This window comes from Hevea brasiliensis, chromosome 15 (assembly GCF_030052815.1).
Source record: "Hevea brasiliensis isolate MT/VB/25A 57/8 chromosome 15, ASM3005281v1, whole genome shotgun sequence".
Lineage (NCBI taxonomy): Eukaryota > Viridiplantae > Streptophyta > Magnoliopsida > Malpighiales > Euphorbiaceae > Hevea > Hevea brasiliensis.
This window is the reverse complement of record NC_079507.1, coordinates 21323332-21467510: the sequence shown is the minus strand read 5'-3', so window position 1 is coordinate 21467510 and position 144179 is coordinate 21323332. Positions and strand designations below refer to the sequence as shown.

The 144179-nt window shown below is 34.1% G+C and overlaps 3 protein-coding genes and 1 non-coding gene across 5 annotated transcripts; 1 reads left to right on the top strand and 3 right to left on the bottom strand.

The window, feature by feature from the left end:
• Positions 1 to 43512: 43512 nt before the first annotated feature.
• On the bottom strand, positions 43513 to 75261 carry LOC110653308 (trihelix transcription factor GT-3b). The gene is made up of 2 exons (XM_021808867.2): positions 74805 to 75261; positions 43513 to 44567 (listed from the first exon to the last, which is right to left on the bottom strand). Exons 1-2 carry the CDS (start codon positions 75114 to 75116, stop codon positions 43965 to 43967), a joined length of 915 nt encoding a protein of 304 aa, XP_021664559.2. The 5' UTR covers positions 75117 to 75261; the 3' UTR covers positions 43513 to 43964.
• LOC131173954 (uncharacterized) lies at positions 61367 to 74974 on the bottom strand. 2 transcript variants are annotated; one of them, XM_058136872.1, is made up of 4 exons: positions 74837 to 74974; positions 62714 to 63234; positions 61912 to 62444; positions 61367 to 61677 (listed from the first exon to the last, which is right to left on the bottom strand). In XM_058136872.1, exons 2-3 carry the CDS (start codon positions 62948 to 62950, stop codon positions 62190 to 62192), a joined length of 492 nt encoding a protein of 163 aa, XP_057992855.1. In that variant the 5' UTR covers positions 62951 to 63234; positions 74837 to 74974; the 3' UTR covers positions 61367 to 61677; positions 61912 to 62189. The 2 variants fall into 2 exon arrangements, with proteins under 2 accessions (XP_057992855.1, XP_057992856.1); XM_058136873.1 differs by having other exon boundaries at positions 62714 to 63229; positions 74837 to 74961.
• An 11336-nt stretch (positions 75262 to 86597) lies between the features above and the next one.
• LOC131174309 (small nucleolar RNA R71) lies at positions 86598 to 86704 on the bottom strand. The gene has a single exon (XR_009144557.1). It is a non-coding gene; the product is annotated as a small nucleolar RNA R71 (small nucleolar RNA).
• A 6075-nt stretch (positions 86705 to 92779) lies between these two features.
• On the top strand, positions 92780 to 93709 carry LOC131174024 (classical arabinogalactan protein 9-like). Its single transcript, XM_058137052.1, has 2 exons — positions 92780 to 93268; positions 93614 to 93709. Exons 1-2 carry the CDS (start codon positions 92780 to 92782, stop codon positions 93707 to 93709), a joined length of 585 nt encoding a protein of 194 aa, XP_057993035.1.
• Positions 93710 to 144179: the final 50470 nt, after the last annotated feature.

Sequence of the window (144179 nt, the reverse complement as noted above, 5' to 3'; positions counted from 1 at the left end):
TACCTTTTATAAAAATTAAAATTTTAAAATATCGTCATTTTCTATTAATATAATAAATATTAAAATATATATTATTTTTAAAAGATAGATTTTATAATTTTAATATTGTAACTTTAATTTTTTTTTTTAAGTATCTTTATTTGTAGCTAAATTTTCGATGTAATCATATTTATAATTTATCTTTGAAGATCTACTTCTGTATAAAATATAGTAGAGAGATAATTTATACATAAAAATATAGATATTTAATTAAAATTTAAAAATAATTCTATTGAAAATTAATGATAATAGAATATAAATAATTAAAATATTAGTTATAATTACATTTGATATATAATTATAATGAAATAAAATATTCAAAAGTTTAAGAAATATTAATAAGAAATTTATAAATATTCAAAAGTTTAAGAAATATTAATAAGAAATTTATAAAGAAATAATAATTAAATAAATATTAATTAAATATATTTAAATAAATAAATTTTGAGAATGATAACTAATACTTTGGAAAAAATAATAAAAAAATAGTGTAAATAAAAAAAAGGTTTGAGAACATTTTGGTGAGATGAAAACACTTGGAAGGAAGAGAGCATTTGATGTGTATCAAATGTCTCATATGACATACTATATATAGACAAACAAATAAAAACTATTTAAATAAAAAATTAATTAATAATTAAATATTATTTAATTGAAAAATAGTAATAAACGCATTCAAATTCAATTTTTATAACAGTAAAATATTTCTTATTTACTTGGCTATTCAATTAAATGACTATAAGTTGATCATAATGATAATAATAATAAGCATTAATTAATCTTAGAAAAGTAAAATAAAAAGAATATTAAATTATTAATATAAAAAATAATACATATTAATTATAAACAAATCAAATATCTATATTTTAATTTTTATAACTTTTTATATAAACTATATTTTTTGTTTATTAATTTAATAAAAAATTATAATTATTTGATTAACTGAAATTAATTATTATTTTTTAGTAAATTTCATATTTACGACAATATGTTGAAGGTGTTAATTTAAAATTTTAATTTTAATTTTTAAAAAATTGTTTACCGCCTAATGTTTTAATTAGATCATTTAATGATCTTAAATTTTTAATTATTTTATTTAATTATTAAAATTTAAGAATTATATATTTTAAAATTAATAAAATAATTAAAAATTATACTATAAAAATAATTGCATGAAATTAAATAATTTGTCCTCCCTCCCCTTTTTATATATTTAATGAATTTTAATCAACCTTAATGTTATTTTATTTTAATATTAATAAAGATATATTTTCAACTATATATTAAATGCTAATTATATATCTTAAAATTAATAAAATAATTTAAAATTATACTATAAAAATAGTTATATAGAGTTAAATACTTTGTTCTCTCTCCTTTTTATATTTTTGATAAATTTTAATTTACCTTGATGTTAATTTATTTCTATTTATTTTATTTTAACATGCATTTAATAAAAATATATTTTCAATTATATATTAAATGCTATATATATAATATAAAATTTTATTTTCATAATTATAGAAAATAAGAAATTTATGTTAATATTCAATTTGCATTATTTTTTTATATTTTCATAGTATAATTAATAAATAATTAGTATTATTATTTTGGTTAATATTAATCATGTTATATTGTTTTATTATTATTTAGAAAAAAATTTAAATTATACATCCATGTATAAATATATATATATATATATATATATATATATATATATATATATATATATATATATATATATATATATATATATATATATATATATATATATATATATAAACCTGCTCCACTTCGAGTTTTATTTTTTATTAATTAATTATATAATTTTTTTAAATTACGATTAAATTATTAATTTTTTAATTATGTATATATAAGTTATAAATTATTTAATTATTACACCTTATTATTATTATTATTATTATTATTATTATTATTATTATTATTATATGAAAAGCTCAATTTAATTAGAGATAGGAAAAATAAAGAGTTAATTAGACTAATTTATTAATTTGATCCAACAAATACATGAGCTAATTTTATATATGTTATATTTTTGCTTCCTAATACAGTGGTGGTCTAAATTTTTATAAAATAAATTCAAGAGAATATAAGATTTTAAATCTATCATATTTACACTAATTGATAATTTTTTTATTGAATTTATTAATGGCAATTTTTTTTATTTCCTAAAAGTTGTAATATACAACTATTATATAATTTAAATTTTTAAATATAATCCTTAATTAATTTGATCTTTCAAATTTAAATAATAAAAAAGTATTAATGACTAAATATAATTGTGATTGAGGTTTTTCAATTTTTAATTTAAAAACACCAATGCTAGTAAAATCAAGACCTACATTTACTTTAAAAAAATGAAATATTTTTAAACATATTTACTGCAATTAAATTTAGTATTTAATTGCTGATAATTTATCAATTTAAGATATTTAATTTTAAAATTCAACGAATATTATCATAACTATCCAATTATTGGTACAACTAAAAGTTTAATTTCCTTTAAAATATTTGTTCCAAATTAAAACTAAACTTATTTAAACTTTTAAGAAAAATTAATGATTGAATTTTTTTTAAACATGTCTAATTATTAAAAGACCTCTCCTTTAATTTTTATTTTTTTTTAAAAAAAGAAAAGTCTACATTAAGTTTTTTTATATATTTTTTAAATAATTTTAATATATAATTACTGAATATAATTATTACACATTACTATGTTCTCTAATTTTTAATTAAAAAAATGTCAATGGCAGTAAAATCAATATTTATGTTTATTTTAAAGAAAAATCAATGCTTAAAAGTTTTCTCTCTCCTTTTTATACATTTAATAAATTTTAATTTAATTTAATATTATTTCATTTTTATTATTTTAAAATGATTTAATAATAATAATGTCACGACCCAACCCATGGGCCGGACCGGCACTAGGACATGGGCCAACCTAAAGCCCCCGAGGCCCGTAGTAAGCCTATCTATTTATTAATCCAACTCTAAGGCCTATTTGGGCCCAATTTCAAGAAATCAACCAGACAGAGTCCGGCCATAAAATGGACCTTTCAACGGGGAGTTTTTGACTCACCCGACCTGTAAACACAATAAATAATCAACTGGGGAGCTCAGCTCACCCTCCACACACTCATATCATCATAAAATAAATGGGAGCTCAGCTCCCTCATCCAGCCCATCAAACATGCATAAAGTTATGCGTCTACAGGTCCAACATGATAATAATATTATAGACCCAATCAAATAAATATATCTAACACATGCAGAAATTCTAGATGTTTATAGAATTACACAAACATAAATAGATGACCTGCGAGGGAGAAAAGCAGGTTAAACTCAAAAATATCCTCATGTGGCCTGGAAAAATATTGAACAGGAGTGAGCGTTCGACTCAGAGAGTAAAATATCAATTTTAACCATAATCTCTATAACTATCTAATACTAATGCACCCTGTAGAGTGAAATGTAACATCAGCAATAAATTCACATCATAACAGCAAAAAGGTAATTTGCAGCACTCACATACCCAATAATATCAATCATAATATATGGGAGCTAATCCCCTATACAGCTCTCTTAAATCCAACCTGTGCCAGCGAAGAACTCAAGCCGGACTTTCGCTTAATAAACCAAATCGGGGTCCCAGCGAAGAACTCAAGTCGTGTCTACCCCGAAGGACTGGGTCCCAGCGAAGATCTCAAGCAGTGTCTACCCGTCCTGTCCATAGCCAACACCACATCACACGCACGCCAACGCACGCACACTGCTCTAAATTACCACAACAACATGCATGGCACTTTAACGGTTGTGAATGCAACATAAAATGTACCTAGAGTTTAACTACGTAGATATATACATATAAGTAATGCATGGGCATGCTTGAACATATAATAATAGTGAAATTACAATTAAAATTAATATTTTATTCACAGACTTGACAGCGATCACTGTGGCGGCTGGGCAGAGGAAGAAGGCTGTCCCGGCTCACCTGACAATTTTATTACAATCATTTAATAAATTGACTCAATACAAACTTAAGAAAAGACCAAATACGTCCTAAGTCGTGCCGAAAATTCGGCAAAGTCTCCCCTATACCTAGGACCTACCCAACCTGCAAAAGGGCTCAAAACACACTTCTATATTCACAACCCATATATCCACAACTCAATCACATCACACAGCCCCTCCTGGGCCCATCAAATCAGTCATCCATCAGTGTATGTAAAATTTCAATTTAGTCCTTATAATTGATCATTTTTGCAAAAATTGCCCAAATAAGCTCTAAAAATTCTAAGACTTTGCCCCGCGGTCCTTAGCAATATTTCTTAGCTAATGCAAAAGGAATCATAATTTTCTGAGCTACCACGAATATTTTACAAATTTTTAATCTTATTTAAGCACTAGAAAATTATGAAAAAGTAAGGTTCGGGTTTACCTATGCCGATTCTGACTTCGGAGACGCGCTCGGGACGTCTGACAATGGTGGGGTAGCCAAAATCTCGATTCAATCCGGAGACTTTTTTGATAACCAGTCTGTCTGGCCGGAAATTCACAGACCCGGACAACTGTCGAATTTCCGCGAATTGAAGATACCTACACGAAGCCCACAATACGGGGGTTAGTACATAAATTTTATGAAATATTCTAAGCTCATTAAATGCTCGGAAAAACACTGCGAAGTTTCGTGGGACCCACCGAAAAATGGTGTCGGAAAAATTTGAAATTTATATCCCCGCGAAGCTCTCGACGAGTGGAGCGCTCTAGTACTCTCGGTTTTCTCGTGGGGTTCACGATTTGCGAGAAATCTAGTCCAAAAGTCAAATTTGGCTAAAACTTCCCAGGCAAAAATTGGACAAACTGCTTGATGGATTTCGGTGTTCTTGGTGTCTATGGAAAGCTCTCGACGAGTAGATGGATTTAGACACAAGACCCGGTCCGATTGGTCGCCGGATTGACTGGATTTCTGCTAGGAAGACGAAGCGGCGCACTTGAGTGTCGCATCACTTCGGGCGCCTTTTTCCGGCGTTCTGGGCGACGGCCGGCGAGCTGGGGCGGTTGGGGACGGGCGCCGGTGGGCTGGGGTGGCAGGGGAGGCGGCGGCGCAGCAAGGGGAGGAGAGAGGAGAGAGAAAACGGGAGAGAAAGAGAGGAAGGAGGAAACACGCGCGGGAGAAAAAGAGAAGAAGAAGAAGAAGGAGTCGGTCCGATTCGATCTTTCCGATCCGGTCTAGTTCAATTCGGAATACAAAATTTTAAATTTTTACTCTGCCTTGGGACAGAAAACGAGGCCCAAAAATTCCAAAAAAAATTCTAGAAAACTCAAAAAAATACGTAGACTACAAATATATTTTTAATTTTGCCACGTGGTCTTTAAATTAATTTTCAAAAATCATCAAAGTTTATGTTTTCGAAAAATCAAACCCGATTTCTAAAATCCGAAAAGTTTCAAATAATTTCCTAAAATTCAAATAAAATAAAATATCAATATTTACCCAAAAATAATAAAATTTTAAAAATTAGGGGTGTTACATTCTTCCCCCCTTATAGAAAATTCATCCTCGAATTTTACACAAGACAGAATAAAGTACAGAATTACACATTGAACAGATAAGGGTATTTGCTACGCATGTCCCGTTCTGACTCCCAGGTGCACTCTTCCACTGACTGGCTCCTCCACAAAACCTTAACCATAGGGATCTGTTTTAATCTTAACTGCCTCACTTGGTAGTCCACTATGGCTATAGGTTGCTCCTCAAATGTCAAGTTTTCTTTTAGCTCTATTACATCCGACTGTAGTACATGAGAAGGATCATGAATGTATTTCCTGAGCATGGAGATGTAACACACAGGATGAACATGAGAAAGGTTAGGTGGTAGCTCCAACCGGTAGGCAACTGCTCCAACTCTGTCAGTAACCTCAAAAGGTCCAATATACCGAGGTGCCAACTTGTCCTTCTTTCCAAATCTCATGACTCCCTTCATTGGAGAAACCTTCAGAAATATATAGTCGCCTACTGCAAACTCCGCATCCCTCCGTCTAGGGTTTGCATAACTCTTCTGCCTACTGGAAGCTGTTCTCAATCGTTCCCTGATTAAAGAAACTATCTCTGAAGTGTACTGCACTAGGTCTACATCATACACTTTCGCTTCTTCCATTTCTGTCCAACACAGAGGAGACCTACACTTTCTTCCATATAGTGCCTCATAGGGTGCCATCTTTATGCTGGAATGGTAACTATTGTTGTAGGCAAACTCCACCAAAGCTAGCTGATCATCCCATTGACCTCCAAAATCCAAAACACTTATGCGAAGCATGTCTTCCAGTGTTTGGATGGTCCTTTCGGACTGTCTGTCTGTCTGAGGGTGGAAAGCAATACTAAAGTTCAACTGTGTGCCAAGTGCCTCCTGCAACTTCCTCCAAAACTGAGAAGTGAACTGGGGCCTTCGGTCAGATATTATGGAAGCAGGAACTCCATGCAATCTGACTATTTCTTAAATGTAAAGCCGGGCGTACTGTGCCACAGAATATGTAGTTTTCACAGGCAAGAAGTGAGCTGATTTGGTTAGGCGGTCTACAATTACCCATATCGAATCATATCCTCGCGTGGTACGAGGCAACCCAGTCACAAAATCTATAGTAATCATTTCCCACTTCCATTTTGGGATAGGGAGCTCTTGCAACTTCCCTGATGGTCTCTGGTGTTCAAACTTCACCTTCTGACAAGTCAAGCATTTGGACACAAAGTCTGCTATGTCTCTCTTCATTCCATTCCACCAATAGCTATCCTTCACATCATGGTACATCTTGGTGGAACCTGGGTGGACACTGTACAGTGTATAGTGTGCCTCTCGCATGATTTCATTTCTGAGATTGTCCACATCGGGCACACATATCCTAGAACCTTGCACTAGGGCGCCATCATTGGCAAATCCAAACTCACCACCTTCACCTTGCTGTACTCTTTCTATGATCTTCATCAATTGTTGGTCTCTGTATTGGGAAACTCTGACCCTATCTCGCAAGTCTGGCCTCACTGAAAAATAAGCTAAAAATGCCCCCTCATCTGAAAGATCTAGGATTAAACCTTGATCCATCAACTCATGTACTTCCTGAATCAACGATCTTTTCTCTATTGAAATGTGCGCCAAACTGCCAGAAGATTTTCTGCTCAAAGCATCTGCTACTACATTGGCCTTCCCAGGGTGGTACTGGATGGTGCAATCATAGTCCTTTAGAAGCTCCATCCATCTCCTCTGTCTCAAGTTTAAATCCCTCTGTTGGAAGATGTACTTCAAACTCTTATGGTCGGTGTATATCTCGCACACTTTATCATACAAGTAGTGTCTCCAGATTTTTAGTGCAAAGATTACCGCCGCCATTTCCAAATCATGAGTGGGGTAGTTCTACTCATGCCTCTTCAGCTGCCTTGAAGCATAAGCCACTAACTTTCCATTCTGTATCAAAACACACCCTAAGCCAACTCTGGAGGGGTCACAGTACACAGTATATCCTTCGCCACTCATTGGTAGTGTCAACACCAAGGTAGTGGTTAGACACTCCTTAATCTTCTGGAAACTCCTCTCACAGTCATCTGTCCAAATGAATGGGACATTTTTCCGAGTCAACTTAGTTAGGGGAGCCGCTATCCTGGAAAAATCTTGCACAAAACGCCTATAGTAGCCAGCTAGGCCCGGAAAACTTCGCACCTCAGTGACTGTTGTAGGCCTAAGCCAATCAGTTACAGCTTCAATTTTCTTGGGATCTACTTGAATACCTTCACTAGAAACCACGTGTCCCAAGAATGAGATGCTTTCTAGCCAAAATTCACATTTTGAAAATTTGACATATAGCTGGTGCTCCCTCAAGGTCTGCAACACCATCCTCAAGTGCCACACGTGTTCCTCCTTGGTCCGAGAGTATACCAAAATGTCATCTATGAATACGATGACAAAACGGTCCAAAAATGGCTTGAACACCCAGTTCATCAAGTCCATGAAGGCTGCTAGTGCATTAATGAGTCCAAAAGACATCACTAAGAACTCATAATGACCATATCTTGTCCTGAATGTCATTTTGGACACGTCCTTGTTCCTGATTCTCAACTGATGGTAGCCTGATCGCAGGTCTATCTTGGAAAAGAATCTAGCCCCTTGGAGCTGATCAAACAGATCATCGATTCGAGGAAGTGGATACTTGTTCTTCACAGTCACCTTATTCAGCTGTCTATAGTCAATACACAACCTCAATGACCCATCCTTCTTTCTCACAAATATAACAGGAGCACCCTAGGGTGAAGTGCTCGGACGTATGAAACCCTTGTCCAAAAGCTCCTGTAGTTGCTCATTTAACTCTTTCAATTTTGCTGGCGCCATCCTGTAAGGCGGCATTGATATGGGGTTTGTACCTGGCACAACATCAATGCAAAACTCTATTTCCCTTCCTGGTGGCAACCCTGGAAGCTCCTCAGGGAAGACATCCATGAATTCTCTGACAACAAGAACATTTTCCGTGCTAACACCTTCTACAGAGGTATCTCTCACCAATGCCAAATACCCTTGACATCCACGCCTCAACATTTTTCTAGCACTAATTGCTGACACCAAGTTATATGGAGCCACGCTCCTGTCACTGTCAAAGCTAAACTCTTCCACACCAGGTATGTGGAAATACACATTTTTGTTCCTGCAGTCTAAAGTGGCATAATGAGTTGCCAACCAATCCATCCCTAAGATTATATCGAAATCCATTACTGGTAGAGGAACCAAGTCTGCTGGGAGGATCTTTCCATCCACTACTACTGAGCTACCTGGAAAAACCATATCTATATCTATGTTATCACTAAGCGGGGTAGCTACAAACAAAGGGTATTCTAATGTGGTAGGGTTTCTACCCAATCTCATGGCAAACACAGGGGAGACAAATGAGTGCGTAGCACCCGGATCTATTAAAACACGAGCCTCATAGGAACAGACTAGAAAAATACCTGCCACAACTGCATTGGAAACCTGAGCATCTTGGTGGGTCAGGGTGAAAACCCGAGCTTGACCCCTACCCTGAGTGGCAGAATCCTGATACTGACTTCTATCTCCTGATCTGCCTCCAAATCCACGTCCCCCTTGTCCTCGGCCCTGTTGGCCACTGAACTGACTGCCTGCCATGCTGGAAGCACCAGGATACAACTGACGAGGAACATTTGCAATAGAACCTTGCGACCCATCTGTGGCTCTCTGAACACGGGGCATTCCCTAACAAAGTGACCTGGTTGGCCACACCTAAAACATACTCCTGAACCCATCATACAAGGTCCTGAATGTCCTCTTCCGCACTGTGCACAAGGTGCCGAGGATCCTAAACCAGACCCATAACTGCTGTACCCTGAACTGTGACCACTGCTGGATCCGTATCCTGGTCTGAACCCTCAAGGTTTGTGTCTAAAACCACTCTTCTTGTTCCTACTTCTTCCTCTGTAATTACTCTGGCCACCACTATCCGGAGTACCCATGTGGGGAACACCTGAAGAACCATCTGCTCTGTTTTTCTTTGCCCTTCCGCTGTCATCCATAGCATAGCTAATCTCAATATGTCTGGCTCAATCAACCACCACATCAAAAGACTGATCCGACATCATGGCTAGGTTTTCATACCTCCTGTCAAGCCCCTTTAGGAATCTCTTCACCTTCATAGTTTCTGTAGCTACTGCTGTAGGGGCATACCTGCTCAATTCCAAAAATTCTATAGCATATTCATCTACAGACCTGCCATTCTGTCGTAAGGCCTCAAAGGCCCACTGCTTTTGATCTCTGAAACTTTCTGGTACAAACCGATTGATGAACAGTTCCACAAACTGAGTCCACGACAATTCCTCCATCCGAGGTAATATGTAGTCAGTCATCCATTGTCTTGGCATAGGCCCCATGACATGCTGCATACACTCTATAAGTCTTCTATCCGTCAACTGCAACTCTGTTCCTACTTGTCTGCAGGAATCCAAAAACCGATATGCATCGTCTGACACATCATAAGTACCAGGCACCAACTTCTTGAAATTGATTATCTGTTTGTAAGGTTCCCCTCTTGATGCAGTGGACTGCTGCTGCTGTGGAGGGTGGACCATATACTGTGCCATCATATCGATGGTTCTCTGCAACCCAGCTAGAGTAGCTGCCATTGGGTCCATGGGACCCTGTGCCATAAAAGACTGATCCTGAACTGTTGGCAGCCGCTCTTCTACTTGAGTAGCTCTAGGCCTCCTACCTGCCTCCTCGGGGCAAGCGCCTTATCCTGTGCTGACACCTCGTCAGGCACATCTAGTTCTGGTGCAGTGGCAGCTCTCCTGCTTCTACGCATTTTCCTGAAATTCAGCAGCATTAGCCCACAACATTCAAAATAGCATGTTACACAGCTCTATAGACTCATATTTACACACAATATATGAAGCAGAGACTAGAAGCAAAGATGACAATGCAAGACGAATGTGGACCCTATTTTCTGCATGTGACTCCAAGTAGACTCTTTCCAACACTTTAGACAATTTTTCCCTATGAATCTGAAGCCTAAGCTCTGATACCACATTTCTCACGACCCAACCCATGGGCCGGACCGGCACTAGGACCTGGGCTAGCCTAAAGCCCCCGAGGCCCGTAGTAAGCCTATCTATTCATTAATCCAACTCTAAGGCCCATTTGGGCCCAATTTCAAGAAATCAACCGGACAAAGTCCAGCCATAAAATGGACCTTTCAACGGGGAGTTTTTGACTCACCCGACCTGTAAACACAATAAATAATCAACTGGGGAGCTCAGCTCACCCTCCACATACTCATATTATCATAAAATAAATGGGAGCTCAGCTCCCTCATCCAGCCCATCAAACATGCATAAAGCTATGCGTCTAGGTCCAACATGATAATAATATTACAGACCCAATCAAATAAATATTTCTAACATATGCGAAAATTCTAGAAGTTTATAGAATTACACAAATATAAATAGATGGCTTACGAGGGAGAAAAGTAGGTTAACCTCAAAAATATCCTCCTGTGGCCTGGAAAAATATTGAACAGGAGTGAGCGTTCGACTCAGAGAGTAAAATATTAATTTTAACCATAATCTCTATAACTACTAATACTAATACACCCTGTAGAGTGAAATGCAACATCAGCAATAAATTCACATCATAACAGCAAAGAGGTAATTTGGAGCACTCACAAACCCAGTAATATCAATCATAATATATGGGAGCTGATCCCCTATACAGCTCTCTTAAATCCAACCTGTGCCAGCGAAGAACTCAAGCCGGACTTTCGCTTAATAAACCAAATCGGGGTCCCAGTGAAGAACTCAAGCCGTGTCTACCCCGAAGGACCGGGTCCTAGCGAAGATCTCAAGCCGTGTCTAGCCGTCTTGTCCATAGACTATGTGATTGTTCCAATGGTTGCAAGGGGGTCACATTAGGCCCCAAAAGCCAATAATTCTGTGCACGCTTGATATTGAACTTGCAATTGAAACCTTGAAAGGGGTGAAAATGAAATTGATAGACTTTTCCTCTAGTTAAAGGTACCCCTCATAGCATCAAGGTATTAGTTTAAACTATATTTCACAATTCTCACTTTTCACATTTATTGAATTTCAAATAAAGGTATGAAAAGAAAGGAAGTGATGTCTAAAAATAGGCTTCAACCTTTGATAAGCCTGCTATTGCATATTGCAAAGCCTTTCCTAGAATAACATATGATGATAATTATTATTTTATATATTTAATCTAATTTTGTTATATATTTTTTAGCAATATTAGTGAATTAAAGAGAAGGTTCATCCCCTTCCTGTTCAATGCTTAGAAATATTAATTTTTATGTATTTCTTAACAATATTTATTTTAATATTAAATAATGGATTAGATAAATACAATTAATTAAGATAAAATTTGTAAATATCTTCCGATTTAAGATACATTTTACCAAATAGTAATGATATCTTTTTTTTTATTATGATGGTACCAAATAAATCATTTTAAATTTTTTTGAAATTATTGTTTATGTATAATTAATTATAATTTTAAGAATCTAGCTAATAATATCATTAAATTTTGACAAAATTCATTATACATTACCATTTTATATATATTAAAAACTTAATGCAGGAAAAATTGAGTTGAGATTATATTCATTGTTTTGCATTAATAAGTTTGAATTTGACGACAATACAAATACATTGCAAAAGAAATAACTATGCTATAATCATCCAAACATAAATATTCTAAATATATCTCAAAAATTCAGTTCAATAAATGAATTTCAATATAACAATATAAAGAAAAGAGGTCAATTTTTATTTGTTTCAAAGTAGGTGTATATAAAAAATAAATAAATAAATAAAATGAAAAACAAAACCTAAAATAGACTAAAAAAGCAAAATCAAGTAAATATTCTTGAATATTTCAATTTCAAAGCAAAGGAAGGGTAGTAAACAATAAGAAAAGAAAAATATAATTTGCAAGATTTGATTTAACTGAGACAAACCAAAAAAAAAAAAAAAGGGATAGCAAAAGAGAGGATAGTAGCATTGAATTCTTGAGCGAAAAGAGAGTTGAAAACACAATAGAAAGGGGAAGGATCATCTTCTTGGCACAATCTCAATTCCACTTATCTAATTTGTTGTGTATTGCGAAAACATGTAAACTACAAAGAAACAAAGCAAACTCATAAAACACTAATATTTACGTAGTTCATCCTCTCAAATAGGGCTACATTCACGGGCATTCTATCTTTCACTATCAACAATAATAAATCATCATTACAAGCTTATAGCTATAGTACCCATCAACCCAATTACACCCAAGAGAACCCATACAACATCAAACTACTCATAGTAAATATATTAGTTAGTCCCTCTCAGATTCCTCTAAACATAACCCAATATATTTACTATTACAACACTACACCACAAAGGGTGTCTTCAATTATATGGGCAATAGCCCTCTCACCAATGAATAAGAATATCTTCCTCTTGAATTCTATGTCCTTTATCCACCTTAGGCCGAAGCCTCTCTCCACTGCAATGGACGAAAGTCCCTCATCAATGGGTAGAGCCAAATCCGTAGTAATTAGCAAGGCTCTACAATGGGCGATAACTTCACTCCATGAGCTGAAAGCCACTATCTTCAATGGGCAATAGCCAAATAACCTTTTCCATCATTCTCCTATTTATAGTGTCAATTCTCTCAATTCTTATCTGATTAGGAGTCCCACTCAATTTAGGAATAATACTAAAATAAGAGTTCTACTCATTATAAGAAATATTCTTCCATCCTATTGAGGAATATTTCTCCCACTCAAATTAGGAAAAGATCTCTTTTCAAATCCCATTAGGATTTTGAGTCAAAATTCTAACAATCTCTACCTTGACTCAAAATCCATCAACCATTGCATATCTTAAATTCTTGGGTGTCAGCAAATCATCAAATCTCCATGCTTGAGCTTAAACCCTTCAAATCATCAATTCTTTAATCTTCATCTTAGGTGTAATTTGCTTCATTCTTCAAAAAATCTTCACGCCATCAACCATCTTGATTTTGCATCAAGCGCTCCACCTCAATTTCAACTCTCTATCACCACCATTATTGCATGTGCGATTTTCTAAATGTCACAATAGCTCCACCTTTATTAAATTCACCAAGATCATCCCCATGCTCTGATACCAATTTATTGTGCACTGCGAAAGCGTGTAGACTACAAAGAAACAAAACAAACACACAAAATACCAATATTTACATTGTTCACCCTCTCAACATAGGGCTACATCCACGGGCATACCATCTTCCACTATCAACAATAATAAATCATCATTACAAACTTATAACTATACTACCCATCAACCCAATTACACTCAAGAGAACCCAGACAATATCAAACTGCTTATAATAAATATATTAGTTAGTCCCTCTCAGTCTTCTCTAGACATAACCCAATATATTTACTATTACAATACTATACCACAAAGGGTGTCTTCAACTATATGGGCAATAGCCCTCTCACCAATGGACAAGAATCCCTTCCTCTTAAATTCTATGTTTTTTCTCCACCTTAGGCAGAAGCATCTCTCCACTGCAATGGGAAAAAGCCCCTCATCAATGGGCAGAGCCAAATCTGCAGCAATTGGCGAGGTCCCTCTCTATAATGGGCGACAGCTTCACTCCATGAACTGAAAGCGCTCTCTTCAATAGGTAAAAGCTAAATAACCTTTTCCATCATTCTCCTATTTATAGTGTTAATTCTCTCAATTCTTATCTGATTAGGAGTCCCACTCAATTTAGGAATAACACTAAAATAAGAGTTTTACTCTTTATAGGAAATATTCCTCCATCCTATTGAGGAATATTTCTCCCACTCAAATTAGGAAAAGATCTCTTTCAAAATCCCATTAGGATTTTGAGTCATAATTCTAACACAATCTGATATATAATATTTAATATTAAATTAAAATTAATAACAAATACATAAGGAAATCATTACAAAAAAAAAGTAAGAGAAAAAAACTTTAAAATTCCACAAAGAGGAGAAGAATCTTCTCTATATCACTATTTTATTGCACTTTATCAAATTTAAAATTATCATTTGAAATAACTAAAGAAAAAGTAACCACGATTTTAAGGAATTTAAGATACATAAGAATAGGGCCGCGTGGTTCTAGTTTTAATTACAATTCAATTCCTGGTAATAAATGGAAATACAATCGAAATTGGAACCAAACTTAGGTTTTTCTATTTTTTTTTTGGAATTGGAATAAAATTGAATTTCAGTTCAGTTCCGATTTAATTCCAAGTAATTTCAATTTCAATTTGAGTTTGGTTCTAAGTACTTTCGGTTTCAGTTCGATTCTAGTTTTGGTTTCGATTATGAATTCGAATCTCGATTCCTACACTCAAAATTGTAGTATTATTACATTCTTTTTTAAAAAATAAAAATAATTATATATTTCTAACATCAAAATATCAATAAAAATAATAATATCAATATTAAAATAACAATATTCATATCAAAATAAAATATCAATAAAGTAACATAAAATAAAACTAACAATTCTCACATAAAAATATAAGATAACAACAAATATCCATAATAAGTCATATTATATTTTCATATTCTAAATTATAAAATAACAGCAAATCACTTCATAAAAATTTTTATAAATTGTAATTAAAACTTTTTAAAATTAAAAGTAATTTAGTTAATGTTATAATAAGTTAGTTAATGTTACTTTAAGTCACTTTATAACAAGTCTCTTAATAACTATATTTTACTATATTATATATATTTTTCAATTACAATGTTTTTAACTAGAAAATATACCACATGACTAAAATGTGAATTTGTCATGTAATTAATGACTATAAAGTGATTTAATATATTTATGATTAAAAATAATAAAATTAATATTATTTTCTTATAATTAAGGACAATATTTTAATTGCATATAAAAATATATAACCTTTTTGAAATTGTATAATATATCTAAAAAATCATAAGAAAAAAACATATGTACAATTTCGTTCTTTGTTTTTAATTCCTATATGATTTTGATTAAAAATCAGAACCGAACCAAAATAGTAAATAAGTTCGGTTTAGTATGATTTGATTCCTACAATAATGCTTCTTTTTTAGTTTCATTTCGATTTGTTATAGTTCTTTGGTTTGGTTTGGAGCTCCAAAAACTATGGACAGCCCTACTTAAGAATAATCATATACTAACATATAAATAGTGGAAATAATTTACAATTTTAAATTATCTCTAACTACAATGGACTTTAAAAAAAAATACTCATCAATGATTTTTTTTACTTCTCTTCCATATGATTTATTATTACCCATTATATACAAGATTCTAGAAAATGATAAAAATGATTTTGTAAATATTACTTTATGGTAAACTATTCTACACTCTCACTTTTTCCTTCCATTGATTTTATTGAATTATTAAACTAATTTAAATCACAATTTCTTTTATTATATCACTTTCCGTTCTTTTTTGATATCTCCTAAATCTATTTTTTTTATTATTATTTATTGTAATACATATATCATCACTTAAATTTGTATAGTTTCTATTTAATAAAAGTACCAATATTTTTTATTTAATAAAAGTGTCTACATTTTATATGCCTAATTCCACTTACAATTTAACTTAAATAATATACATTTATTTTTTAAAAAATATAAAACTTTCTCACATTAACTAATCTATCAATATAATTTCAATGGCCAAATACATATCTAAACATCTGAATTATTGCGTTTTTGTCTAATAAACACCTGAAATTTTTTTTTTCTATCTCATACCTCAACTCAAAAAAAAAAAATGTATCAATTAAACACAAATTTACACATGGTTACGAAAGTGAGGTATATGCGATTTGTGGGAAAAGGCTTTGGGTCTAAAAAAAAGGGCTTTGGTTTCTATTTTGACCTGAAAATACTTTTTTATTTCCTCTATTTTATTTTCAACAGATCTCTAAGCTCTGGTCACTCGATCTTGCACTTTCTCTATTTCTCTCTCTCTCTCTCTTTGTGTAAGCTGGGATTTTATGAAGGTATGCATTCTCTCTCTCTCTCTCTCTCTCTCTCTCTCTCTCTCTCATATGTTGAAGCTGATGTAGGCACGGTGCAACTAAATTTATAAAAATGCTACTAACAAAATTTCCTATGACCTATTCTCAGATTACTGAAGTAGATAAGCCCGAAAAAGGATACACACATTCTTCAAGAATCTCCTTAATGTCTTTCCAATTTTAATCTCTTGTTATCCCTCCAGAATATCCACTATTTTCTTTGCAGTCTGAAGAACTTTCATCCTTCTTGAGTATTGCATCCGAGAAGACCCTGCTCTGTCTCTAGCATTTACTGCTGTCCTATTCGAATGTTATGCATGGATGGAAGTGCCCAACCTCCCTTGCTTGCCTGTGCATTCTATTAACTACTACTAGCCCTATAATATCATGGCCACTGAAACTCCTTGTAATGCCCCGAATTTATAGACCGTATTCAATATATTTCAGTGAGAAACCAAATATTGAATATGGTATGTAAATTGGATTAAATGAGGGGTTAAATTAAAATTTTGAAAAAGATACCTATGGACTTTGTTGTAAAGTTAATAAATTTTTTTTTGGGGGGGGGGGGGATCAAAAATTTCCAATTTAGCATCTAATTGAGTTTAATTAAGGTCATTAAGTGCGATTAATTAAGTTAATTAATCACCAATTAAAAAGTGAAAATGTGGACCAATGGAAAAGAGACAAATGTTAAGAAGCAAAAAATATCTAAGGCATATAAAAACAAAACTTGTGTCTTCTTCTTCATTCACTTCAGCCGGCCATCTCTCTATCCTTTTCTCCATTTTTCTCTCATCCATGCTCACACACAAACCCTAATTCAATAATCTAAGATGATGTTTTGTGTTACAATTGAAGGAATTAATGATCAACACTTGAAATCAAAGTGAAAGGGAAGGAAGAATCAAGAATTGATGAGCTGATTTCAGGAGACAGAATTTGTTGGTGTGAAAAACCAAGATCAAACATTGATTTGTCTTGGGATTTTTGATGAAAAGTGCTTGCAATTAGGAGTAAATTGCTGGAACTAAATTGAGGTGCTTGTCTAAGCTTATTAGCAAAATTGTTACTTTATGCATCCTTGAATGGTGATTGCTAGGATGGTACATCCAGTGAGCAGTCTGTACTAATTTGGCTATAAGTTGAGTTATAGAGCTCCAATTGAGGTGTAACAAGATGCTTCGAAAACTTAAAACATAAGCCTAAAATTTTACTTTAGAGACCCTGTATAAATTTTGGGTGTAAAGTACTTAAATGTTGAGTATAAATCTGAGTTAGAAATCTGGAAACCTTGAATTCTCAGGACACTGCATCTGTGAACAGTAGTTGGTAATTTAGCTATAACTCATAATATAGGCCTCTAAATTATTCTTGAACCATTAAAACTTAAAACATGCAGGAACATTTCTTATGAAGACTACTTTGATGGAATCTGTTTTTAAAATGGTCAAATTGGCCTATGAACAGGAACCATGAACTTGGATTGATGCCGGACCCCGTTAGGTAGAAACTGGATACTATGTAGAAAAATAAGCATAACTTGAGATCTAGACCTTGAAATGGGATAATTCTTAATTTAAATGAAAGGTAAGACACTAGACTACAAATTGTATGAAGACAATAGGAGCAAATTCTATCTTTAGGGTGCCCAAAGAATTGATAGAAAATAGGGCACCAAATAGGTGTCCCTCTTGAAATGATAACTCACCTTTTTAAACACTTTGTGAGTAAAGGGTTATAAATGAATTTCTACATGTCTAAATGCTAATCAAATTGATTCCTAATGAAAGTTAAGACATAAATTGACATGTTTTATGAAAGAAATTGATCTTGAAAATGCCTTTTTCTATGTTTAATTATGATTGCAAAATGAGTTGGGAAATTTGCCTTATTAGAGAGTGATGTGATTGATTCTAAATGCTATGGAATAAGATGCTACTACTTTGTGAAATGAAATGATAAGTTATATAATTATGTTCTTGTTAGGAATATGCAAATGATTATATCATGATAAGAATTGATGTTATGAGAGTCACTACTTTATAACGCTTATTCTGAATATGTAAACAATTATATGATGATGACAATCCTTTGTGGATGTAAGAATAGTTGAATTGTCTAAGACCATGTTATATGACTATTAAGGACCAAAATTCCACCTAGCTTGAAAGTTGAAATCGGATAGTTTGGCATGCCAAATAGGGAAGTAAGTTAGCAGATCTGCGAAATGAATTGAACTTATATCTTTGATGATTTAAAGACGTCATTTGAAAGATGGTGTCGCAATATACATACTAATTCTAAAAAGGGCACGTAAGACAACACTTAAGAGAAGGTGTTACAGTAGTGAAAAGGACGCATAAGACAACATCCAAAAGAAGATGTTGCAGTAGTAAAGAGAAAATATAAGACAACATCTAAAAGAAGGTGTCGCATTATAATCCCAGTATTCGGTATAAGAAAAGTCATACTAGAAAGGAATTGGGCTATTAAATGGAAATAATAAAATGACCAATATTTATGTCAAAGGTGTTGCTCATTGGTTTGTAAATTTGGACCTTACTTTGGTTAATGAATAACTTATTTCTGTATGCATACTTCATAAGCAAAATCAGTTGATTTCAGTTAAATAGTTACAATGGAATGCTTTATACATTTTTGCAAAGTTATTATAAATTATTACTTGATTGAAATTATTCTAATTAGTTGTTAAATGCCTATAGCATATATAGTTACTGACAACTATTAATTAGCTGTCTTAAGCTAGACTTGCACCACTAAGTTATATGCTTAGCATTATGGGTTTTTACCTTGTGCAGGTACTGAAGCCGAGGGTTTACAAAGAGTAGATCATTAAAGTTTACATCAGAGGTGCTGTATTTTGTCAAGAGATTAATTAGGGTTAAGTTGTATAAGTAACTAATGATGAAAATTGTATCTAATAAAATGACATGTTATGTAAAGTTTGCATTTTGCTTAAATCACTTTTGGAACAATAATTATGTGATGAGTATGGAATAATCATATATCAATCAAGATATAGATCTTATTACAGATTATGAAAATTACAAGTAACGTTTCCGGCTCAATTGTTATGCTATCGAATTGGGGGTTGTTACACTTCCACTCCAACCAGGAAAATATTATTTAGCATTTCCTTTCCAAGCTTCTTCAAAACCAGCAAGCTCTCTCTTAACCTTCATGTTATATTCATAAATGGGTTTTTCTTAGAAGAATTATTCGTTGGTAATTTTTTTATTATTTTAATTCTATGTTCTTCCATAAGACAATTCACAACCAAAGTTTTTTTTTTATTATTTTTATTTTTAACTGAAGCCAATCAAAGAGCATTCAAAACTCATATATATGAACATAAGATGCAAGCCTTGACTCAAATGAATTATGCAATTGGCCTCATAACCTGTAAACAATACACAAGCCAGTCTAAGCATGCCCTAAGATGTAGAAACATTCCAAAAAGCACTTATTAAAGGGGGCAGATAAGTGCATGTAATCATACATGGTACACAGTGTAATACTAAAGTGCTCTTATTTTTAAATGGCACATTAAGTAATAAAAAAAGACATGATACATGTGTATTTTATTTAGTTTCTTACTGGCAAAGTCCTCTTTTTCCTTTTATTGTTGTTCTAACTTTTGACTCTCAATTTTGCTGTAAAATTCATCCAATGCTGCTGTCATACCTTACCCCTCTATAAGGAATAACATGATCCCGTAGTATACCTAATGAATTACTGACTCTGTCCACTGATAACCCATTAAATATACTATAAGGGATTTTAAAACAATTTTCTTACTTTTTGAAAGTGGTGAGCTTTTCTAGCAAGCATTAAAAACATTTAATTGAAGTTTAAAAACTAGAACATTTAATTGAAGTTTAAAAACTAGTTAAAATTTTTTTCCATTTTTATTTTTCCAAAAATTTTGGAAAAATTTCAACAGAGTGCCGGCTGTATTTGAGAAAATCGAAAAATTTAACCTGTAAAAAACACTTCCAATATAACACTTCATCAAATTACAACCACCATTATAACTCAAATCAACACAATTTTTCTCAAACTCCACAATTTAAGTCAATTTTCAACTCAAATATCTTCAAAAATAATGCTAAATAATTTCATTCACATTCCATTAAAGAAAAAATTAATTTACATTCATCAGTCTAAATTAACATCAGAAAATTCAAAATAATATTGTTACAAAATCTGTACAACTGCTCATGACCAATTTACAAATGTACATACAATCAATTACATCAAAATAAATATGTACAATCATGGTATAAAATTATACCCAACAAAGGGTCCAGAAGTAGCTCCGAAATCCTCAGCAGCTCACTCGACTGCTTTTCTAGTCTCTCTACCTGCGACAGCAATAAAAAGTCATCGCTGAGTACAATAAAATTTTACTCAAAATGAAAATAAATACAAAACACAATAATTTTAGTCAAAACAGTCTCATTCCGGAAGTCCCAAAATAGATTTCATAAAAACACAGTTATATCATGCCATTAGTACAATGTTCATCTCAATAGCCGGAAGCTTATGAGGAATCTCAAGGCTAGCTAGCTCAAACTATGGGTACCCATTCAATTTCTTCCTCTACTGGCACACACCTCAACACTTCAACCAGAGAGGGAATTCAAAATTCAAAACTAATTCCTCCTCCTAGGCATGCTAGTGAGGTATTCAGATATATGGTCATGACACTGTGGTTTCAAAACTATCTTAATATTTTATCAAACATTTATTGACAATTCAAACACATACAATTAAATTTCCAATAATTTAAGTCAAAAGCATAATATTCATTTTATTCACAAATTTGCAATAAAAATAAATCACAATTTATTCATCAAACAAATTGTCAAGAGAATTTACAGAAAAATTTTATGTTGTACACAAATCTCGTGCGAGTCACCTCTAGACCTTGACTGATGTCTCGGGTTCTTTTCCGGTATTCTTTTCAACTGAAACACATAATTTTACAGTGTTTAAGTATCATAACGTATAATAAATTCAATCATAAATTCACAATTACTTATGTCTAGCTCTAATATACTTAATTTAATGTTTTTTGAATTTTGTATTTTGGGGTTACTATTCACGATACTATTCAAGTCAAATTGTTGACTTTCTTATGCTTAATAGGTATAGAAATTTCAATTTCACTCACATACCACATTTTGGTTGCTTAATTTTCTGATTTTGGTTGCTTAATTTTCTGATTTTGGTTGCCCCTTCAATTTTTAGGTCTCCTAAGCACAATTTCAAATTTTCAATTTTGATGTCCTACTTTGCACTGTTCTATTGGTCATATTGCTGTGGTAATTTGGCTAAATGTTCTTCATAGAAGTTGTTCCTTATTATCTTAGCTTTAATTCCCCTTTTAAATCACTCAATTCAGAGTTTTGTAGCCCAAGATATGGCTATTTGAATATGGCTGGCCGGATTGGTCTAACCCAAATTTCTGGGCACCTAATTTGGTTCTGGCAGTTTTGGACCGCTAATTTTAAGTGGGAAAATGACAGGGTTATGGGTAGAATTTGTGGTTGTGTTCTTCATGGAAGTTGTAGTTCTATGTCATACCTTTCCAATGCCACAAAAATCAAGTCATTTGAACCTGTATAGCCCAAGTTATGGCCAAATGAACAAACATTGTTCATTTGGTCATTTTGGTACAGTGGCAGTGCACTATACCCGGGTTTGACCTAATTGTTCACTATCCTAATGTCATTTTCTGGGCATAGTTCCTAGATGAAAAATGTGCCATTATGTGTCTATTTTCATTCCCAATTGGGCTCACACCATTTGAGTTGGTAAATTTTCAATTTTAGTCCCTGAAAGAGACCTAGGTCAAACTGCCAGAATAGTGACCCTAACCAATCTGAATTGCACTTGGTTTCTACCAATTCAAACATATCACAAATGGTCTCAATTGACCATTTCTCACTTTAATTAGGGTCATTTGCACCAATTGACCATTTCTCCAATTTTTTCCCCAATCTTCAAGATGCTTAAGAACCCTAATTATACAATTATGTAATCTAATGCAATTAAAGTTTATAATCATTGTCTACATGCTTAATTCAAACTAATTAACCATTCAAGTTCATCAAAATCTTGCAAATCAAGTCCCCCCCTATAGCTGGCCAAAATTTCTATTTGGTCCTTCCATGATAGTTTTTGTTTGAATTTAAGTTCAATTCTAGGTTAACTTAACTAAGAACATGAAAATTTAACAAAAGATGTCAAGTTTAAGTACTAACCTTTGTTTGATTTCCACTTCTTCAATTTCTTCCTTTTTCTTCCTTTTTTTCCTTCCTTAATCTTCTCTCAAGTGAAGATAACAAGCTTTTATGAGGTAATTGTGGGAGAAATTAGGATTAAGTGAGGGAAATCAAGCTTGGAGCATGCTTTAATGGAGGTTTGTTAATGGAGGTGGGAGTGGAGTATGGGGCGGCCGAAAATAAGGAAGGAGAAGAGAGTGATTTGCTTTTTAATTTTTATGTATTTTATGTGTCATTTTATTTATTTGACTTGGTCATTTATTGGGGGCAAATTAACTTTAATTTTTGACATCATTATTGATGTCATCACATGATGTAATAAATCAACTTTTTTTACTTTTTCTTTTTCTTAAATTTTTCAATAGTTCTTTAATTTAATTCTAGATTCTAAAATTTTTCTTTCTCCAATTTTATTGGACAATTAGGTCAAGAATCACCTCTAAGGGTGAATTGACCAAATTGTCTCTCGCTGGTCTGATCCGGTTTGCAAGTAATTCAATATTTCTTCCGGATCCCTGACCTAATTATTTGACATGCTTAACAATTCTTTTCTATAATTTTCTGTTTTCCACTATGTTCGCAATAGTCCTTAGGACCGCAGCGTTACATTTTTCAGTTCAAAATTCGGGTTAAGACTGACCTTGCAGTCACTTCCCGAGAAGGTCACTCATCGCTGTGACTCTCGGCTCATTTAACCTTTTATGTTCTGTTTTTCTTATTTATACTTAACTATCTGGCAATCATTAATTATTTGCATTCATGGCTTATCTAGGTGTCTTAGATGTGGTTCTAATTTCCTTAATTGTGCGGACCGACACCGGTCATCGGAATAATAAAATATACCAGGCTATGCATATAGGGGTGTTACAGCTGCATCAAATGTATCATCATCCCTGTCATCGACAAGATGTTGTCACTTAGTTCATAATTTAGAAAATAAATCACAAACCAGAAAGCTATGAAATATTAAACAATTTATTCTATTATTGTGCTTGGTCAAGTGGAAAGAACCACCAACTTGTGAGAGTAAAGAACTGTAAGAATTGTAAAATAAGAATCATTACATAGAATATTTTTGAGATACAGTTTTGAGATACACAAGCCAAATTCTCATGGAAGAAGATGGAGGATATAGACTTGTATGCTTCAAGATTCCTTAGATCTTCAAGCTGTTGAGAAATCATTTTATGAGGTTCTAGGCAAGAAGTGCCCTCCTTTACCATAGCCAAACCACACTTCTACCTATCAAAATAGTGAGAACCCATATGACAGTTTTACCAGTAACTTTAGTGATGATAATAATGGTGGTAATTATTTACATGATAACACGTGTATTCGGAATCTGAGATATTATAATTAATTTCAACCACAAAGTCTCTGTGTTTCTTGAATACTATCATATTGAAGAGCTTGTTGGCCTATTATTAGTAAAAGAAAAAAGAGAATTTGTAAAGAAAGAAGAAATTGGAAAGTGGATAAAAAAATGATAGTTAAATGGTTACCTTCATGATTCATTTTTCGTCGGAAAATTTTGAAGAAATAGTAGAGATTGAAGAGCCATAGTTGTAGTGTTATTATCAAACAGAAGAAAAGAAGTAGCTGAGAAGAAGCAGCAGCAGCTACATGCAAAAAGTTAGAGAGAGAAGTGAAAGGAAAATGTATTTATTTGAAGGAGGAAGAAGAGTAGCTGTTATAAAGGCCATATAAGCAGAAACATAATATTCACTTGCTTTTTATCACGTGTTCTCACACTCCAATTGATTGTGCAAATTTATTTTTAAGTGATAATTTTTTTGAGTTGAGGTGTGAAACAGGTAAAACAAATAGTTTAGGTGTCTATTTGATAAAAAGCAATAATTTAAGTGTATGAGGATGTATTTGACCTAATTTCAATGATTAACCGTGCATATTCCAGGATTTCGACTAAGTTAGCAAATATAGCGAACAGAAACGTGGTAGAAAAAGGTTGTTACAAAACACCAATTAAAGAATGATATAAATTGTCTTTAAAAGTGAGAAAATTAATGTGGACAGTATCTGTCGTAAATGGTAATACTCTAGGAATACGCGGGTTACATTTTTTCCCTCCCTTCTCCCTTAAGTGATAAAAACTTGGTCAACCTCCTATTTGCTATGGGGCAAAGTTCCCACTTACTCGCCAGCCCTTGCAAAGCATAAAGTTTCTTTTTAGTCCTTATTTTCACATCTCTCATTTTATGTAGCCCTTTAAACCGCTCTCATGCTCCTTATAATAATTTACATTATCAGATAGCAGAGTACTTGAGGTTTATTCATTGATCTAATGATAGCATGTAACGTCCATCTTCCTATTTTCATGCTTCTTTTCTTTAAGTTCATAATTAAACCCTTTTCATATTTAATACTATTATCACTAGCCTTTCTTAATTCCCTTAAAATCCATACCATGATGACGTGAAATTTTTTATGAAAATTCCAGAGTTTCCTTGTAAAGTATGCTCAAACCAACTGATGAATGCATACACCATAGGGGGACGACCTCAATTCTTTAAGATATATTATGTAATAGTAAATTCTGTCAATAAAATGAATCCAAAATCCTTATTTACTATACCCAAATGATTACACTACAAGCCCTTATAATACATGCAAACTGTCCAGAATTTTACACATAGAAAGTTAATTAAATCAGAGGTTACAGTACATGTTTTTGCTTTCTTGTATGACCCAATTGATTATTCAGTGAAACCATTCATCATGCCTAGTAGGCATACAAGTGTTCTCTTGATAACTGACCAAAACTTTCTGTAAGAGATCCATTGATATTCCCCTATGTCATGAATATCTGTGAACAGTCAGTATCACCTTTAAAACAAGGAAATAAAATCTAATAACAATTAAAATTAATTAACTACTTAAATCTTCGCAGTTCCATATTGTAGTTATTTACATATCAAATTTAATTTCTAACATGTTTATTCAGAAGAGTTATTTACTTGTATTTACAATACCTTACCAAAGATTTACTACCTCCGACACTTTTCATAAAGGGTGTGCGGTTCCAGTTAAGCTCGAAGTCTATTTAGGAATCAAAACTGAATTGAAATTTCAGTATAATTCTAGTTCGGTTCTCGTTGTTTCGATTCTAGTTTAATACGATTATCGATTCTTCATTCCAATTTGGTTCGATATGGTTCTGATTCAGTTATCAGTTCTTGAAATAATTTTATGTAATTATTCCTTAAAAAGTTCATATTTGAATTAAAATTTAAGTTTTGGATTGAGTTATTAATATATAATATATCTTTTAACTATTTCTAAATATATAATGCTCAATTATAAAAAGTATATATAATTTACAATTAAATATATTATATGATATAATAGTATAAGTGTATTATATATAATATAATTTTAATTATAAAATTTTAATATATATATATATATATATATATATATATATAATATTACTTCTATGATTTTGAAGTATAAGATAATTTAATATATTTATAACTAAAATTATTAAGAAAATATAGAGAAATAAAAAATAATATTAGGTTGTTTTTAATTCATAATTAAATATATATAAATAAATATATATAATTATATTAAAAATATATAATACATTAAAAAATAAAAAATATGTATAAATTTGGTTATTAGTTCAGATTCAATTCGGTACGGTAATGGTATGGTTCTTAGTGAAAAATTAAAACTGAACTAAAGCATCAAAATAATTTTAATTCAGTATGATTCCTATCAATTTAATACAATTTTTCGATTTAGTTCAGGACCCAAGAGCCATGCAAGTCCTAGTTTCCATGATTAGTAATTTGGGATTTAGTTTAAGTATATACAAGCTGATTCACTCGCATGATGTTGCGAATATAATTTTTTTTTAGTAAATTTATTATATATATATATATAATTTATTGTAAACATCATTTAATTATTTTTATATCTCACATACGTGAAGTACATTCATAAATAGCTCAGTTGAAAAATTATAATGTTGTAATTTTATAAATTAATAGCCCAAAATAAATGATTAGAGACAAGTTTCTATAGAAATATATATATATATATATATATATATATATATATATATATATATATATATATATATATATATATATATATATATATATATATATATTGAAGTAAAATGACTTCTACTATAAATAAAGTAAGTTCAGTTTAAATTATTCTATAATAGATAATGTGCAGTGATTGAGATAAATCTAATTTAATAGTTAAAAACAATTTAAATGAGATAAAATTATAAAGTTAGGAGAGTTCAATCAATTGAGAAAAAGAAACAGAAAAAGAAAAAAAGCTTAATAAAAGTTTAATAATATCATTGTTGAAATAATAACTCAAAATTGAGTTTTGATATATATGTAGGATTTCTTGTGTAATGTTATATTTTCTTAATATATAATATTACTCCTGTAATATTTTAATTTGTATTATTTTTCTAACGAAAATAGTATAGATTATTTTTATTTTATTTTGAATTAAGAGATTGGATTTTTTAATTTCATATTGTTAAAGTATTTATTTATGAAAAATTATAAAATATATCTGTCATACCATATTTTGGCCGATCACTGAAGTCAGGGGACTTTAAAATCGACTTTATAAGCCACTCTCAACAGACGTCCTGCGATCACAAATGACTTTTCCGAACACATCGATTGCTCAACCAGGAAATAAACTGATCCCACACTTAGTTAATTGTTTTCCAATCTCTTATCAGAGGGGTTCGAATCAATGACGGGTCTCCGGACCATCCAGTCTTGCCTCCGATCTCTCTTTACAAATATTGTGAAAATTCATTTAGCTAATGTTAGGATCGGGCTTCTCACCTGAATGTCCCAGATATTCCTTAAAATAAAGTTAAGGTTTCTATCCAGTCTAATGATGATCCCGACCTCAAGAATTCAAATTAAGTCTTTCCAATTCTAATGTTCTAAAGTTTTACCCGGTGTTTGGTCATGGCTTAGTCCGATCTCATGCTTACGAGTGATCTCTTTCGATCTCTTATACTTAGGTTAATAGTTGCTTTAAAGTTTAATGTTCTAATACGTTCAAACAATCAAGTACTCATACAATTGCGACGCTTTTCGATCTCATCAAGAAATTGAACAAAAGAGAGCACTTCAATTCATTTTAAAATAAAAATTTACAAGTTATTTAGTAGGAGGGTCTCCCCTGGCTTGCTCCCCAGATACATTATCTATTCTCTCATCCCTTCCCTCTCTCTCGGGCTCCTCCTCGCTCTACTCTTCATCTCTAGGAGCAAGATCCACCATCCAGGAGAAGTCTTCTCAGGATAGCGCTTTTCGAGCTCGGCCAGCAGATCGCCATGTGCATTCACATAGGCGCTAGCTTCCCTCGTCACAGCCTCTTCTTCTTTCACTTTGATATCTTCGGTAAGGCAAGTGACATCGGCAGTTCGAAGGGCCCAAGCTTCTTCTAGTTCTCGCTCCAGTTTGGCTATATTGTCCTCATAGGATTTCATCCTACCCTCAATCTCAGTGATATAGTCCTGGGCGGATGAAAGTTGGGCTTGGGTGGAAGCAACGTTCTGGACTGCCTTCAGAATTTCCTGCCTCAGGAGATGAGCCTTTTCCCTGATTATATGTTGGTTCACCAGGCTCTTTACGCTCAAGCTCATCATCTGAGCCCAGAGATTATCAAGGCTATTCAAGGTTAGCCTATTTCAGTCATCCTAGATGCATATAGTGGCACCCAGAACTTTGGCCAAGCCCGAATTCCCCTGAACTGATCGATTCTTCTCTAGAGAGTGAATAAGGACCTCGGCACCACGGGAAAGGGTCCTTACAGCAGGTTGAGAAGATCCTCCCTCAGCACTTGAGGAAACAGATGGAGGTGGCGGTTCTTCCTATCGAGGAGGAGAAGGATCGATCTCCACCTCTGGGAGCGATTGTTCCGAAGAACGAGAAGAAGAGCCTGACACTTCTCCCGAATCTCACCTTAGCGTCTGGGATGCCACGACGATCTTCATTTCTAGTACCTTCCTGGAGACCTCTCTTTTTCTCTTGCGGCTCTCCTTCACTTCTTCGCCTCCAGCCATTCCTGCACGGAAAAATAATTAGTGAGATCACCTAAGTCAGGAGGCTAAAGATTTAAGTTATACCAATCCCGGGTGTGAGATCAGAGATATGCAGTTCATAATCCTCATTGGTGATCATCTGCATTAGCCACCACCTCAGTTCGGCCATTACGGCATATGGGCAAGAATACTTATGGGTGGCCGCCTGCTCCTTCAATTCCTTTACCATGGCCTCCTCGTCTCTATTCAAAGTGATTTTTTTTAGAGCCGAGGGGATCAGGTGCTGCCAACTGGGTGGAAAACCCTCGAAGTCGTTCGGAATCTTTCTCCTCAATATAAAGAACTGGTTCTTTCGGTTCTTCTAGTTCTTCAGCGAAGAGGGGAGGTCGGTAAAAAGCCCACAGTGCGGCTTGGCTTGGAAGAACCAATACTCGTTGTCCTTCCGGCGAGTAAGCCTATGCAACTCAGCAAAAACCTTCACTGTAGGCTCGAGCTTTTTGGCTCAGCATAACCCTCTGAAGGCCACCAGGATCCGCCATGAATTAGGGTGCACTTGGACTACGCTTACATAATAAAGCTTCAGAACGGCCTTAAAGAAATCATCTAAGAGAAATCGAAGTCCAGCCTTCAATTACTCCTCATATACCATGATCACGTCATTTTCTTCAAAGAAATGATCGGCTCGGAGATCGTTATGGCATCGTATAAGCTCAAAAGAGCCGGTTCAGAGATTGTACTCTTGACTAATGGACTACAGGTCGGTTTCTTTAAGGACCGATGGCAATTCATCCAGGGGGAGATTTTCTTTCCCTGAAGTAGAGGCCCGTTTGGATTGAGCCACCCAACCATGAGCCGGGATGGAAGTTGCTGAAGGTTCAGGTCGTCCACTTGGCCTAATTACCTCAACTTCATCCGATGTCCATGAGATGTGAACGGAAGGCGGGCTAGCAGCTCTCTGACCCTTGGCGCCACTCATTTTGAGGGAAAACAAAAGAAATTAACAAAGAAGAGAATCAAAACCCTTACTGGAATGTGATCAGTGCCGAAAAACTTGAGAAAATGAGAGAAAACTCTGGGATTGCTAAGAGAGGTTCTAAAAATGACATAAGGAAATGCCTAACTCACCTCACCCCTATTTATACCCTTCTGGGCATTAAATACTCGCGAAGTCCCAAGCGACGCATCGGTTAACGGAACCAGCCGCTTTCTTGACACATCGCAAGAAGATTCTAGAAACAAAATAAAAGAATCGAATAAATAAGATCAGTTAGCCGAGGTCTTCGGATCGGACAAACTTCATAAATCATGGATCGACTAATGGAGATTCGTTTAGGGATCAAATCGGATATGCCTATTAGAGATCGAAAAAGTAACTAATGCAACAATAAAATAAAAATCTTCAAATAAAATATCATTTCATTTCTAAAAGATAGGATTACATCATTGGGGAAATCTTTAAATATCGAATTACATCATTTGGGCGATCTCTAAAGATCAGCACTACATCTTACATAATAATGGCCTATGTCAAAGCCTAGTCTTGTAGCTGAATCAAAAGATGTGTTTGATCAGAAAGCCAGCCACAAGTATTGGATAGATGTGCAGCTCAGATAGGGTGATTATGACTCTCATGATAGTGAGCGGAGTCATTGTCGATGTCATCGACCAAAACCGAGTTGCAGTCGGAACGCCCGATGTGGTGAGGGGCCAAATGAACTTCAAGAGGCGGTCACCAATATTAAGTTTAAAATTAGCAGTTCTCTTGCCCGAAATTGGTCCACCCATTACATTGGTAGACCTATTTGAGATCGGCACGATCGTCACTTTCGATCTTGATCAGTAAATTAGTCTGGTTCCCTCACTGTCATTAGATATTGTCCTCATGGTTCTCTAATCACTGGGATAATAAATTTTCAGGTGAAGGGCGAAGAAAACAGTCAAAAAAAGATCAAAAGCAGTCACCATAATCAGAATTATTACCGGAGATGCTAGAATTGGAGAAATGGAGAAACTGAAGGAGGAGGAGTGAAATGTGAAGGGGATTTCTCGTTGGTGTATATATATAGGGCCTTAGCATTTATTGTATGCAAAAACCGAAGTAGATGCATCGGTAACTGAAGAATTAATTGCTTAGACTAAGGTAGGTAAGATAAAAAGGAAAAATTTAGAATGGGAGAGATCGGGAAGCGATGGGGGGCCCGATATGAAGAGATTAGAAAAGAAGAAGGTCATAATAGCGAAGTCGGAAGGAATTATGAACATAGTGAAAAAGAGAAAATCACGAAAAAGAATTGTTAAGCTGGTCAAATAATTAGGTCAAGGATCCGGAAGAAATATTGAATTATTTGCAAACTGGATCGAATCGACGAGGGGCAATTTGATCAATTCACCCCTAGAGCTGACTCCTAACCTAACTGTCCAATAAAATTTGAGAAATGAAAATTTTGAAATGTAGATTTAAATTAAAGAGGTAAATGAAAAAGAAATGAAAAAGAAGTGAAAAATAAAAAAATCAAAAAGTTTATGACATCATCCATGACATAATAAATATTAATTTTTAAAATTTGAAAATTAGGAGATAATGCAACATAAAAAGGAGCCAATAAGAATTAAAAGAAAAGAAAATTCATTTTTTTCCCTTTCTTCTTCTTCTTCTTGCCGTGAACCTATTCTCTCCTCTCTCTCATTTTTCTTTTCCTTTCTTCCATTAAAGCTCTCTTTGAGCTTTTGAAACCCCAAAATTAACCATACATTCCATAAATTCCTTGATTAAACCTTATTTTTGAAGCTTGGTAAAACTATTGACAACAAAAAGAAGAGGAAAGAAAGGAGATTTGAAAAGGAAAAATTCAACAAAAGAGGTTAGTGGTTAGTTTTCAATTTTATGTTTAAATTCATAATTAAGTAGTTGAATTACACTAGAAATTGTGAAAAAATGAAACAAAAATAGCATGTATAGAATTCCATGGAATTTCAGCCAACTTGAGATGTGGTAGGAATTGATTGAGTTTGATTGAATTAAAAGTGTACATGAACTTGAATAAGTTGATTGGTAATGTTTATATGTTTTGATTTAGTAAAATGTAACAAAACTAGTGAGTTAGGGTTTTGGCACCTAGGGTTTGGGAGACAAAATTTGGAGAAATGGTCAAATAGTGTGTTTGACTTTGTTTGAGCTGAAAAATAGTCATATGTGACCAATTGTGGTGTATAGGAAGTGTTGGAATTGAGTTTAAATTTGGATTGGTTATTGGCATTCTGCAGGCAGTAGAACCAAGGTCCCTTTCAGGGACCAAAACTGAAAATTTACTAAACCAATTGATGTGAGACCAATTGGGAATGAAACTAGACACAAAATGACACATTTTTCATTTAGGAATCATTCCCAAAAAGTGACCATAACATAGTGAACAAATTGACCAAATCCGGACTTAGGTATTCTGCCCTGTACAAAAATGACCAAATGAACAGTGTTTATTCATTTGGCCATAACTTGCGTTAGGAAGGTCTAAATGACCTGAAAGTTTACCAGTAGAAAGCTGAGATATAGACCTACAACTTTTATGAAGAACACAAACCCAAATTATGCCCTTAACCAAGTCATTTAGCCACCCAAATTTGATGACCTAAAACTGCTAGAACCAGTTTTGGTGCCCAGAAAATCTAGGTTAGACCAATCCGGCAGCCTTGTTCAAATGGCTATAACTTGAGCTACAAAACTCCAAATGGAGTGATTCAAAGAGAGAAATAAAGTTAAGACAATAAGGAACAATTTCTATGAAGAAAACTTAGCCAAATTCTAACAGCAACATGACCAATGGAACAGTGCAAAATAGGTCACCAAAACTGAAAATTTGCAATTTTGCCTAAAAGACCTAAGTTTTGAGAAAATAACCAAAACCAACAAAATTGGTGACCAAAATGTGGTATGTGAGTATAGTTAGAGTTCCCATACCTTTTAAACATAAGAAAGTCAATATTTTGACTTGAATAGTACCTTGAATAGTAACATCAACATGAAAATTTTCAAGAATGAAGTTTAAGCATATAAGAATTGATTATTGGAATTATTGTGAGGCAAAGATACTGAGACACTATAAATTTCGTGTTTCAGCTGAAAAACACCCGGAAGGTCTAAGAGACTGAGTCAAGGCCTAGAAGCGACTCACGTCAGATTTGTGCACAATAAACCTTAATTTATCATTTTCTCATAGAAAACTTGTTCAGTTATACATTGTGAAATTATTGTGTTAATTATGGGTTTTGAGAACTACTGTGTTGCCACTTTGAGAATGGAAAATTGACTTTGAAAATTGATTGTGTTTTGCATAAAATATTTGAATAACTTGATTTAAATTGTTTTTAATTCACACTTGGCATGGCAATATTAATATGTTCCTCCTCCACTTGTGGGGTGAGTTTGATGTTTGATCACTTTCCTCCCTCTTTGGCTCTCCAGTCTGAGGGGTGAGTTTGGATGAGTACTTATTAGCTAACTAGCCACCTCTCTCATTGATTTCGATTAGTAGGGTGAGTTTGCCTTGTCGTGGTATACAACACAACTTGTTTGGAAATTTTGTGTCATAGCCTAAGTTGTGTTATTGATTGGCAACACTATCATTATTAAATTGTTTGATCAAATTCGTGTTGTATTAAGTTTTGAAAATTGTGAAATATTTAAATTATGATTTGCTATAAATGTGATTTGAAAAATTTTGAAATGTGATCGTGAGATTTTTGAATTATGAATTGTTCATAAATGTTTTATATTACGCATTTTATACTTTATTTTGCACCACTGAGTATTTTTATGCTCAGCCATAGCTTATTTTGCTGTCGCAGATAAGAGTAAGGAAAAAGCAGCAGGGTGAGCTGCTGAATTGACAAGGCCTTCGCCGATCTTTTTGTTCAGGTATTTAATTATACCTTTTAGTTATTTGATGTAAATATTGTAATGTCTTATGTATCAATGTAAAGTTGAGCAGATGTATAATAAATTATAATAATAATATTTTTTTTTTTTTTTGTAAATTAAGATTTGTATTTATAAATTTAGTACTATTTGCAAAATTAAAATGAATTTGTGAAGTATTTTGAGATGACAAATTTTTAGTTGAGTTGTGGAATTAAATTGAATTGTGTTGACTTGAGTTGATTTGGATTGGGAGTTGTGAAAAAAAATTTATTGGAAGTGTTTTTTTTTCAGGCATTTGAAGAACTGTTTTCTCAAAATACAGACGACACTCTGCCGAAATTTTTATAAAATTTGCAGAAAAATAAAATGGAACAAAAATCGTAACTAGTTTTCAAACTTCAATTAAATGTTTTTTAATTCCTACCAAAACACTCACCACTTCCAAAATGTAAGAAAATGGTTTTAAAATCCCTTGTAGTGTATTTAATGGGTTACCGGTAGGCGAAGTACGACAATTCATTAGATGTACTACGGGATCATGTTACATCTTACGGAGGGGTAGGGTGTGACAATACTTGTAAGGACAGACCCGAAGCCCTTGGATCAAAAAGCAGACGATAAGTTCGGCGCTTTTTATTCTCAGCCTTCGGATCCAACTTGTAAGGTAAGACCCTGAGTTGTTGGATTAAGAGAAAAAATGACGGATATTCTGAATAAAATCCCAACCCTCCATTTTGATTCTCTTTAATTCTAAGGCATCGGATTGTGTCCTTTTGAATCTAAACCCTCCATCTACCCTGATGAGATCCTGACCCTTCATGATGAGCACCCGTTCCCTATAAATACCTACATGCGATTCTGTAGAAGGGATGGGCAAAAAAAAAGTGGTGGTGATTATAGTGGAAAGTCTCTTAAATTTGATTCAGTCTTGCTACTTTGCCTTCCTGAGCTTTTGAGAAACTTTAGAAATCAGTTTTCTTAAGTATCTTCATTGAAGGAGTTCTGGACCATGAAATTCTTTGTTTTCAGTGTCTGTTCATTACTCTGTGAGACCATTTTTCCTCTTTCATCCATTTTCGTCTTCGCCGCCCTAACATCAGTATATTACTCTCCAAGCTTAACTGCATTCTGACCCGGTTCCCGTCGTTTCGACCCAACTGCATTCCGACCTGGTTCCCATAACTCTGAAGTAAGCATTAGTCTTTCGGCCGACAGCTTTCAGCTCTGCAATACTTGAGGATTCTGGAGTCATTCCATCCGTCTCCTTAACTCCCCACAGGTAAGCATCTAAACTATCATTTTGTTGAATACCCTTATTTATTTTCTCCAGCTTTCTTTTGAAATTTCTTCTATATCTAATTGCATTAAATTCTCAAAATAGATTGTCCAGTCAAACAGTTATTTCCTGTGTCTTCGTTTATTTTTCATTTCCTTCAAGAGTAGACGTTCAATTCACAGGCAGCTTGTAAGTACTCAAAAGAACGTAAGCAGGAATGTTTCGATGTGAGAATTTCCAATCAAATAAAAAATGACAAAAAGGATAGGTGTAACAATAGGTCGAATAGTAGGTCAAACAAATAAGTAATGAGGTCAGGCTACGAAATGAGCCCAGGAGATAACATAATAGAGCGGAACCGAGATAGGATCGGGCCCCGGACTAGTAACTAAAAGAGATCGGATATTGCCAACCAAAGAGTTCTAATAAGGCGATCACATAGGAGATCAGTGAGAAGTTCGGTCTTGTATTCACCCTCTAGTTATAAGGCTCTATGGGTTAGGAGAAGCTTTACACCGGTTTCTTGCACCTCCGCTCAGCCAGAATCTTTAGTTCAAAGTCCTTACGATATGCGATCCTAACGAATATTTTAAGAGATCGGGGGAGAGTTCTTACCTAATTCTCATTCCAAATTTAAATGTGTGGAGATCGAAGGAAAGTTCTTATCCAAGATCCTTCAATTAAAACTTCAAACCAAATACTTTAAGAGATCGAGGGAGAGTTCTTACTCGATTCTCAGTAAAAAATTTTAATAGGCAAAGATCGGAGGAGAGTTCTTATCCGAAATCTCCCACTTAAAATTTAAATCAAATACTCTAAGAGATCGGGAGAAAGTTCTTACCCGATTCTCAACCAAAAGTTTTAACAAAATATGTGGAGATCGGAGGAGAGTTCTTATCCGAGATCCTTCGCTTAAGTTTTTAACGAACATACTTTAAGAGATCGGGGGAGAGTTCTTACCCGATTCTCAGCCAAATTTTAATAAAATATGTGGAGATCGGACCGAAATCCTTCACTTAAAAACTCTAAACGAAATACATTAAGAGATCGGAAGAAAGTCCTTACTCGAATTCTCTTAACTAAAGCCCGAATTAAGATATCATAATATACAAAGTAACCCCCAAACAAAGATCCACTACCTGACGCCTACTCACTAAGGGTCATCTCATGCACTCATGTTCTTGGGCAGCCCTGAATAGTGAAATATCAAACATTCCTTTTATCCATACAAAGGATTAACATTGTCATCCCAACCCCCTAATTATCAATATTAATTTATAAAGAGCATAATATTAAATCTGCTTACCCTCATTAAGGGACGAGGTGGGGTGCCTAACACATTCCCCACCCGTATACGGACCCCGAACTTAGAATCTCTGTTTTCGAAGTGGTTTTCTTTTTAAATTTTTATTACAAATGGTTTTCTTTAATTTCCCTCAAAATTAAAGTGACGACTCCTTACTTTTCCCACTTCGGTGAGTGTTCGTCCAGCCGACCGCAAAAACCCCTGCGACAATATCTTTTAAATTAAATAATTAGATGTTAATTATATGAAAAAATTTTAAATAATATTAACTTTTTATTAAAATAATAAATACTAATAATAAAAATTTTTCAATGATTTAAAATAAAGTATTAATGAGATTTATTTCAATTATATTGGTGATCAAAACTATGTGATTTCAAATTTGAATCATAACTGCAACTAAATGATAAAAAAAATTAAAATAAAAAAATTCAAAACTAAATATACAATCAAAATAGACTAATTTCATATATTAACTGTAAACTAAAATATAAAAGAATTAAATCAAAACATTGAATTAAATTGGAATCAACTTAAAAATTTAACTGTATTTATTTTAATTTTGATTTGGAATAAAAATCGATATCAAATCAGTCTCAAATACTTCTAATTAAGAATTTTAAATTTTATTTTCAATTAAATTTCAATATATTTTATTTAAGATATTTTAAAATTTATATTTTAATATAACAATTTCAAACAGAATTAAACAATCGAAAGATGCTAAAATTAAAATTATTCAAATTAATTTTGAGTTTTATTTTTTTTTTGTTAAAATTTTATGGATTTTAATAATAAATAAGGAAAAAAATATTAAAGCCCTATTTAGTTCATCAAAAAGTGACCCACATATAGAAATGAATGGAAATATTCCCTTTATACGTGTTCGAAAATTTTTTATTTTATTTTCATTCTAATCCGATTATTAAAACAAAGGAAATCACTATTTTCTTTTTCAATCTAAAAATTAAAATAAAAGATATAAATGATTATCTTTAATATTTCAAATAATTAATTAATAAAATAATTATTATTAAAATATTCTTAATAATTAAAATAATTAATTAAAATTCAAATTATAATAATTATAATAATTATTATAATATAAAACTATTAATTTTACATTTTCATATAAATAATTAAAATTAAAAACTATAATTATGATTAATTATATCTGTAAAAATATAATTTTCATATTTTTATATAACTAATTAAATTTTTTTTTTTGTTTTTGTTAAATTTTATGGATTTTAATAACAAATAAAGAAAAAAATATCAAACCAAAAGGGGTAAAGTGTTGGAACACGTGGCCCTCCATCACCTAATTTGTGCACAGCTTCGTGTCACGACCCGATCCCATGGGCCGGACCGGTACTAGGGCCAGCATAAAACCCTTGAGGCCCGTAGTAAGCCTTACTGTTCTCAAATCCATGACCAGGCCCACAATTTAAGCCCAATATGCATATAAAATAATTTAAATTAAACTATTATAATTTTATTTCGAGCTAACTTAACCCAATAATTATCAGAATCAAAATTAGAAGAGTCTAACTCAACCCTGTTATATCATTTACAAACTATTTAAAACTCATAAAAATTTTTCATTTATTAATACAAAAACTTAAATTTATACAGCCTTTGACAGAATTAATGCTATTACTAGTACATGCGGAGTTCTAAATTATAAATTTAGATAATAATAATACAGTTAAGTAATTTTTCATAACTTGCGAGGAAAGGAATAGGTTATTCTAAAAAAGGTCTCCTCCTGTGGCCTGGAAAAATAAGATGAACAGGAGTGAGCATTCGACTCAAAGAGTAAAATACTAATTTTAACCGCAATTTCTATAGCTATCTAAAGCTAATGTATCCTGAGGAATGGAATGCAACATCATCATAAATTTCATACAAATCACATTATAACAGTAAAAAGGTAATTTGGAGCACTCACACACCCAATACTGTTCAAATAGTACATATATGGGAGCTGATCCCCTATACAACTCTCTTAATCCAACCTCTGCTAGCGAGTGTCTCTCAAGCCAGACTTTCGCTTAATAAACCAAACGCGAGAGCCAGCGAGTGTCTCTCAAGCCGTGCCTACCCCGACTTATCCATAAAGGATCAGGTCCCAGCGAGTGTCTCTCAAGTCATGTCTACCGGTCCTATCCATATCCAATACCACACACCACACGCACACCAACGCACGCACACGGCTCCAAATTACCATAACAATAACTATGGCACTTCATCAATTAAGAATGCATTATAAAACGTGCCTAGTATTTAACTACATAGATACATATTTATAAGTGATGCATGTGCATTCCTGAACATATAATAATATTGAAATTATAATTAAAAGTAATATTTTACTCACAGTACACTAGAGATTACTGTAGAGGTTGGGTGTAGGAAGATGGTTGACCCTGATCATCTATATAATTTTATTATAAATTTATTAGTGCTAATTCAAATAAAAATAAATTTAAAGAGATAATACATCCTAATTTATGCCAAAAATTTAGCAGAGTTTCTCCTATACATAGGACCTACCCAATCTGCAAAAAGATTCAAATAACACTTCTAAATCTCAATTTTCACAATCACATCTCATCAACATCATATGGCCCCTCCTGAGCCCTCCAAATCAGACAATAGTCATAAACTTAAAAATTTACGTTTTAGTCCCTATAATTGATATTTTATAAAAATTCACTCAAATAAACTCTAAAAGTTCTAAAATTTTGCCCCACGGTCCTTAATAAAGTTATTAAGCTATCGCAAAAGGAATTGTAATGTTCTAATCACCCATGAATATTTTATTTAAGAATATTACTCAATTCCATAAGTTTCCAACAGCTAACATATTTTTAATTCAACCCAATTCAATATTCACATATTTAAACCTCCATCCTCAAGCTTCAACCAATCATATAAAACTTAAATACCATAAATCCAGATAATCTTATAGGCTCAGATGCTAAAAATCTAACTAAAACCCACATATATTTTTCAAAAATATTCCACAATCACCTAAAAATTCAACAAATACCATAACATATCTCCAAATAATTTTACTTTCATTATATATTTTTCTTAGAATTTTTCTCTAATTTTTCCTGTTTAAGAAACATTGCATTTAAGCACCACAGACTGAGAAATAATGAAAATAATCTTATTCAAAGCTTATTTGTGTCTCAAAAATTCTAAAAATTTATAAGGAAATCTCTGAAAGTTGAATCATCCTCAAAGCTCGCCGGAGCCACCGCACACGGTGGCTGGTTGCCGGTCGTCGACGATATTTGCAGGAACTGACTACACCAAAATGTTTCTCTCCTCCTCCTGAGTCCATAGGTGGTCTTTGATCATCGATCCAACGGTCAGATTGTCCAAAATCTTGTCGAAAAGTTTAAAAAAAAAAAAAAGTCAATTTTCTCTCTCTCCTCGTCGGCTCCGGAAATGGCCACCAAATCCGGCGAGGCTGGTCTCATCTAAAAGAGCTCTCTCTTAGGAGAGTCCATAGCCACTGGAATCACTCCAATTGGACCTCGGGATCGCCGGATACGAGCATTCAAAGTTTGTGATCCATTTTTTTTTTCTCTCTCTCTCCCTTGCAGCTGCTTCTGGCCGTTGCTGGAGGCCGCCTGGAGGGTTGCCAGAGCTGTGCCGTGATGGTGGGCATCGCTGGCGATGGTGGTTCGCCAGAAAAAGAAGGAAAGAGATAGGGAGAGGTGAGAGAAAGTGAGAGGAGGGAGGTGAAATGGCAGGGGGGGGGGGGGAGAAGGGGTGGTTGCTGCGAATTTCTAGGTTCTATTTTTTTTTTTTTTTAATTTGAATTGTGATACTTCGTGTGTGTCTATATATATATATATATATATAAAGCATAATCTCTATACTATGTATAGATAATTTATAATTTTTATTTTTTAATTATTTTCTAAATAAGATAAATTATTACTATTAAATTAATTTTTAAATAAAATTTTTTATTTAATTTAATTTAATAAATTTTTATATATTATAATAATAAATTTTTAATTAATTTATGGAATAATTAATTAAAATACCTATTTAATTCTTTATATATATGATAATAGTAGTTTCCATGATTCCTTTGTTTAAAATGTAATAAAATTACTTTATTTAAAAAATAATTTAAATTTCATAAAATTTTTTATATTTTATTTTATAATTTATGTAAATTAATATTTATTTTTTTAGATTACAGAAAATATATTAAATTAATAAAAAAAATAATGTTATTTTAAAAATATATCAATATAATATTTTGTTAATAATAAAATAAAAAATATATTAAATTAATAATAATAAATTAAATTATTTAGTTTTAATAATAATGAAAATATATAATATTATTATTATTTTAAAAAATATTTTATTATGTTATTTTTTAAAAATACAATATTTTTAAATTTTTTAAAATGTAATTTTTTTAATATGATATTTTATTTATAAAATAATTCTTTAAAGAAATGTTATCGTTTTACATAAATTTATAATATAAAATAAATATATTTTATAAAAATTAAAATTTTAAAATATTATAATTTTATATTAATATAATAAATATTAAAAATATATATTATTTTTCAAAAGAATGATCCCATAATTTTAATATTATAATTTTAATATTTTTAATAATTTTTACTTGTAGCTAAATTTTCGATGTAACCATGTTTGTAAATCTATTTTTAAAATTTTACTTCTATATAAAAATATAATTGATAGATAATTTGTACATAAAAATTTTAAATAGTTAATTAAAAATTGAAAATAATAAAAAAAGAGTAAATAAAAAAATATTTGAGAGCACTTAGGTAAAATGAAAATACTTGGTGAGAAGTGAATGATTGATGTGTATCAAATGTCTCATATGATATACTACATATAGACAAACAAATAGAAACCATTTAATAAAAATTTAATTTTACGACTAAATATTATTTAATTGAAAATTAGTAAAAAAATATTTAAATTTAATTTTTTTAATAGTAAAATATTTTTCATTTACTTGATTGTTTCAATTCAATGGTCATAAGTTGGCTATAATAATAATAATAATAATAATAATAATAAGGAAGTGAAATAAAAAAATATTAAATTATTAATATAAAAAATAATACATACTAATTATAAATAAGTTAAATATATATATCTCATCTTTATAAGTCTTATGTAGAGTAATAAAAATATTTATTAAAAATATGAAATAATTTAACGTTGATTAAATTATATGATATTTCATTGTGAGATCACAAATTAATAATTAATTTTTTTTAAATTAATAGTCATCAGTGACCTATTATTATTATTATTATTATTATTATGAAGAATGACATTGGTAAATAATATTTTTATATAAAAATATTTATAAAAAAATAATATAAATAATTTTTAAATATTATATTTAATCACAAAATATCTTAATTTTTTAAAATTAAAATTTAAAAAATAATAATAATTTAAATAATAAATCTTAAGGTAATATTGTAAATAACAATTATAATTAAAAAAGAAATAAAATGGAATTAAACAATAATTAGTATAAAAAATAGTTATTTATGAAATGTGACATGTAACAAATCTTTCAAGGATAGTCTTATGTGGCATTCTCCTGAAAATACCTTCATACTATATATATATATATATTTATTTAGTATAATTAATAAATTAATCTAATTAACACTTAATTTTTTTTCTCTTTAATTAAATTGAACTTTCTAGGCATTTGTAATAATAATAATAATAATAATAATATCTACTTATTTATAATATTAAAATGTAATAATTAAATAATTTATAACTTATATGTAATTAGAGAATTAATAACTTAATTATAATTTAAAGAAATTATAAAATTAATTAATAAAAAATAATAAAATTTAATAAAATTTCTTGACGTGTATATATATATAATTTAAAAAATTTTCTAAATAATAATAAAATAATAAAACATGATTAATATTAATCAAAGTAATAATATTAATTATTTATTAATTATATATAAAAATATAAAAAAAATAATAAAAATTAAACATTACTATAAATTGTTTGTTTATCATAACTATAACTATGAAAATAAAATTTTATTTATTTTTTTATAATTCATTTTATATATATATATATATATAGCACTCAATATAAAATTAAAAATATTTTTTTGTTAAATATGTACTAAAATAATATAAATAAAAATAAAATAATATTAAAATAAATTAAAATTTATTAAATATATAAAAATTAGAAAGCGCAAAATATTTAATTTCATGTGACTACTTTTATAATATAATTTTAAATTATTTTATTAATTTTAAAATATATAATTCTTAAATTTTTATAATTAAATAAAATAATTAAAAATTTAATAATCATTAAATGAGATATTTATAAAATTATTGAGATATATCTAATATTTTAATTAGTTAGCTAAACAATTATGGTTTAACGATAACAATAATAATAATTATTATTTACACTAATTATTATAATTATTAAATATAATAATTTTTATATGATAAATGCTATATAACAGTATTAACAGTAGTAATTTTCTTACTTTATAATGTCACGTGACAACATTATAATTCTTGAAGTATATCTAATATTTTAATTAGTTAGCTAAAAAATTATAATAACAGTGATAATAATAAAGATATTTAGTAGTAATAATAATAATAATTATTATTTATATTAATTATTATAATTTTTAAATATAATAATTTTTATATGACAAATACTACGTCACAACATTAAAATTCATACTGCTATATGACAATAGTAAAAAAAAAAATTTTTAATTTTATAATGTCACATGACAATATTAAAATTTAAAATATAATATGGCAACATTAAAAAAAAACCTTGATATAGATGTTGTCACTATGATTAATCTGATTAGAAAAAACCCCGTAACATCTTAATTTTCCTTTGATCCAATCACTTCATAACAGTATTACATCTAACAAAACAGCTACTTGATTCAATTGAAAAAAAAAAAATGTAAACATTTAACATATAAATTTCAGTTTGATTTTCTTCCAAGAGAAAAATTATGTACAAGTCCCAAGAGCTGTAAACATAAGAACATACAGTTTCTCCAGCTTAACAGCAACACATGAATTTCTCTGAACCAGGCCTGTAGATGTCAACTTCGACCAAAGAAAAAGTTCCACCTTGTATGCAAAAACTAATAGAAATTGAACAAGTTTTTCCTGTTCATATTCTCTTTCTAGATTTTCCCCTTTTTTTTACAACAAAAATTCAAATTAAAAAGGGTTTGTCAACATTGTCATTTTCACAAGCGATAGCCATCATCAAACTCTCTATTGATTACCCAAAATAAAACAAGCAAATAACCACAAAATTGCCAAGCAATGGAGCGATCGATGAGAGAATCCCACTGACCTATATACCATCGATATCATTTTCGTGAATTAGTTTGCTCAGCAGAGTAGTCAGCAGAGCATCTCTCCTTTCAGCCCTGCTCTCTTCCCTTATCCGCCTCTGTTCTTCCCTCTCCCTCCAATTCTGCTCAATCATTAATCTTTCTCTTTCAATTTTCTCCATGGACTCTCTCCATTCCTGCTCAAACAACTGTTGCTCATGAGCACGCCTTTCCATCATCTCCCTCCACTGCATCTCCATCCGTTGTTGCTGCCGGAAGAACTCCTTGAGCATTTCCTGAATACCACCAATATCAGGATGCGAAGTGCTTGTTACTCTTGAAGGCATCTCCACTAGATATCTTTCACGCTTCCTCTTGTGGGAATTGCTTCTAGCTAGCCCCTCCTCCCAACTGCCAACTTCATCCTCATCTACATCTTCTGAGAGTTCATCAAAGGATCTTTCCACGCTCATTTTCTTTACCCGTTTCTTTGCCTGTGTAGAACCTGCCTCAGAATCAATAAGCAATCGCTGCATGTTCTTTGCTCTTTCAGTAAATATTGCATGCAGTTCCTCAAAGAATGGGCAATGCAGACCATTCTCGGGATCAGATGTCTCCTTGCCCTGCTTCATCAAGAAAGAACAAATGATGTATGCAATAATGGAACTGCATAGAAATTTCAATACATATATTATAAAGAGAAAACAAATTACACCAAATAAGAAAATAAACAATATATAAAACCCCTTTTTTTTTAAGAATTTAAGGTTAGAAATTTAGCAGGTAGCCAGTACAACTGATGTAGCAACCATAGCATGGCTGGAAAAGTTATTTCTCCTCTGGAAACTGAAGTTGCACGTGTCATATCATATCAAATGTTTCATAAATTATAGTGAAAACGATCAACATAAGGAAATAAAAGACTGAAGCAGCTAATTGTACACAGCACATTTCTAAGTATTTTCAGCAGCATATCATCAAAGATTGTTACAGGAAAATCAAATAGTAGTAAGATATTTAAGGATTTGGGCTCTTAAATTAGTTACAAATTTAATGATGAGCTGTGGTTGTCAAAAGAAAAGTGCTGCGGTTGTTACATGGGCTACTAACTAAGGTAGCTGCATCTTTGCCGGCAGCTCCAACTCCAACCTCCAAGTATGCCATTAATAGCTGTTGAGAATTGTCCAATGAATTCCTTGATGCTATATTTTTTTGGAAGAAAAAAAATGAAGTTAGCTTATCAAATTATAGTAGTGCCTCCCCTTCCCTAATCCATCCCCAATCAAGTGATAATCCAACTTCTAGAATGAGATCATGAATGGAATTTCTGACAAAATATAAAAGATGCTAAGAGGTTGAGGGCAAGGTTAACAACTCCACCAACGAACTAAACATTATAGAAACATAACAACCTATAGAATAGATACATGCTACAACCCTTTCACAGAAGATTGCTTCAAATTGCAAGATGCAACCAAGATTGGCAACTCTGTACTTTAATAAGCAACCAAGATTAATAAATTAAAAAATCTTGCTATTTAAATGATTAAGCAAGCATATTAATAAACAACTGCAAATATATAATATTTGGGTAATCATTCAAATAGCATGATTATCTCCCATCAGGTGGCTGTTACATATTGTAGGAGAAAGAAGAAAAACAATGATAAACGAGTAGGGGACTCGGGTAGTTAGTAATTGGGGGGAAATGTTGTTAGCTTGGAGGGGAAGATTAGTTTTGGATAACTGAATTAGTAATTGGAGGGAAAATGTTGTTAGCTTGGAGGGGAAGATTAGTTTTGAATAACTGAATGGGTTAGCTGGCTCGAGGCAGTTATGCCAGCACTGTATAAAAGGGAGAATCCCTTCTGTATTCTGATATCCAGTAGTTGAATCAAATAACAGAATACTTCTCATCTTCAATCTCTACTCTCTTCTCATCTTTAATCTCTATTTTCTTTTCTCATCTAGACTAATTATTCTATTACTCATCTCATTTCTAAGTTTCCAGGAATAATCTCTCTAGGCTGTTACCTAACAATTTGGTATCAGAGCCTTGTTTCGAAGGGGATTAGCTCAAATCTGTGGGTATTGAGGTTGCAACAATGACCAGATCTGGAGCAGTTATTCAAGATGCAGCTAGGATAGCTGAGATGGAAGAGCAAATTAGGGTTTTGCAAGCAACTGCGAAGAAAGATAAGGAGGAATTAAGAGAGGAGATTAAGCAATCTGCAATTGAGAACAGAAACATTATTTTCGAAGAATTCCGATCCCTATTTGGTGCTGTTATGGTGGATAAGGGCAAAGGCCCTAGCTCAGGAGATAATGATGAGGCTGGAAACTCAGTTGCCTCTCTCGGAAGAAAGGGGATTCTGCCCAAACCTAAAGAGAATGGGAATCAGCCAAACAGAGATCTTAATGGCACCGGATCTACAGCTGAAACTGAATGTATGTCCAAGATTTTACCTAAAGTTAAGCTAGTCACTTGTGATGGTAAAGAACCTAGGGCTTGGCTTAGGAAGTGTATTAAGTATTTTGAGGTGTATGGGGTTCCAAAAGATCAGATGGTGGGAATAGCCAGCTTGTTTTTAGTTGACAGGGCAGATGCTTGGTATCATAATTGGGTGAAAGGGGAAGGATCTCATTCTTGGACTGATTTTGAGAGGGATCTTTGTGTAAGATTTGGGGAGGAAGGTTTAGGAGATATAATTGAGGAGTTTATGAAAATGAGGCAAGAAGGGTCACTTGAGGAGTATCAAGATAAGTTTGAAGACATAAGAGTTAGATTGGAGAGGGTTATGCCAAATTTAGGAAAAGCCTATTTTTTGTCTGGTTTAATGGGAGGGTTGAGAGATGATATTAGGCCTATGGTAAGGATGATGAGACCCACTACCCTATCCCATGCCATTGAGACTACCAAATTTCAAGAACAACTCTTGAATTGCAATAAAAAACCTAATTCCTACTATAGACCAATTCTTTCACCAGCATCTCTTTCTTCTGAACCTAACCCAAGCAACCAAAATTTTTCATATATACCCAGACCACCTAATTCAGAGAACATTAATAGCCTAAAACAGCCTTTCATTACTCAGAAAAACCTTCCCACTGCTAGCCAATCTTCTGTTAACCAACCTGCAGTTAAAACCAATACTAATATCACTACAAATTCCAATACTATCAGGCAGCCAAGGCCTTGTTTTAAGTGTGGAGACAAATACTTCCCTGGGCATCAATGCAAGCAATAGAAATCGGTAATGGCAATACAAGGTTGTGAGAGTGATGGAATAGTTTTTCAAGTGCAAGGACAGGACATGGAAGATGGTGATGAAGTATGGCATGATGTTGGAGAAGGAGAGGGAATAGGTTCTGCAGAGGAAATGACATTATCTGTGCATGCAATTGAGGGCAGACAGGGGATTGAAACAATAAGAGTTCTGGGCAAGCATAAAAGCAGAGAATTATTGATTTTAATTGACAGTGGTAGCACCAACAGTTTTCTAGATGCTAAGGTAGCAAGAGAATTGAAGGTGCCTTTGGTGGCTTTCGATGTTTTTGCTCTAGCAGTGGCTGATGGAAGGAAAATTTTAAGTACCACCATGTGCCCTGCTTTTAACTGGAAAATTCATAAACATTCTTTCAGTTTTGATTTTAGGCTGTTGGAAATGGGGAGTTTTGATATGATATTGGGTGTGGATTGCATGAAGACTTTTAATCCCATATTATTTGATTTTCAAAATTCTTCAGTTAGTTTTCACAAGGCAGGAGTGAGGATAGTGTTGCAAGGTATTACTGATTCAATTTCCCAGTGTCAGCAGTTGAATTGTGTGAATGGTGATCAATTGGGACATAAATATGGAGGGGATTTCCAAACTCCATTATTTTCTATTCAATTTTCTCAGCTGCCATCTTCTGTTACTCAGTGTGCTGCTATGGCAGGGTCTCCTACAGTTGTCAATTATCCACCTGAATTGCAGCTGTTACTGGATAGATATCATGGTATTTTTCAGGACTCTAAGGTCTTGCCACCATTCAGAAGTCATAATCACTGTATTCCCCTGGTACCTTCTGCCCAACCTGTTAATATCAGGCCATATAGGTATCCTCATTTCCAAAAAGATGAAATTGAAAAGTTGGTGAAAGAGATGTTGGATAATGGGGTTATACAGCCTAGTACTAGTCCTTATGCATCTCCAGTCCTTCTTGTTAAAAAAAAGGATGGTACTTGGAGATTTTGCATTGATTATAGAAGGCTTAATGACCTTACTATTAAGGACAAATTCCCAATTCCCATAATAGATGATCTTTTGGATAAACTTCATGGTGCTACAATCTTTTCTAAGATTGATTTAAAAGTTGGGTACCATCAGATAAGGATGAATCCTCCAGATGTTCACAAAACAGTTTTTAGAACACATCATGGGCATTATGAATTTACTGTCATGCCTTTTGGCTTGACCAATGCCCCTGCCACATTCCAAGCACTTATGAATCATATATTTCAGCCCTTCCTCAGAAAGTTTGTTTTAGTTTTCTTTGTTGACATTCTGACTTACAGTTCTTGTTGGTAAGATCACTTGAAACATTTGAAGCAATTTTTAAAGTGTTGCAGCAGAAAAAGTTATATGCTAAGCTTAGTAAGTGTTCTTTTCGGAAGATGGAAATTGATCATTTGGGGCATATTATTTCTGGAAAAGAAGTGTCCACAGATCCAGCAAAGATACAAGCTATGGCATCTTGGCCAGTTCCAAAATCTGAGAAGGAATTGAGGAGTTTTTTGGGATTGACTGGATAATATAGAAAATTTGTGCATCATTATGGATTAATTAGCAAATCACTTACTGACATGCTCAAGAAGGATGCTTTTCTTTGGGATGATAAGGCACAACAGGCCTTTGAGCACCTTAGAGCTGCTATGTAACAAGCTCCAGTATTGGCTTTGCCTAATTTCTCTAAACCATTCATAATAGAAACTGATGCAAGTGGGACTGGTATGGGACTGGTATGGGGGCTGTCCTACAACAGGAGGGGCATCCCATTGCTTTTATTTCTAAGGCATTTAGTCCAAAAACAAGGTCATTGTCAGTATATGAAAGGGAGCTACTGGCCATCACTTTTGCTGTTACAAAGTGGAGGCATTATTTGGAGCAGGGTCTTTTTTTCATTAAAACTGACCACGAAAGTATTAAACACTTACTTGAGCAGAGGTTACATACAAATTTACAACTTAGAGGGATCTCTAAATTGCTGGGGTTGCAATACAAAATTTTATATAGAAGAGGAGCTGAAAATAAAGCAGCTGATGCCTTATCTAGCAGCCCTGCAGATCTGGACAGCACTCTATTGGCCATTCATCACTCCTCTCTACAGCCCACTTGGATGTCACAGCTGCTGTATAGTTATACTGATGATACTACAGCTACTGAATTGATTTCCCATCTTTCCATTGATGACAAAGCCCATCCTGGTTATTCATTCAAAAATGGGTTGCTATTCTATAAAAATAGGCTGTATGTAGGTGGTAAAGGCCATTTAGAGGAGCATCTGTTAGCTCTTTATCACAATTCCCACTTGGGAGGCCACTCTGGTATTAATGCCACTATGTCAGGCTTAGTAGACATTTTTTCTGGCCTGCTATGTTAAAATCAGTGTTAGAATGGGTGAGAAGCTGTGACACTTGTGCAAGATGTAAGGCTGAAACCTGTGCTACACCCGGATTATTACAGCCTTTGGATGTCCCAACTCAAGCTTGGCAGCATGTCACTATGGACTTTGTGGAGCAGTTGCCAAAGTCCAAGGGCAAAGACACCATCCTAGTAGTAATTTGCAAGTTCACTAAGTATGCTCACTTCTTAGCACTCCAGCATCCTTTTTCAGCTTCAGATGTTGCTAAATTGTTTCTGGAATCAGTCTTCAAATTGCATGGTTGTCCTGTGACCATCATTTCTGACAGAGATAAGATCTTCACTAGCCTTTTTTGGAAAGAACTTTTTAAGATGTTGGGAATTAAGCTAGCCTATAGCACAGCATACCATCCCCAGACAGATGGGCAATCTGCGAGGTTGAATCAGAGCTTGGAAGGATATTTGAGGTGTCTTTGTTATCAACAAACCCAATCTTGGTTCAAATGGTTATCCTTAGCTGAATGGTGGTACAATACAAGCCATCATTCTGCTTTGAAAATGTAGAAAGAGATAATTCTCCTCAATTTCAATTAATCTGTATATGGGTATATATATATATATATATACAATTGATTCCTATAATTATGTTCTACTAATTAGGAAGAAATCCTAAATAAGAAATCCTAAATAGGAATGCAAAATACAGAATATATAAACAAAATAATATAGTGATTGACTTTCTATAACACTTTCCCTCAAGTTGGAGCATAGATGTTAATCATGCCCAACTTGTTACAAATGTAGTCAATCCTAGCTTCATTCAAAGCTTTTTGTGAAAATATCTCCTAACTGCTCTCCAGTTTTGATGTGTCCTGTTGAGATGATCTGTTATTGAATCTTTTCACGAACAAAGTGACAATCAATCTCAATATGTTTGGTCCGCTCATGAAACACCGGATTAGAAGCAATATGGAAAGCAGCTTGATTATCACATCACAATTTCGCACGCAGGGAGGTCTTAAAACCTATCTCATCTAGTAATTGAAGTATCCACATTACCTCACATACTGATTGTGCCATGGCTCTGTATTCCGATTCAGCACTAGATCGAAAAACTACACTCCGCTTCTTGCTTCTCCAAGACACCAACTTTCCCTCAACAAAAACACAATATCCAGTAGTTGACCTCCTGTCAACCTTAGATCCAGCCCAGTCGGCATCTGAAAAACATTCAACATTCAAATGCCCATGATTACCATATAACAAACCTCTTCCTGGAGCGCCCTTCAGATAACACAAAATTTGTCCAAAGGCTTCCCAATGAGCAACAGTTGGGGAAGGCATAAACTAACTTACCACACTAATGGCATAAGCAATGTCAGGATGAGTGACTGTAAGGTAGTTCAATTTTCCTACCAATCTCCTGTATTTCTCTGGATCTTCAAACAACTCACTATCCCCTACTAACAGTTGTAAATTTGGAGTCATTGGTGCACTGCAAGGCTTAGCACCTAATTTTCCTATCTCTGTCAATAAATCGAGGACATATTTTCTTTGAGACAAGAAAATATCCTTATTACTTCTCATAACTTCAATACCCAAGAAATACTTTAACAATCCCAAGTCTTTCCCAAGTCTTTGGTCTGAAACTGGGTTTGGAGCAAGGTTTTAAGAGATGAAATACCTGCAGAGTCACTCCCAGTGATGACAATGTCATCCACATAGACTACCAGGAGAATTAGACCAGCCTCAAATTGCCTATAAAATACTGAGTGATCACACTCTTTTGCACACCAAATTCTTGTATTGTTTCACTGAATCTCCCAAACCAGACCCTAGGACTTTGTTTCAAGCCATAAATAGACTTCCGAAGCCTACAAACTTTACCCAACTCCCCCTGAGCAACAAACCCAGGTGGTTGCTCCATATACACCTCCTCCTAAAGATCACCATAAAAGAAAGCATACTTGATATCCAATTGGTGCAGCAACCAATCATATGTAGCTGCTAAAGAGATAAACAAGCGAACAGAAGTACGTTTAGCTACAGGAGAAAAAGTGTCAGAGTAATCAACCCCATATATCAAAGCATATCCTTTTGCCTCAAGGCGTGTTTTTAACCTAGCCACAGAACCATCAGGATTTACCGTTACCGTAAATACCCATTTGCAACCAATAGCTTTCTTACCAGTAGGCAAAGGCAACAGTTCTCGTGTATCATTAGCATCTAAAGCCTTCATTTCCTCTTTCATAGCAGCACACCAATTAGGATGAGACAGTACTTCACCAACAGTATTAGGGATAGGAACAGAGTCTAAAGAAGTAACAAAAGACGATTGATTATAAGAAATAAAAGAAGAGATAGAGTAAGTGCATAAGCGCTTACATTTACGAAGAGAAATGGGTAAGTCTAGGTCAGAATCCTGATCAGTATGAGGTACAAGATCTCTCAATGAAATAGCTGGTGGAGGATCTGAGTCAAGAATCTTCAATCTCCTGGAATAAACATGAACAACGGGAGGTCGAGTAGGTCTAGAGATAAAAGGAACAGGCTATGGGAGAGGACTAGACATTGATTGGACAGTATATATTAAGAGATCATCCTCCTCCTCCTGACTCTCATACACAGATGATTGAGGAAAGAATGGAATGGACTCAAAATATGTGACATCTGCAGAAACAAGATAACGATTAAGAGTAGGAGAGAAACAATGGTACCCTTTTTGAAGCTCGAAGTACCCAAGGAAGACACATTTGAGAGACTTCGAATCCAATTTAGTAAACTGTGGACGAACATCACGCACAAAATAGGTACAACAAGAAATACGGGATTCAATAGAGAACAAAGATTTTGTAGAAAACAAAGCAGTATAAGGAATATCCCCATTAAGGACAGAAGACGACATACGATTGATAAAAAAATATGCCGTAAAAACTGCATCCGCCCAAAGTGTTTAGGAACTTTCATATGAAATAGAAGAGCACAAGTTACCTCAAGAAGATACCGATTTTTTCTTTCGGCCACGCCATTTTGGGATGGGGTATCAACACAAGAAGACTGATGAAGAATGTCATTTTATGTCATATAAGACTGAAATTGTGCTGAAAAATATTCTTTGGCATTGTCACTTCTTAATATGCGCACAGAAATATTAAATTGAGTTTTGATTTCATTACAAAAGGCACAAAAGATAGAAAACAACTCAGAATGATTCTTAATTAAATATAACCAGGTAACACGAGAGTAATCATCAATAAAAGCAACAAAATAACGAAATCCAGTTTTAGAAGTAACAGAACAAGGACCCCAAACATCAGAATGAACTAACTCAAAAGGGGATGAAGCCCGTTTATTGACTCTAGACATAGAAGACAAACAATAATGTTTTGCAAACTGACACGACTCATATTCTAGTACTGATAAAGACTGAAACTGAGGACACAGCTTCTTCATGGTAGACAAAGAAGGATGGATTGCTACAATGAGCTTCAAGAGGTGTTAAGGTACTAGAGCAAACAAGCGATCGCGGTACATGATTTTCAGAATGTAGAGACCACCTGACTCACGTCCTCTACCAATAATCCGCTTCGTCATAAGATCCTGAAACAAACACTAGTCAAGAAAAAATGAAATAGAACAATTTAAGGTACGAGCAAGTTTACTAACAAAAAGTAGATTAAAAGAGAATTTTGATAAACACAAAACAGATGACAAAGAAATTGATGAAGTCGGATTCGCAGTTCCAGAACCCATGACACAAGAAGTAGAACCATCAGCTAAAGTAACGGTAAAGGAAGTGAGATTAGACTGAAAAGCATATAGAAGACTAGAATTACCTGTCATGTGATCTGTCGCACCAGAATCAATAACCCATTTGGATGAGGAAGACACACGGCATGTAGTGGACTTACCTGACTCAGCGATCGCAATACCAGGGGAACTGGTAGACTTTAGAGATGCCTGATACTGGGAAAACTGTGCAAAATCCTCTGAAAATATCAAAACAGTTTTCTCAGAGGAAGATACTATAGAATCCTCAGCTGTCATATTTGCCATCTGTGATCGCTGATTTTTCCTCTGAAGTTGCAGACAATTATATTTTGTATGGCCAGGCTTATGGCAATAATAACAAATGACTCCTCTTGAGTCCTTATTAGAATTAGCCTCCCCATTACGCTGATTACTTCTATTGCCTGTAATTCCTCTTCTACTTCCTCTTCTATTACCCGGTTGTCCATTTGGATTACGGCTAATAAGAACACTACTGGCAGGCTGTGAAGATTGAATACTCTCTGTACGAAGGACCGGTGTGAACGTTTCATGCAAAGAGGAAATCTTATAACTGGAGAGAATATGAGATTTAGCAGTCTCATGCTCTGAAGGAAGGCCTGTAAGAAAACTCATAACAGCCAGTTGCTCACGTTGGGCCTGCTGAACTTTCACATCAGAACTAAAAGGCAACAATACATTAAGTTCCTCATATACCCGTTTAAAATCCATAAAATAAGCCGTGAGAGACTTATCCTCTTTCTCAGCACGGTAAAATGCCTTACAAACATCATAAATACGGGAGATATTTCCTTTACCAAAATACAAAAAATCTAAGTAATCCATCAATTCTTTAACAAATTCACAGTGATTAATTAAACTAATTACCTCACAGTGAATTGAGTTCCGAAGCTGCAAAAACAATCGAACATCCTCCCTTAGCCAAGTTTGCCGTGTATCATCAGTAAGTGGGTCTTTAGTAAGGTAATCATCCTTATCAATGCTACGCAAATAGACCCTAACAAGTCTTACTCCACTCCAGGTAATTCGAACCATTAAATTTGTGTTCCGTGATCTTAGTCATTACTGGAATCAAATCAGAAATAACATTCTTATTGTCTGCCATTTGTTGAGACACATAAAACTAACCGAAACGCTAATCCAAAGTGCTTACAGCCGCAAAATAACCCAAAATCACAAATCAATCAAATACCGAAATAGGATCTGAGAGCCAAACCTCAGAAGTCCTTTAATGGTGTACTGGATCAGGCAACAGCAAGGGGGTTGAGGCGATGCTGATCGAAATCGAAACAACCGACAGACGCTCCTCCACGAGCCAGCGAGTGAAGAAACGGCGAGAACCTGAGTTGGGCGCGTGAGCCTCACGCGCTTGGATTCCGACGACCGGATTAGAGGGGACGGCCGATCGGCCGCCAAGGTCTCTCCTGAGCTGGGTGGTGAGAACAAATAGTCACCCTAGATAGATGACCTGCTCTGATACCATGTAGAAACAGATGATTCTCCTTGATTTCAATTAATCTGTACATTGGTATATATATATATATATATATATAATTGATTCCTATAATTGTGTTCTACTAATTAGGAAGAAACCCTAAATAAGAAATCCTAAATAGGAATACAGAATACAGAATATACAGAGAAATAATATAGTGATTGACTTTCCATAACAGAAAATGTCACCTTTTGAAGCTTTGTATGGGTATAAGCTAGCTCCACTGACATTTCTACCTTTGGAAACTACTTTAGCAAGTGCTGTGTCTGATTTTGTTTAGGAGAGGCAGCGTATGTCTCAAATTATTAGGGACAATTTACTAATGGCCCAAAATAGAATGAAACAGTATGCTGACAAGAAAAGATCAGAAAGAAGTTTTGAAGTTGGGGACTGGGTCTATCTCAGATTACAGCCATATATATAGGCAGACCTCATTAGCTATGCGGAAAAATTTTAAATAGGCTGCTAGGTTTTATGGTCCATTTCAAGTAATAACCAAGGTGGGATCTGTTGCCTGTAGACTTCAGTTGCCTGATAAGGCCACTATTCACCCTGTCTTTCATGTCTCACTTTTGAAAAAGAAGGTTGGGGAAGGGACTATTATTGTCCAAGATTTGCCCTCTTTTCAAGATGACATTGTAGTGGTAGCCCCTGAGCAAGTCCTGCAAGTCAGAACTATAACCAGGCACAACCAGCAAGTGCTGCAAGGGTTAATTAAATGGCTTCACTTGCCTGCAGAAGAAGCTACTTGGGAGGAGAAAGAAGAAAAATAATGATGAACAAGTAGGGCGCTCGGGTAGTTAGTAATTGGAGGGAAATGTTGTTAGCTTGGAGGGAAAGATCAGTTTGGACAACTGAATTAGTAATTGGAGGGAAAATGTTGTTAGCTTGGAGGGGAAGATTAGTTTTGAATAACTGAATGGGTTAGCTGGCGCTAGCTGGCGTTAGGCAATTATGCTAGCTCTGTATAAAGGGAGAATCCCTTCTGTATTCTGATATCCAGTAGTTGAAACTTCTCATCTTCAATCTCTATTCTCTTCTCATCTTTAATCTCTATTTTCTTTTCTCCTCTAGTCTAATTCTTCTATTACTCATCTCATTTCTAAGTTTCCAGGAATAATCTCTCTAGGCTGTTACCTAATAGTGGCCTATATCTCTCTTAAGTCTCATGGAATCCCACAACGTTAGAAAGGCTTCCACCTAAGTAGCTGCCAACATAATATTCCTAGTTATTTTTTGGCCTCCATCTAGATCTTTAACTTCATAATGTGTTGCACATCAACTATTTGAATGAAATCAAATTATGAGCCTGGTGAGAAAAAGCAGGTTTTGTCAAAAGAGCAATTCTCCATTCTGTTTGACTAAGTCTGCAACCTTTTAGAAAAGCAGGAGGAACCATGCTTTTAGCAAAACCACATTTTCAACAATGACCGGGCAGCAGAAATTTAATTTCATGTGTACAAAACTACCCTTCCTAATTTTCCATAATTCCATTTGTACCCATATACAAGCAACAAATTTTTTTGTCTTCCTTCATTGAGAACTCTGAAGAAACCCAAGCCACCCAGCACCACTGAACAAGGTAGAGAACTGTTGAATTGTTTACTTATCGATAACTAATCTTGAGGTATGTTATAGCTTAATAGCAATTGTTTGTTATGAATTGAATTTGTTTTAGCTTGGCTCGTGTCTATTCATTAAATATGTGTTGTTTGCTGTTATTACACTTCAATCAGCTGTAGTACATGAAGATTCGATTTAGACTTACCTAGCTAGAAAAATGAAGCAATAACATATTATTTATGAATTATGGGGAAAATATATGAAGTAAGAAATTCTTACACCTGTTTCCTCCTTGACTTCTGTGTAAAACTCCTCTGAATAGTACAAAAAATAAAATGATTGAAAATCCAACAAAAAAATATATTAATGCTTTTCTTTCCTTCTTATTTTTAAATTGTATAATGGTCAGTGCTTTTTGTTCCCTCGTGAATGAAACTAGTTGTAATTTTCCCTTATGAATGATGAAAAGCCTTGTTTAGTTTAATCTGGGTTATGTAGTTATATGGATGTCCTAATTTCATAATTTGTATCAAATCACAGTACAGAGGACTGAACAAAACTATCCCCTTGGACTTGAGGTTCAATTACATATTATGGAAGTTGTATGTCCTGCATTAAGCGAATCAGGTATAAGTCCAATGTTCTCCAGAAACCAGATTCTCTATTAGATTACAATTTTCCTTAATTGACCATTTGCGCTAATATTGCTTGTACGCACAGAGTTCTAGCATGAGCTCTCAATGCTGTAACTTCAATTTTAGATGTTGTAGAAAGAGATGATTCTCCTTAATTTCAATTAATATGTACATGGGTATATATATACAATTGATTCCTATAATTGTGTTCTACTACTAAGTAGGAAGAAATCCTAAATAAAAAATCCTAAATAGGAATACAGAATACAGAATATACAGAGAAATAATATAATGATTGACTTTCCATAACACTCCCCCTCAAGTTGGAGCATATATGTTAATCATGCCCAACTTATTACAAATGTAATCAATCCTAGCTCCATTCAAAGCTTTTGTGAAAATATCTTCTAACTGCTCTCCAGTTTTGATGTGTCCTGTTGAGATGATCTGTTATTGAATCTTTTCACAAACAAAGTGACAATCAATCTCAATATGTTTGGCCCACTCATGAAACACCGGATTAGAAACAATATGGAGAGCAGCTTGATTATCACACCACAATTTCGCAGGCAATGAGGTCTTAAAACCTGTCTCATCTAGTAATTGAAGTATTCACACTATCTCACATACTGATTGTGCCATGGCTCTGTATTTCGATTCAGCACTAGATTAAGAAACTACAGTCTGCTTCTTGCTTTTCCAAAACACCAAATTTCCTCCAACAAAAACATAATATCCAATAGTTGACCTCCTGTCAACCTTAGATCCAGCCCAGTCGGCATCTGAAAAACATTCAACATTCAAATGCCCATGATTAGCATATAATAAACCTCTTCCAGGAGCGCCCTTTAGATAACACAAGATTCGTCCCAAGGCTTCCCAATGAGCAATAGTTGGGGAAGACATAAACTGACTTACCACACTAACGGCATAAGCAATATCAAGACGAGTGACTGTAAGGTAGTTCAATTTTCCTACCAATCTCCTATCTCTCTAAATCTTCAAACAACTCACTATCCCCTGCTAACAGTTGTAAATTTGGAGTCATTGGTGCACTACAAGGCTTATCACCTAATTTTTCTGTCTCTGTAAATAAATCGAGAACATATTTTCTTTGAGACAAGAAAATACCCTTCTTACTTCTCATAACTTCAATACCCAAGAAATACTTTAACAATCCCAAGTCTTTGGTCTGAAACTGAGTTTGGAGGAAGGTTTTAAGAGATGAAATACCTGCAGAGTCACTCCCAGTGATGACAATGGCATCCACATATATTACCAGAAGAATTAGACTAGCCTCAGATTGCCTATAAAATACTGAGTGATCACACTTACTCTTTTGCATACCAAATTCCTATACTGCTTCACTGAATCTCCCAAACCAGGCCTTAGGACTTTGTTTCAAGCCGTAAAGAGACTTCCGAAGCCTACAAACTTTACCCAACTCCCCTTGAGCAACAAACCCAGGTGGTTGCTCCATATACATCTCCTCCTGAAGATCACCATGAAGGAAAGCATTCTTGATATCCAATTGGTACAGGGGCCAATCATATGTAGCTGCTAAAGAGATAAACAGGCGAACCAAAGTAAGTTTAGCTACAGGAGAAAAAGTGTCAGAATAATCAACCCCATATGTCTGAGCATATCCTTTTGCTACAAGGCGTGCTTTTAACCTAGCTATAGAACCATCAGGATTTACCTTTACTGTAAATACCCATTTGCAACCAATAACTTTCTTACCAGTGGGCAAAGGCAACAGTTTTCATGTACCATTAGCATCTAAAGCCTCTATTTCCTCGTTCATAGCAACACACCAGCCAGAATGAGACAGTGCCTCACCAACAGTATTAGGGATAGGAACAGAGTCTAAAGAAGTAACAAAACACCGAGAACAATAAGACAATTGATTATAGGAAACAAAAGAAGGGATAGGGTAAGTACATGAACGTTTACCTTTACGAAGAGTAATGGGTAAATCTAGATCAGAATCATGATCAGTATGAGGTACAAAATCTCCCAACGAAGTAGCTGGTGGAGGATCTGAGTTAGGAATCTCCAATCTCCTGGAATAAACATAAACCAGGAGAGGTCGAGTAGGTCTAGAGACAGAAGGAACAGGCTGTAGGAGAGGACTAGATATTGGTTGGACAGTATATATTAAGAGATCATCCTCCTCCCCCTGACTCTCATACACAGATGATTGAGGAAAAAATGGAGTGGACTCAAAAAATGTGATATCTGCAGAAACAAGATAATAATTAAGAATAGGAGAGAAACAGCGGTACCCTTTTTGCAGCAGGGAGTACCCAAGGAAGACACATTTGAGAGACTTTGGATCCAATTTAGTAACCTGTGGACGAACATCACGCACAAAACAGGTACAACCAAAAATACGGGATTCAATAGTGAACAAAGATTTTGTAGAAAACAAAGCAGTATAAGGAATATCCCCATTAAGGACAGAAACGGCATACGATTGATCAAAAAACATGCCGTAGAAACTGTATTCACCCAAAAGTGTTTAGGAACTTTCATCTGAAAAAGAAGAGCATGAGTTACCTCAAGAAGATACCGATTTTTTCTTTCGGCCACGCCATTTTGGGACGAGGTATCCACATAGGAAGACTGATGAAGAATGCCATTTTGTGTCATATAAGACTAAAATTGTGCTAAAAAGTATTTTTTGACATTCACTTCTTAATATGCGCACAAAAATATTAAATTGAGTTTTGATTTCATTACAAAAGACACAAAAGATAGAAAACAACTCAGAACGATTCTTCATTAAATATAACCAGGTAACACAAGAGTAATCATCAACAAAAGTAATAAAATAACGAAATTCAATTTTAGAAGTAACAGAACAAGGACCCAAAACATCAGAATGAACTAACTCAAAAGGGGATGAAGCCCGTTTATTAACTCCAGTGTTATTAAAGGCGAGCCAGGCACCCAGGCGACGCGAGGCGCCAGGCGACGCGAGGCGCCCCTCTGTCGCCTCGACTGGAACGCCTGGCTGGGCTTTGGAGAGGCGACGCCTCAGGCCGGCGAGGCGAGAGGCGACGCCTCATCAAAGCACCTGTAAGTTTTTTTTTTTTTTTTGATGAAAAAACTAATAAACCTATCGCAAAAGAGACGCACCGTGAAGACAGCAGCCCCGCTCTCTTCCTCGACCTAACGCTCATGACAGAGACAAAACAGGACCAACAGGTACGCCCTCTCTCTCTCTCTCTCTCTCTCTCTCTTATCTTCTTCTTCTTCTTCTTCTTTCCTCTCCGATCTCTCTCTCTCACGTCGCCTTCTTCTTCTTTCCTCTCTCCAGTCTCTCTCTCTCACGTCGTCTTCTTCTTCTTTCCTCTCTCCGATCTCTCTCTCGCACGTCTTTTTCTTCTTGGCTTTCTCCCTCTCCACTTATTCTGCTTTCCCTGCTGCGTAGACCACCTGTTTTGTTTTGTTTTTGTTTTTTTTCCCCTCTTCTCCTTCTTCTTTCAGCAGTCCCTTTTTATTTTATTTTTTCCCCCTCCCCTCCTTATTATTAATTAGTTATTATTATTTATTTATTTATTTATTTATTTATTATTAATTTAATTATTTTATTTTTTATTCTTATTAATTAATTATTTAAATTTTATGGGTATTGCTAAATTAATTATTTTACTTTGTATTCTTGTTTAATTGGTTGATTAATTAACATGGGTATTGTTGATTTGTTGGTAATTAGTTTAATTTTTATTTGTTATTCTTGTTAATTTGATTAGTTTTACTTTTTACCTTATTAATTAGACATTAGTTGTTAATTAATTATTTATTTTATATAGGTATTATTAATTTATTAGTAATTTGATTTTTTTACTTTTTATTATTGTTAATTAATTATTTAATTTATATGGGTATTATTAATTTGTTATTAATTAGTTTACCTTTTACTTGTTATTCTTATTAATTAGTTTTAGTTTGATTAATTTTACTTTTTTCTTATTAATTAGATATTAGTTGTTTATTTTATATGAGTATTATTAATTTATTGTTAATTTGATTATTTTCTTTTTGTTCTTAGTAAGTAATTGTGCAATTTATATAGACACTATTAATTTGTTGTTAATTAATTTACTTTTTACTTCTTATTATTGTTATTTTTTTTTTCTTTTTAATATGATTTTTTACTTATCAAGATGAACATATATATATATATATATATATATATATATATATATATATATATATAATTTAAGCAATTAATGTTATGGCGCCTTACTTCAAAAAGGCCCTCGCCTCGCCTCTCGCCTCTCGCCTCTCGCCTCTCGCCTCTCGCCTCTCGCCTAAGGCCATAGAGTACTCTATCGCCTTAGTGTCGCCTTTCGCCTTAATAACACTGATTGACTCTAGACACAGAAGGCAAACGATGATATTTTGCAAACTAACACAACTCGCATTCTAGTACTGATAAAGACTGAAACTGAGGACACAGCTTCTTCATGGTAGACAAAGAAGGATGGCCCAATCTACAATGAGCTTCAAGAGATGTTAAGGTACTGGAGCAAACAAGCGACCGCGGTACATGATTTTTCAGAATGTAGAGACCACCTGACTCACGTCCTCTACCAATAATCCCCTTCGTCGTAAGATCCTGAAATAAACACTGGTCAGGAAAAAAGGAACAGAACAATTTAAGGTACGAGTAAGTTTACTAATAGAAAGTAGATTAAAAGAGAATTTTAGTAGACACAAAACAGATGACAAAGAAATTGGCGAAGTCGGGTTCGCAGTTCCAGAACCCATGATACAAAAGTAGAACTATCAGCTAAAGTAACAGTAGAGGAAGCGAGATTAGACTGAAAAGCAAATAGAAGACTAAAATTACCTGTCATGTAATCTGTCGCACCATAATCAATAATCCATTTGGATGAGGAAGACACAAGGCATGTAATGGATTTACCTGACTCAGCGATCGCAGTGATAGGGGAACTGGTAGGCTTTAGAGATGCCTGATACTGGAAAAACTGTGCAAAATCCTCTACAGATACCAAAATAGTTTTCTCAGAGGAAGATACTGTAGAATCCTCTGCTGCCATATTTGCCATTTGTGATCAGTGATTTTTGTATGGCCAGGCTCATGGCAATAATAACAAATGACTCCTCTTAAGTCCTGATTAGAACTAACCTCTCCATTACGCTGATTACTTCTGTTGCCTGTAATTCCTCCTCTACTTCCTCTTCTTCCTCTTCTATTATCCTGTTGTCCATTTGAATTATAGCTAATAAGAGCATTACTGACAGACTGTGAAGATTAGGTACTCTCTGTACGAAGGACCCGTGTGAACGTTTCATGCAAAGAGGAAATCTTAGAATTAGAGAGAATCTGAGATTTCGCAGTCTCATATTCTGAAGGAAGGCCTGCAAAAAAACTCATAACAGCCAGTTGCTCCCGTTAGGCCTGCTGAACTTTCACATCAAGACTAAAAGGCAGCAATACATTAAGTTCCTCATATACCCGTTTAAAATCCATAAAAATAAGCCGTGAGAGACTTATCCTCTTTCTCAGCACGGTAGAATGCCTTACAAACATCATAAATACGGGAGATATTCCCTTTACCAGAATAAAGAAAATCTAAGTAATCCATCAAATCCTTAACAAATTCACAGTGATTAATTAAACTAATTACCTCACTGTGAATCAAGTTCTGAAGCTGCAAAAACAACCGAGCATCCTCTCTTAGCCAAGTTTGTCGTGTATCATCCGTAGGTGGATCTTTAGTAAGATGATCATCCTTATCAATGCTACGCAAATAGACCATAACAGTCTTACTCCACTCCAGGTAATTCGAACCATTAAGTTTATGTTCCGTGATCTTAGTCATCACCTGAATCACATCAGAAATAACATTCTTATTGTCTGCCATTTGTTGAGACAAAGAAAACTGACCGAAACGCTAATCCAAAGTGCTTACAGCAGCAAAATAACCCAAAATCACAAATCAAGCAAATACCGAAATAGGATCTGAGAGCCAAACCTTAGAATTCCTTTAATAGTGTACTGGATCAGGCAACAGCACACAGTGGTGGAATGAGGGGGTTGAGGCAACGCCAGCGATGTTGATCAGAGTGAAAACGGCCCGTCGGCGGCCAAGGTCTCTCATGAGCTGGGTGGTGAGAACAAATAGTCACCCTAGATTGATGACCTGCTCTGATACCATGTAGAAAGAGATGATTCTCCTTAATTTCAATTATTTTGTACATGGGTATATATATACAATTGATTCCTATAATTGTGTTCTACTAATTAGAAAGAAATCCTAAATAAAAAATCCTAAATAGGAATACAGAATACAGAATATACAGAGAAATAATATAGTGATTGACTTTCCATAACAGATGTCAACAACATGGAGAAATTGCTAGGGTGTTTTCTTAATAGGCAACAGTTTTTTATGGAAAAATTGCCAACAACTTGACTAAGTTATCATTGGTGGACTGTTCTTAAGGTAAATTTTCATTGCTACTCTTTTTATAGATTGATGCTAAATATTCTATCATTAACTTGATCAATTATTCTTTTTAAGCAATATAACATTAAAATTGTTGTTTGGTGTTGTTGGAACATTTATGCACTTGGCATTCCTTTAGTGCAAGGGGTGTTTACCCAGTAACTTTATCAATTTGATGGCCTCTCCTTCTTCTCCTTTGGTTCTTCCTCAGTTCCTTCTCTTTTTCTTCCTCTTAGAGTTGAGGAGGGTGATGAGAGGTTGGATCTAATAGTTATGTTGTTGAATTTGTATGGAATAAAAAAAACTATTGAAATTATTGCACAATGACCTTGAATATTAGTAAGTTATTTTAATAAAAGAAAGTTTTATTAGAAAGTAGAGAAATAATGATTCTTAGAAGTTCTAGCATTTCATTTAGAATGGGATGCTATCGTATAGGCCACTATCCGTCATTTTTTTGGGTTTTCAATACAGGAGAGGCTCTTTTCCTATTTTGTGTGTGTATCTAGCCTGGATCAGCCAATACAGATACAGCAATTTTGGCTAGCTACACAAAATATTCATGTGTCATGGTGTGTTTATCCTCATAATTATGTTAGTAACCTTCAGTTTTGACTTATGCAGCTAGAAAAGGCAGCTTGATGGCATCAACCAGGTGGTTGTTCTCATGCACAATGACTGTCTATCTATTTGAAGAAATATTTGCTCTCTCTGCAATCTCACTTTGTAATTGGCATCATTAGAAGATGGAAGAGTATTTCTAAACCAAAATTGAGGACCTTGAAAGATTTTTTTTTTTTTGGTTATATTGCTTAACAGTAGCTTGTAACGCATTAGAAAAATTTTTGAAACTCTATCACAATATTTAATATATTAAAGAAATTTGTCGAACTCTATCAAAATTAATTGTACTAAATACTCATTTTTTTAATTAAGTATTAGTTTGATGAATACTTTGTGAATATATATTTGATTTATTTTATTGATTTTACTAATATTTTTTAATCAAGAGGTAATATAGTTTTTCATATATTTGAAAGGAATTTCAAAATGTTAAAGGTATTTCAATTGAAAGTTACAGAGATAATAAATCGCTCATATGAGTATTATTCGTGGTCAAATTGTTTGTAGTTTAATATCATGTAGAAATTAATTTTAATAAATATTCATATATTTTAATTAAGTGAAATGAAGTATTAGTTTAATAATTATTTTGTAATTATTGGTGAAAGATTTTATTGATGTTCATCAATATTTCATCAATAAAAAAAATTTAAAATTAAAAACATTTTATTATATAAATTGAATATAATTATAAAAAAATTAATAAGCATAAAATAAATGGTTACTTATTGATAAAAATAAATAAATAAATAAATAAATATATATATATATATATATATATATATATATATATATATATATATATATATATATATTGTCCTTTTTAGTCATTTTGTCCTTAACAGCATTTTAAACAGCCATTTTTACCAAACACATGATAAACATCTTTCTTTATTAACAACAACTTTGTATTTTATTACCAAATAGGTAAATTACTTTTTCAAAACAACAGTTTTATGATCATCAATTTTAAAGCAGCAATAGCAAAATAGAACAGAAATGCCGAACAAGCCCTACGTTGCCCAGGGCCTCACCCCATCCCTTAAGTTTATGTTACTACAGAACCTCATTTGCTCTTCTTCTCTAGCTCTCCTTTTCCTTGATGCATACATTTCCCCACTGTCTTAAGGTTTCCAACAATATTAGGTACCGTTTCTCGCATTGTTACATGAACATGTTCTTAGCAATTCCTAGTTTGTAGAGCCTATGACAACTGCAGCATCAAGTGTGCATTTCACAAAGGGTTAAAACAAAAATTGAAGGCGAGAAGTTATATGATGGGTAAAAAATTACGAGAGTAACAGTTATGTGTTTGGTTTGTATTTGTGTTTCGGGGTTAGAGATAGATGGACAGCGGTTGAAACTTGAAACTCATCTATACTAATTATTGTGGTAGTGGTGATTCGTATCAATCTACCAGAGGAAAAATAAACTTCAGTGCCCATTAATCCTTACAAAAAATATTTCTCCCATAAGAGTATAACATGGAAGAGATTAGTGAGGGATTTTTGGGAAAATGGGAGAAGCAATTGAAGAAGCAAATGAAGAAAGTCCCACACCAACCAGAGAAGAACACACCCCTAGCATGTTCCTTACTGGACTGAGAAGAGAAGTGGCAGGCCAAAACATGGCCCATGGTGCTCTTCCAACCCAAACCCATGTTCTTTCCTATTCTGGGCAAGACAACAGCTTTTAAATTTAATAGTTTTCTTATTCCATTTAGTTTTCCTATTCCAATTAGGATTTAGTTATTTTTCTATTTTATTTAGGATTTCTATTATATTTTGTGTTATCTAAACTTTCTAAAAAATATATTTATATTCCTATTAGGTTTAGGAGACCAAAAAACTCTATATAAACATCTAACTCCTATGTATTTCAGTTTAGGAGATCAAACTCTATAAAAAATTTCCAGCAGAGTTTTACTTCAAACGCTCGGGTGTGTTGTGTGAGTGTGTTTCTTTGAGAGCTTATGCTACATCAAAGTAACCCAGCAAAAGCGCAAGGAATTAAATTTGGCCCCTTTACTCTTTCCCTCTTTCACCTCTTACCATACACACCCTATGGTCACAATTTACTACTCAACTCAACTCAATTTAACTAAGCTTTTATCCCAAAAATTTGGAGTCGTCTATAAGGATTCGCTTTCTCCACTAAAAGATTTTGGGATAAATCCTCAGAAATTTGTAATACTTCTAGGTTATGTTGTACTACTCTCTTTCAAGTCAATTTAGGTCTACCCCTTTTTTTCTTTCTATCCTCTAACCTAATGTGTTCTACTTGTCTAACTGGAGCCTCCGTATGTCTACGCTTCACATGACCAAACCACCTCAATCTCTCTTCTCTCAACTTATCCTCAATTGGTACCACTCCTACCTTTTCTCTAATACTCTCATTATGGACTTTATCTAGTCTAGTATGGCCATTCATCCACCTTAACATTCTCATCTTTGCAACTCTTATCTTAGAAGCATACGACTCCTTCAATGCCTAACACTCACTACCATATAACATAACCGGTCGTATGGCTGTACGGTTCAACTTATTGGAATCTTACGATCACATAAAACTCCCGTAGCACGTCTCCACTTCAACCATCCGGCTTTAATCCTATGACTAACATCCTCCTCACATCCCCCATCTACTTGAAGGACTGAGCCAAGATATTTAAAGTGATTACTTTGGGACAGTACCACTCCATCCAAACTAACTCCTTCCCTATCACCAGTTTGGCCTTCACTGAACTTGCAATGCATGTATTCTGTCTTCGTTCTACTTAACTTAAAGCCCTTTGACTCTAGAGTACTTCTCCAAAGCTCTAGCTTTCTATTGACTCCTTCTCGCGTCTCATCTATCAGAAAAATATCATCCGCAAACATCATGCACCAAGGAATACTCTCTTGTATATGTTTCGTCAATTCATCCAAAACTAATGTAAAAAGGTAAGGGCTTATAGCTGATCCTTGGTGTAATCCAATTGAGATCGGAAAATCTTGTCCCCTCCCACTGTGCGTACAATAGTAGTTGCTCCTTCGTACATATCTTTCAACACTTGTATGTACCTAATAGATACCCTCTTTTGTTCTAACACACTCCATAGGACATCTCTTGGAACACTAACATAAGCCTTCTCCAAATCAATAAAAACCATGTGTAGATCTTTCTTCACATCTCTATATTTCTCCATCAAGCTTCTAATGAGAAAGATCGCTTCCATAGTTGAACGACCGAGCATGAAGCCAAATTGATGGAGAGAGATAGAAGTATCATGACGTAGTCGATGCTCCACAACTCTCTCCCACAACTTCATAGTATGGTCATGAGTTTAATTCCCCTATAGTTCGAGCAACTCTGTATGTCTCCCTTATTTTTAAAAATAGATACTAAAATACTCTCCTCCATTCATCAGGCATTTTCTTTGAGTTTAGAATCTTATTAAATAATTTAGTTAACCATGTCACTTCCATATCTCCCAAACACTTCCACACTTCAATTGGTATTCCAACTGGTCCACAGGCTTTACCCACTTTCATTCTCTTAAGTGCTTCCTTTACTTCTAAAGATCTAATCATTCTAGTATAATTCAGATTATTTTCTATCGTTTTATAGTCTATATTCACACTATTACCATTTTGACTATTATTAAAGAGATCATTAAAATAATTTCTCCATCTTTCTTTAATGCCCTCATCTTTCACCAACACTTTTCCTTCTTTATCCTTAATGCACCTAACTTGATTGAGATCTTGACATTTCCTTTCTCTCCTCCTTGCTAATCTATAAATATCTTTCTCCCCTTCTTTAGTTCCAAGTTTCTCATATAACTTTTCAAAGGCCTGTGCTCTTGCTTGACTAACCGCCTTTTTTGCCTCTTTCTTTGCTATCTTGTACTGTTCATATGCCTCATTATTATCACATTTAGGTAATTTCTTATACCATTCCCTTTTTCTCTTCACTGCCTTTTGTACTTCCTCATTCCACCACCATTTCTCTTTTGAGAGTGATCCATGTCCTTTAGACTCTCTAAGTACTTTTCTAACTACTTCTCTAATCTTTGATGCCATCTGTATCCACATATCATTGACCTCCATATTCAGCTTCCATGCTTCGGACTCGAGAAGCTCATTTTTGGACTTCACTTGCTTTACTCCTTTGAACTCCCACCACTTTGTTCGAGCTACACTATTTCTTCTGACCTTACTTGAATTGTTCATAAACTTGACATCCAAGACCACTAACCGATGTTGACTTGTTAATGCCTCTCCTGGAATGACCTTGCAATCCTTGCATAGAGTTCTATTTGTCTTCCTGGTTAAGAGGAAGTCGATTTGGCTTCTATGTTGCCCACTTTTGAAGGTCACTAAATGTGACTCTCTTTTTATAAAATAGGTATTTGCTAGTATAAAGTCGTATGCCATAGCAAAATCCAGGATGTTTTTCCCCTCCTCATTTCGACTGCCAAAACCAAAACCTCCATGAACATTCTCATAGCCTTGCCTATCACTTCCTACATGTCCATTCAAATCTCCACCAATGAAAATATTCTCTTCATTCGGTATGCTTTGCATTAAATCATCCATATCTTCCCAAAACCTTTGTTTACTCTCACTATCTAGTCCTATTTGTGGGACATAAGCACTAACTACATTTATTGTTTTTCCTTCTAGTACTAGCTTTACTAGTATAATTCTATCTCCTACTCTTTTCACAGCTATCACAGTGTCTTTCAATATCCTGTCTATGATTATGCCCACTCTGTTCTTATTTCTCTCCTTTCTGGTAAACCACACTTTATACCCTGAATTACCCACTTCCTTGCTTTTCTCTCCTACCAATTTAGTCTCTTGAATGCAAGCAATATTCACTCTTCTCCTTTCCAAGGTATTTACAAGCTCCATTAATTTTCCTGTAAGTGATCCAACATTCCAAGTACCAACCCTGATCCTCCTCCTATTCTGTTCCTTCCTAATTGGTCTCCTTTTATGATATCTTCTATTGTTTTTTATGTCTATCTTGTGTTCTGTTCCACTGCCTGTTCTACTATCTATCCTATGGACTACCTTCTTTACCCACACCCATCCATGATGTGGGAACCCTTGCTCACTTAACACCACACCCGGGCGCCGGTATGGCGCATCGCTTTCGGTGAATGCCCTACGCCCTAACATATTTCTCACTACACCCGGGCTCCGATGTAGAGCGTCGTTAGTAGAGGACGCCCCAACGTTTATATCATGGTCACAATTTACTAGCGCCAATAAAATGGACCGGCCTTAATTCTACTCTAAAGGCACCTTGTGGGGGGAGGACTGCCCAAGTCATATAAGAATCACTTTTGCCCAATACCCAGCCGATGTGGGACTTAACAGACCTCCTTCATGCCCAAGATTAGACATCGGGAGCATGAAGTTTGTAAGACTAGACATCAACGGATGGCCCAATATCGAGACTAAGGTTCACCCTGACAACAAATTAATAAAATGAACCAAGCTTAACTCTATCCCAAAAAGGCACTTTGTAAGGAGAGGATTGCCCAAGTCATTAAGAAGCACTTTTGCCAAATACCTAGCCGATGTGGGACTTAACATGGTATCATGTTGATAAAAAGGATTAAGCCTAACTCCACCCCAAATGGCACCTTATCTGAAGATTTACCCCTTTCAAACATTTTGGTTATAGCGACGAGAGATTCATTTGCTGAAAATTATACTGCAATTTCACAGGTAGAAGACACAATTTCAATTTCTGTAACAGCAACAAATCTACCGTCTGAGGAAGGACCAAGAATGAGACTCACAAGAAGATCTTTCAGTTGGATGAGGCTACCAGCAAGTGGAATTAACTAATAGCAAGTCAAGAAAACAAGCTGGTCCAGCAGATCAGAAATAGGACCCAAATAAAGCAAACTTCCAAAGTTGCAATGAAGATTGAAGAAATCAAGGAACCCAAGGACCAAAAGATGTTTTGCTAGAGTCTACAACCAGTCGAGGTGGCCAGCAATGACAAAAACAGAAAATGGCAGCCAAAAACTCACTCACGCGCCAGCATGTGGGTCTAGGTACGGCAAGTGGAGCACACAAAATTGTTTCCAACATTGTAGTTTTTGGAGGAGGGCTCATTGGTGTCTAGCGCAACCAACAAGAGGAGAGGTGAGGTTTGAAAGACCCTTGCGCACCTATTGATAAAGGAGGGCAATGGCCAGTGGCTTTCTTGGAAACCCAAATAAACAGAGAGAAAGGAAGTAAAAGGAAAAGCTAGAACTAAAACCTTAGGCTCTGATAAGAATTGGAATGAATTGCTTGATTATACCCTCAAAAGCTGCTGGGATTTTATAGAGGAATTATATGGAAATATTACAATCAATATCTATAATTACTCCTTGACCTATGCATGATCCTATCCTTAAAATTCTGTATAATACTAGCCTAAAATACATAATAAAATTCCTTAAACCTGGCTTATGGTTTAACTATCCAAATACATCAACACAGTCACAGATCCAGTATCATTTATACATCCATCAACCTTGCTATTTGTTTCATGAAGTATCGCTTTTAAAACAAAATCATAACCAAGCTACCATTTAGGCAGTATATTCTTTCAACAGAGAACACAAAATCACTTGAGCAAGAAATTCTGTGAACATGGGGTGGACTGGACACAAGGGTACACCCCATCACTCCAAAGAAAGAAACAAGTACAACAAAATATCAAACCATATGAGGTCCCACATCAAACACATTATGCAAAATATGAGGAATAATAAGGGGGTTGGGGCCAGGGAAGTTCATACAGTGCATAAACCAACTAAACCAAACAAATTCTATTAGTTTACTTTATATATCACGTTGTTTAGTTCTATTATTTAACCCTAACTCAAGAATAGATAATCACCACAGTAACACTTATGAACAGTACTCAATTTTCTACTCAATATTTCACATTTGTCTCAAGTATACTGAAATTAATGGAACTAAATTTGTCAGATTCCAAATACAATATTTTTTTGCAACTAACATACTAAGAATGCAATGGAACTGTAAATGAATTCTATAAAAATTTCGATGCATCCTACATTGGTTCTGTAGGGAGGTCTTGAGTGTTATATATATGAGTTTGCAAACCTCTCCTTGTGAGCTAGCTTTTGAGGTGAAGTTAGACAGATTCATATCATTTGGTATCAAAGCCTCACTCTGTATGGGTTGGTGGGTCATGTACAAAGGTTCCCTGACGTTCTTCAAGAGAGATCAGGGTGAACGAGTCATGACTCTGGTTACTTCACGAGGACATTCAGTCTAAAGGGATCGGGAATAATGCGTCCCACATCGGTTCTGCAGGGAGGTCTTGGGTGTTATATATATGAGTTTGCAAATCTCTCCTTGTGAGCTAGTTTTTGAGGTAGAGTTGAGCAGATTCACATCAAATTTTACAATTGCATTTGGATAGATAATGTGAATTCTACGACTCGTATTTGAAATTTGATTTCAATTTGTTATGGATTTGGACTTCTAAATAAAGAGAGAATACATTTTAACCAATTGTTAGGGAGTATTTGAAATTACACATTTGTAGCATTTCAAATTCACCATAAACTATCCTTCATCCAACTTCATTAACCGAATCCCATTCAATAAATCAAGCCAAAAGAGAGAAGACTTACATATCATAAATGTCAAAACTAACACCAAAATTAAATCCCCTCATTTCAAATTCCCACCTTTCAAAACATAAATAAGGTGCTTTTGGATGGATGGATTTGAAATCCAAGAAGTTATTTGAGTGTTTAGTTCAAGTTGGTACAATTTAATAGTTTAATTTGTAAAAGATACTGTCATGGTTAAACCAAAAGATACAGAATGCGGTTGAAAATACACCATATAATTATATCAAATTAATACTCAAATAAGTGCTCAATCACTTTCATGAATTTAGTTTTCACTCATTGAATCTACCAAATTAAAAGATCTAGTGGTTCGGGGAAGGGCTGGTGCTAGTTTTGTGTGAATGAACTAAGTTGAGCTGAGCTTTGAAGAGTTCAAGCTCAACTCATCAAAATTTTTTTGAGCTCGAGCTATATAAATAAGCTCAAACTCGGCTCTTTTCTCCAAGCCAAACTTTTATTGAGCTGAGTCTCTAACAACTCGACTCATTTACAACCCAAGGTTTAGGGTTATAAAATTCAAAACTATTTAGTTTTTGTTAGGTTTATGATAATAAGTTTAAAACTAAATAATTTTAGTTTAACGAATCAACTTGCCAGCTTGTTCAAGAGCCAGCTCGTGAAACTACTAAACAAATCAGCTCGTAAAGCTTAACAAGTTGAATATCAATAAGATCAAACTTGGCTCACATATTAAATGAAACTAAAAATTAGGCTCAAGCTTGACTCGTTCAAAAAATGAATCGAGCTGAACTGAGTTTTCATCTAGTTGAGCCTCAAATAGCTCGCAAGCAGCTCATTCGATTTATTTACAGCCTTAGGTGCTAGTGGCCCCTCCAGCCATAATAAACCCCAAACTTTGGCTTTGATAAGTCAAGTTTATATTATTTTCCTTTTTATAAATTCAAAGGATATTCTTTCAATAAAGAACACAAAAGCACTTGAGCAAGAAATTGGATGAACATGGGGCGCAATGGACACATGGCTATACCCCATCACAATAAGGAAAGAAACAAGTACAACAAAATATCAAACCTTATGAGGTCCCACTTCAAACGCATTATGCAAATTATGAGGTACAATATGGGAGTTGAGGGAATGGGAGGATGGAAGTACATACATTGCATGAAACCAACTAAACCAAACAAATTCTGTTAATTTACTCAATATCTCATGTTGTTTAATTCCATAACACTAACTCAAGAATTGATAATCAACACAGTGACACTTGTGAACAATACTCCTAATCATTCAGATTAATATTTCGCACTTGTCCCAAGTATACTGAAATACAAGGAAATAAAATTGTAAAATTCCAAATAAAATATTCTTTTGCAACTAAATGGAATGGAAGTGTAAATGAATTCTGTAAAATTTTCATAGCTGTATTTGGATGGTCAATGTGAATTCTAAGACTTGTATTTGAAATTATATTTCAATTAGTTAAGGATTTGGACTTCCAAATAAAGAGAGAATTTCTTTTAACCAATTGTTAGAGAGCATTTGAAATTGCACATTTGAAGCATTTCAAATTCACCATAAACTATCCTTCCTAAATTCATTAACCTAATCCCATTCAATGAATCCAGTCAAACGAGAGAAGGCTTACATATCATAAATGCCAAAACTAACATCAAAATTAAACCCCCTCATTTCAAATCCTGACCTTTCAAAACATAACTAGGGTGCATTTGGTGGATGGATTTGAAATCCAAGTTATTTGAGTGTTTAATTGAAATTTGTACAATTTAATAGATGAATTCTAAAAGATAGAGTCATGGTTAAAACAAATGTTATAGAATGCGGTTGAAATTACACCATATGATTTTATCAAATTAATAATCAAACAAGTGTTCAACTTCAATCACATTCATGAATTAGTTCACTCACTGACTCTACCCAATTAAAAAGTCTGGTGGTACAGGTAAGGGGTGGTGCTAGTGGGGACCATGCCCCCTCCAGCCCTAATAAACTTCCATATTTTTATCTAAGCAAAAGCCCTTGGTCCCCCTTCCTCTCAATTTTCCAAACTTTGGCTTTGATAAGTCAAGTGTATATTATTTTCCTTCTTATAAATTCAAAATATCTTTATAAGTCCCACAATTATTTCTTCAAAAGTTAAAACCTCTACTCATTTGTGGTTACATCTTCTAAGTATTATGATTTTCTGTTTACCAGTTTTTAACATCATCCAGAGAAAGTATAACATTTAGATTAATTTTGCTAAAATGCATTGGGATTTTTTTTGACGTAATAAATTGTACCAAATTGAATATTTTTCAGTTACAGGCCCCAGCATGTGACCTGGTTATGAGCGTTTGCAAACTAAAATCTGCAATGATTTCAGTCTACAATTTGTGTTTGTACAAATTTCTAACTTTCTTACCTATTTTGGAGTGAATGGTTAAGAGCTCGTTAATGAGAGAACTCTTCTATCTCTGAGTTTTAAGGAAACTCAACCTTGCTCAAAAATATCACTCGTTCTTTCCTTTCATGATAACAATAAATAATATATTGAATTCCCAAGACAAAGGTGGTACCTACCCACATTTTAAACAACCAAGCACTAAGAAAACTGCCCGCAATTTAAGCAACACAGAAAAATAAGGAAACTATCCATACCACAAGCAATGCAGGAAAAGGAAACTAAACGACACTAAAGGAACTAACAATTGACTCTGACTTCATAACATTCTCTCTTTCAACATATATCTATACGACCATACCTTCATATTATATATATTAAAAAAAAAATCCTGACTTTTGCTTGTGCATTTGATAGAAATTGGTGAAATTTCTGGCTCCACCATTGAGAAAAGTATATATTATAAACACAAGATCTAATATATCAATCCATTATTGCCCAAACAAAATCTTACGGAATTAGTTCGTTGCAAACAGTAAAAAAGCAATAAGGATCATAAGACTGCTTGAAATTTTCCAAATTTTCGTTCGAGACTATAATCAAAAGCCAAAAGATAATACCTTGTAACGATTGACAAGGTTCTTCCACTTACACTTGCACTGGTCAGGGGTCCTACGGTATCCTCTTTCTCTCATATTTGCACTCACAATCTCCCAAAGCGCCTTGTTCCTCTTCGCAACAGTGAAATCTTTCTCCAGCTCCGCCCGAATCCCAATCAAGTCCTTTGTCTCTTGTTCAGTCCACTGTTGTTGCTGCTGTGGGAGCTTCTCTTTTGACGCCAACGGAGAGATTTCCGTCCCCGGACTCAGCACTGTTGATGCCGCCACCATGCTTATCGGCCGGAGGGAATCGCTGTTCACGCCGCTAAACATCGCAACATTAGCGTCTAGGGCTTCGTATTATGGCTTTTCCAGATCCCTCTGAGCGTCAGGGGCTCTTTCAAGTCCTCAGCACTCAACAGTGTGTCTTGTTATATGAGGTCTCTGTTACTGTATTCTTCTTTGGACAAGACTGGGAATCTGGGATCTTTATTTATTTATTGGTAATCAAAGAATGTATTCGATGAAATGCCACGTTTCAGCAATTATACCATTCTTTTTTTTTTTAATTTTAATTACAATTTGTTAATATTAAAATTTAGTTGTTTGGTTGACTAATTCTATTACAGAAATTCAATTCAAATAAATACTAATATACTAATACAATTTAAAATATAAAATTTAATTAAATTTTATATACTTTATATTTGCTCATAATTGAAACTTATTTATTTTACTTTTTAAATTATATTAATTTGATTTATTTTACTTTTTAAATTATATTAAATAATCAAATTAAAAAAAATTAGCCCCCCTATAAGATGTAAGAAGTGAAGAGGTTCCCATTAATCTATTTTAAAATTATTTACCTTTATAATGACTAATTTTTTATTTAATACGTATTACATATTATTTTTACTTGTTGTACATATTCATTATTTTTTTCATATATAATTTTTTACTATATTTTTATATATGACATAATGTAACTAATTGCATATTTTTTTTTGAAATTAAAATTTTTTTATTGATAAAATTAAGAAAAACTTAATAAATCAGTTCTATACTGCACTCAAGACCAATAGGTCTCCCGATTACACCCAACCTATGACTCAAAATATTAAGTGAAAAACTTGGAACAACATCAAAAGAAAGAATAGAAACAATAGGGCTTGGAGGCTTGGACTAGAACATGAGACTACCATATAATGTAGCTATCCTAACAAAAGAATAAGCTACTAAATTTGCTTGTCGCGAATTCAAACCAAAGTCCAGTCAAACCCTTATGAGAAAAGATGTATACAATCAGATATAATATGAAAAAATTCTAAAATATCCTCTTCAGTCGAAAACATTGCATCCATTATTACCTTCGCATCCATTTCAATGTCAACGAGTATTAAATGTGTATTACTCAACCAAAGAAGAGCCTATCTAAGACTCAAAACCTCTGCCATTCTTAGAGTAAAATTGAATTATAATAACCAGACAATCCCATCACAAACAGGCCATTTGAATCACTTAAAATAACACCATATGATGTTTGACTAGCTTGATTAAAAATTGTAGTGTCCAAATTTCATTTTAGGCATCCAACCATTAGCTTACATCAAATGCAACATGGCACTTGCGGCACACCATGATGAGCCTCGAAATACTAGATATTTGCCAAGTCTCATTCTTGCATATATTTAAACACCGAAACAATAATATCATGGGCACTACTCTCTAACCCTTACCATAACAAAATATTATGCCTATACCACATTTGCCACAAAACAATACAGACCTTCCTTAAGTCATCATCAAAATAATGAACCCCAAAATGATGAGAAAGCAGAAAAAATTTGGGAAATAAAAAACATACCCAACCAATGCTAACACTCTTGTGCTAGAGAGCAAGAGAAAAACATATGCATCTCATTTCTTTATTACCACAGATATCATAGTCTATAATTATATCAATACCCTTGTTCCTCAAAGTAGGCTTTGTGGTAGAATACCCCTTAACCCTCTCCATTAAAAATTTTTTACTTTCAATGGAATCTTCAAACATCTATTTTCTTCCATTCTCCAGGAATTGCATTAAGGCTGGATGCTTCACTAAAAATAAGATGATAACCAGTTTTAACATTATACCTACCTAATTTGGTAAAGTTTCATATTCTTTAATCATCTCTTCTAATCATACAAAGAGGAATACTAACAATAGCAGCAACATCACGAGGAAGCAACAACTCATTCAATAGAGGCATATTCTAACTAAAACTATCATTATTTATCAACCCTGACACCTTAAAATCTTCCAACCCATCGACAAGAGGGGTGTTCAAATAAAAATTATCATCCCTATTTAACTGTGGATCCCCCCAAACATTAATGTTAGCATCATCCCCAACTTTCTAATGGATACCTTTAAATAATAATTCATGAACCTGCAATAAAACTTTTTCAAACAAAACTCGAGTTACACCCTTCATCTACCTATAAAAAATCCCTTGTTGTGAAGTATTTAGCTTTGAGAATCTGACTAAGAAAAGCATATGGACCGTAAATAATTCTCCAACCCTACTGACCTAGCATTGCTAAATTAAAACAATAAGATTCCAAAAACCTAGCCCCCGGAATCCTTTCTTATACACATTTTATACCAATACAGACAATAAATTCATTGTTGCCCATTACTATTAGAACCCCACCAGAAAGAGTTCATCATCCTTTGCAATTCCTCGCACAAGGAGATAAAGATAGTAAAAACACTTATATAGTAAGAAGGAATAGCCTAGACCACAGATTTTGGCAAGATTTCCTTCCCTGCTCTTGACAAAAATTTACCTCTCCGATCAGAAATTCCCTTCCAAACCCGATCCTTCAAATAAGGAAAAGCCCGCTTCTTATTATCATCTACGAGAGACAAAATGTAACACCCCTATATGCATAGCCTGGTTTATTTTAATGTTTCGGTGACTAGTGTCGGTCCGGATAATTAAGAGAATTAGAACTAAGTTTAAGTCACTTAGAAAAGCCCCAAACAAGAATAAATAGTAATTACCAAAAGGTCAAGTAGAAATAAGAAAAACAAAGCATAAAAGGTTAAATAAGTTAGGGGTCATAGCGATGAGTGACCTTATCGGGAAGTGACTGCGAGGTCATTTCTAACATTAATTTTGAACAAGACATTGTGACACCGCAGTCCTAAGAAGTATTGCGAACCTAGTGAAAAAGAGAAAATCATAGAAAAGAGCTGATAAGTAGGTCAAATAATTAGGTCAGGGATCTAGAAGAAATACTGAATTAATTGCAAACCGAATTAGACTGGCGATGGGCAAATTGGTCAATTCACCCCTAGAGGTGACTCGTGACCTAACTGTCCAATAAAATCAGAGAAATGAAAATTTCGAAATATAGAATTAAATTAAAGAATTATGGAAAAATAAAGGAAAAAGAAAAGAGAAAAGAAAATGAATTATTACCTCATCCTTGTGACATCATGCATGATGCAATAAAAGAAATTTTAATTAACCAAATTTTGACTAAGTCAAAAAGCTTGATAAATACAAAATTAAAAGAAAAAAAAAATGTACCATCTTCTTCTTTCTCCATGAGTTGCCGTCCCTCATCCCTCCCTCTCATCTCTTTCATATTTTCCACCATTGAAGCTTGATTTTAAGCTTCACAAACCTTAAAAATTCCCCATAAATTCCCCTTTATTCTTGATTAAACCTTACTTTGGCAAGTAGACAAGAAGATTGAAGAAGAAAAGGAAGGAGAAAAGTGAAGGATTTGAGCAATTGAACTCCAAAGAAGAGGTTAGTTATTTAAACTTGTAGACTTTAATTAATTCTTGTGTTTATAGTTAAATTTACCTAGAATTGAAGCTAAATTCAAACAAAACAAACTGGAGGGAGTAATTGGGAATTTCGGCCAGCCTATAGGAGAATTGAAAATGCTTGAATTTGATGAAATTAAAGTGGTATAGAAGTTGAATTAAGTGTGTAGAATAAGATTATGCACTTTAATTTCATTAATTGTATGAATTACATAAATTAGGGTTCTTGAGCTTTGGAAATTGGAGGAAAAATTTGAGGAAATGGTTAATTAAGGTTAGAAATAGTCAATTGGGACCAATTGAGAGGTGTTGGAATGAGTAGAAATTAAATGCAATTCGGATTAGTGAGGGGTCCCAATTTGGTAGTTTGACCTAGGTCCCTTTTAGGGACCAAAATTGAAATTCTGCCAATCCAATTGGTGTAAGGCCAATTGAGAATGAAAATAGACACCCAATGACACAATTTTCATGCAAAAACCATGCTCAGAAAATGACATTAAGATAGTGAACAATTAGGTTAAATCGGGGTAATATGCATTGCACTGTACAAAAATAACCAAATAAATATTTGTTCATTTGGCCATAACTTGGTGTAGGAAAGTCCAAATGACATAAATTTTATACCGATGGAAAGCTAAGACATAGCACTACAACTTTTATGAAGAACACAAATCCAAATTCTGACCATAACTCATCCAAAAAGTAAGCTGCAATCAGCACACTAAAACTACCAGAACTAAGAAAGTGCCCAGAATTCTAGGTTTGAACTAATCTAGCCAGCCTTAGAAAAATGACCATATCTTGGGCTAAAAAACTCCAAATAGAGTGATTCAAAAAGAGAATTAAAGATAAGACAATAAGAAACAACTTTGATGAAGGACTCTTAGCCAAATTTCCACAGTAACCAGACTAATAGAACAGTGTAAAACAAGGGACCAAAACTGAAAAATTGAAAATTCTCTAAGGAGACTTAGAATTTTAAATGGCAACCAAAGCCAACAACTTAGGCACTCAAAATGTGGTATGTGGGTGTAATTGGAATTCACCTATCTATTAAGCATGAGAAAGTCAATATTTTGAGTTTAATAGTATCATGAATAGTAACCCGAAATGAATAGTTAGAGAATATCGTTTTAAGCCTATTTAGGGATACAATTAAATAAATATGTAATAAATTCTTGGAATTATTATGAGTTATAATACTGAAACACTGTAATTTGCGTGTTTCAGTTGAAAAAGACTTAGAAAAGGATAAGAAACATTGAGTCAAGGCCTAGAGGTGACTTACATTAGGTAATAAATTTTATCATTAAAAATTTGATTTGGTATATAATATGAAATTCCTGTATTGCTTATGAGTTCAAGAAATATTGTGTTGCCATCTTATGAATAAAAAATTGACTTTGGAAATTTAGTGTGATTTGTATGAAATATTTGAATAAATGGTTTTAAATTAATTTTGGAATCACACTTAGCATGACAGTGCTATATTATTCCTCCTCCATTTATGGGGTTGAGATCGATTATTTTCCTCCCTTTCTGGCTTACCAGTTGAGGTCGAGATCGGATGAGTACTCATTAGCTAGCTAGCCACCTCCCTCATTGATTTCGATTAGTGAGGTTGTAGATTACTTTGTCGTGGTGTACAACACGACATTGATCAGAAATTTTGTGTCATGACTTAAGTTGTGTATGAATTGGCAACACTGTGTTTATTAAATTATTTGATAAAATTGTGTTATAAATGTGATTTGAAAATTGTGAAATGTGATTGTGTAATATTTAAATTATGATTTGACAATGAACAGTTTATGTTTAGCTTTTTAAATTTTATTGTGCACCACTGAGTAAATTATACTCAGCGATAGTTCCTTTTGCTATCGCAGATAGGGGAAAGGAAAAAGCAGTAGAGTGAGCTGCTGAATTGATAAGGACTGTACTGATTTTTTGTACGAGTATTATTTATACCCTTATAATTATTTTGATGTAAATAGTTTAGTATCATATGTATTGATGTAAAACTGAGCAGTTGTACAGTAAATGTATAATAATATTATTTTTGGGATTTTATGTCTGTCAATTAAATTTGTGAACGTACATTAAATATTTTGAATGCATTGTGTATGAATTATTTTGAAATCTTTGAGATGACAATTTTGATTTGAATGATAGATTTTTAATTGAATTGTTATTGAGGATGTTGGTTTGAAATATTTGGAGGTTGGGGTGTGATTGAAACTTATTTGGAAGTGCTTTTCTATAGGTTTAAATTTTTTATTTTTCTCAATTACAGCCGGCACTCTGCCAAAATTTTTATAAAATTGGGGAAAAATAGAATTTGTTAAAAATTTTACCTAGCCTTTAAACTTCAAATAAAAGTTTTTAATACCTGTTAAAAGTGCTATCCACCTTCAAAAAGAAGTAAAATTGTTTAAAAATCCCTTGTAGTGTATTTAATGGGTTATCGGTAGGCGAAATTTAGTAATTCATTAAGTATACTATGGGATCATGTTATGCCTTACGGAGGGATAAGGTGTAACACGAAAGGCCTAAATATCTACCATTATTAAGAGGAGTGGATGCACCCAAAATATAAAAAGTCTGAGATTTAATATGATCAGAAGTATTAGCACTGAAAAAAGATGATAGACTTTTGAAAATTAATTGCTTGCCCTGAAGCACTCTCATAGGTGGACAAAATTTGTTGAACAAAATCACATTCCCTCGAATCCACCCAAAAGAAGAAAAAAATATCATCGACAAATAAAAAATGAGATACATTAGGGGTCCTACTGATTCTGGACCCATGGATATCCCCTTGACTCTCTGCCCATCTAAATAAAGAGGATAAACCTTCAGCACACAAAATGAAGAGGTAAAGAGAGAGCGGATCACCTTTGATGAAGACCTCTATGTGGTGTAATAGGCCCAAACTCTGCCCCATTTAACGCAATAGAGAAAGAAATTATAGACATACAAAGTATGATACAACTAACTCAATGACTATCAAAACCCATTTTTGACATAATAAGGCGCAAATATTCCCATCAACTCGATCATATGCCTTACTAACGTCCACCTTAAATGCAATCTCTCCTCTTTTGCCTCTGTCTTCCACTTCATATGATGGATCGTAACATCTCTAATTTTTGAGTTTTGAGTAGTACCAGTTTTAGTCAATGAATAGTACTATTCAAAGCCAGTCTAAAGACTAAAAATAGGATGAAAATAAATAGAGGTAAGCAGAATAAAAATCAAATTGATCATCGTGTTATGGACTCAAACGTCATTATTGAAAAAGATAGACTATAACCCGATGAAGGGAATTTTAGTCAATTCACTCCTACAGTTGATTTTTGACCTAAATGTCAATTAAAATGAGAGAGATTAAAACATTGAAAGTGAATTAAAATTATGAAAGTTGTATGGAAAAATAAAAAAAGGACACATAGGGAATTAATAAAATTGTTAAAAATTATAATAAATATAATTTTAAATTAAATAAATGTCAAGATAAATATATAAGTAAAAGACAAAATTAATTAATGTCAAAAAGCTTTATCTTCTTCCTTCCCTTCCCTTCCCATGGCTGAACCACCTCCATCAAGACTCCCACCATTTTCACTTCTTTAAGCTCAATTTTCTTGGCCTACTCTCCATATTTTCCACAACTCCAAACATTAAAACTTGCTATTGGACCTTGCTAGAGTGATTAGAGGCAAAAAGAAGAGGAAATCTTGAAGTTTTGGCAAGAGGAAGAATTGGTCAAGTGAGGTTAGTGCCTAACATTGCTTTCTTCCTTCTTTAATTCCTAAAGATAAGTTGAATTGAGATGAAATTGCATGAAAAATAAGGTAATTGATGTGTGTATGAAAGGGGTGAAATTCGACCAGCAACGGAGAATGAGGATTTGATGTGCTTAATTGAATTTAAACTTGAATCCTAGCTTAAATAAGATGAAATATATGATTGGTATGTTGAATGGCAAATGGTTTGCATGAATTAGGAAAGATGACCAATTAGGGTTTGGAGAAATTGGGGGTTTTGATGGTAGGATGTATAATTGATGTGTTTGAGGTCAAATATTGACCAATTAATGTGCATTGATTGTGAAATAAAGGTGGTGGTTGAGTTGAATTGTTGAATTAGAAGTGTGGCTTTTGTGCTAAAATTTTGGACCATTGAGTTTAGTATGTTTACATGGCTATAAGTAGAGCTACATAGCTCTAATTGGTGTGAGGCTTATTGGAAATGAAACCTAAGACATAATGCTAGAAATGTCATGAAGGAAGGTTGCCCAAAAAATGACTATAAGTTGCCCTGAATTAGGCTTGAATTCGGAATGACACATTCTAGACTTGTAGAAATGATCATATGAATAGTCTTTGGTAAATTAGGCATAACTCATTGTAGAAAACTCCAATTAACCTGATTTTTAAACCTATGGAAACCTGAGACATAGGATAACATTTCATATGAAGAACGTAGAGCCAAATTATGACCCTAACTCAATCAAATTGCTAGACAAACTTAGTCTATAAAACCTATCCTGGTTCTAAACTAAACCTGAAATCTTGGACATTTAGGTATCCAACTAGTTTTGACAAAATTGCCATAACTGGTGCTACAAAACTGAAATTGAGGTACTTCTAATGCTAAAATTTCTATAAGACATAGAAATACAATTTCTCTCTTTTGACCTGAACCTAGATCCTAAGGCAACTTAGCGAAATTGTTAGAGTAAGTTAGAAATGATAATGTTGGATTTCCTAAATTCCAGCAAATATGCCTTATGACCTCTGAATAGTTATTTGGCCATAACTTTCTCTAAGAAACTCTAAATGAAGTGATTCAAAAAGATTTGAAAACCTAAGATAAAGACCTAAAACTTTGTTTTAGGGACCTAAAGCCAATTCTGAGCCTAAAGTACTCGGATATTTGTTGCAAGAACTTGGTGAAATTCTGGAAACATGGAAAGTGCAGGTTGAAACAATCCTTGGTAATTTGACTATAACTAGAGCTAAAAAACCTCAAATTGAATGATTCAAAAAGGGAATTAAAGTTCAAATATAGGGGAACAACTTTATTGAAAAAAGTGAGGTCAACTGAATTTACATCTTAGCCACATTGCTAGGGAAAGTTAAAATATCAATTCTAGAAATTTATGAAACTTTCATAAATAACTTGAAATTTGATAAGAACTTGACATAAATGGATTAATTATCACATGAACCACATGAATAGGGTATTGGGACTTATGTTCCCATAATGAATAGTGTACTAATACTATGAGCATGAATAACACATGAAATGAAATAATAAGTATAAAGATGTTAAAATTGCCCTTGTATGCCTAGACTTATGTGTATGAGTTGGATTGATTGACATGTCAATTAGGGACCACAGATGCAGTACTGCCCATGGCTTTCGAGCCTACTTCATGAGTGATCATGGATAGATAATGTATATTTGACATGATTATTCTTTTGGCTTTATGCCTGCCCGCTGGCAAATTTTGCCTGACAGATTATACTGGCTTTTATGCCTGCCCGCTGACTTTATGCCTGATCGATGTATACCTGATAGGTATATGGGGTGTCTAACTAGTATACTCCCGTGTATCCAGTTTTAAAAGTCTGTTATAGGTTACTTAGTGTTACACTCATTTCATATAGACATTTTAGGGTAGTTTTGCATTCATTTTGCCCTTATATTTTAGTATATTTTATGTTTTTAGCTTTATTTTAGCTCATTTGTTAAATTTAAATACTTTATATTTGATTTTCCTAATTTTGTTGTTTTTAATAGGATTTTGTGGCAAATCAAGGATCAATGAGTGCATTAGGAAGTGATTTGAAGAAATTTGGAATCCTTTAAGCATAGAGGAAAGTTTAAGAAATTAAGCCTTGAAAGAGCAAACCAGCCGAAATTTGCTTGAGACCTTGCTTAAGGTCATGCTTAGGGTAAAGCGGCAATACTTAAGGTGCAACACAAGTCAAGCATGAGCAGAAAAGTCCATTTTACTATAAGTCTGCCGAGATTTGCTGAAGGTCTGCTTAACCTTAAGGCATAAAGCACTGAGGCTAAATTTGCTAAGAAGCTGCTTAGGGTTAAGCCGAACCCTAAGCAGAATGCCCAGAACGTGAAAGTGCTGCTGACTTGGATAATTTTACACCTCATTTCCTATCCACTCCTTGTCTTTTATTTACTTTTAGGGTAACTTTTAGGGACCATATAAATTCATCATTTCCTTATTTTTTGCCACACAAGAGGAAGAAAGGAAAAACAAAAAGGAAAGAAAAATATATAGAAAGAGGGAGAGAAGACGCCATTCTCTAGGAAGAAGGAGCTGCTGCACGAGTTTGGAGCTCCAGAAACCAGAGACCTTGGTTCTTCCACCTGGGTTTTCCCATTTCAGTCCTTTTATCATGTTTTTCTTTATTCTTCCATCTATATTTCTTGTAAATACCATTATGAGTGAGTAATTTCTTTAGATTTCAGAGTTGGGAAATATGTTTTAGATTAATTTGTGGATTTGGATTGGGTATTTCCTTATTTTACATAAATATGGGTTTTGATTCCTTCCTTGTGTGCTTGATTTACTTGCCTAATGTTGGTACCCATTGGGTATTGTGTTAATCTTTGATTGAAGGACCGAAAGGTGAAAGTCATTGATAGTTAATCAAGGATTGGAACTTAAAATCACCTAGATTTAGAAATAAACTAGGACTTTAAGAGGAATTAATTATTGGTTACAAAACTTAATGGGTTTTAAAGTAATCAAATACATACGAAAGTAGGTTTGGTTATTTTAGAATACACTTTGATATGCTTGAAAAAGATATTAAAGGGATTTAGAATCAATTTCCTTCAAACTCTATTTTTCCCTAAAAAATTGGAATGCCCAAGACAAATCCCAATTAATTTATGCATAAACCCCTAACTCTGGAATCACTTTTACCATAATTAGACTTTCGTTTAAATTACCCATTGTTAATTTCAGTTTAATTGCAAACTAGAATTAGAATTTATTTGTTTTCTCTTTACCCATTTCAATTAGATTAATCAGTTTACCTTGCTCATTTACATTTACTATTTATTCATTAATCATTAGCCCAAATAATCGCTTTATCCATAGTTTAGTAATCAAACAGCAAATCCTCGTGGCAACGATACTTGATTCATCACTTTATTACTTGAGACGACCCGTATACTTGCGGATTAGTCACACCAAGTTTTTAGCGCCGTTGCCGGGGATTTGATTTTGCTTGATATTGAACGATTGTTTGTTTGGTTAATTTGGGCATTTTATTTTATTTCTTTTTACCATTTTACTTTGAGAATTTGTTTATTTTGTTTTTCAGGTACTTTATTTTATGAGAAGGACAAAAAGTGAAGAAATCAATCTATTCTTTGACCCAGAAATAGAGAAGACAGCAAAAGCTTTAAGAGCAGAATCTAAAAGGAGAAAAGCTGAAATTAAAGCTCAACAACAACAAGAAAGAGCACAAGAGCAAGAGCAATTACAAGAAGAAATGGCTGACAACAACAACAACAAGAAAGAGCACAAGAGCAAGAGCAATTACAAGAAGAAATGGCTGACAACAACAACAACAATAACAACCGCTCTGTGAAGGATCATGCCTATCCTAACATTGGAGATTTCATGCCAAGTATCACAAGACCAAGGGTAGAAGCTAATAATTTTGAACTGAAGCCTGCACTTTGTCAAATGGTACAACAAGCACAATTTGGAGGAAATCCAAGTGAAAGTTCACATGTGCATCTGGCACACTTTCTTGAGATCAGTGATATGTTGAAGATAAATGGAGTTTCTGATGATGCAATTCGACTCAGATTATTTCCTTTTTCTCTGAAGGACCGAGCTAGAGAGTGGTTACATTCTTTGCCACCGGGTTCTATCACAACATGGGATGAACTTTCTCAAGCATTTTTGTCTCAATATTTTCCACCAAGCAAGGCATAAGCTGAGAAATGAGCTGACTTCTTTTAAACCTAGAGATGATGAGAGCTTGTATGAAGCATGGGAGAGGTACAAGGATTTGCAAAGGAGATGTCCACATCATGGGATTCCTAAGTGGATGCTTGTTCAACACTTTTATAATGGAGTTTCACCAGCTATTAGGAGTACAATTGATGCATCTTCTGGAGGTGACCTTATGGAGAAATCTGAAGATGAAGCTTTTTCCGCTCTTGATAAAATTGCTTATAACAACTACCAATGGAGTTGTGAGAGGAATGAGATCAAGAAACCAGCTTGATGCCATGAATATGATTAATGCTAAGTTTGATGCTTTGACAAAGAAGATGGACAAGTTAAGTATGAAAGTAGATTCTTCAAAGGAGGTTCTAGTAATTCACTAGAAATTGGGTGCAAATGTCAATTGTGCAGCAGATTTTTCTGCACTTAATCAAGATTTTTCAAGTGAGCAAGTGGATTATGTAGGGAACTACAATCAAAGACCAGGTGGTAACCCATTTTCTGCAACTTATGATCCAGCATGGAGAAAGCACCCAAATTTCTCTTGGGGAGGTAGACAAGGGCAAAATCGAATTTTTGAGAACCTTACGGATATCAACAAAATCGAACTTTCAGTGAGAATAGAGGTCCTCCTCCGAATTTCTAAACCTCAAAATGTACCTGCTCCACCTCTACCACAACAAGCACAACTAGACAAGACAGCTAGATTGGAATCTATGATTGAAACTCTACTTGTGAGCCATCAAAGTCAACAAGAAATGATTTCTCAATTAGCATCTAAAGTGGATCAAATGGCAACACACAACAAGATGTTAGAGAATCAAATAGCTCAACAAGCTAGCTCTTCAAGTAACAAAGCATATGGGAAGCTTCCTAGCCAACCAGAAAATTCAAGGGAGCATTGCAAGGCTATTACATTGAGAAGTGGAAAAATATTGGAGAATGGGGATAAAAATATTGAAGAGAAAGTTGAAGAAAAGAAAAGCAGAGAAGGAGATGAACAAACTGAAGTTGAAGTTAGAATTGAAACTGAGAAAGAAAATTCAGTGGAAGAAAAAGGAAGTAAGGAGAGGGAGAGCAAAGAGGAAGAGCCCAAATATGTTGCACCTAAAGCCTACATGCCACCTTTACCATTCCCACAAAGGTTTCAGAAAGCAAAATTGGATAAACAATTTGGGAAGTTTTTGGAGGTATTGAAGTCTTTGCATGTGACTATTCCTTTCACTGATGCTTTAGCACAAATGCCTTCATATGCCAAATTTTTGAAGGAGATTTTATCTAACAAGAAGAAATTGGAGGAATTTGAGACTGTAGCTCTCACGGAAGAATGCAGTGCCATTTTGCAAAATAAGCTTCCACCCAAACTGAAAGTTGCGGGGAGTTTCTCGTTACCATGTCACATTGGGGATATCAGTATAGATAAGGCTTTATGCGATCTTGGAGCCAGTGTTAGTCTGATGCCATTGTCTATCTATGAGAAAATGAAGATTGGAGAAATGAAGCCTACTACCATATCACTACAGTTAGCAGATAGGTCTATTAAATTTCCAATTGGGGTAGTTGAGAATGTTCCTCTGAAAGTTGGGAAATTTTTCATACCAGTGGACTTTGTGGTATTGGAGATGGAGGAGGATGTACACATTCCTATTATTCTTGGTAGACCTTTCCTTGCTACTGCTGGAGCTGTGATTGATGTAAAAAATGGGAGGCTTACATTAGAAGTTGGGGAAGAGAAAGTTGAATTTAATTTGTTTCAAGCAATGAAAAAGAAAGATGATTCAAACTCATGCTTGAGAGTTGATGTGATAGATGAAGAGGTTAGAGAAGTGCTTAAAAAGCAACATCCTAAAGACCCCTTAGAAGCTTGTTTGGTTCATAACATCAAAAAAGGGGATGAAATTGAAGAAGCTGCAGAATATGCTACAATTTTGGAAGGAAATCCACCATTGCCTATGGCTGATATTGAAAAGATTGGGAACTTGAAGCAAGAAACAACTTCATCATCAAAGTTTGAAAAAGGTGAAGCACCTAAGGTAGAGTTGAAACCTCTTCCAACAAATCTCAGGTATGCTTTTCTAGGTCAAAATTCTACATATCCTGTGATTGTTAGTGCTAAATTGACTGATTGTGAGGTTGAGAAATTATTGAGAGTTCTTAGGAAGCATAGAAGGATAATTGGTTATACCATTGATGATATTAAAGGAATACATCCTTCTGTGTGCATGCATAGAATTTTGTTGGAAAATGACCATAAAGCCTCTCGAGAATCACAAAGGAGATTGAATCCAAACATGAAAGAGGTTGTGAAAAAGGAGATCTTGAAATTGCTTGATGCAGGTATTATTTACCCTGTTTCTGACAGCAATTGGGTAAGTCCAGTTCATGTTGTACCTAAGAAAGGGGGCATCACAGTAGTTAAAAATGAAAATGATGAACTAATACCTACAAGAACTGTAACTGGATGGAGAATGTGTATAGATTATAGGAAATTGAATAAGGCAACTAGAAAGGACCATTTTCCATTACCATTTATAGATCAAATGCTTGAGAGACTAGCTCATCATTCTTATTTTTGCTACTTGGATGGCTATTCAGGGTTCTTTCAGATCCCTATTCACCCAGATGATCAGGATAAAACTACCTTCACATGTCCTTATGGTACCTTTGCATACCGAAGGATGCCATTTGGACTTTGTAATGCCCCTGCTACATTCCAACGATGTATGATGTCTATATTTTCTGACATGATTGAGGGTATTATGGAAGTGTTCATGGATGATTTTTCTGTGTATGGTAAATCTTTTGATGAATGCTTATCTAACTTGTCTAAGGTTTTGCAGAGATGTGAAGAGTTCAATTTAGTTTTGAATTGGGAAAAGTGCCACTTTATGGTACAAGAAGGAATTGTTTTGGGACATCTTGTGTCAAACAGGGGTATTGAGGTGGATAAATCAAAGGTAGAAGTTATTGAGAAAATGCCACCCCCAACATCTGTGAAGGGAGTGAGGAGTTTATTGGGGCATCTTTGGATTTTATAGGAGATTCATCAAGGATTTCTCTAAGATTTCTAAACCTCTTACCAATTTATTGAGTAAAGATGTGGAATTTAATTTTGATACTAATTGTATGAATGCTTTTTGCAGGATAAAGGAAGCTTTGATATCTGCTCCTATTATGCAGCCACCCGATTGGTCATTACCTTTTGAGTTAATGTGCGATGCTAGTGATTATGCCATTGGGGCTGTTTTGGGACAAAGGAAAGATAAGAAGGTGTATGCAATATACTATGCAAGTAGGACCTTAGATGATGCTCAAATAAATTACTCTACTACAGAGAAAGAGTTTTTGGCAGTAGTATTTGCAGTAGACAAATTCAGGTCCTATCTTGTGGGGTCTAAGGTAATAGTGTACACGGATCATGCAGCTATCAAGTATCTCCTTTAGAAAAAAGAGGCTAAACCTAGATTGATAAGGTGGGTGCTACTCCTTCAAGAGTTTGACTTGGAAATTAAAGACAAGAAAGGAGTAGAAAATGTGGTAGCGGATCATCTGTCTAGATTAAGGCAAGAACAAGGAGACAATCTGGGAAAAGAGCCCCCAATAGATGATTATTTTCCTGATGAGCAACTGTTAGTAATCATGAATGCAAAAACCTCTTGGTATGCAGATTTTGTGAACTATCTAGTGTGTGGAATCCTTCCACCTGATTTAACATGGCAGCAAAAGAAGAAATTTCTCTTTGATGTGAAGGATTATGATTGGGAGGAACCATTTTTGTTCAAGAAATGTGGAGATGAGCTGATTAGAAGATGTTTAGCTGATGAGGAGATAGGGAATGTTATCAAAGATTGCCATTCTTCACTTTATGGGGGTCATATGAGTGTGACAAAGCTGAGAAAAAGTTCTTCAAGCAGGGTTCTTTTGGCCACACATGTTTAAGGATGTGAGGAAGTTTGTAAATGCATGTGATAGGTGTCAAAGGATGGGTAATATCTCAAAGAGAGATGAAATGCCCCTCCAAAATATATTGGAAGTGGAATTATTTGATGTGTGGGGCATTGATTTCATGGGACCTTTTCCATCGTCCTTGGGACACAAATACATTTTAGTTGGAGTAGATTATGTAAGCAAATGGGTTGAAGCCATACCATCTCCAACTAATGATGTAAGAGTTATGATTAAATTCCTTAAAAAGTTCATTTTTACAAGATTTGGAACTCCACGTGCCATTATAAGTGATGGAGGTTCTCATTTTTGCAACCATCAATTTGAAAGATTATTGCAAAAATATGGTGTGAAGCATAAGGTTGCAACACCCTACCATCCACAAACTAGTGGTCAAGTGGAGATTTCCAATAGAGAGCTGAAAAGAATTCTTGAGAAAACAGTGAATTGTTCGAGGAAAGATTGGTCACTAAAGTTAGATGATGCTCTTTGGGCCTATAGAACAGCCTTTAAAACCCCTATCGGAACTACCCCATTTAGATTGGTTTATGGGAAGGCTTGTCATTTACCTTTGGAGCTGGAGCATAGAGCATATTGGGCCATAAGGACACTGAACTTTGACTTAAAAACTGCAGGAGAAAAAAGAATGCTGCAACTAAATGAACTTGAGGAGCTTAGATTGGATGCTTATGAAAATGCCAAGCTTTACAAGGAAAGAACTAAGAGATGGCATGATAAGCATATTAGGAGGAAAGAATTTCAAGAAGGTGATGTTGTTCTTCTATACAACTCTAGGTTGAGGTTATTTCCAGGAAAATTGAAGTCAAGATGGTCAGGGCCCTACACTGTTATAAAAGTATACCCCTATGGAGCTGTTGAGATAAGCAATGAGACCTCAGGGACTTTCAAAGTTAATGGGCAGAGATTAAAACATTATATTGTTGGAGAACCCACGCAAAAATTTGTAGAGGTTTCATGGCTTGGTTCTCCAGTCAGGGATACTTAGGAGAATTGGAGTGGAAGGTCAAGCTTAAGACCTTAAACAAGCGCTTCTTGGGAGGCAACCCAAGCGTATCCTTTTATAGTTCATTAATTTTCCATTTCATTTCACTTTCAGTTTTCACCCTCATTAATCTCAAAAGTGACATTTGTTTATCTTTTGTAGGCCATTCATGAAGATTGGGCAAGTTTACACTTGTTGCAAAAACAAAGAATTAAAGGGAAGCAAGTATAAGCAACATTCTGCACTTTATGCGATTACTGTGAAACGATAACACCTTTAAACTTGTGCTAAATTGCTGATATTGCAGTCTACTTGATAGCATATGTTTGATTTTGTGTTTTGTGTAAATTCTGTGAAATGCAACTTGAATGAGGATCAATTTTGATATTTAGGACTGATGAGGACTTTATTGAAGTGCAAAAATAATGTTTGTTAAGTTTCACCTTTTAGTGTATATATAATTTTGTAGTCTGATAGGAATTTGCATGCTTTTGTATAGAATTCTTTGCTAATTTTTGCAATCTATGATTTTTGCTATTGTTCTTGCTCTTGTTCATCTTGCTAAAAGGTCAATTTCTACATTTTTTTCTGAAATTCTTGGTTGATTGGAACTTGTCTGAAATGCTGCTGAAAATATGCTTTTGGTGTAAGTTTAGAAAGGAGACCATTTCATTGAATGTGCAAAAAGGATAGTCACAATTGGTGCCTAAAATGAACAATGATTGCAAAAGCTAAATGAACATGTGCTATGCTTAGTAAGTTTATGAGAGAGATGAACTTAAATCCCTCAATTTTATGGTGTTTGTGTGTATTTGGTAATTGCTGAGGGTTACAATAGCATTCCATAGCTTTTGGATTGATTTTGGTAAGCAAAACCACAATTTTGCCCAAAACCTGCCGAAACTTGCTGATGACATTGCTTGTCAAGCAAAGTCTTAAGCAAATTCTGCTGAACCTTATGCCTAACCCTAAGCATGGCCCAAAATACCACATGTCTACCCCACATTTTAAAAGGCCCAGCACTTCCGCCAATTTTCCAAAAACCTCGCCAACACTCCCGATAAACCTCGTCGACTTCCTTCCTCACGCCATTTTTTTCCGGCAATTTTTACAGGAAGCCGAAAGGTTTCCTCCTTTTCATTAAAATGTTAAGAACCAAAATGTGGTCCTCTCACAAACCCAAACTCAGTAGACTTCGACATTCTGTCAAATCTAAAATGGGTACTCCATCCTCATTACCCACAAACCCTAACCCCAACCCCAGTCCGCCATTACCTCAATCCCCACCACCACAAACGCCACCATTACCACAATCGCCACCACCTCAGTCACCGCCCCCGCCTCCAAGCCAAATACCACCTCTCATTCCGCCGACTCCCCTCTCGCCGCAATCCGAGCCGCCAAATGAAACACCAATTACCGACACCCATTCCCCCGAACCAACGCCTGACCCTGTTCCTACTCAAACGAAGACCCAAGGAAAAACAAAAAGGGCTGCAAGTAAACCTAAGAAAACCCCTGTCGGAAAAAGGAAACGAGTACCCTCAGTCCCCTTCGACTTAAACTCTCCACCTCAGTCCTCTGAACCAGTTAGCAAAAGGACTAGGTCTTCCTCGCAAACCCCAGCACCAGCGGTCCAAACACCAGTAACCCAGTCTCCCTTACATTCTCCAGCACCTGCGTCATCTGCAGATACTATAGAGGAGGTAAATTCTCCATTACCTTGGGCTTTTAGGGATATGGATATGAAAAAGGCATATGAGAAATTACTTTCTAAAAATATTTTGGCAAACAAGTATATGGATGAGCAGATTTTGAAAGAATTAGGCATTTATGATTCTGTCTTTGCCTATTTGGATGTTGTTAGCTGGATTGATTTTGCTAAAATTGGGGAACCAGTGTACAAGAATCTAACCCTCGAATTTTTGAGTTCCCTAAAGTTGAGTTTCAAACCAACAGTGCCTGAACATAAAGATATGATATATTTTCGATGTGCTGGAATTGATAGGGAGTTAGACATGGGTGCTTTGAATGCCATTTTTGGTTTTCAGGATTCGGGGTATAAAAACATTGAGTGGCAGCAAACTGTTTATGACCCTGTTCAATTCTGGAAATATATTGCACCTTTTGGAGGTTATTATAGATAGAGGACTGCAAAAGCCTCTAGGATAGTTGACCATGTATTGAAATACCTCCATCGGTTCATTACTTACACTGTTTTAGGAAGGCGACACAGTAACAGTATTGTGGGTGCTGGGGATTTGTTTCTATTGTGGTGCATGAAGGAGAGAAAACAAGTAAAAATCTGACCCATTTCATAGCTACTCATTGGCACCAAATTGTCACCAAGCATACTAAAGGTAGTATTGTTTTTGGGGGTATATAAGCGCCATAGCAAAATCATTTAGCTTTGATGCTAGTCTATATAAATTCTTTGCCGGTTTACGGGAATCATATATAAACGACACCATGTTCTTTGCATATGGATGTTTGTGAGAAAATAGGCCATACATATACTCTGTTACAGCAGCACCCTGATACCCCAGGTACTGCAAACCCCACCACTTTTGAACCAGCAGAACCACAACCAACCTCTACCCCACACTTCTCAGCAGACATGTTATCCATCTTAAAATCCTTGGAATCCAGGATAACAAATTTCACTGTCCAACCATCTGCTCCCTCACCTGATACCACAGAAATTCTTGCTTCCTTGAAAAACTTAGAAATCAAAATTGAAGCCATGGGTCAGGAGCAGGTTAACCAAAAGAAGAAGCTAGAAAAGAAACTTAAAAAGAGATTTTTATCTCTTAAAAAGAAACAGAAGCAACATCAACTTCAAATGCTGGAGCTTTACAACAAACTGGCCCAATCCTACAACAATTTATATCATTGGGGCCAAGCCATGTTTCAAGAAATGAAAGACCTCACAGAAAACTTGGAAACTGCTTCTGAAGCTTCGGATCACAATGAACCTACTGCAGAACTGCGGCAGACCACGATGCAAACAACAAAGGCTTGATAGCGAGAACTCGATCGATGTGCCGATTTTAATTTACATTTGATTTATTTTGTAATCTGTTTATTTTAGCTTTCGAACTTTGGTACTAGTTGTAATACTTTGGTAATTAGTTTTTATGATTATACTTGCACTTCTTTCCTTTAGTTTACTTATTTTATTTCATTTTACTCTATTTTATTTTCTGCTATGGACATAGTTACTCTGTGAATGCTTTTTGGTTTAGTTTTTGATTTAACTGTTAGATCTTATTTCTTTACATTTTTTCATCTTCTTGCACATTATTTTTGCACTTTATCTTTTCTTCAATCCTAACTTTGTTGACATTGATGAGTTGCACAAATTTTCTTTGAGCCGCATCTGTTCCACATCGGTTGGAGGTATGACTTCCCTTTTACCATTTATGCTTATGGTATGTTGCCAATGCTTATGCTTTCGCTTTACCCTACGCAGCAGGTTAAGCAACATCTTAAGCAGTGTAAATTCATACATTTGGGATACTTTTTCACATTTTTTCTATCTAAAGCTTCATTGTTAATATCATTTTGAGCTAATTCTGGAATTCTTGAGCTTATATTGATTTAATCCCCAATTGTATAAATTTCAATAATTTAGCAATTCTCACAGTTTTACCCATCTTTGCATTCATTTTAAACATTGAGGACAATGTTTCATTTGAGTTTGGGGGTGAAGGCAAAATTTTTACAAATTTTTAAAAAAATTTTTCTTTTATTCATTTATTGCATTTCATTCATCCATATATAGATAATCCATACACTTATACATATACCACACACATGTCTATACTTATACACATACATTTGCATATAGTTTTCATATAGATTACACTTAGTTTTAATTTGATTTATGCATTCATTTGAGGATTATGCATATCATAAAAATAAATTTTTACCTTGTCCTTAGAGGATTGAGAGTTTCTTTGAAGAGCAATTAAGCTTACTTTTAGAAGGGTTTGATGGATTGAAAGTTCTAGATAGGTGCAAAGCTATTAGATTCTTGCTTTAGTTTATATCTTCTTACCCAAGGACCACCCAATCAATTGCATTGACTTTGAGTGCTTAGAGAAAACTCTAGAGTGAGAAGTAGCTAATTGATGTCTCACCAATCCTAGAACAATCTTCCTAAACCTTTCAAGGCGAAATCATAGCATGCACTTGAAAAAGAAATGATCTAGGCATTCTTTGAATTTTAAACCCATATTTTAGCCTTAGCCAACCTCACTTAAAAATTTCCCTTTGGAACCAATTTGAGCCTACATTTATCTCTCTTACTCCTTTGGAACCCACATCAATGCCTAGCCATAAACCCAAACACTTACCTACCCTCCATGAGAATAATTCTTTGAGTGATAGATATACATAAAAAAAAAAGAGAAAGAAAAAAAAATATATATAACAATTAGTTGGGAGAAGTGACTAAAATAAAAAGGCTAGCAAATTCAATTATGGTATGTAAAGTAATTCACCACTCAAATACACAAAGAAATGAGTTTGGGGGTGAATTGAAAGGGACAATTATAATTCAAAGTCAATGTTATTTATGTAGTCCCTCTAAAAGCTTCAAAATTATATGCTAGCATTGGTGAATAGTTGTAAAGTTCCTTCCTCCATTTGAAAAAAAAAAAAAAAAAAAAATTTGTGTGTCTTGATCTTTTAATAATTTGATTATTCTCATATTTTGTTACCTTTATCCTTTCTTTGTTAGCCACATTATCACCCCCTTAGCCCCATTATAACCCTTGAAAGTCCTTTTGATCTTTTGATGGTGTTTTTGCTACATTAGTGGAGATTGGAATAGGAGAATTGCCTATGGGGTTGTGATATCATTAATCCATTCATTTACTTCCATCATTGTTTGAGACACTTTAGTTTGTGGATTATCCTATAGTCTATTTAGGCATGATTATTCTTTGTGATTGATTGGTTTGGGCTTGATGATATGAATAATTGACCCAAGGCTAAGCGGTGATAACTTTGGTAAGGATTGAATTCTTTGCACCTTGAAAGTGGGTATATGGTTTGTTGGTGGCTAAAGGTAAGCTTGAGAGTTCGGATAAGTAATTTTCATAAATTTAAGGTAAGGTACCCCAAATTGCATTAATTGTTTTAATTTGCTTGAGGACAAGCAAAGATTTAAGTTTGGGGGAATTTGTTACACTCATTTCATATAGACATTTTAGGGTAGTTTTGCATTCATTTTGCCCTTATATTTTAGTATATTTTATGTTTTTAGCTTTATTTTAGCTCATTTGTTAAATTTAAATACTTTATATTTGATTTTCCTAATTTTGTTGTTTTTAATAGGATTTTGTGGCAAATCAAGGATCAATGAGTGCATTAGGAAGTGATTTGAAGAAATTTGGAATCCTTTAAGCATAGAGGAAAGTTGAAGAAATCAAGCCTTGAAAGAGCAAACCAGCCGAAATTTGCTTGAGACCTTGCTTAAGGTCATGCTTAGGGTAAAGCGGCAATGCTTAAGGTGCAACACAAGTCAAGCATGAGCAGAAAAGTCCATTTTACTATAAGTCTGAGATTTCTTGAAGGTGCAGCAACCTTAAGCGACAGTCTGACCAGAGTCTAAATTTGCTAAGAAGCTGCTTAGGGTTAAGCCGAACCCTAAGCGAGAATGCCGAACGTGAAAGTCTTTGCGACTTGGATAATTTTACACCTCATTTCCTATCCACTCCTTGTCTTTTATTTACTTTTAGGGTAACTTTTAGGGACCATATAAATTCATCATTTCCTTATTTTTTGCGACACAAGAGGAAGAAAGGAAAAACAAAAAGGAAAGAAAAATATATAGAAAGAAGGAGAGAAGATGCCATTCTCTAGGAAGAAGGAGCTGCTGCACGAGTTTGGAGCGCCAGAAACCAGAGACCTTGGTTCTTCCACCTGGGTTTTCCCATTTCAGTCCTTTTATCATGTTTTTCTTTATTCTTCCATCTATATTTCTTGTAAATACCATTATGAGTGAGTAATTTCTTTAGATTTCAGAGTTGGGAAATATGTTTTAGATTAATTTGTGGATTTGGATTGGGTATTTCCTTATTTTACATAAATATGGGTTTTGATTCCTTCCTTGTGTGCTTGATTTACTTGCCTAATGTTGGTACCCATTGGGTATTGTGTTAATCTTTGATTGAAGGACCGAAAGGTGAAAGTCATTGATAGTTAATCAAGGATTGGAACTTAAAATCACCTAGATTTAGAAATAAACTAGGACTTTAAGAGGAATTAATTATTGGTTACAAAACTTAATGGGTTTTAAAGTAATCAAATACATACGAAAGTAGGTTTGGTTATTTTAGAATACACTTTGATATGCTTGAAAAAGATATTAAAGGGATTTAGAATCAATTTCCTTCAAACTCTATTTTTCCCTAAAAAATTGGAATGCCCAAGACAAATCCCAATTAATTTATGCATAAACCCCCAACTCTGGAATCACTTTTACCATAATTAGACTTTCGTTTAAATTACCCATTGTTAATTTCAGTTTAATTGCAAACTAGAATTATAATTTATTTGTTTGCTCTTTACCCATTTCAATTAGATTAATCAGTTTACCTTGCTCATTTACATTTACCATTTATTCATTAATCATTAGCCCAAATAATCGCTTCATCCATAGTTTAGTAATCAAACAGCAAATCCTCGTGGGAACGATACTTGATTCATCACTTTATTACTTGAGACGACCCGTATACTTGCGGATTAGTCACACCACTTAGGTAATGAAATGAGTTAATTTGGTCGAATATTAAATAAATGAATGGAAGAGAAATAAATTGCGAATTACTCATAAGTTGTGAAAATGCATTTCTTTTATAGTATTATACACATAAAACATGTACTTCTATTTATTTAGTTTATTTTCAATTTTATTATTGCACCACTAAGCAATATGCTTAGCGCGTTGGTTTGTCCACGCATAGGTACTGAAGACAAGGACCAGTAGTGATCAGATCTACAGTAGAAGAGTTATCACCTCAATAGTGTATTTTTGGCAGGCCCATGAGCTAAAAGAAATCTTTTTGTCATTATATTTTATATTTAATCATAAAGTTTGTAATTAAATTTTGGGATTGTATGAGCTCTGTAAATTATGTGCATGAATTATATAAATGAAATGAGATGAATTACACATGAATGAATATGAGTTGCTTATATGGTTGAATTGAGATATGATATGGATTTGATGAGATTTATAAATAGGTAATTGATTTTAACATGTCAAATATTAATAAAACAGGGGAAACTCTATTCATTTCTCCTTTTAAAAATTTTTTTTTACAATAAATAGAATTTAAATTAATAATGCATAAGATTAAATAAGATAGGGTACTCCAGCACCGAATGTGACATTCCTTGTTCGGCTACACTGTAGATCAGGTAAGGGTGTTACATTTAGTTGTATCAGAGCAGAGGTTTAGGCATTCCTAGGCTTAAATAGATAGAAAGAGATAGTGTGCATGACATGCATGGGCCTTTAATTAGGAGTTGAGGTGACACTGATGCACATCTATTCTTCTGTCAATTTTATAGGTTTGATGGCTTTTGATCCTTTGGAATACGGATCTCTTAGACATGTGGAAAAGGAAGTTGAGAGTCATGTACCTACCCATAGTCAGGAGCGGGACAAGAGAGAGGAGTCATCACAGAGTGCCGTTGGTAGGGCACAGTAGGCATTTCTAGAGCAGATGACTTAAATGCTTCGTTAGGTTACCAGTGCTATACCACAACCACAACCACAACAGCAGTCGCAGCCACAGTCGCAGCTAGTTCAGAGGTCCCCACTGGAGAAATTGAGAAAGTATAGGGCCATGGATTTTAAGGGTAAGAAGGAGGATGATCTAGCAGCTACAAAGCACTGGTTAGAATGGACTGAGAGGGCACTGCAGCAGTTACATTGCATACCTGAGCAGCAATTAGAGTATGCTCTTTCACTACTACAGGAGGACACCTACCAGTGGTGGGTTACGGTGTCCCAGATTATGCAGCCGGCAGTGATCACATGGGATTTCTTCCTAGTTGAGATCAAGAAGAAGTGCTTGTGTGTGTGGTGTGCATCTTCTTCAATCTTCATTCGAGGTGAGCATTCGTCTCTCAAAATAATTTTCTCCTGTATCTTAATTTTTATGTTAAGCTTGAATGCCATTAATCTATTCCCCTTTTCTCAACATGACATTTACAAAATGATCATGTAGTCAAAGGATAAGGGGAAAACATCTTCATTGAAGGAGCAAGGCCTAAGATATTTTACCCCTAGGGAGGTATGTAGCTTTTGCCAACATGCTTTTTTGAAATATTTTTTCATGTTGACAAAATTCTATTTATGTATATTATTCTAATGACTAGGTTGCTAATTTGCATTCTTTCCCTGAGGATTTTCATTTTCCACAGCACATAAGACTTAGATAACGGTATGTTATTATTTTCTCAGTATCAATATAGTTATATCAGGAAAATAAGGTTGGAAGTTACCGTTATTAGTAGTCACTGGTGATCAACCAGTTTATAACTTGCTAACTAAGGCTAAGCAGGCCATGCAGATTGAGCATCATCTTTATTGGACACATGTATAAATCAAGATAACAATATACTCGAGTAGATAAAATTGAAACCCTTTCCCAAAAAAAAAAAAAGATTATTGAAATTGATTTGATATAAAAGCAATCTAGAATCTCTTTGTGTTTATATGACACGTATATCAAGTAGAGGTTGAAGCATTGGATTAAAAACCAAGGATATGTTAGTAGGGTATGTCTATGTTTCTTGGTAACCTATGAAGGCACATGGTATTTTAATTTTCTATTGTTTCTAGAAAAAGATAAACTAATAATCAAAATTTGGCTACCATTTTGTGTTGTATTGTCATTTTTCCCCCTTTTCCTGAATTTAAATTAAAATAGGCCAATGGAATGGCACTGCCTTACCTGTGTGACAGTTTGATTGTTGTGAATATTAATTCTTTGGTTGATTTTCTGAATCATTTAACACTCAGCATACTAATCATGGAGTTGACTATTTTAGTTAGGCTCTTATTTGTTATTTTGCTGTCCTCAATTAGAGTTTTGTCCTATTAAGTTAATCAAATCACCTAAGAAATAATAAAATTCATTCGAGCTCAATTAAAAGGATAATAATAGGGTTAGTGGCACAAGAAGTTGAAATCTAAAACCACATGCATTTCCCTTTTTCTGATATGGAACCCACTACAAAAAGCCTAGAAAAAAAGTAATAGTTAATTAGTTGGCCCATAATCTATACTTTGAATTGTTTGTTATCATCTGACATGTGATGTTGGCTTAATTTTATTTTATGGACTTCTCATAACTCAAAGTTAACTTCTGCAGCTTGCTATGATGAGCGTCTAACTACTAACTGTCTCTTGCTTATTATAGCTGAATGTTATAATTAACTGATTATTCCTCAAGTTGGTCACTTTCTTGCATTTAATGCTTTTGATAGAAACAATGGTTATAAAAAGTTGCTTATTTTGGGTAAAAGCTGGCCATGAATCAAATTTTGATCTTTATAAAAACCTAAATTCTTAATACTTATCAAAAGAAATTATAAATCAGTCATTGATATATATGAAAATTTATTAATAAATTACATATACTAATAATTTATATTATTAATGTGAATTGAAATTGCTCTTTCTATGGTAGCTTGTGATCCACAATATTATTGTTTAGAGTTCTAATGTTAATTATTTGTGTACTCTTGTAGCAGCTGAGCATGGATTCTAGTTCTAGTGGGCAAAATGATCCAATAAATACAACTGATTCCAATCAAAGTGAACAAGAAACTGCAACAAGTTCAAAATCAAAAGTGAAAAGAAAGCCCGTCATGCTAAGGTCTACAGTTTGGGATCACTTCACCAAGTTTAAAACTGATGATGGTGACACCAAAGGCAAGTGTAATTATTGTAATAAAGAATTTTGTTGTGATCCCAAGAGAAATGGAACCACTATACTAAGGAATCATATGAATATTTGCAAAAAGCATCCACATGCCATTGAGACTAGGCAAGCACTATTGGATTTGCAACCAAATTCAAACAATGTAGAGGGTGAAGTAGGCACACTTACTACTTGCAAATATGATGAAAATGCAATTAGGGAGGCTCTTATTTCCATGATTATCATTGATGAGTTGACATTTAAATTTGTAGAAGGTGAGGGATTTCGAAAATTTATGAGAGCTATATGTCCTAAGTTTAAGATTCCCTCTCGTTGGACTATTTCACGAGATTTTTATTTAGTGTATGTTGAGGAGAGGTCAAAATTGAAGTCTTATTTGAAGAGAAATTGTCAAAGGGTGAGTCTTACTATGGATACATGGACATCATTACAACGAATTAATTATATGTGTATCACTGCTCATTTCATTGATAATGATTGGAAGTTACATAAGAAAATCGTTAATTTTTGTCCTATTACAAGTCATAAAGGTGATGCAATTGGTAGAGCTATTGAAACTTGTTTGCTAGGGTGGGGGCTAGATAAGATATTCACCATTACAGTTGACAATGCTAGTTCAAATGATATAGCCATTTCTTATTTGAACAAAAAGCTTGCAAATTGGGGTGTCACTGTTTCTAATCATGATTACCTTCATATGAGGTGTATGGCACACATAGTTAATTTGGTTGTCATGGATGGCTTAAAAGATGTTGGTGAGTCAATGCTGAAAGTAAGAAATGCAGTGAGATACATTAGGAGTTCTCCAGCTAGGTTGAAAAAGTTTAAGGAGTGTGTTGAATATGAAAAAATTGATGGCAAGTCTTCTTTGTGTTTAGATGTGTCAACTAGGTGGAGTTCAACTTACTTGATGTTGAATATAACTCAAAAATATGAAAGGGCATTCGAGAGGTATGAGTTCCAAGAACCTATGTTTAGGCTTGAATTGGGAGAGAATGGAGTGCCTGATATTCATGATTGGTCTGAATGTAGGAAAATGGCCGAAATGTTATCTTATTTTTATGAGCTTACTTTGCGTATTTCTGGTTCTCAGTATATCACATCTAACATGGTTTTTGGTGAAATAAGTGACTTAGCTTTTATTTTAGATCAATGGGTGGATAGTACTAATATTGAGGTGAAAAATATGGGGGACAGAATGAAGAAAAAATTTGACAAGTACTGGGGGGATATAGATAAAATGAATAAATTGATTTATTTTGCTATTGTTCTTGACCCTCGTGATAAGTTTGAATATATGAAATTTCAATTTTTCCAAATGCATGGTGAAGAAAAGGGTGAGCAGTTGTTCCAGAAGGTGAAGTCATCTTTGATTGACTTATTTAATGAGTATAAAAAAATGTATCAAACTTATTGTGAGCAAACAAGTGATAACACTAGCTCACAGCTCTCAAGTGGTAGTGGTAGTACAATAAATCTAGAGCCCAAATTGTACTTGAAGCATCACTACAAGAAGCAAAAGTTAGAAAAAAAATAGAGGTTTAGATTTAAAAACAGAGTTGGAAGTGTATCTCAATGAGGCAATTCAAGAGGACAAGGAAGATTTTGATCTCTTAAAATGGTGGAAAATCAATTCTGAGAGATTTCCTATCCTTGGAAAAATGGTAAGAGATATATTGGCAGTCCCAGTTTCAACTGTTGCATCAGAGAATGCTTTTAGTACTGGTGGGAGAGTACTAGATCCCTTTAGGAGTTCTTTAACTCCCAGAATTGTAGAAGCTTTGATATGTGCACAAGATTGGACACGTTCCTCAAATTGTCCAATAAATGTTGAGGAAGATTTAGAGGAACTTGAAAAGTTTGAAGAGGGTATGTAATAAATACATGTAATATGGATTGATTTTTTTTTTCCATTATATAATTCAATTTTCAGTACTGGCAAGTGTTGGCCTAACTCAATTAGGGGGATCAAGTTGTTCAACCCCTACTCTTAACTCTTAGATGTAAGTTTGATTGTTTAAAGTTTTATATTATTTTATGCTTTCATTAATTATTATATATCGATTGTCTTTTTTTTTTTATTATTTTGTTTGTGTAGGTTCCCAAAAGCTATTGCCTGTTGCCTCTTCATTTGAGGATGTTTTTGGATTTGGTTGGACTGCTCAAAATCAAATTATTGGAGATTTGATGGATTTTAATATTATGTTTAATTCTGTTGTTATTTGATGGATTTTAATATGGACTGTATTTAGCTTTTATCTTGTTGGAGATTTGCCATTTTATTATTATGTTGTTTTATGGATTTTAATAATAACTGAACTGGATTGTATTTAGAGTATGGTTGTGGTTATTTTAGCTTTTATTTCAATTATGTTTTGTTTTATGGTTTGGCATTTGATGCTTAGATTATTATTTGGTTTAGTGGTTTTATACTTTTATTTATTTTATGGTTTATTTGGCATAGTGACATTTTATTAAATTGATTGTTTATTTGATGCTACACAATTGATTTTATATGAATTGTATACTATGAAGTGTGAACAAAGGCAAATATGCAATTTACAGGTCAAGCAGGTTTGGCAATTGAAAAAAATTGAAATTTTGGTATTTCATTAATCGAACCGAACCGAACCGATAATGATTGGTTCTGTTCGGTTCGATTTTTCTCCAATAAACGGTTCGGTTCACTTTAAAATTTATGAGATTTTCGGTTATCGGTTATAACCGAACCGAACCTACCGAATGCTCACCCCTAGTCATATGTATGTATGTATGTAAAATTGAGTAGTTGAACAGTAAATTGTAATAATATTATCTTTTGGATTTTTATGTCTGTAAATTAAATTATGAATGCAAATTATTTATTTTGAATACAATGTGCATGAATTTATGAAATGTTTTGATATGATAATTTTTGATTTGAAATTGTGGATTTTGAATTGAATTGTTGCTATTGATGTTAGTTTTAGATTTTTAGAGGTTGGGGTGTGATTGAAATTCAATTTGGAAGTGCTTTTTTATAGGTTAAATTTTTTTGTTTTTTTCAATTACAGACGGCACTCTGCCGAAATTTCTACAAAATTTGCGGAAAAATAAAAATGGTCAAAATTTTTACCTAATGTTTAAACTCCAATTAAAAGTTTTTAATACCTGTTAAAAGTGCTCGCCACCTTAAAAAAGTAAGAAAATTGTTTTAAAATCTCTTGTAGTATATTTAATGGGTTACTAGTAGGCAAAGTACAGTAATTTATTAAGTGTACTACGGAATCATGTTATGCTTTACGGAGGAGTAGGGTGTGACATATTTTAGGGAGAAAGGTCCCTTAGGCAAATCCCACATCGGCAAAGCAGGAAGATGGTCTTGGGTTCAAAAAGTAATGATATATAAAATAGGGAAACTAATCACTAGAGGCGCCTTTTAGTGGAATGGCCTGGAGAGTTGAAAGAACTCCAGGGTTAAGCGTGCACGCTTGAGAGAAATCTTAGAATGGGTGACCTTCTGGGAAGTTCTTCATTCTACCTATGGGACAAAACCGTGAGGCTTATGGCAAAAGCAAACAATTCCTCTAGTGGTTGGAGCCTGATCGTTACAATTGGTATTAGAGCAGCTCGCGTGTCCTCTTGGTCGATGGTGGAGCAAACCTTAGCGAGGACGTTGAGTCCCAAAAGGGGGGGGGATAAAGGTCCCTTAGGCAAATCCCATATTGGCAAAGCACGGAGATGGTCTTGGGTTCAAAAAGTAATGATATATAAAATGGGGAACATTCACTAGAGGCGCCTTTTGGTGGAATGGCCTGAAGAGTTGAAAGAACTCCAGGGTTAAGCATGCTCGATTGAGAGAAGTCTTAGGATAGGTGACCTCCTGAGAAGTTCTCCATTGCACTTATGGGACAAAACCATGAGACTTATGGCCAAAGCGGACAATTCCTCTAGTGGTTAGAGCCCGATCATTACACCATCCATCCCATCAAATAGTCTTTTGTAGTAATTCACATTATGACCAACACATCCACAAAGGAAACAGAAAATGGGAAGTCATTCATACTAGAAGTGAACAACAAAATCATGCTGACCTTTGGTAACTGTCTTCGAACGCTCCAAGGGCATCTGCACATCAATAGCCACTCTGATCCTCATACAGTTTTTCCAGCCTCCATCAGTGATAGTAGAATCATAAGAAATAAACTTCTTAACAAAATCACCCAGAAGCTCAATAACAATTTCTTTGACATACCCAAATAGTACATTATGGATATGTACCCAAAAGAGTACAGTATTAAAATCAACTTCCATAGGATTCTCACCCTTTTTGTAGATGGTAGGTTATCAAAAAATGATTATTGAAAGACCATGTCCCCCCTTCAATCACATGATTTAAGGATAAAAATATTTAATAAAAACCAATATATATATATATATATATATATATATATATATATATATATATATATATATATATATATATATTAAGACTGCCCAAAAAATAATAGGGTTTAGTGATAAAAATATTTTATAATAAATATTAAAGAAAAAATAAATGTTAAGTTTAATTATTTAGTTATGGCATAGTTTATTATTGGATTTGAAATGTTAGGAACAAATTAGTAACTAACAAAATTAAAATTTAGTAATTATTTAATATTGAAATTTCTATTTGACAATATAAATAGTTAGTAAAATTAATGAAAAATAAAATTTATATTTATAGATAAACCGTACAAAGCATAACATAAAATTTTAAAAAATATAATATAATAAATAATTTCAAAATTATTTATTACATTCTAATAGTTAGCTAATAGTATATAATTGGATTTGAAAATTCAAAATAAATAATTTATGAGAAAGAATTTAAAATTATTAGGCAACAATGGAATAAATCATTGGTTTAAAAATAATAAAAAATCTTAATTAGTAAAAATAAAATTACAAAAAAAATTTAACCTAATTATAAATCAATGAAAAAATTTTGTGCTTTTATAAATTGGGAATATAATTGTTTTTAGTCATGGTGTTGTGAATTCGAATTTTAGATTATTTTAGTTTCTTTTATAGTAAAAAAAATGCCAAGTTCATCTTTTACTACTATAAACTGGGATGGAGAAATTGTTATGCATGATGAATGATATGATTATTGTGTGGTTCATCAATGGTCAATACTATTGGTAGTCAAATGGATTGTGCTACTTTAGGTATGAAAATAATTCTTGGCATTAGACTTATTGTTGGATGGGAATTTATATCGAAAATATTATTTTGACAACCTATGAGGGATAGTGTAGGGAAATAGGACAGCATAGAGTTGACAAACGATGATGATGTCAATATAATGTTTAATCTAATTGATGAAATTACGAATTGTCATCAATTGAATTATATATTAATATTTACCAACTAATTGCATCCGAAAATTTTACTGATGAAAAGGGGCCATTGTATCTTGATTCATGGGATGGGGGGGGGGGGGGGGGGTTGTTGATGCTAGTCTTGAGAATGGTTTATGCCATCAATTGTCTCAATTTGATAGCAATGTGGTCGATAACACTATTATAGGAATTGTGAATCAAAATCATTATGCTTGTGCAAGTCATTTAATTGACGATTCTGAATCTAATGACAATGATTATTGTCCCAATGATAATGAGAACGAAGACGAAACAGATGAATTGTAGGTTGACAGCAATGATATGGACATTGATGAGGTTGATAATGATCATAATGAGGTATTTAGAGATTTGACTATGTATTATAATACACATGTCAAGAACCCAATCATGCCACTTATCCTTCCTCCGCCTTAGTCTGAATTGATTTTTCACTGCTAACGGTGGACCTTTGGTCAAAACCTCCCTCTTCTTCATTGTGGGATCCATCGAAGGAATTTGAAATTGGAATGATATTCCCTTCTAGAGAGGTTGTACAAATAGCTACCAAACAATATCATTTACTAAGACATCGTGAGTTTCATAAGGACAAGACAAAGAGCAAAACATATGCCATTAAATCCAGTTTTACAAAGAGCAATTGTAAGTGGTGATTGCGCACCTCAAGGTGGGAAGGTTGTGATATATGGAAACCTACATGGTATAACAGACCGCATAGTTACATTAATCCAACAATCTCATAAGATCATCGGCAATTTGATTCGAACTATATATGTGATTTCATCCTTCTAATTGTACGGGAACAACCAAGTGTAAAGATAGGAGCATTACAAGCAGAAATCAAAGACAAGGTTGGGTATAGGTTGAGTTACCAAAAAACATGGAGGGCTAGACATAAGGCAATTGTCAATAGTTTTGGTGGATGGGAAGAATCTTATGGATGATTGCGCCAATTGTATTATGCAAATATGACCCTGACCGTTCATACCTGATCGAACCCCCTTTTTTTAATAATAAATTAAAACCATATTGTAGGGTATTTGATAAAATGTTTTAGGCATTTAAACAAACAATTAAGGGCTTCAAGCATTGTCGACTGGTTATTACATCGACTCAACCTTCCTATATGGCAAGTATAGAGGTTGTTTGTTTTGTGCTACTGCACTTGTTGGAAATAACAATATTTCCCCAATTGCTTGGGCAATTGTTAAGAGTGAAGACACAAGGAATTGGAAATGGTTTATGTCTTGTTTCAGGATGTTTGTCACATACCGTAAAGAAACTTGTGTTAAATCAGATAAGCACATTAACATTAAAAAGGCAATGCAACGAAATTGGTGGCAGCCTCCTGATGGTCATCACTGATATTGTATAAGACACATACTCAGCAATTATAACACAAAATTTAAAAATACCAATATTAAAGAGGCTCGGTGAAAGGTAGGTTAGTAGTTAAAGAAATAAAGTTTTCATAAATGTCAATGTGAATTTTCATGTTCACATTATATACACATTACTTAAATTTGTGACTGATTTTATGATACAACCCACTAAAATTAGAAAAAGTAATTTTATGAAGCCATAAGCACAATTTGAGAAGAGCATCCCAAATCTTTTGAGTGGGCCAAAAAGACACCTTTGAAAAAATGGACTCATTCTCATGATATAGGGAAAAGGTATGGGTCAATGACAACAAATACCATTGAGTCGGTTAATGGAATGCTGAAGGGGATTCATGCATCATCCATCACAACAATGGTAGAGAAGATATTTTTCCAGACGAACAACCTTCGTCAAGCAAGAGGACTTGGGCTTTAAGTTCACACATGCTTATAGTTAACTTTTCAAAGATAATTTAAATGTAGCCAATCCACTTAATGTGCAATTTTTTAATCGAGCTCGTGGTGAATTTGAAGTATGGAGGGGTTGGTCTGGAAAGAAGCAGGTTGTGAAACTTAATGAAAGGACATGCACAAGCGGGAAGTTTCAAGAGATGTGCATCCCTTGTGCCCATGTGTTAGCAGTATGCCAATCAATGTCTATTAATTATGAGCAATACATTTCTTATTATTATACATTGGAAAGCACACTTAAGTACTATGGGTGGCAATTCAATGCTCTTGGTGATCCTGATGTATGGCCAATAGACAACGAACTACATCTTGTGCTTGGCCTAAATAGAAAAAGGCCTAAGAAAAGGCCAAAGTCGTCAAGGAGGAAGAGTGAAGTGGATTGAAAGGTGGGGGGAGAGATCAAACATCCATTGTTCAATTTTTCATGAACCAGGACATAATAAAAAAATTTGTCCACTTTGATGATGTTAGGTCATTTATAATATGTTTCTTAATATATTGTATTGAAATGATGTAAGCATTTTGATGTTTATAAAAAAATATTACCCAAAAATTTTGATGTTATTATTTATTTGTGTTTGAGATTTTACAGGTCTTAATGAATAGAACAAAGTTGACTTTACGTACTAAATAACAAACTACCTAGCACTTCACATAAACATGCATATGATAATATAGTGGACAAATGTACTAATCCTCATGGATGCATATGGTATGGTCATAAAAGACCATTTGTCAATATCAACTATTATGCATGTATCCAAAAAGGCTTCAAAAATCATATCTTCACTGGTAAGCATTCAAAGAATATGGCTGATTTTGGAAAAGTGACAATCTCTACCCAACATGAATGGGATAGATTATGGGAGATACTGTGCAAATTGGAAGCATACTGTAAATTTCATGATTTGCCCATTTCGACGTATAATATGCCGAAATAGAAAGGAATTCTATTAAAGATATACATAAATTTAAAGCATAATTACAAGTTGAGATTAACACAATGAATCATCGGCTTAAACTGTTTTACAAACAACATAGGCCATTCATTAACATGGATGAAGTTATTAGTGTAAATTCTTGTAAATTGGATGTGGAAGATAAAGAGATATATGACTTTAGTGACAATGATGATAGTGTTTTGCAAAATATCTTCCATATTGCCTACCACTATGTTGTTAGGTAATCAAAACTTTTACTTATAATGTAACAGCCTCACCTTAGGTAGTTCCGTATATGCTACTGTTCCAATGACTAATGTCTGTTTAGACGGTTATAATGTCTGGAAGCATACTTAAAACATAGAGAGAAGCCATAAATTAAATTAATAAAGATCAAATGAGTTTGGAGAAAAATAAGAGAAATGGAGTGTAAATTGGTTAAATGAGCTTAAGTTACCAACGATGGGTGACCTATCCGGAAAGCGACTGTAAGTTCAGTTGCTACTATAAATTTGTGTGGAACCTTATGGAATCTTTAATTAAGAATTTATTGAGGAATTATTGGGAATTTATAAATCAAAGAAATGAAAAGGGAATAAGCACAAATAAGTGAATCAAAACCTAAGGACTCATCGGGTATTACTGAAAAAGACAGACTATAACCCGATGAGGGACATTTTGGTCAATTCATTTCAAGAGTTGACTTTTGACCTAAATATCTATTAAAATGAGTGAAATTAAAACATTGGAATGGAATTGAATTAAAGGTGATGTGTATAAAAATTTAAATGGGACATAGAAGTAAATAATTAAATTGTTATAATTATAATAATTACAATTAAAATTAATTAATTTATATATATAGGATATTTGGAAAATAAGACAAAAAGCATTAATTGATCTCATCTTCATCTTCTTCTTCTTCCCAAGAGTGCCATCCACCTTCATCTGCCCCATCCTTCATTTTTGCTCATTTTTAAAGCTTTGAAACCTTGATTTCTCCCAACATTTTCATAGCCAACCTTAAGAAAACTTGGAATTGGACTTCAATTTGAAGAAAAGGGAGCAAGGGAATCAAGTAATCTTGAAGAATTTAGAAGATTGAAAATCAGCATTTGAGGTAAGTTACCATTCAAGCTTAATTACTTGTATATTTCTTGAATTTAAGTTAAATTGGGTGGAAATTACAAAGAAATTGAAGAAATCTTGTATGAACATTGAGAGGGAAAAATTCGGCCAAGATGATAGGGTTAGGGTTTATGAACTTTGATGCAATTAGAATTGATTTCTAGCTTGGATGATGATATAAACATGAATTATGTGTTTGAATTTGCTTAGAATTGGAAGATGAGAATTTAGGGTTTTGAGAAATTAGGGTTTTTATGGTATGAAGTTCAATTAATGTTCATAAGGTCATATTATGGTCAATTGGTGTGTATTTAATAAGAAATGTTGTTGGTTTTGTGAAGGAATTAATGGAAATGGAATTGAGCCTTAGGCTTTGAATCTAGACAGCTTGAGTCTTATGTGGTTAGATGCTTATAAGTTGAGTTACATAGCTCCAATTAGTGTGAAACTAATGGGAGATGAAACTTAAGACAAAATGCTAAAACTTTCATATTGACCACTTACCTAGAAAATAATCATAAGATATCTCAATTAGGGCTAGAATCTAGATCTGGAAAAATTGACCAAATGAACAGTACACACTTAATTAGGCAAAACTCACTCTAGGAAACTCCAAATTGGGTAATTCTTGAACCTATGTAATTTTGAGACATGGGGGAACAATTCATATGGAGACTATGAAGCCAAATTATAACCATAACTTACCTAAATTGCTTGAACAAAGTGAGTCCAAAAATCTGCACTGATTCTGGATTGGACCTGAATCCTGGGAAAATTTAGGCATCGACTAGTTTTAGTGAAATAACCATACCTTAAGCTACACAACAATAAATTGAATGATTCTAAAGCCAAAATACTCATAAGACATAGAACTACAAATTTCATATTTTGACCTAGGTGCAATTCTTAGGGAAATATAGGGGAAATATTAGAGTAAGTTAGGAATTCAAAACCTAAAATTCCTGTACTTTAGCCATTTTGCCCTGTGACCTCTGGGTAGTAATCAGGGCATAACTTTCTCTATATAACTCTAATTTAAGTGATTCAAAATAATTTGAAAACTTAAGACACAGGCCTAAAACTTTGTTTTAGGGACCTAGTTCAAATTTTGAGCATAAGGTGCTAGGATATTGAATGCAAAATTAAGTGAAAATCTGGAAAACTAGAAAAGTATAGGGTTAAGTACCCAGGAGTAGTACCTAGTATTTTAGCCATAACTAGAGATCTAAAACTTCAAATTGAGTGATTCAAAAAGATAATTAAAGCTAAGACATAGGGGAACAAATTTCATGAAGATTATCTTATCAAAATTTAACTGGAACTAGGTTGAAATTGGGTTCTAAGGTCAGGTCCCAAACCTGCCCTGAACCAAAAATTTGTTAAATTGTATAGTAACTTAAGAATTTATTTGATTAGCTATTGGTGAAGGTTAAAATGAGTATTGAAACTTTGTAATTGTGTAATTTCAATGGATAAGGAGACTTCGAAAGAAGGGAAGAGTTAAGCCAAGTAAAGAGAATTGAAAGAAGGTTTGTGCACAACTTGACTTCATTTTTATTTTAAAAATTATAAATGATGTGAATGAACTTTTACAAGCCAAATATATTGCATTTATGAATTGATTATACTATCTTCAGCATTCTTGAATCTTGAAATGAATTTACAATTATGGAAAAGGTGGATGTTTGCTATTTGATTTTATTGTAGCAAGGGAGTGAGCTAGTTTGAATGTATTTAGAAGTGTTTTGAGAACTTGATGTGTTGCTAAGCACTTATGTGGATTTGTGATGTTTGAATGTGACTATTTGATTTGTAATTGTGATTATTTAAATGGAAAATTATTCTAAGATTGTTTTGAAACTACAGTTAGCATGACAGTCCCTTACAGTATTCCCATTAGTAACAGCTAATTGGGGTTTGAAATTTGATTATGTTACCTCCCTCTCTGGCTTGCCAGTTGAGGTTGAGTTCACATGAGTACTCATATTGCTAGCTAGCCTTTTTCCCCCTTTAGTCACAGCTATTGGGATGAGATTGTTTTGTCGTGGTGTACAACGCTGCATTGATTGAAAATTTTGTGTCATGGCCTAAACTATGTGATTATTGGAATCACCATTGATTTGTGATTGCTTTGATAAAATGTGATTGAAACAAATGATTTGTAATGATTGAAAATTGTGATATTGGTTTAATGACTTATGGAAAATTTAAATATTGCAAACCCTTTTGTTATGATTTGATAGTCATGTTTTGTATTGAGTTGTAAAATTCATAATTGTGCACCACTGAGTATCATTACTCAGCGATAGCTTTTGTATGCTATCGCAGGTAAAGAAAAAGATAAAATAATTGAGTGAGCTGGTAGAAGCTGTGTTGGATTGTCTCCGAGTATATCCTAGGTAGACCCTTGTAGATTGTATTTTGATGTAAATGTGTAGCTATATGTATGTAAAAGTCGATTGAGCAGTTCTATAAAAAGAATTGTAATGATATTTTTATAACTTTGAAGTTTGTAAATTTGTAATTAAATCTCTTTTGAATTATAAATGAGATGTTTTATTTTCCTAATGTTGAATGAAGAAAAGAAATTACTTGAGTATTGATTGATTTAAATTTATATATACTATTTATCACAGGTTCATTTTTAACAGGTTTAAAAAAATTGGTTTTATGAAATTTTAGCTGTCACCACGCTATTTTTCCGAAAAACAAAATGAAATAAAATCCTTTGATTCTTTTAAAATCCCTTGTAGTATGTTTAATGAGTTATCAGTAGGCGGAGTTCGATAATTCATTAGACATATTACGAGATCATGTCGTACCTTATGGAAGGGTAGGGTGTGACATATAAAATAATTATGTTGTCATTATTACTATTATACATGTCATTATTACTATTATACATATCGGCGTTGATTAGTAGTTATTGTTTCTTTGAATTGTGAAGGGACGTGTCAATCAATTATACACTCAGTGATACATTTAGAGTAAATGGAATGTGTCACACTTTACCCCTCTGTAAGGCATAACATGATCCCGTAGAATACCTAATGAACTACCGAACTTCACCTACCGATAACTCATTAAGTACCCTACAAGGGATTTTAAAACCATTTTCTTACTTTTTAGAAGTGGTGAGTATTTTCTTACATTTAATAGAAGTTTAAAAACTAATTCAAATTTTTGTCCATTTTATTTTTACGCAAATTTTTGGAAAAATTTCGGCAAAGTACCATCTATATTTTCAAAAACCGAAAATTTTCACTTGTGAAAAACACTTCCAATATACACTTCATCAAATCACAACCACCATTACCTTCAATCAATACAAATAAACCCAATCACCATAATTCAAAACAAACTTGTCATCTCAAATATTTCAAATTCATTTATACATATTGCATTCAAAATAAATAATTTGCAATCACAATTTAATTTATAGGCATAAAAATCCAAAAGGTAATATTATTATAATTTACTGTACAACTGTTCAATTTTACATACATACATATGACAATCCCATATTTACATCAACCAAAACACAATGGGTGTAAATAATATACCAGCACAAAAATCTTTAAGTTGTGCTCCCTTATTACTGTAATAGCTCACTCTGCTGCTATGTCCTTTTCCCTATCTGCGACAGCAAAGAAAGCTATCGCTGAGTATAAAAATACTTAGTGGTGCACAATAAAATATAAATTGCGCAATATAAAACATTTATGAATAATTCATAATTCAAAAATCTCATAATCGCATTTCACAATTTTTCAAATAATATTTATAATAAATCACAAATTTCAAAGCTTAATATAACACAAATTTAATAAACACAGTGTTGCCAATCAATAACATAACTTAGGCCATGACACAAAATTTCTAAACATGTCGTGTTGTACACCACGACAAGGTAAACTCACCCCACTAATTGAAATCAATGAGGGAGGTGGCTAGCGAGCTAATGAGTACTCATCCAAAGTCACCTCAGACTAGCAAGCCAGAGAGGGAGGAAAGTGATTAAATATCAAACTCAACCCCACAAGTGGAGGAGGAATATAGTAAGGGACTGCCATGCCAAGTGTGAATCAAAAACAATTTCAAAATCATATTATTCAACATTTCATGCAAAAACATTAATCAATTTTCACTTCAAATTTCCATTTACAAAGTAGGCAACACAACACTTCTCAAGGCATTATTTAGCATAAAATGCTCCAAAAATGTATTTAAATAAATTTTCTAATAGTAAATCGAAAGTAAAAAGTTATTGTGCACAAACCTGATGTGAGTCGCCTCTAGGCCTTGACTCAGTTTGCCCTATTCTTATCTAGGTCTTTTTCAGTTGAAACACTAAATTTATAGTGTTTCAGTATCTTATTTTACAATAAATCCAATAATTAATTCATATATACGTAATTCTAGCCTCAATATGCTTAAATTAATGTTCTTGAAAATTTTCATTTCGGAGTTACTATTCACGACACTATTCAAGTCAATTTGTTAACTTTCTAATGCTTAATAGATATAGGAATTCTAATTTCACTCACATACCACATTTTGGTTACCTAATTTATTAGTTTTGGTTGTTTCCTCAAATCTTAAGTCTTTTAGGCACAAATTTCAAATTTTTTTAAATATTAGATTTATTACATCATGCATGTAAAAGGTCCCTTAGGCAAATCCCACATCGGCAAAGCACGGAGATGGTCTTGGGTTCAAAAAGTAATGATATATAAAATGGGGGAACTAATAACTAGAGACGCCTTTTGATGGAATGGGCTGGAGAGTTGGAAGAACTCTAGGGTTAAGCGTGCTCGCTTGAGAGAAATCCTAGGATGGGTGACCTCCTGGGAAGTTCTCCATTTTCACCTATGGGACAAAACCGTGAGGCTTATGGTCAAAGCGGACAATTTCTCTAGTGGTTGGAGCCCGATAGTTACAATTGGTATCAGAGCCACTCGCGTGTCCTCTTGGGCGATGGTGGGGCAAACCTCATAGAGGACGCTGAGTCCCGAAATGGGGGGAGAAAGGTTCCTTAGGCAAATCTCACATCAATAAAGCACAGAGATAGTCTTGGGTTAAAAAAGTAATGATATATAAAATGGGAGAACTAATTACTAGAGGCGCCTTTTGGTAGAATGGCTTGGAGAGTTGGAAGAACTCCAAGGTTAAGCGTGCTCGCTTGAGAGAAATCCTAGGATGGGTGACCTCTTGGAAAGTTCTCCATTCCACCTATGGGACAAAACCGTGAGGCTTATGGCCAAAGCGGATAATTTCTCTAGCGGTTGGAGCCCAATCATCACAGAATGGGTGCTTGAAAATGAGTTTTCATACCCATTGCAGCCTCATTTACACAATAGTGATATTGTAGTGAATATCATGATGTGTGAGTTGTCTTACCGAATCAACCAATCTATTGCACTTCATGAGGATGCGTAAGCATTTTCAATTAGAGTTCCTAGACCTAAGGTGGTGAATATGCCATAAGGGAATGTTGAAGAATTACGTTTCACATTATATCCCATTCGATAAGAGAACAATTAGTTGAATCTTTAGAAGATGGAGATATAATGGAATATAAGCTTCATTGTAATATGGAAAATAAACCAGAATGTTTGTCAGATATAGTTATTAGTGATGAGGATAGTGATGAGTTATGTTTAAGTTATTTAGCATATCAATTAATGTTTATGGCTTTCTTATTGAACATGGTGAATTTAATTAATGTATGATTTTTCATTTTCTATTAACATTATTTACGTGCATTTTTTTTGTATGTTATAAAAACAACTCATATATGATGACTTCAAAAAGGATCGTAAATCGACAACAAAGGGCAAGAGTTAATGGACTAATTCGAAATCTGAATGATCTACAAATGGAAGAAAATATTAAGAGGGATTACTTAGAATGCCTTATTCAGCATAAGGGTTAATGGGCTCATTCAAGAAATAATATAGGAAGGAATCACTCCATTTGGAGTTTTGTAGCTCAAGTTATGGCCTAAATACTATAACTGGCCAGATTGGGTAGTACTTAGAATTTCTGGGTACAATTTGGTTCTGGCAGTTTTTATGACCTAACTTTGGCTAGAAATTTCAATTAGTTAGGGTCTAAATTTGAGTTTGTATTTTTCATGAAAATTGTTCTAAATTGTCTAATCTTTCCATTGATATAAAATTTAGGTCATTTGGACATTTCTACACTGAGTTATGACTATTTGAACAAACACTATTCATTTGGTCAATTTCCAGGACCAGCAGGTTAGTTATCCGGATTTGGTCAATTTTTAAGGTATCCTAAGTTTGTTTTCTAGATAAATGTTTATATATGAAAAATGTGGCTTAAGGTCTTAAATTTCATCTCCAATTAGCCTCACACCAATTGGAGCTGTCTTGCTCTACTTATGTTCATTTAAACACATTGGACTCATAGGTCCGGAATTCCAGCATCAAGGAAACTCATGCAAATCTCAATTCAATTCAACAATCCACTTCAAATTACCATCAATTCTCATCAAATGGTCAGTAGGTGACCTTAAACACTTCAATTATTCATTATACCACAAAACCTCCAATTGTCTCTAAACCATAATTCACCTTCTCCCCTAATTCATGCATAACATCATGCAATCCAACCTCTACCACATTCAAACTCATCAATAACACTACTAATCAATTTAATTCCATAAAAAAAAAAATTTCTCACATGTTCTCATGGCTGCCAAAGTTCTAATCTTTCAATTCCTCATCATTTTCCTTCAATTCCATGTGATTTCAACTTAGTTTAGTATGTTTATAACACTTAAAGAGGAGAGAATACTTGAATAGTGCAGTAACCTTGTGAGCAGAATTTTCCCTCGTCCAATCTTCAATTTTTCCTTCACTTTCTTTAGTTTTCCTGGCTGCCAACACTTCATCAAGGTACAAGAATAATTTTTTGTGAATGGGCCTAAGGGTTTTGGGGTGAAAAACTTGGGGAAATCAAGCTTGCAAGACCAAACAATGGTGGAAACCCTCTCCTCTCTTTCATGGGTTTGGCCAATTGAAGTAAAAATGAGGAAGAAGACCATTTTTCTTCCTTTTAATGAGTTTTTATCTTTCATTTTATGTGTTGTCAAGTTTTAATTGGGTGGGAGACTTTAATTACATCATGCACATGTAATAATTCTAATTAAATTTCAATTTATTTTGTTTTCTTTTTCTTCTTTCTTTTATCATTATTAATTAATTTTTTTAGCAATGTTTATTCATATTTTATATCATATAATTTATTTACTTAATTAGATAAGTTGTTCAAAAATTGTCTCTGAAGGCGAAATGACCAAAATGCCCTCCGTTTGGCTTGAGGAGCCAAAACTGTCTGTACCGATCTTAAAAATTTTTCTAACCTTTTCTTGGTATTTTAATGCTACCTAGGGCTCTGTAACTCTTCTCTGGAGTCTCAAAAATTGTTTAACGGAATTTCCCTTTGGTTTAGGGCTACTAGCTGTGAAAACAGCAATTTCCCGTTAGGTTACCCATCACTAGGGCACCGGCTCATTTAACTTAGTTGTATTTTATTTTTAAAATTTTTTCTTCATTTTTCTTGACATTATTTGAGTTATTTATTACTCCTCACTCTAGTCTAGACAGAGTTCCAGACATTCTAGCTATCGGGACCGGCACCGGTCATCGGAACAGCAGAATGTACGGATTTGCTAAACTGAAGGTGTTACAAACTATGTCAGAAGTTCCAGCCTCTTCTCTCTGCCGCATAGTATAGACTCGAGCTGGAGCACTACCCTGCTCTGATTCATTAACTATACCCTAACTGCCTGAGGTACTACCCCTACCTCTGCCTCTGCCTTTGCTAACTGACTGTGACCCTCTGGTGGCAGAACTCTGAACTGATCCTTCTGCTATTGTGGTAGGTGGCCCAAATCTGCAGCCACTGATATAATCCTTAGCAAAATGTCCCGTGCCCCCACAGTTATAATAAGCACTAGTGGCCTTGTAGCACATCCCACCATGATTTCTACCACATGTTTCACAGGGACGTAAAGGAAAGGAACTTCTGGTCGTCTACTTACCAGATCTAGGTGGTCTCTGTCCCAAAAATCTTTCCCTACCAGACTTTTTACTGCTCTGTCCCCTGAAATTTTTCCTCTTTCCAGTATTGCCACTGGAACTCTAATTCACTGGCTTCCCACTTTTCTCTTTTTCTGTCTTTTCTTTCACTGGTGCCCCTTTTGATTCAATCCTCTCTAACTCTAGGGCTTGGGATATCAGTTCAGAGAAGTTATCATGTCGGAATCCCACCACTTGCATTCTCAAACTGGGCTTCAACTAGACTTCAAACCTTTTGCATCTTTCTCTATTGGTAGCAAGTAGACTCTCGGCATAGTGACTCAGGCAGAAAAATTTCCTTTCATACTTTGTCACTTTTCTACTCCCCTGTTTCAAACTTAAAAATTCTTGTAGCTTCATATCCACATACGCATCTAGGACATATTTTTGTCTAAACTCTCTGATGAAGTCGTCCCAAGTCAGTACTGGGAGTTCCACTAGACTGTAGGGGATGGTTTTCCACCAATCATATGCATCCCCCTGTAGAAGTGAAACTGAATACTCAAACTTCAACTCGTCCATGCAGTGTAGCTTCTTAAAGACTCTTTCCATTCTCTCCAACTACTGCTCTGCTTCTAATGGGTCCACTATACCCTTAAATTTTATAGCACCATACTTGACCAACTTGTCATACTGCCTAGCTGGAGGCTGTGGTTGTGCTGTTGGGATTTGAATTAGGGCTTGGGTGGGTATAACTCCAGCCATTTGCTGAAACAGTACAGCGATCTGCTGAGCGAACTAAGCAGGAAACTGTGACATTTGAGGAGCTGGAGCAGTTGACCCACTCACATTCTGAAGAGCTAAGGCTTCCCCTTGTGCCTCAGCTTCAAATGATTGCTTGACTGAGCGATCCCCTTCTTCCATAGTTAGTTAGAGGGTATTCTACCTCCTGAACAAACAACACAGGGAGATTTCCCTCCATTAGTTCATATTTATAATATAATGCACTATATGTATTAAACAATGACATTGAGCAGTTGTACTATTAAAGAAAAATATTCAAATTCACAGTTCAAAACATACTTAAAAACTTGCTCTGATACCACTAAAAGATGTCACACCTTATTCCTCTGTAAGGTATAACATGATCCCATAGTATACCTAATGAATTACCGAACTTCGCTTACCGATAACCCATTAAATACACTACAAGGGATTTTAAACCAATTTCCATTTCTTTTTAAAGTGGTGGGTAATTTTGAACAGGTGTTAAAAATCTTTAATTGAAGTTAAGTCATAATCAAATTTTTAATTAATTTAAAATCTCCGCAATTTTTATAGAAAGTTCGGCAGAGTGCCATCTATAATTTGAAAAAACTGTTCTTCAAAAACCTGTGAAAACACTTCCAATATGCAATTTATTCCTCAACTCTAATATTCTCAACTCAAGTCAATCTCAACAACAAAATCCAAACTCAATTCAGTACCATTTCCAGCAATCCAAAAAAAAAATTTTAAAATAACTGAGCATTTCATAAATTGAGATAAGAGGTTTATATTACAATATTTTTATAGATCAAAATAATTTATAAACTTTATTATACAACTGCTCAAGTCTGAATAATGTACATACATACAGTTCATACACATTAAAATAAAAATTTATAAAGGGGTATAATCTGTATACCTGGCAAAAATCCAAAATGCTGTTACTTCAATTCGCAAGCAGCCTACTCTGCTGCTTTATCTGACTCTCTACCTACGATAGCAATGAAAAGCTATTGCTGAGCCAATGTCTTAGTGGCGCACAACATAAAAAAATGATAATTTAAACAACAAATAATTCACAAGTAAATCACTTGATATGGTAACGAAAATCTAGAAATTTCTTAAAGGAATCAAATTTCATTTTATAATTCACCAAATAATATTTTTGACAAGTCACACAGCTTAATCATGACACCAATGTCCAATTCGTCCCAATAGCCAACTGCTAATGAGGAATACCTTAGCTAACTAGCAAAATATATGAGTATTCATCTTATTCATCCTCAACTAGCACACACCTCGACACTTCAGCAAGAGAGGGAATTCAACACCAATTCGTCCCACTAGACAAGCTAGTGAGGAATTCAATCAATTAATCATGATCGCTATGGTTTCAAACTATTTTGCAAATTTTCCAAGCATCAAAGTATCCATCAAATTACATTCAAACTAATTTCTCAAGAATTAAGTCAATAGCATACAAATTGTATCATTCAACATTTTTTATATAAGAAAACCATAAATTTATTTCAGAATTTAATCCAATCAAAATTCAAATTTAAAATCAAAAGAAAGTAATGGTTGTGCACAAATCTTTTATGAGTCTCTTCTTTGCCTTGACTCACTTTCTCTTTATCCTTCCCAGTATCTTTTTCTACTGAAACACACAATTTAAAGTATTTCAGTATTCCATTAAATCACTTATAATAAGAAATTTCAACAATTGAATTTTTGCAGGCTTAATCTACCCACTATGATTTATAAAGTTTGGGTCCTTTACATTTTTAGTAATGGTGGTACTATTCATTACACTATTCATATTAAAAAGTTGACTTTTACATCTTTAATAGGCATGTTAATTCTACATGCACCCACATACCACATTTTTTGTCATAATTATGTTGGCATTAATTGCCAATCTAAATTCAAAGCTTATTGGGAGAAATTTCAAAAATTCAGATTTAGTCTCCTAAGTTTACTGTTGCATTGGCCTTTTCTACAATGGGATTTTGACTAAATTTCCTTCATCAAAATTGTTTCTTAGTGTGTCTAGTTTATTTTCCCTTTTGAATCACGCCATTTGGAGTTTTGTAGCTCAAGTTATGGCCATTTAACCATAACTGGTCAGATTAACCAAAACCCAGAAATTTTGGGCACAATAAGGTTCTGGCAGATTTTAGGACCAAAATTTGGGTGGAAAATTGACTAGGTTATGGCTAGAATCTGGGTTTGTGTTCTTCATAAAAGTTGTTCTATTATGTCATAGCTTCCTAATGGTTCAAAAATCAGGTCATTTGGACCTTTCTACACCAAGTTATGACAATTTGAACAAGTACTGTTCATATGGTCAATTTTGTACAGGGGCAGGGTACCTAATCCAGATTGAATCAATTTTTAGACTAACTTGTGGTTAGTTTTAGGGCAGGGTTTCTGCATGAAAATTGTTGCATTATGTCTTAATTTTCATCTCTAATTGGCATCACACCAATTAGAGCAACAGAATTTCAATTATCGTCATTTAAATGGACCATGGTCAGGCTGTCTAGATTGGACATTACACATTCACCATTCAATCTCACTTTAAAGCATTCAATCACACCCCAAATGACACCAATTGACCCATTTAAACCTCAATTAGGTCAATTGGTAGCAATTCCCCAAATCTCTAATTTTTTCCCTAAATTTCTAATTACTATAAACCCTAATTTTACTAATTAGCATAATTCATTAAATCAAAATGTACAAGGCTTACTTACATGCTCCATCAAGCGTGAATATCCCTTTAATTCTAACAAATTTCATCAAACCCTAATTAATCACATGCTGGCCGAATTCTCTATGGTTCCTTATCTTCTCATTTTGTTTCAATTTTCACCAATTCTAAATCAACTTAGGTGTCCAAAGATAAATTTAAAGAGAGAATTAGGAAAACCTTCACTAACCTCATGTGTAGTTTTTCTATCTTCACTTTCCCACTTTCTTCTTGAATTTTCCCCTCTCTAAACTTCTTATTGTAGTTTAGTTTGAAGGTTTGTACAAGTTTTAGAAAGGATGTATGGGGAAATTTAGGGTTACCAAAGCTTGAATTTAAGTTTTAATGGAGAAAGAAATGAAAATAAGAGAGGAGAGAGAGAGGGAAAGTTTCGACCAAGGAGGAAGATAATAGAATTTTTTTTTTAATTTGTCTTTTTATTATGTTAATTATCCACAATTTTCATAAATAAAAAAATACAATTTATTGTGTAATGCTTGTGCAATAGATGATGTCATAAAGCTTTTACTTTTTGATTTCTTTCTTTTCTTTTTCTTTTTCTTTCACTCACCTCTTCACTTTAAATCTATGTTTCATAATTTTAATTTCCTACATTTTTATGGACATTTAGGCCAAAAGTCAGCTCTAAGGTTGAATTGACTAAATTGCCCTTGGCCGGTCTAATCCGTTTTTCCAATAATTCTATATTACTTCTTGAATCCTGATCTAATTATTTGACCTAGTTCTCACTTCTTTTCCGTGGTTTTCACTTTTTCACTATCTTCGCAATTATTCTTAAGCCTGCGGTGTCACAATGTCCCATACGAATTTTGGGTTTTGACTGATCTCGCAGTCACTTCCCAGTAAAGTCACCCATCGCTGTGACCCCAACTCATTTAACCTTTTATGCTTTATTTTTCTTATTTGTATTTTACCTTTAGGTAATTGCTATTAATTTTTATTCAGGCTTTTCTAGATGGTACAGACATACGTTTAGACATCCTGACTGTACGGACAGACACTAGTAATCGGAACAGTAGAATGTTATTGATTGCTTAATATAGGGGTGTTACAAAATAATCATCTTCTTCTTCCATTTCCAGCCATCCCACTCTCTCTCCATTTCTCTCAAAAATCCTCCATTGATGAGTATTTGAAGCTCATACAACCCTAAATTTTCTTCATAATTTCCATAATTCCCAACACCAAATCTTGATATTAGACATTGGTTAAGAATTTAGAAGCAAAGAAAGGAAGAAAAAGTGAAGATTAGAAGAGTGGGGAAAAGCTCCATTAGAGGTAAGTGATTTCCAAGCTTTTCTTTTTGTATAATTGGTTGAATTTAACTTAAGTATGATGAAATTAATGGAGAAATGAAAGAAATTTTGCATGAACCCTAAATTTGATTTTTGGCCAGCCTAGGGTAAATTAGGGTTTGATGGAATTAATGGAATTGAACATGTAATTGAGAGTAGATGCATCATTATATTGATTTATAAGTTTAGAATGACATGAATTGAATAAGTTGTTAGAGATGGGAAGATAGCCAATTAGGGTTTGAACCAATTTGGGAAAATTATGCTATGATGCTAAATTAATGTTGTTAAGGTCAAATATTGACCAATTGATGAGCTTTGATTGTGAATTAAAGTAGGGATTGAGGTGGATTAATGAGATAGGAAATGTGTTGATGTGCTGGATCACTAGACCAATGAGTCCAGCAAGGTTAAATGGCCATAAGTAGAGTTGTGTTGCTCTAATTGGTGTGAGGCAAATTGAAAATGAAACTAGGGTCATAATACCACATTTTTCATGCAGAAACCTTGCCAAAAAACTGACTATAAGTTGGTCCAAAATTGGCTTGAATCCGGAATTGGTGTTCTGATTCTGGACAGAATTGACCAAATGAATAGTAAATGTTCAAATAGCCATAACTCACTCTAGGAAGGTCAGAATGACCTAATTCTTAAGCCATTGGAAAGGTAGACATAGGAGCACATGTTTCATGAAGATCATGAGCCCAAATTCTGACATTAACCTAATCAATTTGCTAGAACAAGTTAGGTCAACAAAACTGACTAGAATCAAAACTGACCTAAAATCTTGGACAAATGGCCATCTGACTAGTTTTGGCAAAAATGCCATAACTTGGTCCAAAAAACTGCAAATTCAATGAAACCAAAACAAAATTTTTATAAGACCTAGAACTATAATTTTGATATTTTAACCAAAATCCAGAACCTACTAGAACTTGGGCAATTTGCTAGGACAAATTAGCAATTCAAATCCTAAAAATAAGCTAATTAGCCATTGACTTCAGAATAGTATTTAAGTCATATCTCCCTTTAAGAAACTCCAATTGTGATGATCCAAGCTGTTTTGGAAACCTAAGAAACAGGGCTACAACTTTTCTTTAGCAACCTTACCCAAATTTTGAGAATAAAAACCTCAAATGTGAAATGAAATACACTGACCTGAACCTGGAATCTTAATGCACAGAGTTTATGAGTCCAAGTCAGTTAAATTGCCATAACTCACCATGCATAACTTTAAAATTTATGATTTTAAACCTATGTGACCAAGACACATAGGGGAACAACTTATGTGAAGAACATTAGGCCAAAATAATATTATAGCTAGTTTAAGTGGCTAGGCAAAGTGAGGTTCTAGAATCTGCCTGGTTCTGGAACTATAAAGAGTCATTGGACTAACACATGATAAATTGACCATAACTTGAAACCTAGAACCCCAAATAGAGTGATTCAAATTGGGAAATGAAACTAAGACATAGAAGGACAAATTTTATGGAGAACATCTCACTTGATTATGGTTAAATCTAGGTCGAAATTGAGTCCCAATATCTAGCAGTAAAACTGTTCAGAACTCAAACCTTACGAAACTTCATAAGTAACTTAAGTATGCATAATGTAATTATTGGATTAGTTATTGGAAACATCTAAGATGAGTATTGAGACACTTTAATATGTGTTTTAGTTGGTAAAGAGCCTTCCAAGGAAGGAGAAGGAGTGGATTAAGTCAAGACAAGCAAAGGAGGTTTGTGCACAATAAATTTTAGTTCTTTTTATTCCATTTGGAAATTTATTTGAATAAATGTTGTGAATGATTTTTGATGGTTATGGCCTTGAGAACTTTATTTGAGAAATAGTGTGTTACCTACTTTGTAAATGAAAATTTGGAATGAATTATTATTAGTGATGTGTATGAAATATTTGAATGAAATGGTTTGAATTGGGTTTTAAAATCACACTTGGCATGACAATTTTATTGTGTTCCTCCTCCATCCATGGAGTTGAGATTAACTATGTTTCCTCCCTTTATGGCTTGCTAGTTTGAGGTTGAGTTCGGATGAGTACTCATATAGCTAGCTAGCTACCTCCCTCATCAATTTTGATTAGTGAGGTTGTAGATTGCTTTGTCGTGGTGTACAACATGGCATTGATCGTGAAATTTTTTGTCATGACCTAAGTTGTATCAATTATTGGCAACGCTATTATTTATGATTTGTTTTGATAAATTGTTATTAAAAATATTGGCCTCAGCTTTGTGAATTATGATTGTGAAAATTTTTAAATTTCTGCTTACCAATGGATGATTATATTTTTAGTGACTTTTAAAAATTATTGTTGTGCACCACTGAAACTCCGCCTAAGTAGTTTGAGCTTAGCCGGTCCCAAGCCCGGATAAAGGAGGAGGGTTGCGGTAGGTGACAACCAGCGTAAAAATTTCGTCACACCCTATGATATGGATTCAAATGATATAAACGTTGGGGCGTCCTCTACTAACGACGCGCTACATCGGAGCCCAGGTGTAGTGATAAATATGCAAGGGTTTAGGGCGTTCACCGAAAGCGACGCGCTATGCCGGCGCCCGGGTGTGGTGTTAAGTGAGCAAGGGTTCCCACATCATGGACGGGTGTGGGTAAAGAAGTTAGTCCATAAGACAGATAATAGAACAAATAGTGGAACAGAACACAAGATAGACATAGAAAATAATAGAAGATATCATAGAAGGAGACCAATTAGGAAGGAGCAGGATAGGAGGAGGATCAGGGTTGGTACTTGGAATGTTGGATCACTTACAGGAAAATTAATGGAGCTTGTGGATACCTTGGAAAGGAGAAGGGTGAATATTGCTTGCATTCAGGAGACTAAATGGGTAGGAGAGAAAAGTAAGGAAGTGGGTAATTCAGGGTACAAATTGTGGTTTACCGGAAAGGAGAGAAACAAGAACGGAGTGGGTATAATCATAGACAGACCATTGAAAGACGCAGAGTAGCTGTGAAAAGAGTAGGAGATAGAATTATACTAGTAAAGCTAGTACTAGACGGAGAAACAATAAATATAGTTAGTGCTTATGCCCCACAAATAGGACTAGACAAAGGAGAGTAAACAAAGGTTTTGGGAAGATATGGATGATTTAATGCAAAGCATACCGAATGAAGAGAATGTTTTCATTGGTGTAGATTTGAATGGACATGTAGGAAGTGATAGGCAAGGTTATGAGAATGTTCATGGAGGTTTTGGTTTTGGCAGTCGAAATGAGGAGGGAAAAAGCATCCTGGATTTTGCTATGGCATACGACCTAATACTAGCAAATACCTACTTTATAAAAAGAGAGTCACATTTAGTGACTTTCAAAAGTGGGCAACATAGAAGCCAAATCGACTTCCTCTTAACCAGGAAGACAAATAGAGCTCTATGCAAGGATTGCAAGGTCATTCCAGGAGAGGCTTTAACAAGTCAACATAGGTTGGTGGTCTTGGATGTCAAGTTTAGGAACAATTCAAGTAAGGTCAGAAGAAATAGTATAGCTCGAACAAAGTAGTGGGAGTTCAAAGGAGTAAAGCAAGTGAAGTTCAAAAATGAGCTTCTTGAGTCCAAAGTATGGAAGCTAGATATGGAGGCCAATGATATGTGGATACAGATGGCATCAAAGATTAGAAAAGTAGCTAGAAAAGTACTTGGGGAGTCTAAAGGACATGGACCACCCTCAAAAGAGAGATGGTGGTGGAATGAGGAAGTACAAAAGGCAGTGAAGAGAAAAAGGGAATGGTATAAGAAATTACCTAAATGTGATAATAATGAGGCATATGAACAGTACAAGATAGCAAAGAAAGAGGTAAAAAAGGCAGTTAGCCAAGCAAGAGCACAGGCTTTTGAAAAGTTATATGAGAAACTTGGAACTAAAGAAGGGGAGAAAGATATTTATAGATTAGCAAGGAGTAGAGAAAGGAAATGTCAAGATCTCAATCAAGTCAGGTGCATTAAGGATAAAGAAGGAAAAGTGTTGGTGAAAGATGAGGACATTAAAGAAAGATGGAGAAATTATTTTAATGATCTCTTTAATAATAGTCAAAATGGAAATAATGTGAATATAGATTATAGAACAATAGAAAAGAATGTAAATTATACTAGAAGGATTAGATCTTTAGAAGTAAAGGAAGCACTTAAGAGAATGAAAGTAGGTAAAGCCTGTGGACCCGATGAAATACCAATTGAAGTGTGGAAGTATTTGGGAGATATGGGAGTGGCATGGTTAACTAAATTATTTAATAAGATTCTAAACTCAAAGAAAATGCCTGATGAATGGAGGAAGAGTATTTTAGTACCTATTTTTAAAAATAAGGGAGACATACAGAGTTGCTCAAACTATAGGGGAATTAAACTCATGAGCCATACTATGAAGTTGTGGGAGAGAGTTGTGGAGCATCGACTACGTCATAATACTTCTATCTCTCTCAATCAATTTGGTTTCATGCCCGGTCGTTCAACTATGGAAGCGATCTTTCTCATTAGAAGCTTGATGGAGAAATATAGAGATGTGAAGAAAGATCTACACATGGTTTTATTGATTTGGAGAAGGCTTATGATAGTGTTCCAAGAGAGGTCTTATGGAATGCGTTAGAACAAAAAAGGGTATCTATTAGGTATATACAAGTATTGAAAGATATGTATGAAGGAGCAACTACTATTGTGCGCAGTGGGAGGACACAAGAGATTTTCCGATCTCAATTGGATTACACCAAGGATCAGCCATAAGCCCTTACCTTTTACATTAGTTTTAGATGAACTGAAACATATACAAGAGAATATTCCTTGGTGAATGATTTTTGTGGATGTTATTGTTCTGATAGATGAGACACGAGAAGGAGTCAATAGAAAGCTAGAGCTTTGGAGAAGTACTCTAGAGTCAAAAGGTTTTAAGTTAAGTAGAACGAAGACATAATACATACATTGCAAGTTCAGTGAAGGCCAAACTAGTGATAGGAAAGGAGTTAGTTTGAATGGAGTGGTACCGTCCCAAAGTAATCACTTTAAATATCTAGGCTCAGTCCTTCAAGTATATAGGGTATGTGAGGAGAATGTTAGTCATAGGATTAAAGCCAGATGGTTGAAGTGGAGACGTGCCACGAGAGTTTTATGTGATCGTAAGATTCCCAATAAATTAAAAGGAAAATTTTACCGTACAGCCATACGACCGGCTATGCTATATGGTAGTGAGTGTTGGGCACTGAAAGAGTCGTATGCATCTAAGATAAGAGTTGCAGAGATGAGAATGTTAAGGTGGATGAGTGGCCATACTAGACTAGATAAAGTCCGTAATGAAAGTATTAGAGAAAAGGTAGGAGTGGTGCCAATTGAAGATAAGTTGAGAGAAGGGAGATTGAGGTGGTTTGGTCATGTGAAGCGCAGACATACGGAGGCTCCAGTTAGACAAGTAGAGCACATTAGGCTAGAGGATAGAAAGAAAAAAAGGGGTAGACCTAAATTGACTTGGAGGAGAGTAGTACAGCATGACTTAGAAGTATTACACATTTCTGAGGATTTAACCCAAAATCGTTCAGAGTGGAAAAAGCGAATCCATATAGCCGACCCCAAATTTTTGGGATAAAGGCTTAGTTGAGTTGAGTTGAGTTGAGTTGTTGTGCACCACTGAGTAAATTACTAAGCGATAGCTTTTTCTTGCTGTTGCAGATAAGGAGAAAGATAAAGCAACAGAGTGAGCTGCTTATAGTTGTAGTTGAAGCAAATTTTGAGATCTTTTATGGGTATAATATTTATACCCCTGTAAATTTCTTTTAGATATAAATTATTTGTTCATATGTATCTATAAAACTAAACGAGTAGTTGTATAATAAAATTTGTAATATTATTATTTTGTTCTCTTTTTCTTGAGTTAAGAATTTATATATGAATTGAACTAAATTAAATGATATTGAGATTTATTGAAATTGTGATGGTTGATATTGGATTGTGTTGGTTTAAATGGAGTTGTGGATATTACATGTATTGGAAGTGTTTTTAACAGGTTTTGAAGAACTGTCTTCTTAAATTCTAGCTGGCACTCTGCCAAAATTTCTGTAAAATTTTCAAAATCCTGAATTAATCAAAATTTCAGTTCATGACATAAATCCCATTTAAAAGCTCTTTAATAATTATTTATCACTATTTCATACGTTGAAACAAATTGAATTGGTTTAAAATCCCTTATAGTATATTTAATGGGTTATCGGTAGGTGAAGTTCGGTAATTTATTAGGTATACTACGGGATCATGTTATGCCTTAAAAAGAGGTAAGGTGTGATAGGTAAGCAACTATAAGTTAGTGGTATACCCTAAAGCAATACCTCAGTGATATGTATTATAAAATAATTCCCAATAAATGGGTTTTAAGTTTCCTTTTAACTTGAAATGTTTCAGGTTAATTAAACAACCCTTTAGCTTTTTGTTGGAAGTTCTATTCTCAAAGAGTTAAGAATATAAGTGATGGAACTGTTCAATACAAGTGCTATAAAATATTGGTTCACAATTGAGTATACTGTGTTAGACTATCACCTCTATTTGTTTCCACATATTAGTATAAAATGCTAATAAAAGTGGAATGGTGAGTATCATGCCATCTGACATTAGGATATTTGGACAAATGCAATGGGTACTTATAAGATAAGTAGGTTGGACCAGTAAGTCATATATGACATATACATGGAGTTTACTCTTGTTAATATATTGTTATCTAAATCATACTAGTGCATATAGTCTCTTGACCTAAGATAACATGGCTATCTTATATATAGGTGGTTTGAGTTTGATACCACTTACATACTTGTACTAGGTATGGGTATATGAACATGTTTTGGCTCCAACTAGTTATATATGGAGATAGGTATTTAGTCAAGATGGGATTTGTTGCCCTAAGTAAATAGGTATAAAATCCTTTACCTATCTAAATTGTTCTTGATAAATAAAGTTCCTAGCTATGATAGATAAACTAAGTTAAAAAAGAGTTTCTGATGGAAAAGTCTTATTAATCAAGAATTAGAATTAAGATGTGGACATATGATTCCAAGCTATTAGGATTTGACATAATCCATGACTCTAGCTAGAATCAGAATTATGCAATGGAGAGATTTTAGTGCATGGTATGTATGATCAAAGTTCAAAAGGTAAGGGATGAATTAATTCATCACTAGTTGGGTAGTCATGATACACTATGCTAGGTGTCAACCATGATTTATGAGAACTAAGAGTGAAAAGAAAATTTTATTCTAAGTATGAAAAAACTTCTAATAATATTAAAAAGTTAATATTATTCTCATTGCCAATTAGTAATAAACCTAAGAAGTCACACACATAAAAACAATTGATCAAGGCATAATTGATTTGAGTAATTAATTAAATAGTTTAATTGATTAATTAAATTAGTGAATTTTATTTTCAATTAGATTGTAAAGTCCCCAGCATGACTTGAAACTAAATTCAACCTATTGGGTTTATTTGAAAAATATAAGCTAATATTTAAAGTATTAAATATAAGCTTGATTAATTAATTAAAAGAGTTTAACTAATTAATAATTTATATGTGATATAAATTATAAGGTAGGAGAATTTATTTGGCTAATATGACTTGAAAAGCCATGAGAGAGAATGGCTAAATGGCTTGATAAAGATTTACATACCCTTTAAGATATGGAAATCTCCCTAAAGTGATTTAATTTGATGAAATCCCTAAAGTGATAAAACTGTACAAGTGGCACCATGGGATGTTGAAAACTCATCTAATTAAATGAATAAGATGATAACACTTCTAAAGTTAACAATAATTAGTAGAAGATGATCTTATCTTTAGTAATTGAGTGTAGGGATTTAAATCTTAAATATTAGAGATTTCATTACACTTTAGGGATATGGGAATCCCTAAAGAATAGGTTCCTTTACACTTTAGGGATATGGAAATCCCTAAAGCATAATAAGCCAACATCGTTTTACTTGAATATTTAAATGTTAGAGATTTCTTTAGGGATATGGGAATCCTTAAAGCATAAAAAAACAACATCTTTTTCGTTTTAAAATAACTTTGGAAGAACACTCTTTCTTCTTCTTCTTCTTCTTCTTCATTTTCTCCCAAGCAAAAATTCTTCACCCTTTCTTTTTGTGTTTGAGTCAAAAGAAATTAGAAGTTTTACTCTTGAATTAAGGTTAGAGAAGTTATTTCTCCAATTACCCATAAAGATTAAAATCATAAAAACCAAGAATCCTTCATTTGTGCAAGTGTTAGCCAAACAAAGAGAGAGCACAAAAGGTTATTGGTTCAAAGGTTAAAGCCTTGTTCGATTTGTTTGTGTGGATAGACAAGAGGACCAATATCTGAAGGTCTAAGCTTCCCGGATTAGTGTTGGATTTAATTCAGCGCCTAATCGGATAAAATCCCTAAAACTTTAGTTTTATAATTATTTTTTAGTTTCTTAATGGCAAATAGGCTAATAGCAATTGAGTTATAAAAGTTGTAACAACAAATATGTGATATTTTACAATAGATAAATAAGGTTGCATGTGATGCACAAAACCTAGGGATTAAAATTTAAAAATTCCTTTTTTTTTTGCACTTTTCATGGTGTTTAACTTTCACTATTTTGGTATGTTCTATATATATGGTATGTGGACAAATATGGCAATTACCCTAAACAAGGAAAGTATCCAAATATGGAAGGAGGGATTTTTCCAAGCAAGGCAAGTGGACCAAACTAACATGGAGTGTCATACCTTACCCCTCTGTAAGGCATAACATGATCCCGTAGAATAATTAATGAACTATCGAACTTCACCTACCAATAACTCATTAAGTACCCTACAAGGGATTTTAAAATCATTTTCTTACTTTTTGGAAGTGGTGAGCATTTTAATAGGAATTAAAAATGTTTAATTGAAGTTTAAAAACTAGTAAAAATTTTTATCCTTTTTTATTTGTCCCCAAATTTTGAAAATTTTGAAAAAATTTCGGCAGAGTGTCGTCTGTATTTTGAGAAAACAGTTCTTCAAAAACCTGTAAAAAGCACTTTCAATATTTGTTTTCACAATTCCCAACCACCAAAATAACTTAGTTCATTATAATGCAATTCAAGTCCACAATTCAATCAAAATTTGTCATTTCAAAATATCTCATCAATTCATTCACATTGCATTTAATATTTAATTTACAAATACATATCTTAATTTACATAAAGAAAATAAAAAATACTATATTACAATTTACTGTACAATTACTCAACTTTACATTAATACATATGACATTACGATATTTACATCAAAATAACTACAAGAGTATAAATAAATACCCATACCAAAAAGGTCAAAGTAGTCCTCTATCTCAATAGTAGCTCACTCTGCTGCTTTCTCCTTGCCCTTATCTGCGATAGCAAAATAAGCTATCGCTGAGTATAAAAATACTCAGTGGTGCACAATAAAAATTCAAAATGCAGTACATAAAACATTCATTGATAACTCACAATTTAAATATTTCACAAATTATCAAAACTCATTATAGCACAATTTTGGTCAAACAATTTAATAAACATAGTGTTGCCAATTCATACACAACTTAAGCCATGACACAAAATTTCTGATTAATGCCGTGTTGTACACCACGACAAAGCAATCTACAACCCCACTAATCGAAATCAATGAGGGAGGTGGCTTGCTAGCTAATGAGTACTCATCCAATCTACAACCTCAACTGGTAAGCCAGAGAGGGAGGAAAATAAACAATCTCAACCCCATAAATGGAGGAGGAATAATGTGGTACTGTCATGCTAAGTGTGAACACAAAATCAATTCAAAACAAAGTACTCAAATAATTTAGGAAAGATCCCAAACAATTTCAAAAGTCATTTTTTACAGTCACAAAATGGCAACACAATTTATAAACAATACAGTGATTTCATAAAGCATAACAGTTCAACTTTTCACTTAGAAAATAATTACGTAAATTTATTGTGCACAAACCTGATGTGAGTCGCCTCTAAGCCTTGACTCAGTCCCTTAGATTTTTCGGGTCTTTTTCAGCTGAAACACACAATTGACAGTGTTTCAGCATCTTATCTCACAATAAATCTAATAATTAAACTCATATATGCTCAACTCTAGCCCCAATATGCTTAAACTTATGTTCTTGGAAATTTTCATGTCGGGGTTACTATTCATGGTACTATTCAAGTCAAAATATTGACTTTATTATGCTTAAAAGGTATGAAAAATCCAATTATACCCACATACCACATTTTGGTTACCAATTTTGTTGGTTTTGGTTGTTTTCTCAAATCTTAAGTCTTTTAGGCACAAATTTCAAATTTTCAGTTTTAGTGTCCTGTTTTGCACTGTTCCATTGATCATGTTGTTATAGTAATTTGGATAAGTTCTCTTCATAGAAGTTGTTCCTTATTGTCTTAAATTTATTTCTCTTTTTGAATCACTCCATTTGGAGTTTTGTAGCCTAAGTTATAACCATTTGAACATGGATGGCCTGATTTGGTTTTACCCAGAATTCTGGGCATTCACTGGATGATGGTAGTTTTTGTAGGTTAACTACAGGTGGCTTTTCAAATAGGTTATGGTCAAAATTTTAGTTTTTTCTTCTTCATAAGAGTTGTAGGGATATGTCTCAGCTTTCTACCAGTAAAATTTCAGGTCATTTGGACCTTCCTAGACCAAGTTATGGTCATTTACGTAACTACTGTTTATTTGGTCATTTTTGTACAGGTCGGTTTGGCAATTTCGGATTTGGCCTAATTGTTATCTAAGTTATGGTCACTTTCTAGGCATGATTCCTAAATGAAAAATGTGTCATTTTGTGTTTAGTTTCATTCCCAATTGGCCTCACACCAATTGGGTTGGTAAATTTTCAGTTTTGGTCCCTAAAAGGGACCTAGGTCATGCTGCCTGCAGATTGACCCTCTTCAATCCGAATTGGAACTTGGTTCCAACAATTTATACACACTAAAAATGGTCACAATTGACCATTTCTCAACTCAAATAAGGTCAATAATATCATTTGGCTAATTCTGAAATTTTTCTTCAATTTCTTCAAAATGCTCAAACCCTAACTACACATAAAGTTCAATTTAATGCATTCAAAGTGCACATTCATGATCTCTACCCCTAATGCACCTCAAATAACCTTTCAAATACTTCAAACTCATTCATATCAAACCCTAACCCTAGATGGACGAGTTTCATATTTGGTCCCTCAACAATTTTTTTTGTTTGATTTTAAGTTAATTTCTAGGTTAAGTGAACTAAAAGCACAAGTATTAAACTAGAATTTCAAATTAAACTACTAACCTCAACTTTGATGTTCCACTTCCTCAATTCTTTCCTTTTCTCCTCCCTTTTTCTTCTTTAATCCTCTTCTCAAGTTGGTCTAACAAGTTCTTATGGTTTATTTTGGGTTCAAAGTGGGTTGAAGTAGTTGGAAGCAAGCTTAGTTTTAAGCTTTCATTGAGTTTTCATGGTGGTGAGGAAGAGAGGTGGGCGGCACAGTAAGAAGAAGAAGACCAAAAATGATTTTTTTTTCTTTTTTTTTTTTTGTTATTTTATGTCTTAAAAAAATGCTTTTGACTTAGTCAATATTTGTAGAAAAATTAAAATGGATTTTGACATCATGATGATATCATCCAATAATGTAATAACACTTTTTCCTTTTTTTTTTTTGCATTTATTTTTTCATTAGTTTTTTAATTTAATTCTTGATACTAACATTTTCTTTTCTCCAATTTTATTAGACAGTTAGGTCAGGTGTCAGCTCTAAGGGTGAATTGACCAAATTGACCCTCGCTGGTTCAATCTGGTTTGCAAGTTATTCGATATTTTTTTCAGATCCCTGACCTAATTATTTGATCTGCTTACTAGTTCTTTTTCGTGATTTTTTCTTTTCCACTGTGTTCGCAATAGTCCTCAGGACCACAGCGTCACATTTTACGATTCGAAATTTGAGTTTAGACTGACCTCGCAGTCATTCCTGAGAAGGTTACCCATCGCTATGACTCCCGGCTCATTTAACTTTTTGTGTTCTGTTTTTCTTCTTTACACTTAACTATTTGGCAATTACTAATTATTTGCGTTCGGGATATATCTAGGTGTCTTAGAGGTGGTTCTAATTCTCTTAATTGTCCGGACCGACACCGAACACCGGAACAATAAAATATTCCAGGCTATGCAAATAGGGGTGTTATAATTCTCCCCCTGTTAAAATAAATATTGTCTCAAAATTTTATCTTGTATCAGTCTCCTCATGTTCTCCTCTCTTTCCTAAGTAGCCTTATGGCCTGAATGATGGTTCCACAACACTTTCACTAACAGTATCTGTTTGTTCCGTAGCTGCTTCACCTCATAAGCCAGAATCTCTATGGGTTCTTCTTCATACGTGAGGTCTGGATTCACCTCAATCTCTTCTACTGGTAGTACATGGGATGGGTTAGATCTATAACCCCCTCAACATCGATACATGGAAGACGTTATGTATCTTCTTTAACTCTGGCAGTAGTGCCAAACGATATGCCAAAGGACCCACTCTCTCCAGAACCTCATATGGCCCGATGAAACGAGGATTCAGTTTCCCCTTTCTGCCTAATCTCATAATCTTCTTCCAAGGGGAAATCTTGAGGAATACTTTATCACCCACTGCATACTCAATATCCCTTCTCTTCAGATCAATATAGGACTTCTGACGGTCTGATGCAGTCTTAAGTCGATCTCTGATCAATCTGATTTTCTTTTCAGTTTGTTGAATAATTTCTGGCCCAATCATCTTTCTTTCGCCTACCTCATCCCAACACAATGGGGTTCTACATTTCCTGCCATACAAAGCTTCATATGGAGGCATCCCAATCCTTGATTGGTAGCTGTTGTTATAAGCAAACTCAATCAAAGGCAAGTGTGTGTCCCAACTGCCCTCAAACTCAATCACACAAGCCCGTAGCATGTCCTCCAAAATCTGAATTATCCTTTTAGACTGGCCATCTGTCTGTGGGTGGAATGCCGTACTGAAGTTCAATCTAGTTCCTAGGGCTCTCTGAAGACTACCCTAGAATCTAGAAGTGAACCTAGGATATCTGTCTGATACGATGGATACTGGCACTCCATGCAGTCTTACTATCTCATCAATGTACAACTTGGCTAATCTTTCTAAACTGTAGTCCATCTAGACAGGCAAAAAATGAGCAGACTTGGTCAGTCTGTCAACTATAACTCATACTGCATCATAGCTCTTTTGTGTCCTCAGAAGTCCCATCACAAAATTCATAGTTATTCTCTCCCATTTCCATTCCAGTACTGGTAGTGGATGTAACAAACTAACTGGTACTTGATGTTCTGCCTTTACTTACTGATAAGTTAGGCATTTGGAAATAAATTCTGGTACATTACTTTTCATACCCATCCACCAGTAATGCTCTTTTGGCCCTCTATACATTTTTGTGGCACCAGGGTGCATAGCAAAAGGAGACTCATGTACTTCCTTCAAAATGATCTGCCTTAAATATCATTAGCAATGCACATTTTACCTTGGTGAAGCAGTAGGCCATCATCTCTCACTGAGAACTCAGGTTTCTTGCCCTGTCTTACTTCTTCTAATAACTTCTGATATCTTTCACCATTCTGAGTCGCCATTCTGATCTGGTCAATCAACACTGACTGTACATGCCTTGCAACTGCTGTCTGCCCCTCATCATTAATCTCTAAGCTAGCATGCAATACTCTTAACTGATGTACCATAGACAAAGGAGTAACCCATAGACTTACCACAGTCTTGTGACTTAAGGTGTTAGCCACCACATTAGCTTTCCCTGGCTGATAGTCTATTAGACAATCATAGTCTTTTATCAGCTCTAACTATCTCCTCTGTCTCAAATTCAACTCCTTCTGAGTACCCAAATACTTCAAACTCTTATGATTTGTGTAAATGTAGCATTTCTCCCCATACAAATAGTGTCTCCAGATCTTAAGAGCGAACACAATAGCTGATAGCTCCAAGTCATGTGTCGGATAATTTCTCTCATGAGGTTTTAGTTGGCGTGATGCATATGCAATGACATTCCGATCTTGCATCAGTACACAACCTAACCCATTATGAGAAGCATTACTATATACTGTGTATTCTTTACTCGGGGTAGGTAAAATCAGGATTGGAGCCTCAGTCAAACACCTCTTCAGTTCATCAAAACTCTGCTGGCATTTATCCGTCCACTAAAATTTCACATCTTTTTGAAGTAAGTTGGTTAATGGAGATGCCAATATGGAGAACCCTTTCACAAATCAGTGGTAGTATCCAGCTAAACCTAGAAAACTACGAATCTCAGTGATATTTCTGGGTGGTCTCCAATTAAGGACAGCTTCTATCTTACTTGGATCTACCTTGATACCTTCTGCTGATACTATATGCCCCAAAAAGGATATCTCCTTCAGTTAAAATTCACATCTTGATAGTTTTGCATATAATTGTTTCTCTCTAAAAGTTTGCAGTACAATGCGCAGGTGTCTATCATGCTCCTTTGCACTCCTCGAATAAACCAATATATCATCTATGAACACCACTACAAACTGGTCGATGTATGGTTTGAAGATAGTGTTCATCAGATCCATAAAAACAACCGGAGCATTAGTTAACCCGAATGGCATAACCAAGAACTCATAATAGCCATAGCGGGTTCTAAATGCAGTTTTAGGAATACTCTGCTCTTATACTTTCAGTCAATAATAACATGATCTCAGGTCAATTTTGGAGAACACAGCTGCACCCCTCAACTGATCAAACAAATCATCAATGTGGGGCAATGGGTATCTATTCTTTATTGTCACCTTATTCAATTGCCGATAGTTAATACATAAGCGGAGAGTGCCATCCTTCTTCTTAATAAATAACACTGGTGCTCCCCAAGGTGACACACTAGGGCGGATAAAGCCCTTGTCAAGCAGCTCTTGCAACTGCACTTTCAACTTTTTCAATTCTGCTGGTGCCATTCTATATGGTGTTATAGAGATTGGGTCCACACCAAGCATAACATCAATTTCAAACTGTACTCTTTTTCTAGAGGTAATCCTGACAATTCATCAGGAAACACATCCGGAAAGTCACATACAGTGGGGATGTCTCTTAGTGGCGGACTCCCCACTTGGGTGTCTATCACATGTGCCAAGTATGCTTCACACCCCTTTCTGATCATCCTTCTAGCTAGTGCAGCCGAAATGATGTTTGATGGCAGTAACTGCCTCTACCCATGTATTACCACATCACTATATGGAGGGAGACCAAAAGTGATTGTCTTTAGTCTACAGTCAATCATCGGTGATGCCTGGCTAACCAATCCATGCCCAAGATGATGTCATAATCTCTGAATGGCATTTCAAACAAAGCAGACAAAAAAGTGTGTCCTTGGATCACCAGAGAACAATCCCTATAGATTCTGTTGACCCTAACTTCTTGACCTGATGGACTAGTTACTAGCACATCATAGTCCATTTGTACACACTGGATAGCAGTAGAATACATCACACTATCACTAGCATATGAATGTGTGGAGCCAAGATCAAATAACACATATGCATCTTGGTCAAGGATAGAGAAAATACCAGCTACTACATCTGATGTTTCAACCTCCTCCCTTTAACGCATTGTATACACTCTGGTTGGTACGCCACTGGGTTCTGGCTAGTTAACAGTTCTTTGACTTTCAGGAGTGCTACCCCTACCTCTGCCTCTACCTCGACCAGCTAGCTGTGACCCTCTAGGTGTAGAGACTTGGGTTTATCCCTCTGATGTGGCAGGAGGTCTAGATCGGCGTGGACTAGTACAATTCTTAGCAAAATGTCCATTCCTTCCACAGTTGAAACATGCACTGGTGGCCTTGAAACACACCCCACTGTGTGTTCTACCACAAGTCTCACACTACCGAACTGATAAAGCTCCTCGAGATGCCTGCTGGGTCTGCTGACCAGACCGGGGTGGTCTTTGGCCAGAGAATCTGCCTTTGTTAGTTCTGCGAGAGCTGAATCCCCCAAACTGTTTCCTCTTCCCAAAACCACTCTTAGTAGCCTGGCCCGTAGCCTTTTCAGTCTTTTCTTTCTCTTGAGTGCCCTTCTTCACTGCCCCTTCTGATTCTATCCTTTCCAGTTCTAGGGCTTGTGAAATTAGCTCAAAAAAATTTTGGTATTTGAATCCCACAACTTGCATTCTTAAGCTAGGCCTCAACCTAGCCTCAAACCTCTTACATCTGTCTCTGGGGATGGAGACTAAGCTTCCAACATAGTGACTTAGCCTTGAAAAGTCTCGCTCATATTCTGCTATAGTCTTGTCCCCTTGCTTCAGGCTCAAGAATTCTTGTAATTTCATATCTACATAAGCATCGGGAACCCATTTCTACCTGAATTCCCTCAGGAAGTCTGTCCATGTCAGCACAGGTGGCTTAACCAGGCTGTGGGGGATGGTTTTCCACCATTTATTTACATCCCCTTATAGAAGAGATACTGAATATTCAAATTTTAATTCTTCGGCACACAGCTGTTTTCTAAATACCTTTTCCATCCGTTCTAGCCACTATTCAACCTTTAGTGGATCCATAGAGCCCTTAAACTCGGTAGCCCTAAATTTCATTAGTTTTTCATATTGTCGAGCTGGGGGCTATGGTTGTACTGCAGATGCTTGCATCTGAACTTGGGGTGGCGCATTTCCCGTCATTTGTTGAAAAAATGCAGCCATCTGCTGTGCAAACTGAGCAGGAAACTGCGGTGCTGGAGTAGGAGCTGGAATGGCTGATCCACTCACATTCTGAAGTGCTGGGGCTTCTCCTTGGACCTCAGCCTTGACAGATTGCTTCACGGAATGATCTCCCTCTTCCATTCCATTTTCAAAAATTTCCTACTTCCTAAGATCAAATACAAGGAGGTTGACCTCCGTTAGAGCATATTCATGATATAAATATGTCATATGTATCAATTAAAGACACTTGAACAGTTGTACTTATCAAAGAAATATTCACATATATAGTCAAAATTTATTGCAAAACCATACTCTGATACCACTAAATCATGTCACACCTTACCCCTTTGTAAAGTATTATATGATCCTGTAGAATACCTAATGAACTACCGAACTTCATCTACCGATAACTCATTAAGTACTCTACAAGGGATTTTAAAACCATTTTCTTACTTTTTAGAAGTGGTGAGCATTTTAGTAGGAATTAAAAACGTTTAACTGAAGTTTCAAAACTAGTAAAAATTTTTGTCCATTTTTATTTGTCTGCAAATTTTAGAAAAATTTTGGCAGAGTGCCATCTGTATTTTGAGAAAATAGTTCTTCAAAAACCTCTAAAAAGCACTTCCAATATTTGTTTTTACAACTCCCAACCACCAAAATAACTTAGTTCATCATAATGCAATTCAAGTCCACAATTCAATCGAAATTTGTCATTTCAAAATATCTCATCAATTCAATCACATTGCATTTAATATTTAATTTACAAATACATATCTTATTTTACATAAAGAAAATCCAAAATACTATATTATAATTTATTGTACAACTGCTCAAGTTTACATTAATACATATGACATTATGATATTTACATCAAAATAACTACAAGGGTATAAATAAATACCCTTACCAAAAAAGGTCAAAGTAGTCCTCTATCTCAATAGCAGCTCACTCTGCTACTTTCTCCTTGTCCTTATCTGCGATAGCAAAATAAGCTATCGCTGAGTATAAAAATACTCAGTGGTACACTATAAAAATTCGAAATGCACTACAAAAAGTATTCATTGATAAACCACAATTTAAACATTTCACAAATTATCAAAACTCATTATAGCATAATTTTGGTCAAATAATTTAATAAACACAGTGTTGTCAATTCATACACAGCTTAAGCCATGACACAAAATTTCTAATCAATGTTGCGTTGTACACCACGACAAAGTAATCTACAACCCCACTAATCGAAATTAACGAGGGAGGTGGCTAGCTAGCTAATGAGTACTCATCCGATCTACAACCTCAACTGGTAAGCCAGAGAGGGAGGAAAATAAACATTCTCATCCCCATAAATGGAGGAGGAATAATGTGGTACTGTCATGCTAAGTGTGAACACAAAATCAATTCAAAATAAAGTACTTAAATAATTTAGGAAAGATCCCAAACAATTTCAAAAGTCATTTTTTACAGTCACAAAATGGCAACACAATTTATAAACAACACAACGATTTCATAAAGCATAACAGTTCAACTTTTCACTTACAAAATAATTACATAAATTTATTATGCACAAACCTGACGTAAGTCGCCTCTAAGTCTTGACTCAGTCCCTTAGATTTTTCGGGTCTTTTTCAACTGAAACACACAATTGACAGTGTTTCAATATTTTATCTCACAATAAATCTAATAATTAAACTCATATATGCTCAACTCTAGCCCCAATATGCTTAAACTTACGTTCTTGGAAATTTTCATGTCGGGGTTACTATTCATGGCACTATTCAAGTCAAAATATTGAGTTTCTTATGCTTAGAAGGTATGGGAAATCCAATTATACCCACATACTACATTTTGGTTACCAATTTTTTTTGTTTTGGTTATTTTCTCAAATCTCAAGTCTTTTAGGCACAAATTTCAAATTTTTAGTTTTGGTATCCTGTTTTGCACTATTCCAATGGTCATGTTGCTGTGGAAATTTGGCTAAGTTCTCTTCATAGAAGTTGTTCCTTATTATCTTAAATTTATTTCTCTTTTTGAATCACTCCATTTCCAGTTTTGTAGCCTAAGTTATAGTCATTTGAATATGGCTGGCCGGATTTGGTTTTACCCAGAATTCTGGGCATTCACTGGATGATGGCAGTTTTTGTGGGTTGACTACAGGTGGCTTTTCAAATAGGTTATGGTCAAAATATGGGTTTGTTTTCTTCATGAAAGTTGTAGGGCTATGTCTCAGCTTTCTACCGCTAAAATTTCAGGTCATTTGGACTTTCGTAGACAAAGTTATGGTCATTTACATAACTATTGTTCATTTAATCATTTACGTACAAGTCAGTTTGCCAATTCCAGATTTGGCCTAATTGTTCACTAAGTTATGGTCACTTTCTGAGCATGATTCCTAAATGAAAAATGTGTCATTTTGTGTCTAGTTTCATTCCCAATTAGCCTCATACCAATTGGATTAGTAAATTTTCAGTTTTGGTCCCTGAAAGGGACTTAGGTCATGCTACCTGCAGATTGACCATCTTGAATCTGAATTGGAACTTGGTTCCAACAATTCATACACACTACAAATGGTTACAATTGACCATTTCTCAACTCAAATAAGGTCAATAACATCATTTCGCTAATTTTCAAATTTTTCTTCAATTTCTTCAAAATGCTCAAACCCTAACTACACATAAAGTTTAATTTAATGCATTCAAAGTGCACATTCATGATCTCTACCCCTAATGCACCTCAAATAACTATTCAAATACTTCAAACTCATTCATATCAAACCCTAACCCTAGATGGATGAATTTCATGTTTGGTCCCTCAATAATTATTTTTGTTTGATTTTAAGTTAATTTCTAGGTTAAGTGAACTAAAAGCACAAGTATTAAACTAGAATTTTATATTAAACTATTAACCTCAACTTTGATGTTCCACTTTCTCAATTCTTTCCTTTTCTCCTTCCTTTTTCTTCTTCAATCCTCTTCTCAAGTTGGTCTAACAAGTTCTTATGGTTTATTTTGGGGTCAAAGTGGGTTAAAGTGGTTGGAAGCAAGCTTAGTTTTAAGCTTTCATTGAGTTTTCATGGTGGTGAGGAATAGAGGTGGGTGGCACAGTAAGAAGAAGAAGACCAAAAATGATTTTTTTTCTTTTTATTTTGTTATTTTATGTCTTAAAAAAATGCTTTTGACTTGGTCAATATTTGTAGAAAAATTAAAATGGATTTTGACATCATGATGATGTCATCTAATGATGTAATAACACTTTTTCCTTTTTTTTTTCTTTTGCATTTGTTTTTCCATTAGTTCTTTAATTTAATTCTTGATCCTAAAATTTTCTTTTCTCCAATTTTATTGGACAGTTAGGTCAGGTGTCAGCTCTAAGGGTGAATTGACCAAATTGCCCATCGCTGGTTCAATCCGGTTTGCAAGTTATTCGATATTTCTTCTGGATCCCTAACCTAATTATTTGACCTGCTTAACAATTCTTTTTTGTGATTTTATCTTTTCCACTGTATTCGCAATAGTCCTAAGGACCACAGCATCATATTTTATGATTTGAAATTTGAGTTTAGACTGACCTCGCAGTCATTCCCGAGAAGGTCACCCATCGCTGTGACTACCGGCTCATTTAACTTTTTGTGTTTTGTTTTTCTTCTTTACACTTAACTAGTTGGCAATTACTAATTATTTACGTTCGGGGTTTATCTAGGTGTCTTAGATGTAGTTCTAATTCTCTTAATTGT

Bases quoted from the DNA above. Each gene is read 5' to 3' on its own strand.
- LOC131173954 (XM_058136872.1), bottom strand. From the start codon at position 62,950: ATGGCAGACAATAAGAATGTTATTTCTGATGTGATTCAGGTGATGACT. The intron at 62,445-62,713 runs GTAATTAGTTTA...GTTTTTTTGCAG, and splicing joins AGAACTTGATTCACAGTGAG to GCCTTCCTTCAGAATATGAG.
- LOC110653308 (XM_021808867.2), bottom strand. From the start codon at position 75,116: ATGTTTAGCGGCGTGAACAGCGATTCCCTCCGGCCGATAAGCATGGTG. The intron at 44,568-74,804 runs GTATTATCTTTT...TTGATGAAGCAG, and splicing joins ACCTTGTCAATCGTTACAAG to GGCAAGGAGACATCTGATCC.
- LOC131174024 (XM_058137052.1), top strand. From the start codon at position 92,780: ATGGGTACTCCATCCTCATTACCCACAAACCCTAACCCCAACCCCAGT. The intron at 93,269-93,613 runs GTAAATTCTCCA...TTTGGTTTTCAG, and splicing joins CTGCAGATACTATAGAGGAG to GATTCGGGGTATAAAAACAT.